The 144,179-nt window shown below is 38.1% G+C and overlaps 7 protein-coding genes and 2 long non-coding RNA genes across 12 annotated transcripts in view; 4 read left to right on the top strand and 5 right to left on the bottom strand.

Annotated features, from left to right (window-relative positions):
• Positions 1 to 411, top strand: part of LOC117992598 (proteasome inhibitor PI31 subunit-like) — a 5,266-nt gene extending 4,855 nt beyond the window's left edge. The window contains exon 6 of the mRNA XM_034980329.2: positions 222 to 411. Coding sequence (XP_034836220.1) covers positions 222 to 351 — 130 coding nt within the window. The 3' untranslated portion in view covers positions 352 to 411. The remainder of the gene's footprint in view (positions 1 to 221) is intronic.
• Positions 412 to 1,112: 701 nt separating this feature from the next.
• PRL-1 (PRL-1 phosphatase) lies at positions 1,113 to 34,358 on the top strand. 4 transcript variants are annotated; one of them, XM_034980347.2, is made up of 6 exons: positions 1,113 to 1,272; positions 24,507 to 24,675; positions 25,815 to 26,293; positions 31,439 to 31,605; positions 32,517 to 32,648; positions 33,326 to 34,358. In XM_034980347.2, the coding sequence occupies exons 3-6, from the start codon at positions 26,186 to 26,188 to the stop codon at positions 33,432 to 33,434; spliced, it is 516 nt and encodes a 171-aa protein (XP_034836238.1). In that variant the 5' UTR covers positions 1,113 to 1,272; positions 24,507 to 24,675; positions 25,815 to 26,185; the 3' UTR covers positions 33,435 to 34,358. The 4 variants fall into 4 exon arrangements, with proteins under 4 accessions (XP_034836238.1, XP_034836231.1, XP_034836244.1 ...); XM_034980340.2 differs by lacking the exon at positions 1,113 to 1,272 and adding an exon at positions 16,391 to 16,583; XM_034980353.1 differs by lacking the exon at positions 1,113 to 1,272 and adding an exon at positions 16,590 to 16,744.
• On the top strand, positions 26,551 to 27,994 carry LOC138403749 (uncharacterized). The gene has a single exon (XM_069505528.1). The coding sequence runs from the start codon at positions 26,625 to 26,627 to the stop codon at positions 27,906 to 27,908; it is 1,284 nt and encodes a 427-aa protein (XP_069361629.1). The 5' UTR covers positions 26,551 to 26,624; the 3' UTR covers positions 27,909 to 27,994.
• Positions 34,359 to 35,729: 1,371 nt separating the features above from the next.
• On the bottom strand, positions 35,730 to 43,591 carry LOC117992644 (deoxyribodipyrimidine photo-lyase-like). The gene is given in 10 exon segments (XM_034980355.2): positions 35,730 to 36,004; positions 37,378 to 37,380; positions 38,116 to 38,354; positions 38,713 to 38,771; positions 38,774 to 38,907; positions 40,187 to 40,385; positions 41,398 to 41,556; positions 42,163 to 42,365; positions 42,809 to 42,973; positions 43,281 to 43,591. Coding segments are annotated over 10 exon segments (1,566 nt in total). The 5' UTR covers positions 43,519 to 43,591; the 3' UTR covers positions 35,730 to 35,837.
• Positions 43,592 to 47,314: 3,723 nt separating this feature from the next.
• LOC117992591 (ankyrin repeat and MYND domain-containing protein 1-like) lies at positions 47,315 to 55,284 on the bottom strand. The gene is made up of 13 exons (XM_034980319.1): positions 55,112 to 55,284; positions 54,009 to 54,182; positions 53,275 to 53,484; positions 52,580 to 52,786; positions 51,576 to 51,787; positions 50,998 to 51,118; positions 50,238 to 50,421; positions 49,446 to 49,971; positions 48,829 to 48,997; positions 48,202 to 48,417; positions 47,868 to 48,107; positions 47,617 to 47,761; positions 47,315 to 47,520 (listed from the first exon to the last, which is right to left on the bottom strand). Exons 1-13 carry the CDS (start codon positions 55,250 to 55,252, stop codon positions 47,315 to 47,317), a joined length of 2,751 nt encoding a protein of 916 aa, XP_034836210.1. The 5' UTR covers positions 55,253 to 55,284.
• Positions 55,285 to 55,499: 215 nt separating this feature from the next.
• Positions 55,500 to 69,044, bottom strand: LOC117988516 (uncharacterized). Its single transcript, XM_034975667.2, has 12 exons — positions 68,882 to 69,044; positions 66,730 to 66,927; positions 64,231 to 66,168; positions 64,019 to 64,149; positions 63,721 to 63,942; positions 61,606 to 61,672; positions 60,329 to 60,385; positions 59,427 to 59,570; positions 58,315 to 58,532; positions 57,183 to 57,347; positions 56,323 to 56,472; positions 55,500 to 55,777 (listed from the first exon to the last, which is right to left on the bottom strand). Exons 2-12 carry the CDS (start codon positions 66,914 to 66,916, stop codon positions 55,721 to 55,723), a joined length of 3,336 nt encoding a protein of 1,111 aa, XP_034831558.2. The 5' UTR covers positions 66,917 to 66,927; positions 68,882 to 69,044; the 3' UTR covers positions 55,500 to 55,720.
• A 7,444-nt stretch (positions 69,045 to 76,488) lies between these two features.
• egr (TNF superfamily member 12 eiger) lies at positions 76,489 to 132,696 on the bottom strand. Its single transcript, XM_034975406.2, has 8 exons — positions 132,070 to 132,696; positions 91,801 to 92,010; positions 88,793 to 88,916; positions 87,573 to 87,711; positions 79,950 to 80,043; positions 78,681 to 78,768; positions 77,698 to 77,852; positions 76,489 to 77,516 (listed from the first exon to the last, which is right to left on the bottom strand). The coding sequence occupies exons 1-8, from the start codon at positions 132,436 to 132,438 to the stop codon at positions 77,229 to 77,231; spliced, it is 1,467 nt and encodes a 488-aa protein (XP_034831297.1). The 5' UTR covers positions 132,439 to 132,696; the 3' UTR covers positions 76,489 to 77,228.
• On the bottom strand, positions 106,808 to 110,428 carry LOC138404306 (uncharacterized). The gene is made up of 4 exons (XR_011238306.1): positions 110,070 to 110,428; positions 109,761 to 109,955; positions 109,000 to 109,055; positions 106,808 to 108,428 (listed from the first exon to the last, which is right to left on the bottom strand). It is a non-coding gene; the product is annotated as an uncharacterized lncRNA (long non-coding RNA).
• Positions 132,697 to 134,428: 1,732 nt separating the features above from the next.
• On the top strand, positions 134,429 to 143,931 carry LOC138403835 (uncharacterized). The gene is made up of 3 exons (XR_011237993.1): positions 134,429 to 134,442; positions 140,615 to 140,679; positions 141,860 to 143,931. It is a non-coding gene; the product is annotated as an uncharacterized lncRNA (long non-coding RNA).
• The last annotated feature ends 248 nt before the right edge of the window (positions 143,932 to 144,179 follow it).

Here is a 144,179-nt window from a genome sequence, read left to right as displayed (position 1 = left end):
AAGACGTATCATATGAAAGAACTTGATTTGTACATTCTGAAACAGATTTTTATTTATTTTTATGCATAATAGTTTTTGATTTTATCATACAAAATGTCGCAAAATACGACTGTACTACGGAACCATCAGTGCGCGAGTCTGACTCGCACTTGGCCGGTTTTTTTTTTAATAGGACGTCAGATTTATAAGGTGGTGCTAATTTCAAAATTGACAATTTTCAGAGGTGCAGTGCCCCCTGGAGCTCGGTTCGACCCATTCGGGCCGCCGGGCGTCGGGCCTCTGCCCGGCCGCCGTCCCCCGCCGCCCGACGCCGACCATTTCCCGCCCCCCGGCGATGACATGTTTATGTAATAAGGATCTATACAAGAAAAGCTATGTACTGTCTATATCAATAAATTAATATCATTTGAACCTTGTCTTTTTCTTTTTACTTTAAAATAAAGAATCCACATTGATCTGAGTTTTTTATTTTTTATAATTAATAATAAAATACTCTGGTCTGAGGTTTAGGACCTATGGAGTGTAATCTCTACAGTGCGACAAGGCTATCTTGGCGCGTGGCGAAAATCGGAACTAACGCTATCAAGTGTCCCCTTTGTTCTTGTTTGAATATTCTAAGCCTTTGTTCCATTTTGTTCTCCAACAGCGCCCCACTTTCAATGTTATTGAAGTACCTTTATTATAATATTATATGTTATTGAAGAGAGCCTTGTCGCATTGTGCGTGCGTGCGCTGTTCGTAGTAGTACTTCCAAAAATGTGTTCTGTGACTTCCAAATTCTTTGGTCATTAGAAATTCTTTGATCATAGTACATACTTAGTAGGTACCTACCTATTTAAACTAATAAGGATTATTACCTCCTATGTCGATGATTTAAAGTTTTTTTTTTGTGGGAACTGTTTTGTCTCTGGTAACATTAAAAAACGTCAGAGTTCCAAAATTAAAAATCAGACTATAAGTACCTTAACTAGTAGGGCGCGTGGGTGCGCGGACCACAAAAGTGGTTTAATATGCCACATCCCTTATCGAATTAAATTTTCCTACCATTATTGGCAGAAAAAGCAGAAATCAGTACAATAGTGGTAGAAATCCAATAATGTTGGCAGCTCAGTAATAAGTTACTAATAACTAATAATTTACGCCTCTGGCAACTTCAAATTTCAGTTTCACAATTTTTTTGTGCAGTGCATACGTTTCTAGCGTGTGTCGTGATTTATTAGCTGTTCACGGCTGAATCCGCTCAACTTTTATTCAATGTGTATGGCTGTGAAGGTAAGTGATCGCTTTACTACCTGTTTTATTAGAAACTGTTTAATTTCTGTAGTTAAGCCACAATGAACGAAGGTCATGCCCTCCCAAGTCCATCCACGGACGTCACTGCAGGCCAAGCGTCGTGGAACATTATCATTTTCCTTTTAGAAATTTACATTACTGGAGTATTCCACACGTTTAGAATAAGTTTACATACGATACTTACAATATTATTACAGACAATAATCAATATATACGGGAGTAGCTGTAAAAGGGTGTAGTACTTTTAAGGTTGATAGGTTAAAATTTTAAAATCTTTTTCTGAATTCTGATTAAGTATCAATTGGCAATCCCCATGTCTCATGTTACAAACGAATGAAACTTTTTGTGTAAAATTGAAAAATAATGTCATAAAAAATCCATAATTAATGTAGAAAGTTATACAGACCTATCAGTAATCAGTTTCTTATAGGTACTTTTACACATTTGAATCTTATAAGTAGCTAGGTAGGCAGGTCATTATATTGTTATGCCATTAGCATTGCAAAACAACAAAGAACAAAACATGAAGACAAAAAGATCACAAATACTAACTAATAAGTAGGTACGGCTAATAACTAAATCCACAGGTCTAAAACTAGTGTTAAATATCCTTTTCTGGAGGCTGGGAGCATTATAAAATGGATAGCAATATATTCAGACCTCTGTCATTTTAGTTTGTTGTTCGCAACAAGTACAGAAGTAGCCATTAAGTACTAATAAACACTAAACTTAAGCCTCCTCAACCTCTATTAAGTGACAAATGACAATCAACAAAAATATGAATGCTTAACTAGTTAGGACAAGTAAGTTCTGGATACTTGTCTAATATTGTGAAATATCAGTTGTTACATTTTAGGTACTTACCCATATGGTGCAATTATATTGTACCAACCCTTTGAGTTTCGAGCAATTTATGTTAAACCATGTAACTAAGTAGGTAAATACCTTTTTAAAGGTAGTGCACTTAATTGAACCATTGTATACATCGATGACTTAAACATACATGTACATACTGCATACCTACTAGGTACAACCACCATATTGATAAATTTAAATCTAATTCTATCCTTTTCCACAGGGGGCATTATAATAGGAATAAATTATTCAAGGAATTCAAGAAGTTTGGCGTCACCTGTGGGTAGATTCGTTAAGCCAATCACAACAATTGCGATTGTCACAATTCGCAATGTGATATTAACAACTTTCGTGCCAACCCTGGCGGATTAAACATGGCGGCTCTATAGCCTTTCGCTCGCACAATATTTCCGTCTCCCATACACACACTAGAAGTACACTCGCGCACATAAGTATAGCCTACAAAAAATATTAATTCACAAATCAAATCGCTTTAATTGACGCGTGTTAAGTGCCTTAAACTGACGAATAATAGAGATAATAAAATACACACACAGATAGTTAGGTTACCTACTTCAGTTTAATTTTCTTGTACTTTGTTTGTACTCGGGTATTCGGTATTTTCACAATAAAAGCTGTGAACTATTATGAAAAACACATTCAACAGGTCTCGATTAAAATTTATTCGATGCGAATACAGAAACGAGTTCACACGATTTCTAATGGAGAAGCTATAGATAGGTAATTGACGTCACATTGGCGCAAGTAAATTGCCTTTTTTTCAATTGACTTTCCTCATGCATTTTATGTACGTACCTTGTCATTATCGTTTTTGTTATTATTTAAATCACAAAAATTGATATATATAAGTGTAGACGTAGGTAAGATGGTCGCCGGACGCCGGGTAACCGATATGGGCAGTGACCCATCATAGTGCTGGGTGCCTTACAACAACCTGCTATGATGGCATCCAACACGTTGTTGTAAAAGGAGACTTCTTGTTATGATGATACAGTTTAATTTACGTTGTTTTGAAAGCCAGAGATATGTCCTTTTGAAACATTTTTGTATGAGTGATTTGCTGAAAATCGACTATTTACGTTATGAGTAGAGTTCTGTGGGAAAAATTAGCGGAAATCCGTACAATGTAGCGGAATTGTTGTCGGAAAATCGCGAAAACGTTCTGATTGGACCTAAAGATTACTATAGTTATAGAGAGAGCCAGCGTGACCTTCCTTATTTTATAAAAGCTGAAAGTTTATCTGTGTTTTGTCCCCAACACTGGAAGGAACGTTTGTTTGTATCATGGTGGCTTTGGGAGACAACAGGTAATAAAGGCGTAAAAAATCTTACGTCGAAATATAAAGTCTTAATTTTTTTAATATTTTCTTCGGAGTAGTAGTAGACCATTACCAGACAGTGTCGTGGGAACACCCGCCAGACACCCTTAAACGTTAATAATTGATTAAACTTTAAAGGGGTCTGGCAGGGGGTTGTCAATGCCACCATACTGTGTCTGGCAATGCAGGACGTGATACTAGTCTGAAGAAAATATAAAAAAATTAGACTTTATACTTTGACCTACGATTTTTTACACATTTATTAACCTGTTGTCTCCCAAAGCCACCATGATTCAAACAACCATTCCTCCGAGTGTTGGGGACAATACGCCGAGAAACTTTCAGCTTTTATAAAATAAGGAAGGTCTGGCACGCGCTGGCTCTTAGGCCATTACTTTGTTATCAACCTTTTCTCTTTCGAACTAGAAATCTGAATTCACGAAACTGTTATAATGATTTTAAACTTGTTTTAATGGATCACAGACATGACCTCACCCACGTTACACGAATGTAAAGAAAGAGCTTTCTCTTTCATTATAGACAGACTAGCTCTCCCGGCCCGGCTTCGTTCAGCTAGAACTTCTAGAAAGTCCTTTTTAGTACGGTACTGAAATATCTCAATACCCAGTGGTCTGATCTGTACGTTTTTAGGGTTCCGTTTTTCCTTTTGAGGTAGGATCACTTTTTTGTCTGTCTGTCTGTATGTCTGTCGGTCTGTCAAGAAACCTACAGGGTACTTCCCGTTGACCTAGAATCATGAAATTTGGCAGGTAGGTAGGTCCTATAGCTGGCATTCGGCGAAAAATCTGAAAACCGTGAATTTGTGGTTACATCACCCAAAAAAAATTAAATTGTGGTCATAAACTAATAATTAGTATTTTCAATTTTCGAGTGAGTTTCAAAGTTCAAGTGGGGTATCATATGAAAGGGCTTCACCTGTGCATTCTAAAACAGATTTTTATTTATTTTTGTGCATCACAGTTTTTGAATTATCGTACAAAATGTCGAAAAAATAAGACTGTTGTACGGAACCCTCGTTGTTCGAGGCTGAGTCGCACTTGGCCGGTTTGTATTATCATATTGATGATGAGAAGACCTGACTTAATTTTCCAAACACTGCCCAGACCAGCCGTATATTTTGAGCTTCTTCATCGAATTTGTGTCTATCTAGTTGTAGGATAATATGACCTAGGTACTAGCAGTAGTACTGTGAAATTGTAACTGATTAAAATAATAAAATAAAACTGGTCTTTATAAGTTCAGGCCAGGTTCAGTCATGTAAATTATTTTATTATCGTGATAATTATTTAATCCGTTTCGAATGTTCTATGAATGGTGTTCTTGATCCCTGGTTTGGGGTAGAGGTCATTGACCCGGCCTTGACTAGCGTGTTGACCCTGCGCAGACGTTGACTCTAACCCGTTATACACCACCACATGCTCGAATAGCGATTATTCACACAATCACGCACAAATGTTGAACAAAAGCATTTGTGCCAAAATTAAAATAAACCGTAACCTTCGTCCTATTCGCAACTTATATTTTTGTTAGAGGCACTGAAGAATTAATCAGTACCCTTATTATAAATGCGAAAGTGTGTTTGTTTGTTGGTTTGTCCTTCAATCACGTCGCAACGGTGCAAGGGATTGACGTGATTTTTTGCATGGGTATAGATAAATACCTGGAGAGTGACATAGGCATAGACAATTTTTAGCTCGGAAAATCAAAGCGTTCCCACGGGATTTTTAAAAAAACGAATTCCACGCGGACGAAGTCGCGGGCATCAGCTAGTAAGGGTATAACTTACTTGAATTGAAAGCCACGAACAGGGAATAGTATCTAAAATCCAATAAATATCACCCAGCCCAATAAGGACTAATTGGGGTTTAAGACTATAGTACAGTTCACGACAGTTGGGACCTTCTAATATAACTGGCAACACTGGCACACGTCAAATGTTAGTACATTTGACGCAGATAGCCCTGTGGTAGTCCTATTTTTCTATTATTTCACGTCACCATAGCCTAATATTTGACATATCGTCGATTCAGGATCAAACCATTCGACCACCAACCAAGTCATTTATCCGCCAGTCGAATTTCATTATCATCATCTCATACCATCGCCAACTCACTATTGAGCGCGGGTCTCCTCTCAGAATGAAAAGGGTTTGGCTACACTGGTGGGCAAAGTGTGTATTTGCAGTTTCGCACACCTTTGACAGCATTATGGAGAATACTAAGACATGCTGGTTTCCTCACGATATTTTCTTTCACCGTCAATCGAAGTTAAAAGTTAACATTAAAGTGGACCTGTTCTTTGCCTCGTCCAAAATGTAGAGTTCATATAGAGCTACCTGTCATAGCTTTTATTTGATTATAATTACATAATAGCACAGATTAGTCATTACTCCTAGGAGGATAATGAAAGGAGGTCATTACAGAAACAGAAACCAATTTCGATTGAAATTTTATAATGTGGAGGATATCTTTGATAATAAGTTGAGCCTCTAGGTGAGATAAAGGGTTGGACCCAAATGTTGCTTTTTTATTATTATTCTTCGGGAGTTCGTAAAAGTTAAACAAATATTTACATAATAATTATTTTCGTGGAATTCACTGATACGACTTTTCCTTGAACCAATCGTCTTTGAAAAGTAAATAATCATAATCACTATTTAAAACAACTTTGCAATACAAACAGAGATCAAATACAAATTTGCATTGAGATTTGTTTTTTGCGAAGATTGATTCATCCCGACATATTTACAAAGTGATTCACAGTTTCAAAACAGGCTGTAGGCAAAGAACGAGAAAAATAACGATTAAATTGTTCTATTTGCAACCGACGAAAAAAAGGAGGCTCTCAAGGCTACGTGTATGTTTTGTTTCATATTTATGAGTATGATTAGTGACCACGCATGTATTGTATGATATTATGATAAAAATTGTTTTCGTTTTAATATTCTGAAGTCATTTCCAATTATAGCTTCTAATAAATCTCTATGTATATCTCATAACTAGCTTATAATAGCTATCTGCATGCCAAATTTTAGCTTGATTCCTCCAGTAGTTTGAGCTGTACGTTGATAGATCAGTCAGTCGCCCAATCAGTCACTCAAGTCAGCTTTTCCTTTTATATCTTACTTATTATAGATATTAAGTATGAAAAAATTGTTATTGTTTTTATAATTCTGCACGTCGTTTCCGACTATAGCTTCTAATAAGCCTCTATGTATATCTCATAATGAAATGAAATATCATACGTCATAATGAATATTATAATATGATGGTTTCTCTACTTCGTCTGGAAGCATAGGGATTCAAATGTAGACGTCTGCCTTTTTTTTCTGTTTGGGGGATTTAACTTTGGCAACCTGCCATGCGAGACAAATTGATTTACGAGTAGAGTAGGTAAGTTCAGATAAAATTCAGCACTTTGCGACCTTTTTCAAGACCCACAGTTTATGGTTTTTTCTCGTACGGGTCTAACAGAGACTGTCCAACAACAATTTGCCGTTTGCTGATAGAATTTTATGTTCAAGTTTTAAAAGGTACAACTTAAAAATAATGAGAACAAAATTTCTAACATGAAATCCTTATGATCGTGGTTTCTTTCCTAAATCGCAGCAGTATTTCATGTTTATTATACAAATAGTCGACGCAAAATGTTTGGGAATCTCGTAATGAAGCATCAGAAATGGGGTGGTTATTGCTGAATTTGTTACATAATCCATTTATTACCGTCCACCCGGTACAGTGCTTTCTTAAATCTTCTTCTGATGCTGTCTCCACTAACGGAGATCGGTGGTCATTGTGGCCAACCTGTACTTTTGACAATGCATTTCTAATAACTACTTCTTTGCGACCCACAGTCGCGTTATAATGATTTTGTTAAACCACTGTCCACTGGTTTAGATTCTTCAGCCAGGATGTCTTCCATCCTACGCTCCTTCTGTTTACTTTTCATCGTGTATTACTAAATTCATGACGATAGAAGTCTATATATTATTTGCAGTAAATATCCGTTTTTATTAAGAATCCGGTAATTCAAGCCCTAGTATGTTCGCTAAATCGCTCATTAAGTAGACCGAAGGGGGCCGGTCGGCTGGTTATACATATATAAAGGCACCGGTTTCCAGCTACGCACCGCTAGGGCTTAGGGTCGTTGCACGGGGCTCCTGAATGGCGGCTTTCGAACTCAAAGGGCGACGCTCTCGCCGCGTCCTTTCTTCAACCACTACGACGCAGGCATGATTGATGGGCTAGCTTTGTGTTATGACCTTTGAAATGGGTATAAAATCCAGAATACTTTTGTTTTATTTTTATTCTAATATGAAATGAACTAAGCTTTGAATTTAATCAAAAAATTAAGCATATAACTTATTTGTGACTACCTAGCTTGTGCCTGCAACTTCTTCCGCGTGGACTACCCAAATTTCAAACTCCTAATTGGGCCCCTTAGGGGTTGAATTTTCAAATATCCTTCCTTAGCTGATGTCTAATCAATGGGTCAATGGGTTGCCTGGAAGAGATCACTTTAGTGATAAGGTCGCCCTTTGTTTTTTAAGTGTATCCTGTATTCTTACTCTCTGTAAATCTATTAACAATAAAGTTATTTTAAATTTAAATTAAAATGTCTAAGTCATAATAGCTAATAACATGCCAAATTTCAGCTCGATCCGTCCAGTAGTTTAAGCTGTGCGCTGGTGGATCAGTCGGTCAGTCACCTTTTCCTTTTATATTATTTAGATTAAGTGGCTCCTTTGTTATATTACATAGATTAACGCTTGACCACAAAATAACTTCATATTAAACAAATGTCTAGTCTAGGATTAATGTGAATTAGGGTTGAGAGGATTAACATGATTGAGGTTAAGTTGTTTACCATTTGCTTGTGAAGGATTTAGAAAGTCGATTATGGAAACGCCTTGCTTAAGGGGACTCAGTTCAGTGCTTTCTTCATACAAACGTAGGAGGGAAATTACAACAATATTCGATATTGTACGCACAAAACTAAGAATTATATCGATTTATCTTGTCATTATCTAGGTTTATTGATATATAAAACATTGAAAAAAATATTGATTTAAAAGTTACGAGGCTCAAAAGATTCCTATTTTAACACTAAATTAATGACAACTTTGGGTGTAAATAAATAAGATTAGGGATATGAAAATTCTAAAACAATTTATCATTAGACGTAGTTTTTTTATTCATTAGTTGAAATAACTTTACTTTGCAAACATAAATTCAGCAGTTTTTTCTCAAAAATACTTTTCCTAAACCCTTTTCGCGCGCTTGATTTCAGTGAAAATCGTCGTGCCTCTCAACTTTCTCATACAATGTCAAGTGAAAAGCAAACATGTTACCCACGTGCGCTGCCAATTTTGGTCGAGCGTCCTGCGTCACCTTAAGTCAAAGGTCGTGCTGAGTGACAGTTTAGCTTTTCGTTGTATTTAGTTCAATCAAATCAATGTATTCAGGGCGATGTGGCCTAGTTACAAGTTTCAACGAATGTAACTATATGAAACGATTGCATTAGGTTTTAATAAACCCAGTTTAATTTTAAAATTAAATAAATACCAACCTGTCAAAGTTGAGAGAGAAATAAACCTACTTAAATATTAAAGAGTCTGGTTAAAACAATATTATGAAGAGAATGTAAATAACCTTTAAAATTTAAATGAGTGTAATTCCATTGAGTGTATCAGCACGTATATCTTTATTTAATATCCATAAATAATTATTGAAATTCCGTAAAACGTAGTTTTATTAAATTGTGCTGTATACATAAAGGTAGGTAACTTGCGAATGTTCTAGAGTTGGATAATAATTTTAAAACGTTAACTTGATATTTCTGTTCTGTAAAGGCTGTTTGTTATCCATTCAAATAGTTTCGTATTTAGCAAAGTGGTTATCGGTCGTGGAATTTAGGGATAATAGATAGCAGTTTATAATGCCAGATACACAATACACATTAGTGGATAACGATATAATTATGTTATGGCCTCCACACATCACCAATAATTATATCGCCTAATCTACATGATGGCTTCAAGTTCGATCTAATCGGCAGTTCGTCTAATGTATGCTTGCCGTGCAAACTGACAACACCACTGGCCACATGATCAATTTTGCATTTAGGTGGATACCAATTCCTAACGTCAGATATACAATACACATTAGCGGATAACGATATATTATTATGATTGTTATGGCTCCCACATACTAACAAGTATATCGTCAAAGCTTGATGGCTTTAAGCTCGATTTAATTAGCGTTGGCAGTTCGTCTAATGCATCCTTGTCGTGTAAACTGACAATACCACGTTCTAGTTTGCATATTCAAGACTTTGTTCCTCAAGCAAATGTATGTGTCATTCAAATCGATATAAAAGAAGAAATTGGCTGACTGACAAATCGATGTACCTACAGCTCAGATCGCTGGGTCTAAAAACTTTGATGATTTTTGAGATTTTGTATATAGGTTATCTCAATAACTTAGACTCCTACTAAGAAAGGATTGATATAAATTTCATCGGATCTAATTTTAGACGGATTAGCTAGTTGGATGATATACTTGATTTTGTGTGGGCTGTAGCCTGCATTTGAGTGCAAACGTACTAACTGGATGTATTTCAGGCTAGTTGAAACGGCACTCTTCGTGTTATCCAGGTCAGTGAGCTAGGTCACGTCACGACCCACGCCACACGGTCCGGACACGGTAAAAATTTAGCAATGAAATATAATATATTTCAACAGGGGCAATCGAAGTAGAACACTAATTTACTTATGTCAGGATTTATCAGATTCACCAATCTCCTCCACCTTAGCAACTGTAGAAATTTTAATAAATGTTTTGATATGTTATCGTATCGGAAGCATATTATAATTATTGTTCATTTCCTTGGTGGTATTGGAATATTTTTTACTTTGTGCTACAGCTTTATCTATAATCTTGTTCTTATCGAATTGCTTTGTAACCATGTTCTTTATCTGTAGGTTTTGCGTCGCCAAAGTCTGTAGATTAAATATTTAAGTAGACGTCACGGATTTCCCCCTCCGGATTATGTTATTGTTTCTCGAAAGACATTTACGTATTTTCGATATTAAGGCATCTGTATTTTGTTTCGTATTAATTGTTCAGTTATAAAAGAAATTACTAACTACAGTACGCGGCAGACAGTAATGTACATCGGCCTTTAGAATGACATTTCGGCTTTGTAGAGCGTTGTCTGTCACTCATATATCTATATGACGTTTTGTCGGTCTCAACGACGGAGACACTGCTCTACAAATCTGCTATCGCCTTCTTAAGGTGTATGTAAATTACTTTCTGCGGCGTACTGTAAGTATATTATATTTTTTATCATTATCTTATTTATAAATTGTAGTATCAATAATTGAAATGGTTGCCGCCGATATTAACACGTAGAAGGAAAAATTTATCATTGGTATGGTTGGCATGTAACGTGATTACCTATTTCATAAATCACTATTATTATTTTTATTTTTATTGTATATGCGTTTATATTATTACTTTTTTAGTCAAGACACTTGTTCAAATGTTTGTTCATAGAACTTTGTCCGGATTTATGATCTGTTTAATATCACATGTTAACTGCTTTATCTATAATTTATGTCCCAAGTTCAAGGAGATCTTCATTCGTTATATAATCAATTAGTCACCTAGCAATAGATTTCTATTTTCTATGCTGAGTTGTATGACCATGAGTTGGACACGTTGTATGAACATGATATAGTTTGCAAAAAGAATTTCTTAATTGAGAAGACTGACAAGTTTTACAAGTGTATAAACATTTTTGCGTTCGAATTGAGATAAGCAGCAAGTCTTTTCCGCTATTCTGACATTGCACTCCTGTATAGCTATTTTTAGAGCCCTATCAAGAGAAGGTCGAGCGTGGATCCTAATCCGCGATGTGGTAGGCGACGGTACGAGGCGCAGGCGGAGTCGATGACCGAGTATTGATCCCGGTGAACTGGGTCGCGACCCGTTTCCCGTTGCAATACAAAGGGTAGGGCTGCACCGCTTGTCTCGACAGACATAAGATTACCTGCATGAATAGGTACGAGACAAAAATAAACGCCCCAAAAGTTTATTTTTATACCACTTCGGAAGGTTTATGTTAGGCAGTCATGTGGGTGTTTTCGTCGGTCCATTGGTTCCCTCTATTGCTGCAAAATTATTCATTACCTACATATGGATAAATGAGTGGTGGTTGGCTTCGTAGTTCGTGTGCATTTCGAGTGTCGTATCTATAGGTTTTATGACGTTATACATAGTAAATGTAATATTGCGGATACGACAAACAATCAAAATAAACATCTAAAAAAGTAAAAGTCAGATAAATATATTGACATTGGTAATATGTAAATAAATTAAAGGTCACACTGTAGATTCGAAAAATATCTGTGATCTGTGAAAATATTGTCATTCTGTGAAAAGACCCGAGCTCGGCAATGAATCGGCGATGAGCTGAGAACTGAGCTAATGATGTTGTGAAAATTAATGAAAGTATTTTTCCGTAGAATTTTCAAAGTAGTAGTAGTAGTTCGATTTTAGTATCGAAGTTTGCTTTAAGTAGAAATGTTTATACTCTGAAGTCAACGGTAGTTTTAATGATTTCTCGATATCCCGACCCAATGACACGAATCGTGAACGAGGACGACGCCGTTGGTGATCAGTCAATTTCTACTAAATTACTTTAGTTCCGATTAATGTTCTACCGTCTAGGCCTGCCGCTATCTAAATCTATATTTAGAAAAGGAAAAGCTGACTGACTGACTGATCTATCAACGCACAGCTCAAAATACCGGCTGGAATTTGCTATGCAGATTGCAGATAGCTATTATTACATAGGCATCTGCTAAGAAAGGATTTTTGAAAATTCAACCCCGAAGGGGGTAAAAGAGGTTTGAAATTCGTGCAGTCCACGTGGATGAAGTCGCGGGAATAAGCTAGTATACTATGAGAGGGAAAGGTGACGGACTGATCTATCAGCGCCCAGCTCAAAATACCGGCTGGAATTTGCTATGCAGATTGCAGATAGCTATTATGACATAGGCATCCGCTAAGAAAGGTTTTTGAAAATTCAACCCCTAACAGCGATCACGCACCATCCGATCCGAATCCGTGAAAATACGGATATAAAAATATCTACGACATTTGTGTCATAAGCTACCATACAAAACAAAATTGAACGTATTTTTACGGATTCGGATCGGATGAGTGCGTAACCGCCGCGCCGTTTTTAATTTGTGTAGTCCACGTGGACGAATTGCGGGCTATTTTATGTTTTACGCCCAGTATTTTATGTTTTTAGTAAGTACTCCTGACAACAATAAACTGGTTCTTCGCTGTAACCGTCTGTGACAATCGTGTCCTTTGGAATAAACCACCAGAAATCTAAGTCACGTAAGTTCGTGATAAGCTGTAACGGGCACGAATATAATATAGCCTTTTTGCCGAGCAACCTTCCGTTGGAACTGCGATTAAGTCTTGTATATATTAGGGTTCCAGTAATTGCAACATCTTTACAGTTATACCTGGTATCATTAAGATAGTTTCCATGTTGAATATGAATGAAGCAAAGGTCGCATTAAATTACTAAACGATTCCTCAAGTTTAGTTTTATAGTTTTTTTCTAACTCCTATTTTAGCCCTTTAGGGTTCGGATTTTCAAAAATTAAATTTTTAGCGTCTAGGTTTCTACGTCATAATAGCTATATGTATGCCAAATTTCAGCCCGATTCGTCAATTTCCGTTCGTAGTTTGAGCTGTGCCTTGATAGATCAGTCAGTCAGTCACCTTTTTCTATAGGTATTTAGATAAACGTTCCCTCGATTTCAATTTATAGCATGCTGGAAAGTTACCTAGGCCTTAATGCATTTCGTAGGTGTCGTGGTCGGGTTTGCAGTTGCTTTGTGAAAGTTGTATTGCACCATTCCCCCTCTATTGCATTCTGCATCACAAAGCGTCTACATTCACTTTCCATTGACTGGATGTTAATCCTAAGCGCGAGCAGAGTACCTATTTAGAATTCTGTGATTTATATGATTTACTCGTATTTAGCACTAGCCTTTGAAGCAATCAATTCTCAGATTATTTTGGGCAAACTTTGATACCAAAATTCAAGTGATAACATCAGCGTAATTTCTTATCAGCCAGAACATTCTCGACATTGCAATCTTGAAACTAATTCCGTTCATCCATGTTCGATTTAGAATGTTCATTTATCAAAAGCATCGTTGAAAATATATTATTTTGGGAATCAGTAATCATCATCCATTGTTCTTCTTTCTAAGGAGTAAATTGAAGTGCTGACCTTTGAGCGTTGTGATTTTGGTGGTGGCAGTTACTATTTATAAACTTCTTATGTGTTGAAGACCAATTTATAGAATAGTTAAACATAGAGATGTGTAATAATCACTGATCTACTTACTTGGACGCTTTCTATATAACCTTTTATCTGGAGGGTGTTGGAGTTTTCATTGCAATTTTCCTCCATTCATCTCTAACCTTTGAAGTCAAGTCAGCAACAATATTATTTACGTTTATTATTATTTAACGATTTAGTATATTATACCATTTAGAACCCAGAATTAATAATTTGTATGGTTTTTATGTTGCTACTTTCCTTTTGGAAAGCAACTTCATGCTTTATTTTATGTTGATATTTAAACAATTTCAAACTAGCTGACCCCTCGCTCCGTTAAGGTGCAATTTCTGTAAATACTTTCTTTGTGGGGTCTACGTTATAAAGGAACTACAAACAAGAAGTTTCTAGAATCTAGACCCAGCAGTTTATGTTGTTGATAAAATCAGTCTGTTAGTTTCTCCTTTTAAATAGGTAGGTATATAGAAAGTTAAAACTAATACTAATACGGCGTAGTAACTATTTGTAGTCTGTAGTACTCCTGTGAAAAACGATGAAATAGAGAAAAGCGCAGCTAACATCACGTATTTTCACACCATATTTCCTACAGAATTGCGTTTAGTTTGCCTCTGCCAAGTTTATTTTTAGATAGCAACGCAAATGTCGAGACATATTCACAGAACGTTGGAACAGTTTTGGTTGTGGATTGAGTCGGTTCGCTATTTGGAATTGGCTGTAAAAGCACGTTTGCCGTGGGAGTTTCGAGGGCGGAAAAACAATAGCCAGCGAATTGTTTGTGCAAGGAGCGCACGTTGGAGGTTCCACGTGTTCGGATCACGTGGGCGATGGAAATGAGAAACTTCACTTGCAGATTAAATACATAAAGTTCTCGATTGTGCCATGGTTCTATAAAAGTTCTGTCGGGCTTCTAGAACATTTTCTTGTGACATTTCCTTTTTAAGACTTGTTTTTGGTAATTTTTAATAATTCAAAAGTTTTACCTTTTTTCTTATTTTGATTTATGGCTTTTAGTAGTGTCACGCCAGCACAATGCACTTCGTCAGTGTCACGTGAAATGCAAAAGCCACAGAGCAGAGGAGATCATTAAAAAAAGGCTACTTTTCTTTCTTTTGACCAATTAATGGACGCCAATGTCACTTTTCTAAAATGTCTGAGCTGGAATATCTCGGTGATCATGTTGTGCTTTTATGCTTGTTATAATTTCAGGAATGGTATGGCCTTTATGTTGTGTCAAAGAGGGGCCAACGTCCGCGTTCGAATAACATAAATGTGCTAAAATATTCATACTGGACGGCAGATATGCCCTTCAGACGTGGCCATGGTGATTGGTGATTGGTGATTGATCTAAAACAATATTAGCATTCAATTGAAAATATTTTATACAACTACAAATATATGCGATATTTTAATTGTTTTATTGCGCAATTCGTATTCTAATGACAGGAATACATGAGTCACCACAGATATTTCGATTGAATCTAGAAACAGTCGTTAAAAACGTAATTATTATTTTAATTATACATTAGCTGGCTAGATACAAATAAACTCGTAATTAAATGAAACGCAATCATTAGTGTATGGTTTACTTCAGCATACAATAACAAAATAATTCATATAAAACTAGTATTCTTTATAAATAGCCTGGAAAATTATACCATGTAACATAACTTGGGTAGATATAAAATTGTATCCGAACGAATCAAGGTGGGTGGGGCATGTTTACTGCTTTTCCTAGTGATTGCAGTGCAACTAAGCGTGACATCCAGACATGAACGTGGGTAGCACAAGATTAAAAGATGTCTGACGAGATATTTATTGAACAACGCCATTTCATTTTACTATTTGAACTTGACCTTTATTGACTTGCAATTACTTTTGTGAGTTTTGAAGCACTTTATAGCTTGCCAAAGCAATATTTCCCCTAATTTTAATATAGGCGCTGCACCAATAGCCTTTTAATTGAGATACTTTGTTCAAGAACTCTACTGGGTTTGATTTCAATTTCTTCACTTTGTATGTCTGTATCAATAAACAGAACAACTGTTGGTTGCTACGGGCGTGGGAGTTAACCGGGATTATTTCCTATTAGTAGAGTTGGACTACTTTAGTCGACTGTTAATGGATTCCTGTGCATTGTTCTACTATCATCTAAATCATTAAACACTCAAGTGTCTTAGCCTTGATGTTTTTGAAGTGTCAAATCTTTCCTTCAGTCGATCTGATCATCTTATTACAATAATATTGAACGTCTACATCGGAGATGTGTTTAGTCTTGCATCTGCCATAAAATATTGGTAATGGGAACTCGTGGAGCTTCGTATGGTAACCACCGTGAAAAGTCTGAAATTGAAGCGATAAATTGTCTGGGTGTGTGCGTTGTAGACACGGCGTAGGACGCATGTGTTGGCTACGATGACGCCAGCACGTTGCTAAAGCCGCTGCTGCGAGTGACGTACCTGCCGCGGCCGATGAGTACGGGGCGCTCCGTTCCCGCCAGTCTCTGCTCGAACGCGGCACGGACCGTGTTGATCCGTTGCGATGTGAACGCCTAAACCTCACCTCTGTCTACCACGACAGCTTCTGTTACATGTGCATCGGTCATAAGTTTACTTTTTTACTAAACCATTACCATTTGATTTTGTACAACAGTAACTTTCTGTTCCGTGGAATATAAATGTAAGTGACGTTTTTGTGTCATCATTAACCTCGGTGCTCTGTATTACTGACACGTTTTAAAATTGAAGATTTTTGAGTGCCGTGTGACGAAAGTAGGATACCGGGAGTAAAATACACTATCCGAACAACGTTGTTTGGATATGGTCAAAGTGAGCGGTCAGGTAATGTGTTTTTGCAAATTCCTGCTTTAGTGTTTCACTTTTCGCTACGTTCTTGAGCATTCAACAGGTGGTTTCATGAATTTTGTACAAGTGTTAAATAGTCTGCTATCCATTTATTCGTTTGTATATCAGGATCATTGCTGTGTTCATCAGATTTTGTAATGCCATAAATTTCACCTTATACATTCTGTCTAGAAAGTGGACTGACGTGACTAAAGCCATTGACGTCGACACTCGGCATAATTTGTTGTGCCTCAGAAGCGTATTAAATTATTTTTATCATCATTGTAAAAAATTCAAACAAATGTTATGCTTATGACAAAGCTATTATATCTATATTGAAACGCTTCGTAGAGCACAATAATTTTGCCGATGGTTTGGATAAACACGCTGAAGGTAAATTAATGCTTGTGCACTTAGTTTTATTAATGTAATCCGCCCACTTGTGGATATTGGGTGTGTCTGGCTTGGAACGCACCTAGGTTTTAGTCTAGGTATAAGGTAGACTTGGAATTTCATTATGTACTGTTTGAAGCAGATTTATATATTAGAAAATTGCATTTCGAAAATTTAGTCTATATTGTAGTTAAATAACTTTGAACATTTTCATGGAAAAGTTGGAAAACTCATTTTTTTTGAAATTGTGCATTACCTATATTGGTTTGCTATTTATTAAATCAATCATAATAAAATTAATATTTGTTGGTATAATAACTAATTCCAAGAATTTTTATAAAGTATTTACCTACTTCAATTATAATTAAGCGATGACGTTATGTATAATTGTAATTTAACAGTAATTAACTACGTCCCATTCCTAACCTCTACATATTCTAGATGTTGATTGTTGACTTTCATGGACAAGCGATACATTTAATGATAAGAAGAAATTATTAATGTATCCTGTTTTCACGATAAAATTAAGAGGTTGTCTCAGTAATTATATTAAACTTTTATAAATGTGCAAAACAAGATTATTTATCAGCATTACCAGCAACCACTTGCTATTCTTTAACCTAATCTTACTCTTGAATGATAATTTACTCAAAAATGGTCCACTTTCGCCTGAGGATATTGGAAGACACTTGATAGCATTTGACCTACCCTACGACCATGACGACCATCATTGAATCTGAGTTCATTTGATTTAAATCTAGTATGAAAAAATTGCTTTAGATAGAGTTTTCCGATTCATTATTGGTGTCATTTTCGATGCCACATTGATGAAACTTCTATATAATATTTTGATTAATGATTTTGTTATTATAAAAATTATTCACTTCGGATGAACAAATTTCAGGTGTGATTGTGGTCAAGCGTTTACCTATAATGAATTAAAAAAACCCGTCTTACGGCACTGTAATTTACTCATAATAGAATACTCATCTATATATTATTTTAAAGGAAAAAGCTGGCTGACTGACTTGACTGACTGATCTATCAACGCACAGCTCAAACTACTGGACGGAATTGGGCATGCAGATAGCTATTATGTCTTAGATATCCGCTAAAAAAAGGATTTTTGAAAATTCAATCCCTAAAGGGGTAAAACCTGGGTATGAAATTTGTGTAGTCCACGCGCACGAAGTCGCGGGCATAAGCTAATCAGGAATATTATCGTTTAGTTTTAAATGATCATCACGTACAATAGTTATGGTCTTTTCTAATTTAATGCTAATATATAATTAAATAAATAAAGTGCCAGGTTTAAATTTTGACGATATGAGGAGTCCATTAGCAACATAAGACTTCTCGAGTCGACGCGACCGACGGACGGTCACCTCAAACATGGGCAGCCTAAAAAGCCGCAACCGCGATAGCTCGGTCTTAAAGGTAGCAGTCGTTGTGGTGAAAAGATTAGTCAGCCTACTGTTTTTGTTCATGTATTAGCTGCCTCCAGGGACGCCCGGGTGCTTGTGATCGGTATAAAACTAAGCACCACGCAGGGAGGCTCCTTTCATGTCCCCATAAGCAACATGATTATCATTTAGTGCAAACATGGTGTCATCTGCACGGTCACCGTGACATAATAGTTTATATAGATTACAATGTCGTTGATAGCGTATATTCTTATCTGTCGCCTTGGGTGGCTCTACGTGACTTAGCTTAGTCATAGGAGAATTAAATGAAGACTTAGGTTAGTAGTATAGTTTATAATGATTCAATGACTTGGTACCTATTTTTGAACTGTTCAACTCTTTCCCGATAAGCCACGATCTAAAATCTATTGTTTTGTAAATATATTGTGCTCAGTTACTTTAAAACAAAGTCATGACTAATGGGAAAAAATTAAACTTAGCTGATAAGTTTGAAAATAATTTTAGTAAATTAGTTAAATAAATAATAGATTATTTTGTCTTTCTTCATGTTTTAATTTGATTAAAGACAACCGTTGGTTTTTTTTTGAAAAACATTTCAGTTGCAGTGTAATGTGGCTATTGAAAAATATTTTGCCGGTTTTTAGAGTTTTAGGTGCCATCTCCACGAACGAGAGAGTCGCGGCGATAGTCTCGCCAGACGCCATCTGACAAAATTCGATAGAAACTATCGCCGCGATAGTATCGCCCTGAGATAGGCCCGATAGGATATTATAATATGTAGTTTGTATCGAATTTTGTGACACGGCGAGACTATCGCTGGGATTCTCTCGTCCGTGGAGATGGCGCCTTAGAGTGATAAACGAAATTGCCAATTTTCATTAATCGAAATAGGCATTGTAAACGATTGCAACGAATCAAGGCTGGCTCGATTTCCTAGAATTACAGCCAATAAAACCGAAGTAGAGTAAAGTGCATAACGCAGTAGTTGTGGTCGAATGACCTCGATCTAATGTTTCCGCTACCGTCACGTTCTTACCGGTGATGTACTTATAATGTGTATCAATGTTTTGTGTTAGTACAAAAAAATCATCTCTTCTAGCCTGCCTCTGAAAACCAGATAAAATAAAAAAATCATCTCTTCTAGCCTGTCTCTGAAAACCAGATAAAATAAAAAAATCATCTCTTCTAGCCTGTCTCTGAAAATTAGATAAAATAAAGGTTCCTTTTACCCATCATTTTTATTGTGTTCAAAAATGAGATTTTTCCATGTCCCAAGATTCAAGTCTCTAAACAGCTTCTCACTCCAAAATCATCTATACTTCTATACTAATATTATAAAGTGGTAAAGTTTGTAAGTTTGTTTGTAGAGGGTAATCTCTGGACCGATTTCGATTTTCTTTCACCAGTAGAAAGCTACAATATTCCTGAGTAACATAGGCTATACCTATTAAAAAAAATTGTAGTAAGCTACCCGCACGAAGCCGGAGCGGGTCGCTAGTCGTTGAATTGTTTTTCCAGGCTGACTGTTTTGTCAAAACTTGTGCTACTTCTTTACATTTGTATAACTAAGCATTATGTTGTCCGGCAGTTGTCGTCCAAGATAGAAGGTATATAAGTCGCGCAAATTGCTAATGCGCGTGGCCGTCATTTTAGTGACATAAGCGCTAGACTGAAGTTTCGAGCTGATGGTATATTTTTATTTCGGCTGACGTCAAAATGACGTCATTTTGATGTTAGTGACACATGGTTCCAGCGCAATAGCAATTTTCGGAACTAATGCCACCTAGCATTATACACTTGTTGCTCTATATGGAATCTCAGGTACCATTTAGATGGCGCTTTGACTTTTTTTACTCTAGGTAGGTACATAATATCTGAGAAGACTTGTTAGTGCGTCACTAAGTTGATATAATGGTGGCCGAATGACGTATATTTATTGCTTTCATAATTACCTAAACAGGTTATAATATTCATTCCACAAATATGAATTTGTTTTGATGGAATTAATTACTTGGCATCTGAAGTTATTTTAAAGGGCTCTATAGATTCAGTCTAGTTACTTAAATGACTTCGTTTAGGTATCCTCAATTTATAGTACGCGACAGGTCGAGATGGCAATCGGGGTGGGGACGCCCCGCACACCCGCACGTCACCCGCGCTATCCCGTATTGCCATCTCAACTTGTCGCGTACTATAGGTTTGTGAAAAGATTTCTCTCATTTAAAGTAATCTTCTGTGAAATGGCAGTGTAGTTCATGGTTCAGGTTCAGACCACAGTTCACGACCGTTGGGGAACTTCTAACAAAACGTCGAGGCTTCAACGTCACTGGCAGGCGTCAAATGTTAGTTCATTTGACGATAGGTAGTCCTAAGGTAGGGCTATTTTTCTTTGATTTCACGCCACCATAGCCTAATATTTGACATATCATCGATTCAGGATCAAACGAAAAGTTCCCTCAATCTAGTTTCCCTGGTTCAGGTCAATGAGTAGAAATCTACATACGTTCGGATTTGTGAAATACGGTATTTGCCAATGTCAAAAAATAAATAATCCGTACTACAGTCGTATTTTTTCGACATTTTGCACGATAATTCAAAAACTATGATGCATAAAAATAAATAAAAATCTGTTTTAGAATGTACAAGTGAAGATCTTTCATATGAAACCCCACTTGATATAGTTATCTCACTTCGAAAGTTGAAAATACTAATTATTAGTTGATGACCATAATTTAATTTTTTTTGAATCATCTGACCCTAAATTTACGGTTTTTAGATTTTTCCCCAAATGTCAGCTATAAGATCTACCCACCTGCCAAATTTCATGATTCTAGGTCAACGGGAAGTACCCTGTAGGTTTCTTGACAGACAGACGGACAGACAGACAGACAGACAGACAGACAGACAGACAGACAGACAGACAGACAGACAGACAGACAGACAGACAGACAGACAGACAGACAGACAGACAGACAGACAGACAGACAGACAGACAGACAGACGGACAGATAGACAGACAGAACCCTAAAAAGTACGTCAACTCATTGTGACTTCACATGTCAGTATTTCATAGAAACTCACATATATAAGTCCCGCAAATTGCTAATGCCCGTGGCCGCCATTCTGGTGACGTAAGCACTAGACTGAAGTTTCGAGCTGATGGTATATTTTTATTTCGGCTGACGTCAACATGACGTCATTTCGATGTTCATGAGACATGGTTCCAGCGCAATAGCAATTTGCGGGACTTATAAAGCGCGTGTTTTAACGTTTGATAAAAAGATACTGATTTGACTAGTTGTCAAATACCGGATTGTGCCTACGACCGGACCTACGTGCACGAAGTAGGTAGATACAATGATACCAAGTGACACCATCAAACAACGTAACGTACGTGTAGATGAAGCAAGATGTCGTGTAAACACTGCGCACTTGTTGTGGTTAGCATTGTCCTTTGTAATCGCCTTGTTTGCCACGTGTTTGCCTTTCGACTATAAACATGCGTGTCTTAAGCGAGGCTATTAGATCTTAGAACTTAAAGGAAGTTGCTGTAGTACCTACACATTCAAGTACGCCATGCTTATAAGTAACTTTACCTATATTCCGCGACAGGTCGAGATTGCAATCGGGGAGGGAACGCTGCACACACCCGCACAGCCCCCGCGCTAACCCTGTGCGGGCGAGCGCGGGTGACGTGTGAGTGTGCGGGGCCCTCCCCCCGCCTCATACCCCGATTGCCATATTTGACCTGTCGCATACCTACTATAGGTAGGTATCTACTATCTAGGTATGTCATAGTATCAGTGACGTTTTTTGCTTAGTAATAACTATCATTAAAACCTATGTAGGTACATACCTACATGACATGATTGCATAATGTTTTTCTATTTAAATAGGTATGAAGTAAATTGATGGGGAATTTTTTTTAATAAGATTTGTGGAGAATTGTAAATATTGATTGTTCATTTGATTAGAAACAAAATTTTAGCGACTAAACGTGCGGATATACTCGTACTGAAGGCAAACTTTTAACTCACAAATCAGAAGGCAGAAACATTTTCTATTTGTTACCTACCCTTTTCAAAATTTAATTGCGTTGTTTCTGATGCACTTGATTTTCAGGGCGGCTAGACTGTCTCGAAGGGCAGACGTTAAAAACCATTAGTCTAAATCGTTTGCATTGTTTCATAGGGGTGTAGAAGGTGGTCTGGAGTTTATCGACCGTCGCGTCTGCTCGGATTTGGACAATCTTCCACCCCCCATTTGCTACATGATATATTAAATTATCTGAGACAGTTCTGAGTATATTTTTTACTATTCCTGTTACCTGAACCATCAGTGAAGTAGGTATACGTGTTTCTTCATCTTCAAATCAAAAAACCCGGCTAAATGCGAGTGAGTCTCGCGCACTGAGGGTTCCGTACCTAAACTGTACGTAAATCGTTATTCATACAATAATGTCTAGTGGCTTTCGTTCAAATTCTGAATGGTTTGGTTCAAAGTATTTTAAAAACACGAATTCGCATGTAAACGTTGATCTCGATAGTTCTCTATAATCTTTCTGAAGTTGTCCAACCATTCGCCACATTAGGTATGATGAGGGCAATTTGGTTTACGCCAATTCTTGTTTTTTACAGTTTCAACCTTTCCAAGGTAAAAGCAGTTACATCTAAGTAGTTCTTAGTCATATTACGAGTATGTTGCCACTTGCCACCCACCCAATGGTGTGTCCTCTACACATGCATAAAAAGCATTGCGTACCATAAAATATGTTGTTACCCGTATTGAAGAATGACTGACCTACTTTGTGCATGCCTGGTAGTGGTACTTTATGTCTACCCCTGTTCCAAATCCCTGTGCTGTGCACGCTATTACTACGCTACCACTGTTTGTAGTTTGTGTATTTATGTTATTGAATTTGAGTTCATTTGAAGACAAGTTGCATACTAATTTTTAGAATTTATTGCTCTTCTAATGAGCTAACGCACTATAATCACTAGATATTTTATTTACAATCTAATTAAAGGATTATAACGATAATTATAGCTTTGTTACACTGTTGATTATTATTATCTCATCTCTTAAGTGTGAAGATATATTATAGAGCTGTCCAAATTCCCGGTATAAAATATACAAATAAGTAGTTACGTGGGTTGTGTGTGTATTCTGTTTGGCTTAACTCCAAGTCTGGTTGCGTCTTTCTTTGAATGAAATCTTCAAGAAAACAAAACACTTTTTAAATATTTGGGCAATCGTATTGGAACTACTTGGCGAATATTCACAGCGGGCGGCGCGGCGGCGGCCGCAGCAGCACCAAGCAAACCGCTGCGTTTGCTTGATTTTACGCATTCAATATACTGAAATATCATGTAAACATAATATTTTATTGCTATACGACGTGTCACTACTTCTCATTTCTGTTTGTCAGCCAAAAATTAGTTGCGATGTCTTAATAAATTTTGTGCGCAGCGCAGCGACCCAGAACAACACAATTTTTTTTGTATCAAAGTCCTATTTTAATAAAACTATTAGATATTGCTTTTATTATGCGTCACAAATGCCGCGTCATCACATCGAGATGTCTGAATATTCTTCCGTCAGTAATTTGTAAGTTCAATTGAGCAAAAAATGACGCCATACGAATTTGTTATTACATGCAACTGGGTTGGCAGTGTGCGTCATCATCACGCTCTTATCACAGCGATAAATGATACACTGTGAAGGAATAATCTCACCGAATAAACATTTAAGAACGGAACCGTTCATTAGCAGAACCTAGGTACCAGACAAATAAACGAGAAATTTGTCCTCATTTTAGCAATAGTCGGTCGCTATTAATAGTGGGAGCTCTGAAGAGCATAATTAGCGGCAAAACGTAAACAACGCGTCATATAGTTACTCCAGTAGGTACGAGAGTATAATTCGATTGTGTATTGTTGCAGCTGGGAAACTGTTCTGTGGCGACATTGATGGAGTTCCGCTTGGACAGCGCGGAGTACTGCCAGGCCCAACACAAATAAATTCGCGGGCGTCTGTGGAGGCGACACCCATGCTGCCGGGAGCGCGGCACGACACGCACCCCGAGCACCGAGCGATATACACCCACCCATTGTAAGTACAACTTATTTTATTACACGGAGCTACCAGGTCAAGTTCCAACACAAATAAATTCGCAGGCGTCTATGGAGGGACACCCTTGCTGCCAGAAGAGCTCGCCGCGGTACGCACCCCGAACACCGAGCGATATCAACAACATTATTATCGTCAACCGATAAACGACCACTGTGGGACATAGATCTCTTGTAGGAAATTCCACGCGGTACGGTCACGCCGCCGCCGTGTGACTCCAGCGGCTCCCTACGACTCGTTTGACATTGTCTGTTCACCTAGTGGGCGTCTGCCAACGGATATATCGATTATACAAAAAAATAATGCTGATAATTGATTCTTGATGCACCCAGCCACTAGAAAAAGGGTAATATGTTGCTTATCTCTTGTGATTTTATGCCACTAGAGTAGAATCTTGCGCCAAGAAATGGGACTTTTGATCTTCTGGTATCCTTGGATATTTCTTAGAAATATTTTGGCTGATATCTACTCGCAATTTAGATCTTTTTGGAGCTATGTTTTAAGTTTATATTCACATTATAATGTGTCATTTACCCGTTTACGTTGAAGTTTTATTAGCATTACTCATACGTGTTTCCCGTTTAAGGGTTAGACTAATGGGTCTTTATTTTAGGTACTCGTACTATACATATACAGAAGTGAAAAATGACAATACATTGTGAAATAGAGCTCCCATATGGGCAGGAAATGGTATTTTGCTATTCTTTCGGCATCAAGGTCAAAACGCTGATATACTAATCAGTTAGCACGTAGGGAATGCACGCCCGTGTGATCTCAATCAATAGGTATCTATCAAAGCACATACGGCGTGAGTGCTGTTGCGTAGTGTTTACAAAAGTGTTATCACATTATGTAGACATATGGACAAGAGCGATATGATGTGATCGCGCTAATAAGTGATGCGCTATTGGCACCAGATCCGCAGTTTGCGAATACCACTGGACTTACACTCACATGACCTAAACATGCCCGTCCGCAATATGTGCGCTATTTTTAAAAACTTTTTAAATCCACTTCAGTTGCCTTTGGTGTATTGACGCAAATCCGAGATGTAATCCCGTACGCAAATAACCTTAACGCACTGTACCTAATAATAATATTGTTTTCTCTTTTTGTTTCAGTTACCTTAAAACCGGATCCCACTGTTAATTGGAGCATATCATTTGCCGAAGTTGCAACTGGAACCGACTTATGTTTTATCGCATAATCTCTTATTAGTTTCGCTTCCCGATTCGTAATCATCGTCCGTTAGTCTCCGAATGTGCTCAAGTGGTTGAAAGCGATATCCATGCGGGTGGTTCTAATTATATAATTGGACCCTTTTTAAACAGAAGCCACGAAACTGGAGTGTGTTGTGTGGAAATAGAGTGACAGTTTGTCTGTTTTGACTCTGACGGATTGCTGCAAGTTTCCGACGCGTGTGAGACCAATCTGCCACCCGGTTCGCGAGCGGTGTTTCGAGTTTGAGTGCGGGAATCGTAAAACGGTCATCATGAAGCAGAAGGACATCCGGCCGGCGCCCTCGCTCATCGAGTATAAGAACATGCGCTTCCTCATCACCGACAGGCCTTCGGATCTCACCATCCAGGGCTACTTACAGGTATGTTTCCAATATTTATTACTATCACATCTTTAAGGTGTGGTTTATATAGAAGTGGCGGGTGCTGAAGAAGCGACGCAGATACGTGAGTTTTCTAGACCTGATGTAGCGTGCCCGCGTAATTTTCGGTATAACTAACGGGCGTTCTTGGGTCTATGGAGGAGTCCACTTTATTTAGATCACTCGCCTTATAAATTCTTGAATCGCCCGAATATTAAATATTATTTGAGGATACAATGGAGGCCATAAACTGGACAGCAAACTCAGCTGGAAAAGGCATACAGAAGATAAAACCAAAAAATCACTAGCAATACTAAACCAATGCAAACGCATGCTAGGGAAAAAATGGGGGCTAAAACCAAAGATAATGAAATGGTTATACCTATCGGTAGTAAGATGTTCACTAACATATGCTGCACTTGTATGGTGGCCAAGAACTCTCCTTACTACCGCCCAGCAAGAACTACAGAAATTTCAACGACAAGCATGCCTCGCCATTACCGGCTGCATGAGTACCACACCAACAGCAGCGTTAGAAGTCATATTGGGCATTCCGCCCCTACACATACACATCAAAGAAGAAGCAACACTCGCAGCCCTGAGACTGAAAACCTCAGGGCATTGGAAAGAACAAAACACAATGCACACTAAAATTCTAGGGCAAAGCATAAACAAAGAACCACGTTTGCAGTGGAAATGCGACAGAACCGAAAAACAACACATACTAGACAAAAACTACAAGATAAACTCAGAGAAGAACTTAGATCCGAAGCCAGCACAAGACACAATAGAAGTGTACACCGACGGATCCAAAACGAAAACGGGCACAGGAGCTGGAGCCTACTGCCAAGAACTAAACATGAGAATAAGTCACGCACTCGGTAAGGACAACTCTGTCTTCCAAGCAGAGTGTGTGGGCATTATGACCGCGGCTATAGCCGTGGCCAATCGACAGGTAACAAACTTTAAAATTAACATTAACTCTGATAGCCAAGCTGCTCTTAAAGCCTTGGCTAGATTCTCGACGACCTCACAACTTATACAAGACTGCCACAAGACTCTGGAAACACTCGCCATGTCAAACGACATCACCCTAAGGTGGGTCAAAGGACATGATGGAGACCAGGGAAACGAGGCGGCCGACGCACTAGCACGAAAGGCTACGACATTGAAGGTGATCGGGCCAGAACCTATTGTTCCCATACCCTTCAGTGAGTATAAAACCTGGTTGCATGAACTAACACAAAAAGAGCATTCCCAACTATGGGCGAACACAACTGACTGCAGGCAAGCCAAAGAGGCTTTCCCCAACATAGACAAACGGCAAACTAACAAACTACTCCGCCTGGACAGAGGTAAACTTAGAAAGGTGGTGGGACTCATAACAGGGCATAGCCCACTAAACAAACACCTTTTCGTTATAGGTGTCACCGACAGTCCTTTGTGCAGGGCATGCATGGAGGTCGACGAAACACCGACGCACGTGGTCCTAGAGTGCACGGGCGTAGCAGAACAACGCGAACGCCATTTGGGTTCCCCGACCTCATTCCATGAAGCCCTCGGCAACCTGGGCGGTCTACTCGGCTTCTGGAGTGAGCTTGGATGGCTGGAGTGAAGACTTCAGCGGGGAGGGGCAATGCACGCACAACAGACGGAAACGTTTAAGTGCGGAAACCAGCCCAGAGCGAAGAAGAAGAAGAAGAAGGAGGCCATAAACTGTTTTCGGGATAGAGATAGCCTTAATGTGTCTTTTCACAAAGTTAAGCCTGAAGAAAATTGGGACCCTCGATTTCCCTTATCAAAAAAGAGGCAAACCGTCGCGCGTCGACTCGTTGAATGTTTTATGCTTTTGTTTGCTCGCTTCTTATTGCAACATAATGTATCCTTTGAATTTGTGTCGACCGTCATTCTCGTCCTTGTCGCGAACGAAGACAAATATTTATTTGAATTGATTTATTGCATAAACGATCATATATTTGTCACGTTAAGTTCAAAATAACATCTTCATGCACGAAAATTTGATGGCCAGAGACATCATCATCATCACCATCAGCAACAATCGATAAACTTCCACTGCTGGACAAAGGTCTCTTGTAGGGACTTCCACACGCCACGGTCTTGCGGCGCCTGAATCCAGCGTCTCCCTGCGACTCGCCTGATGTCGTCCATCCACCTAGTGGTGCTCTTCCAACGCTGCGCTTTCCAGTGCGAGGTTGCCATTCTAGCATCTTAAGTCAAAGACAACTTACCTATTATTATCATAGGTTCTTTTATACTGTTTTTTTAACACCAATCCAATCCAAAAATCGAGGAAATATTCTTTATGTAAATTTTATATTACAAAGAAATGGTCTTGCAACTGCCAATAAAATCAGTCCTTTCCTTCTACCTGTATGGAGTGCTCTGATGTGCTTGAAATTGTTGCTTACATTACAATATCTTAAATAAAACACAAAAAATGTTAATACCGACCTATCGCGTACTATAGCTACGAAGTGTTCCGCCTCTGTGGTTTCGCTTCGTCGCTTCAGCATTTATCAATACTCCAGAATCCGTCTTCGCCACATCTCTGACAATATGACCAAACGATCTCTTTTTAGGGTTTCGTAACCCAAGGGTGCCAATGGGACCCTATTACTAAGCCTCCTCGGTCCCTCCGTCCGTCCGTTTGTTTGTCGACGAGCTGTATCTCATAAACCATCGTAAAATCTAGTAAATGCAGAGAGTTGAAATTATTGCAGAATGTGTAATTTTTACTCATCGTAATTTTTATGGGGCCTTTGTCTGACACGGACACGCCACACAAACGTTCTGAAATTGAATTGAAACTACACATGTGATATCATTTTCCATATTTTTGCTATCTAGGACTTGAATAAAAGAATATAAGGGCTTTCTATAATTTCTCTTACTTCGTCCAATTCCTATCGATTGGGAAGAAAGCGGTACTATTGTCTGTTTCACAAAGACTTAAGTACATGCTTTATCGACGTCGCCACCGGTAAAAGGCCTTATAGAAACTAGAAAGACGTCTCAGTATCTTATAGCTTTGTATTCAAAGGGATTTGCCGAGTGATTTGATGTTAGTCCTTCTTTCGACGATCTTTCCTTTTGTACATTTACTTTTTGAGATTCAGATTACTGTTTCTTACGTTGTTGAATCTTTTAACGACGAAAAGGCAAAATCGTCACTGTAATGATTCCCTTGTTGACTAGAATTTTATTTACCTACAATTCTTATTACATTTATATCAGTTTATACTTAGGTACTTAATCAGATTATAAAATATTGGTGAATTTACATACAAAAGACAAAATAATCTATAAAATATGATTATGACCTTGATTAAAACGTTGAATAGAGAGATAACATTTATTAACATGTAATCTATTAAACCATGACCTAGCGTGATCTATAAATTGGTGTCTAATAAAAATAGAAGAAAGTCGTATCCGAGCGTTTGTCCAATTTATTGCAATTAATTTTGAGAATTACAAAAGAAGATTAACATTTGCGATACAAAACAAAATTCCAAGCTTGAAACAAAATACGATAGAATTTTGAAAGCCTGCGTGTAGAAACCAAGTAGAAACACAAATGTTAACGTGTGCCAAGCACGAAATGTATCTATTTTGAATGTAAATTGATTGCAGCATGGTACAATTTTGAACCTGACATTAATAAGACAAATGTTTGATATCCGGAAACAACTGAGAGTTGCATAGGAATAACTCATCTAATAACCATAAAATGGTTGCATAGAAGCAGGCGTAACTTTGCGGAAGTCCATGATATAAAATTGTATGTAGGTAACTATGTATATAAAATGGTATACTGGGTTTGCGACGGGCTGGATAAGGATATGAAAAGGACGGAGTGTCATGACTTACATTGGGCTTCAAGTGATAGCCACTACGAATGTGTGAAAAATGGCATACCAACCCGCAGAAACCATTTGTTTTCCCGGGATAAAAAGTAACTTATACCTATCACTCCCCAGATCTTTGACTATATCCATATCCTTTGTGGCGTGATTGAAAGACAAACAAACTATCGCATTTTTAATAATATTAAGTAGTGATAGTATTTGCAGTGAATTGCTTAGAAACAAATTGACCGTGACATTGCCATTTTGAAGTGGGCGAAAAGGTCGGACAAAACGTTCCGTCTAGGTCACAGCATGCGTAACGTGTTTTTTCTCATGTCGTACGGAACGGGGGCATTTCTTGAACTACTATAATTGGATAGCTAGCAAACGGACGGGACGGAATGAATCGTCCCGTATATTTTTATTTGCAACGATGTCAAGAAATCGTCCCGTTCCGTCCGGCACGAGAAAAAACCCCGTTACGTATGCAGCGCCCTTAAATTCTCAGCACGGTCTCAACAGTGCCAGACGACGACGCGACGCTAAGTCCGGCGTGTTAACAATTTACGAGCAACAATTGTAAATGTATTTATTGAATAATTCACACTTTCCGAAAGAAATTTCCAATTGGACCCTGTTCTTCTAGTACCGCCCCTGCTATTCAGTTTATATTTTTTGTTTGTCAGCCCTCGAGATTGCCGCTTCCACAAGTCCTTAGGTATACAAAAATTTGTGTATTGCTTAAGACTTCTTGACGTTGGCGGCTGTGCAGAGAGTGTGGCAGGGCTTTTGCAGACGCTGCATCATCAATAATATCTGTCCCGGCTTTACTCACGTGTGTAGTCGACGTTAGCCCGACTAGTTTCGAACCCATACGCTGCGTCACATTGTTTGTTGCCGATCTATTATGATCGCCGCCATTTAATTCCCGTCCAATACTGATTGCAGCCAGGAACGCTTCTTGGCTGAGATGTTTTTCGCCTCCTCCGGTGCAATTCATTGCTTTTTCTGCTTCTTTAGTAGTATATTCAGAGTGAACAAGGCGAGGGAACTCTCGGTTTGATCCTGAATTGACGATGTGTCAAATATTAGGCTATGGCTGACGTGAAATCAAAGAATATAAATAAACGATTCATATGCTACTCATCTTCAAATGTTTGACGCCTGCCAGTGACGTCCAAGCCTCGACGTTTTGGTACAAGTTTCCTAACTGTCGTGAACTGTGGTATAGTTCAATTCCCAACTGGTATTTAAATAAGGTGGTGATCGTTTTCAGGAGCTGCGCAAGCACAACGTGTGCACGGTGGTGCGCGTGTGCGAGCCGAGCTACGACACGGCGCCGCTCAAGGCCGAGGGCATCGAGGTGCGCGACCTGGCCTACGACGACGGCACCTTCCCGCCGGCCAACGTCGTCGACGATTGGTTCGAGATACTGCGGGACAAGTGAGTCATACTACCTACATTATCCCTTAAAACTATTCGCGCCGCGACCTGAGACCAGAGACAGAGACGCGTGACCCCTTGGCTAATGGCTTTCTGTAATGTTCAGTACCCGTAGTACAAGATTTTACGTCTCACCAAACCAAACCAAATTCGAGAGTCGAAATACTTCCGCGTTACAGTAAACTGGATCTTAAGTACCTTGTTTTAAAGCTCAAGTTTGTCTACTCTTCTACAGCCAGCGCTCCAAGCGGAAACATTGCGAAATTAAAATCAGTGGCATTGAATATTTGACTTCAATTCAAGGCTGTTTAGGTCCATTTTACTGTAACGCGGAAGTATTTCGACTCTCGAATTTGGTTTGGTTTGGTGAGACGTAAAATCTTGTACTACGGGTACAGAGCCGTTGTGACTATCATGAAGCGATGTTTTCGTTGATTCGCCATAGCCGGCCGATGCCGTGATGTACTCATGTAAGGGACAACCCACAACAGACTTAAAATATGTCGGTTCATACAACCTTCTTCGCCATCTGCGCTCTGGCGTCTTCTACTTTGACCTGCACGATATGGGCACTATTTCCTAGACACTAAAGTCAAATCCCAGTCTAGTTTTTGTGCAGAAAATTAGCAGCGCTAGTGTACAACTAAACTATGTTGATATACTATTATCGATACGTGATATGCGGGGATTCGCGCAGGCAGGATGACCTCGAGTGAAATTAGCTAGTCGAAAATCGATTGATACATACCCCATGCGATACACATCCCACAGGGGACGTAGCGTCTAACGAAAATCATGCGTTTTGGAAATTGTCCGCATCCCGAATGCTTTTTCAATCGACTACTCAAAATTAAACTTGAGATGTTATATTGCTTAAGCCATTGTTGAACACATACAACTGTGGTTTACAGGGCGGCCAACAAGCCAGAGTCGGCGGTAGCGGTGCACTGCGTGGCGGGGCTGGGCCGCGCGCCCGTCATGGTGGCCATCGCGCTCATCGAGCTCGGCATGAAGTACGAGGAGGCCGTCGAGACCATCCGAGAGTGAGTACTATGAACGTGCGCCCCGGTGGCGGCAAGGCAAAAAGCCCGAGTCGGTGGTGGTGGTGGAGGAGCTAGGCTTTACTCAAGGTCGGAGTCAGTCTTCACACGTGCTGTAAGGCGCGAATCGACGTTAAACCCGAGTTGTAGTGGAGGCCGTATACACCAGTACGACGAACCAATGACCTGACTAATGTCACAGTTCACGACAGTTAGTTAGTTGCTACTAAATTCCCTCACTGTAGTTCACTCTGCTAATGTGGCGAAAGCTGGTTATTGCCATGTGCTCTCTTCTGAACTTCCAAAAAACCACTCAGCAGCTGAATATTTGAGTTGATTTTTTTTCAAAGAGTAAGAGTTCATGCTTGTTCTTTTTTTTTTGAAATAAAAAAATGTTAACCATTTTAATTATGACTAACATTCCCCTTTCCCCTCCAACTAAGCGTACAGTTTGTGCTACGAGTAGGTACGACAATAGCGCAACGGATGGGGTTTGAACCGCCGGCCTTTCAGATTTCAGTCCGCACCTACAACCGTTGAGCTGTTGAGGCTTCCTTTACGATACGCGAAAGGCGTTTTGAAATCTGAACCAGTGCATGTTGACTTGAGAATTTTGTAATACTTGACTTAATTACATTTCTTTGCTGTCACGAGTTATAACATGTTTGTGTCGGTTGCAGCCAGCGGCGCGGCGCCATCAACGCCAAGCAGCTGTCGTACCTGGAGAAGTACCGGCCCAAGTCGCGCCTCAAGAAGAACGGACACAAGAACTCTTGCTGCGTGCAGTAGCGTCACAGCGAACCTAGCTCTGCTTTCACACACACACTACACGAGCATAGACAACTAACGACTAGATGTAACTTACCCGTCGAGCCTTTTTTGACAACTACCCTCCTTCTTTCCTCGCAGGGATTTTAACCGAATTCTTTTTTTTTCCACCCGAGCTTGGACATTCCCAACGCGAGCCAAAGAATTTGGTTACGATCTCGTCGCAGTTTTTTTGACGTAATCGAGTTTTCCGAGACGTTTAATTGACAGAGCCTTATGTAAGCTAAATAATGTTTGTATCGAAGTGAAGGTGTATAACCCTCGTAATAGTGGAATATGTAATAGTCGCGAGCCACGATTTGTGTTCATAGTTGAAACGGTTACTTGGGTATTTACATACTTGATTGATTTCATAATAACTTCAATAATAATAAACCTATCCAGTCAGAGTTGTGCTTATACTATTGTACTCGTAGAATTCTTACGATATACTTTTTTTTACTGTGTGTTGAAATCCTATGTTTTCCTGAATATTATTTTCTTTCATAGAGACTTAATTATTATTGTATCGATAAGAAAATGAGACATAATAGAAGCAATTTGATGATTTTTCTTGTTTCTTGAGATGATTCTGCTATAAATGCTCTGACTAAAATAACTTAATGTTAAATTCTTATATTATTTAATTGTATCAATTTAAGTTTTCTAGACACGGTCTGCAAACTATTTCACAAATATTTTACCTTTGACTAATTAATGTACGATGAAATTCTAATAAAATTGTATCCCAACAAAATGATAAACTTGACTCACCAGAATGTTCCAGTAAAATAGCTCTTTGATATTATTTTTCTATTTCTAATTTTATGAAGATAATCAAAATATATGATTGTGTAACCACGGAACAGTCACATTCATAAATAAAAATATTTATAAGCAAATTCATTGATGTTTGATTTCACGAAAAACTTCCTACTTTATTAAGCCTGTTACAAATTGAAAGCCAAATAATTAGTGAAGATCTTTTATTGCAATTTCAAATGAGGTAGATCAAATTGATATTATTTTATAAAAGTAACAAAGTTTTGTTTTCACGATGATGTCCATGAAATCCACGCGTACGAAGTCGAGGGCATCGGCTAGTAGAATATAGTTTTATTCAAGGAAACTTACTTTTTACAAGTGTTTTAGATTCGACACACAACAACACAGTAAGTAATGTGATCACCCTTTAGACCAGGTTTTCATCCAAGCAGAGCGCAGCAGAGATGTGTTTAGCAGACTAATCAGATTATTGATAGGAGACGAAAAGAAATTATCACGTCATCTGTCGAAAGGCATTCGAACCAGTGGTAGATGCATCCGACGATTCAAAAGTACAAGTTTACTTGAATAAAAAATATTTCCATTTTCATTTATCACTTTATTTTATTGGTCTGCTAAACACATCTCCGCTTTGGTATGTACCGGGCCTTAATCTTATTTACAACATAATTTGTACATAATCTTACATTATTCAAGATTCTATACTAGATCAATATTCAGTAATAATTAAAACTTAAATACAGTATCAAAAAAATTCATACCTAAGACAGATATACTCGGTATAAGTCCCTCAAATTGCTAATGCGCGTGGCCGTCATTTTAGTGACGTCAACCCTAGACAAGTTTCGAGCTGATGGTTTTTATTTCAGCTGACGTCATTTCGATGTTAAAGAGACATTATTCCAGCGCAATAGCAAATACTACTCAGTTTTTATTTGGAATAGAAAATCAAAAGTTAAATAAACGACAATGTATGTACGTACTAATAATAATTATTATCTACTTTTTTGAAGCGATTAACAGCTGAGACTTACAAGTGCTATTCGTTAGCAAGACTGCAAGCCAATTTTGCAGTTGGCCCAAATGCACACACGTAAACTACACGTTGTACCGAAAAAATAAAATTAAAACGACTTCACTGGATAATCGATAGCCATGTCCGCGACAAGTCGAGATGGCAACGGGATATGAGGCGGGTAGACGCACCGCACACCCGAATGTCACCCGCGCTCGCCTGCACCGGGTTAGCGCGGGAGGTGTGCGGGGCGTTCACTCCCCGATTGCCATCTCGACCTGTCGCGTATAGGCGATACCTCTGCCGCAAACGTAGCCACATTGTAAACATTTCCATCGCCAATTGGGGTGGGTGGGGGCTTTGTGGGGAAAATTATAATTTTAGTTAGTTTTTCGAAAATAGTAGATAATCATACATCGAAGGCTTATGGTAATGAGTTTTGCGGGCATTACATTTATGCATCTACATGTTTTTCCATAAACTAACTAAAATTAGAATTTTCGCAGCTGGATCTATCAAACCACCTTAAATGGGTATTTTATGATTAAATCACTTTGGCGACATCCTTTTGGACCTTCATCAAATCACTTTTTGGCGACATACTTGTGGACCTTCCCGCCGTATCTGGCCACAAAGGTCGGTATTGAGAACTTACGCTTGCAGCCCTCGTAGTTCATGTAACGTATCTTGCCGAACACCGCGCGCTCCGCCCAGCCCTGGTCGTGGATGCCGCAGATCGACCACATGCAACCTGGCAAAATATAATACGACATATTATAACTCATCAACAGACTGCAGGCAAGCCAAAGAGCATGGGGGTGACAGTGACGTACATTCAACTAATACAAACCTAATGTATGGAAAGCGGTGCCATCTAGCGCTCAGGACGTGCTAAATTAATTCGCATAGAGCCTGTAAAACTGTACTAGATGTCACTATTGTGCACTTAAATCTCACTATTGTGCATCTAAATCTATAAGCAAAAAAACCACAAAACGATAGATTCTTTTCACGTTGTGGTTTTCTGTTTTAGATTATTGACACAAATACTTAATAAACCCTCAAACGTAAGCAAAGGTACTATAGGAGCTAGATACTAGGTGCGTAGGTATATAATATGCTAGCGCCATCTAGTGGAGAGGTCGTGTAGTTAAAAAAGGCAGATTTGTCAGTGGCGCATCTATACCAGTATATTATGTATTATCTATGCCAAAGAGGCTTTCCCCAACATAGACAAACGGCAAACTAACAAACTTTGGAAGGTGGTAGGACTCATAACAGGGCATAGCCAACTAAACAAACACCTTTTCGTTATAGGTGTCACCGGCAGTCCTCTGTGCAGGGCCTGCATGGAGGTCGATGAAACACCGACGCACGTGCTCCTAGAGTGCACGGGCGTAGCAGAACAACGCGAACGCCATTTGTGTTCCCCGACCTCACTCCATAAAGACCTCAGCATCCTGGGCGGTCTACTCGGAGCGAGCTTGGATAGCTGGAGTGAAGACTTCAGGGGCAATGCACGCACAACAGACGGAAACGTTTAAGTGCGGAAACCAGCCCAGAGCGAAGAAGAAGATTATAACTCATACCAATAAAGAAACGAATCGAAAATGTTGGCGTTAACCATTCCCTCTCACTTACACGCCATACCTGTGCATCGTGTGTGAGTGAGCCGGAAACATTAGCGCCGCTTCGTTTCGATTAGATACTTTGTTAGCATGAGCTATAAACTTCATAAGGAGGACTCCCAATTGTTTTCCTGATTGAATTCTGGCCACAGCAGCAAATCTCAAAGGAGATTGCAGGCATAACGCATTACGAGTATAGGTTCCTGCGGGAGGGGTGTGATGACGTGACGCGAGAGCTCGATGATTCGGTGCTGGGCGTCCACCCGAGGATCTTCTAGAACATAGCTACTTGGATTCCTTCCTTAAGTAAATGGCATATTTAACACGTCTGGGGGCTAGGTGTCCATTCGAGGATCTTTTTACTGCGCACACTTACCAACATAGCCACTCGGATCCCTTCCATCGACGCTGTAGTGGTCGTTCAGGTAATGGCATATTTTACCGCGTCCTCGGGTCTGGGCATCTACTCGAGGATCTTTTTACTGTGCACACTTACCAACTTGACCACTCGGATCCCTTTTATCGACACTGTAGTGGTCGTTCAAGAAATGGTTATTTCAACGCATCCTCAGGACTGGGCGTCCATTCGAGGATCTTTTTACTGCGCACACTTACCAACGTAACCACTCGGATCCCTTCCATCGACGCTGTAGTGATCATTCAGGTAAATGGCATATTTTACCGCGTCCTCGGGGCTGGGCATCTACTCGAGGATCTTTTTACTGCGCACACTTACCAACATAGCCACTAGGATCCCTTCCATCGACGCTGTAGTGATCATTCAGGTAAATGGCATATTTTACCGCGTCCTCGGGGCTGGGCATCTACTCGAGGATCTTTTTACTGCGCACACTTACCAACATAGCCACTAGGATCCCTTCCATCGACGCTGTAGTGATCATTCAGGTAAATGGCATATTTTTACCGCGTTCCTCGGGGGCTGGGCATCTACCGATGAGGATCTTTGTACTGCGCACACTTACCAACATAGCCACTAGGATACCTTCCATCGACGCTGTAGTGATCATTCAGGGTAAATGGCATATTTTTACCAGCGTCCCTCGGGGCTGGGCATCTACTCGAGGATCTTTTTACTGCGCACACTTACCAACATAGCCACTAGGATCCCTTCCATCGACGCTGTAGTGATCATTCAGGTAAATGGCATATTTTACCGCGTCCTCGGGGCTGGGCATCTACTCGAGGATCTTTTTACTGCGCAACACTTACCAACCATAGCCACTAGGATCCCTTCCATCGACGCTGTAGTGATCATTCAGGTAAATGGCATATTTTAACGCGTCCTCGGGGCTGGGCGTCCACTCGAGGATCTTTTTACACCAGTACATCCTCAGAAAGCCGTGCATCTTGCCTTCCTTCACCAGCTGGATTTGTGCAGAGTTCCACAGGTCGTCGTGAGTTTGCGCTTTGGACAACTGTTCTAGCGTGTATATGTGTGTTCTTTTGTCTTTTCTGCAAATAAAATAATTTGATTTTGATTTTAAAATAGGGTTCTAAGTCTAAATATATAAGAAAAAGATTCGGACGAATTGAGAACCTCCTCCTTTTTTTGAAGTCGGTTAAAAAGGAAAGGTGACTGACTGATCTATAAATGCACAGCTCAAACTACTGGGCGGATCAGGCTGAAATTTGGCATGCAGATAGCTAGTATGACGTAGGCATCCGCTAAGAAAGGATTTTGAAAATCAACCTCTAAGGGGGTGAAATAGGGGTTTGAAATCTATGTAGTCTAGTCATAAGCTAGTCTTTCTATAAATACGAGTTAGCCCATCTCGATAGCTAGATTATGAGTATCGAATTATTGAGGTACCTGTGATCGTCAAGCGTTTTCTGCGCCCACGCACTGGCGCCTTTAATGCTAGTCATAGTGTTTCGCAGTAGAAACAGAAGTTATCCGCCAGTTCCCTGCGAACTATCGACTCCTCTAGATACGCGTTCACGCTCTCAGTGTATTTCTTTTTGTACTCTTGGACGCATAGTGCTACCCGCTGTACTGATATTTGACCTGAAAATATCGAAAATAAAAATTAAAAATGTCTGTCTGCATTCCGAACCGCGGTGGTAGAGGTACAGACATATATAAGGCCGCGATTACAACTTACTCACGTAATTAATTGACAACAAACAAAGGTAAAAGTAAAAGAGATTGCCCATTTTCTTAGGAGCTTTGGGCCCCCTCTAATATAATTGTTGTGTCACCATGGTTTTAATTTTATTTTGTAGACAAATAATTAACTCTTTATATTCTGCAAACGATTTCTATTTATTCACCCTGGTTATAAAGAAATCTTATTTTTTATATTGCTGATATTGAGGTTATATTTAATTAATACTTCTTCAAAATAAATGCATGTTTACGATTCTAACTGTAATTGTGGATGATTTCAATAATAGAGTGAAAAAAAAGTCGTTATAAAACATAATCGTAAAAAAATAACACATTTAAAAAAAAAAATTGTAAGGTTTTGACAACGGTACGCCACAAAAGAGGGCCCGGTGCAACGGGCGATCTCCTGTGTCGTAGTTAAACAAGGCAGCCTAAGAGATTAGTTTGCCCTACAAAACCAAATTATTGGAATGATGATGAATGATCATCTTCACTTATTACCCACTTGAAGAGATCATACAATCAAACCCATTGTCAGGTTCTTTTTCTCTGACGCTAACTAAATCTATAAGCCGGCCGTAAATATCTGCAAACCTGGCTAAGTGACGGCATGCAACGCGCTCGCGTTGGTCACCGTTACTGGATAGACCGAAAATGTGCAAGTTGCTGGGAAGCGCATTCCAACAAGGGTCGCAGATATTCCGCTAGGTAGTAAGTACTGCGGCTCAATTGGGACGGGTGCGTCGTGCGGGGCGGCCAGCGTGTAGAACAAACTCTTAATATTATTTACAAAACAATTAAAAGGATGAAGCGCGGACGCGTCCTAATCGAGAGCAAGTCGGAGTGGCATGGAGTATGGCATCGTGCCCGCTGGTCGCCCCGCATGACGCACCTCTCCCCAGCTGGGCGGCAGACTTAGTAATAAGTTGATTGATACAAACACACACACCACACACACACAAACACACACACACAGTTGTAAATATTTTATATACATTTATTCTAAGTCTATTTTGTTAAAATAGTTTTTATTACAATTGTAAGTAATATCTTGTGGCCTTCTGTAAAAACTAGATTAAGATTTAAATAATAATTATGTAAGAAAGCTTTTGATTACTTTCAAATAAATAAAATAAAATAAAATAATAATAATGTAGAACTCAGGAAGGATAGTTACCAAAATGGAACCAAGGCGACAGGTTGCTGAGCGCGTCTTGCGTGGGGTCGTTCCTCTTAGTAGCGAACACTTTGAGGCGCGTATCGAGGAAGCTCTTCAGAACTTTGACCGCATTGTCGTATCCGGGCGCCGCCCACTCTATGGGCCCCACGGATTTGTCCGCCTCACGACTTTCTATCGCTTCATCCCAGTCGATTGGCTAGAATACAATGAAATGATTTATTTGTTTTAAAACGTCTTTTTAAAAATTGTGCCAGGGACCCTGAAGTAATTTTGCAAAACCTGTATCTCAGGGTCCCCGCTCTCCCTCCATCATTAACAAATAAACACTTATACAAAACTAAATTTAATGATATGATATGAATATGAAACTGAAAAATATGTGTGTGTGTGTGTATGAGTGTGTGTGTGTACGTATGTGTATCAGTGTGTATTGTATGTGAGTGTGTGTATGTGTGTGTGTACAATAAAAAATAGTTTTGTGTATCATAGTATCACATAAGCATCAGCATCAGTATCAGTATCAGTCTTTAACTATCCCCATGCAAAAAATCACGTCGATCCGTTGCTCCGTTGTGACGTGATTGAAGGACAAAGCAACAAAGCAATAAACCAACAAACAAACACACTTTCGCATTTATAATAAAATTTGTTTGTTGGTTTATTGGTTTGTTGGTTTATTAGTTTGTTGATTTATTGGTTTGTTGATTTGTTGGTTTGTCGTTCAATCACGTCGCAACAGTGCAACGGATTGACGTGATTTTTTGCATGAGTATAAATAAAGACCTGGAGAGTGACATAGGCTATTTTTTATCCCAGAAAATCAAAGAGCTCCTACGGGATTATCAAAAACCTTATTCCATGCAGATGAAGTCGCTCGCATCAGGTAGTACACAATATAATAATTATTATATGCTAGTATGCTGGTATTGTGAATTAAACTTTAGTTAAGACTGGGCCAGTTTCGATGCTCGCACATTTTTCGAGAACAGATTTTAATTACAGCGCCATCTATATGTGATTTGATAAATTAATTGTAATTTATCAAATCACATATAGATGACACTGTTGTCATTATCTTGCAGTGTTGCATATAAAAATGTTAAAATATCTTGTACAATAGTAGGGAACCCTTTGAGTGCGAGTCAAACTCACATTTGGCTGTTTTTTTTTCTCTGGAGATATGGAACCCTAAAAACATGTAAAATTACCTCAGGCTCAAATTGGCTGGTGTAAGGATGTTTGATAACTGGTGGAAACTCCGTCAGATACTCATCTAGCTTGGAATTAATCTTGTTCCTGATAGTTCTGGCCGAGTACTCTTGCTTATCTGAGGCCACCCAGCATGGAACTACATTGTGAGTGTCTACCTTGAAGATACGAAGAAGAATTATCTAATTTGTATACCATATAAAGATTAAGGAGTATTGTTTAACTACTTTTAATAGCCTCAATAGCTCAACGGTTAAGGAGTGGACTGAACTCCAAAAGGTTGGAGGTTCTAACCCTAGGTACCTACTCCTAGCACAAGCTTTACGCTTAGTTCGAGGGGAAAGGGGAATATTGGTTACAATTGACATGGCTAATATTCTTTTTAAAAAAAAAGTTAACTGATGATTTTATACATGTATTTCATTACTTAATTCTGTTTATGCTAGCCATAAACTGATGTAGCTTCTATCATAGAGATATTACATACTTTTTTAGCTTAGACAGTTTCCAAGGAATTTAAAAAAAAATCTATGCAGACAAGATTGGCCCGTTATAACTAGTTAAAAAGAAATAAGATTTAGAACACCCTTCCAGCATCAGTTTTCCCCTCCAATTATAATATGGGTACCTTCAAGTCAACAGTGAATAGGCATCTTCTAGGCAAGCACGCTCCATCTTAGGCTGCATGATCACTTGCCACCAGGTCTGATGGCAGCCAAGCGCTAGTCTATAAATAAAAAATAAAAAATCACTTAATATTGTACCTGTATTAACGGCACATTCTTCTTAAACTTCTTCTTGGCTCCATCCAACCAGCTCATGGGAACTCTCAGTGGGTTGAAGTCACACACCACAGCACCTATCTTGTGGTCTACGATCCACTGTGGTAAGGCCTCCGCTCCACTGCCCTCTAGCAGGTGGAACGAAATGTTTAACTTTTTACATTCTGCTGCCACTTTCTCTAGACCTGCAGATATCAAACATTCAATTATTTATTTGAATACAAATCGTTAATATCAATTCAAAATATACATTTAAGTGAATAATTTTTATAAATATGAAAACATAAGCATCATCACCGTCATCCTCCTCCATCTATCATCTAGGTCTCCTCTCAGAGTGAGAAGGATTTTGGCCATAGTCTACCACACAGGTCATACGCAAATTGGTAGACTTCACACACCTTTGAGAACATTATGGAGAACTCTCAGGCATGCAGGTTTCCTCACGATGTTTTCCTTCGCTGTTAAAGCAAGTGATATTTAATCAATTAAAACACACATAACTTCAAAAAGTCAGAGATGCGTGACCGGGATAAAACCCCCGACCTAAGATTTGAAGGCGGACGTCCTAACCACTAGGCTATCACAGCACATAAGCATAAGGAGTGTGAAATAGAAAAATCCTAACCTTTTATCAAAAAATGGAACTGCCTTACAGATGCATCTAAATATTTGGCTATTAAGCAGAAGCATACATGGAGTGGAACTTCATTCTTCAGAGCCAACTTCTGCGCAAACAGGAAAGCCCAGTTGTCCTGCACTCTGCTGTCCCTTGACATCCAGTAAACAATACCTGTACATAAATATTCATTATCATCTAACTATTGAACCATCGCTACTGAGCATGGTTCGTAAACTAAGTCATATAGTCACACTTTTTAAAATATAAAGATGATTTTTATTTTTACATTTTTATTTAGGTTTTCAAGTCTTGGGAAATGTTTCTATACACATACAGGATAGGTAATCTAAGTTTCCTTACCATGAAAGTTGGTAGTTAGGTGGCAAATTAAAAGATCAAGCATTCTTAATTTCAGTTGAAAAAACCCGGTTTTCAAAAGGAAACGGTTACTTAGTAGTTAGTACCAATAACTCATTACCTTCGCAGCCATCTGCAACCATTTGCTCCTGAGATATTATTCTCACGCGTTTCTTGTTAAAATTAAAGTTTATGATCGATTCGGCGGTCTCTTCCCGCCTCTTTTGTATTTGGTTCATAAAATCATCGATTTTGCTTTTGTTTTCGGAACTTGTCGATGGCGCTGATAGCTTAAGCTTTTTAGCCGACGAAGCCATTCTTGTATGAGGGAGTATAAGTTTGAAAAAACTATTTCTCATTAATTATTTTAAAAAACATTTAAAATTAAAATCATTTATTATTATCACTGTTGACAAACGACTATTTTGACACTTTGACACTTGACATTTGACTTTTTACACTTTTGACAATGACAGCTTATTCTACAAATAGTTAATTGTGCCGTGGTGGCACTACCAAAAGCCATTGACCACAGAGCTGGAATGTGGTTCGTGGACTATTCATAGACCTCTATGAACCTGACATTGGCTAATCTGTGTAAAGGTAAAGACAGAAGAAGAACAAAAAAAAAAGGACCTCTATGATAGACGCATAGACATTATAATGTCTATGGATAGACGTAGAATCTTTGGTACTAAGATGGTTTTTAGGGGTCCGTACTCCGTAACCGAAGAGTGCCAACGGAACCCTACTAAAACTCCGCAGCTGTCCGTCTGTCCGTCCATCTGGCAGCGGGCTGTATCTCGTGAACCGTAATAGGTAGAGAGTTAAAATTTTCACAATGTATATTTCTATTGCCGCTATAAATTAAGATTTTCAAAATGCAGCCTTCGTTAGAAAGAATATCTATAACCCTTCTATACCCCTCTCTTTGCAGTCTGCATCGTATTATTGCTTGATGCACAGCTGAGTAAGTCAATTAAAATACACGACGCTCAGTTCGGCTTTCGGCCTGAACTCTCTACAGAAAGCGCAATTCTGTGCCTCAAGCAAACTGTGAGGTACTATACCGACAGGAAAACTCCTGTGTATGCATGTTTTTTGGATCTATCCAAAGCATTTGACCTAGTGGCTTACGACGTCTTGTGGGACAAACTCGAAAATAAATCTACTGTAAGACCAGAACTGATTTCTCTGTTTAAATACTGGTACGGTAACCAATCTAATGTAGTTAGATGGGGAAATGAACTCAGTGACCCATACAAAATGGAGTGTGGAGTAAGGCAGGGAGGGCTGACGTCCCCTGGGCTGTTTAATCTATATGTGAACCAGCTGATTGAGAGGCTCAGCGGAGCTGGTGTCGGGTGTTCGATTGATGGCGTAAGCATGAACAATCTTAGCTACGCGGACGACATGGTTCTGCTGAGCCCCTCAGTTGGGGGTCTTAGAAAGTTGCTGCAACTCTGTGAGGAGTATGCCGGGATGAATGGACTCAGTTACAACTCTAATAAAAGTGTGTTCCTTGTTTTCAGGGGAAAAAACAAAATAACTACTTTTAAACCAAAAATACAACTATGTGGTAATCCCCTGAAGCAACTGACGGAGTTCAAGTATCTCGGACATGTAGTAACCGACAGCCTGAGGGACGACAGTGACATGGAACGTGAGCGCCGGGCTCTGTCGGTCCGAGGCAATATGTTGGCCCGCAGATTTGTGCGATGTACTGGACGGGTAAAGCTGACCTAATTTAGGGCTTACTGCCAGTCATTTTATACGTGCAGTCTGTGGACAAACTACACGCAGCGGACCTACAGTGCCCTGCGCGTTCAATACAACAATGTGCTGAGGGCGGTGTTGAGGAAGCCTCGACACTGCAGTGCGTCGGCAATGTTTGCGGATGCTCGCGTAGATGATTTCTACGCGATCATGCGCAAGCGTGCCGCGTCCATGATGAGCAGGCTGTTGAGGAGTACCAACACTCTCCTCAGCGCATTGTCCATGAAATTGGACAGCCCTCTCTGGAGGTGCTGGAGTGGTGCGCACATAGGCGCAAAGAGACTCCCTCGGGCATTATAAATAGGATTAGTTGTAATTTTAGTAGAATTAGTTGTTAAGTTAAGTTTAAGCTAGTAATAAGTAGGTACTCACATAGGTTAAGGAATTGTTTCTGTACTAACACACAATTATGGGTGTACTTATGCCTGAAATAAAAGTTTATTTATTTATTATTATTCGTATTCCTCATTGCAGGATGAAGGTTGTGAAACCTTTCTGTTAAACAAACTTAATTAGGAGTTTTCTCGAAATCATTCGGTACGTAGGCTACGTTTAGGTTCCTCTTAGTTTGATTGATCAAACAATCCGGAAAAAAGTCCGGTCTGTTCGACTGCTCGTTTAGATCGGAATTGTATTATTTCGTTCCGTTGGTCGATAAATATAACTACATAAACGTGTCTAAAATTTCTTTTCTGCTTCTCGTCTATCTATAAGTACGCAATAGGTTGAAATGGCAATCGGGGAGGGAACGCCCCGCACACCCGCACAGCCCCTGGCGCGCTAAATCCCGGCCCGCCTCATACCCCGATTACCATCTCAACCTGTCGTGGACTGTAGATACTTATACTTACTACTAAGTATAGATAGGGACTTAAACCTACGACCTTCCCGATTTTGTTCACCTCATAACGGCTGTGCTATTTGAATTTTTCTGAGCGCTTAAAAATAAATATTTTACTCGATTTTAATATAATCCAGTGTACTGTAAAAAAGTCGAAAATCTAAAAATACTAAGTATTTCAGGTAAGTTAGTGTTTTATTTAAATGAAAAATGTAAGAAATCATATGTAGTTACCTATAAACACAACGCTACCTATACAAAATGTTGAAAGTTTTCATCAGAGTTTGAGATATTATATTTCATTCTCAAATAATTGCTACATGGATGGCAATTTGATCGTTGGATGTTTGATTTCATGCAATTAAACGAACAAAAATATATTTGCTTGCACCAACTACACAAAATCTTCTCTTCGGTCAGTGGTAGGATACATTCAAAGCAGACTTTAAATTTTGTATCCTGAAATATATAAATTTTTGTTACCATCATCAAGATTGATGTGCGCTACTATAATACAATTACTAGACCACATGCCCCTAAACTTGCTTTCTTTCGACAAATACTTACGTCTAAACTTGCTTTCTCTCGACAAATACTTACGTCTTTAATCAATTCCGGCTGTACATAGGACAGTTTCCAAGGAAGCTCTGCTTTTATTTTTATATCAGCTTTATGCTGACGTAAAATTCGCCCAACATCAGCTTCTATGGAGTCTTTTAGTGACGCAGTGAGGTTCGTATCAGGAATCCCATTACTGGTAAGCCGACCATAGTTCTGGCACGACAAAAATATAATTATGCTTAGCAAATGGGTAAGGACACGTTGATCTTTGTATATCTTTTTCCTGGTACCAGATAAAATGTCCCATATTTCGAGACAGCGTTGAGGAGAAAGCCATAGTCCTGTGCTTCGTTTTCCTTCATACGACTTCAGTATCATGTGCCAATGTCTATGTTTGTATCTGAAAGGGAAAACCCAATCTGTAAAGTCTTTAAAGACTACTTAAACAATTTTGGAGCTTGGGAGATATAGATAGTTTGCTTTCAGATTGGTTCCAGCGGGCGAAAATAGACGATTCATATTTTCATCGTCATCCTCATGTGAGCCTATCGACGCGACGTACACAGCTGAACATTATAGTCCTCAAAAAGCATTATAAGTTAAGTTACAACACCCGGTCCTTTCGACGCCTTCGTCATCTAGTCATTTTGAGCCTCAGTGTCACCGGCCTTTACTACCATTTGAGATGACTATTCTCTTCACCGAAGAAATGCTTAATAATTATTTAATGTCATCTTTCAAGGTTGATGTTATCTGACAAAATTCTTATCTTCTACTTATATTCTATTCTTTTGTCAGATAACTTTCACTAAAAATCTAACAAAAATATTTCACTTCAGAACTTAGATCATCTACCTAAGTTCTAAAGTGAAATATTTTTAGATTTTAGATCTAAATAAATAATAATATTTTAGATCTAAGTTAGAAGATCTGTTTAATTTTAATCTAAGTACAAACAGCGTTTTTACTAGTGAAACTTACTTATCAATAGTAACAACAAGTTCTTTCATGAGCTTGGCTTGCAACCATCTAGTATAGATAAGCCTTGCACAATCAGTCACAAGGTCAACCGCTTGTCTATAATCTTCAACATCAGCATTTTTTCCTAGTTGTTTGGTAGAAGCCTTCTCATCTTTTTTCAATTTCTCTGCTTTTTTACCTACTTTAGATTCGGATGGCTTCACTAGAATAAAATATACCTTAATGCTTATTTAAAAACGAATGAATTAATGGATGGATGTCTTGAAATTAAAATTGTTATTGGCTAAGTAGTGCTTACCAGGAGGGTTAACAGTTTTGGGGCGGGAGCTCTGATCCATTTCAAGTAAAGTATTTTTGGCGAAAACAAAAATGTTTTGGTATTCGTCATCACGATTTTGACATTTTAACAGCGGATCAGCTCCAAACAATAACAAATCTGTTAACTGAAACGAAAAATAGGTAGGTATAGCAACAATTTCTGGAATCTGTATCTATAAGATGAAGCGATAAAAATAGCAGAATTTTAAACAATTAAAGTTTTTACTTTACCCATTGCAATCGCTTCGCACTAGTAATGGTCTTAAAATAAGGAAAACTGAACATTTTCACGAGAATACTTTGATAAGATTTATTAATAACAGCATTCAAGTCAGTTTTTGGGTTTTTGATAAAAATATTCAGAACTTCGTTGCCTTTGCTCATAGCCACATCTATAGCAGCACGACCTTTGAACTGCATTGTAGGATTGCAATTATATTCAAGCAATAATTCCAGTAGTTGATGACGGATCTGCAATCAGCATTTCATAAAATTCAAAACAATGAGCAAATTTAGTTCATAGTTCGGGATTCCTTGAAAGTTAGAATACAAAGAGATCACTCACGTCTTCTTCGACGTCGTTTACAGTCTTTTTCGCTAAAACAACGTCTAAAAGTGTAGGTCCAGGTATTTGTTCACCTGTTGGGTCTTTAGGGTCTTGTCCATAAACCAGCCTGTGCTGTGCATCTGCACCACACTCTAACAACACTGTCACCATTTCTAAATTATCTTGAGTAAGTGTACGAGAAACAGCTATGTCCAAAGGAGTGTAATAAAGTACCTTCAAAATGAATAGATTCATGAAATTCATGTTTAAAAAGTCGAGATAAAAAGGAGATTGGATTATGGGACAATTTAGTGCATTCCACTAGTCTTTAGTAGCAGCAAAATCAGTCATTGGTTTAGCTCTAGTTTCCTAAGACATAGGTGCCGTACCTACTGCTAGAAAAGAGAGCGTTTCTGTTCTGATACCTACACTCTACCGTCTCAAAAACGCTCTCCGATAAGTCACTAAATCTTATTTCAATAGTTAACGTAGTTCGTTCATCGATACCCTACGAAATTAAAGAATAGACCTGAAGTTCCTTTTAATTAGATCTCAAATTTTGATGTGAAGTTTTTTTTTGTAAGATAATGTGGTTCAGCACAGTCCAGCAATTTTGCCTATCACGCTTTAAACTTTTTCTCTAACCTGCTGGTAATTTTCGTTGATGTTTGCCCCACAGCGCACTAAATGTCGTATCAAATCAGGAGAGTTAGACATAACAGCCATCAAAATAGCTGGTTGTGGCCATCGAACCAATTTTGGATCAGCACCGTCCGATAATAATTGTAGATTGGTACACATAATTTTTGATAACCTGTGATGCAATACGAGTATTAGAATATTTTAGCATAAATATTTAAATAGCGCTAGGTAAGTATAGAAGCATAATATTAAAATCGATAGAAGTAGGTGTTTTGCGGCAATGATAGACAACAACCAACAAGGATGACATAGAACCAAGAAACCATGGAAGACTGTATAATCTGCTACATCCACTGGGTGATATGAGATATCACGTGGATTTTGTATAGTACAATAATGAATTTTGTAGAATCAACATTTCCTGAGGATACTCTGGTGTCGGAGTGTAACGTGTGTAGAACACTTCTTGGTCTTGGATGTCTTGTCTTGTTGCGTGCGTATAAAGTACTTGTTTTTGTGATGCACGTGAGTATGTCGTAATGGGAGGGTGGGCCTTGCATAGTGAATGCCGCGTGATGCTGATGTTTTATGAGTTTTATCAAATATGTGTTGGTACTGACTTATTTGCTTTGATTTTCTCGGCACTACTTATTGAAATTTCTTCCTTATCAGAATGTTGCCATAAAATTTCTTTGCTTATTTTTCTTATATTTTTTAATGTTTTCGATGATAACTTTTTTAAAGGCTTTTCGGGTGGTTTCTTTTGATCATCTTCAGTGTCAAGTTCAGTTTCTTTAACCATGTCCGTTACATTAAAAATATACGGTACAGGGCTTCTAGTTCCATAGCCATTTAAAGGCGTAAAAGTATCAGTCGTTCTTATACAATATTCTTGATTTATATTATTATAAAGTGACTTCTCTTTAGAAATTGACCCGTGTGATTCATAAACGGGATCAAGAACTGTAGGTTGTGCTATTTCAGTTTTTTTTTTAGATCCTGGTGGATCTCTAACCGATAATAAAGACTTGATTTTCTTAGAACTTCGGGCGCTTTTACTTGGACTCCTGGTTAATGCACTAAACCTTGTATTAGAAAGCTGCTCACGTGTAATATTCCACTCAAGTACTATGGGTTCTACGGGTGCTAAACAGAAATGTTTCCTCAATTAGGTACATACATTATTACAACAATTTTAAAGAAAATGTAGCTGTAACTTCAGGCTAGCTAAAGATCAAGTTGAGGGTAGTAGAGTAGAATTTGGATCAAATTTTTATATTTAACTGGGTGAAAATTTAGCTATTGATCACATAGCGCTAAGTAACTCCAATTGCATCTAAGCGATAATCGATGAAACAGCCTAAAGTGAAGCACGCTTATTTAAAGTCTTTCATGAAGCATTAATAAAATACCTGGTGCTTGAACCAAAGAAGGCGGTATTAAACCTTGTAGCATTTCGCTGGGTGGTATATCATTCTCTGCACAAATATATCGCATTAAAGCCACCCCAAGAGGAGAACAGCAGTTGTCGTTGTAAGAGTCCACATTTGCACCAGCTTCCACCAGGAAGTGTATAATATCTGGTTGATCTCCAACCTAGAATTTAGCAACACAGGGTGTTAATGCTATTTTTAACATTGATGTGCAAGAATGCGTAGTGAGGTATAGACTATAGTTTAGTTACAGGTACAAAATCAACCTAAGGGCACACATCCACGTGGTCGCTCTTCAACAAGGTGAAGGGAATTAAAGCTCCAAACGGATTGCGCTGCGCTGCGCGAGGCGGCAGTGCCTTATTGTTTCATTCAGATATGATATAGATAGAAAATAAATAAATAAACAAATCAAATTATAAATAAAATAGTTTCAGTTTAGTTTTGAAAATAGAAAGTGAAGAAAAGATAAGGGTAATCAAATCGTTCTTTGAGATAAATAGGAGTGGGATTGAACAGTATACAGTAAAGAAGATGAAGAATGTGAGTATTCCTGCGAAGACAAATCGGGAGCCACTTTCGAGCTTACGGCGGAACTCGGAGACGTGGTCATATTACTCACGCGTCAAGTTACGATGAATGGACAATAGAGTAAACTAACGTTTGGCAAAGAAGGAAAGTAAATATTATGAGTCTAAATAAAAATAATACCTTTATCTACAGTCAAATCAACACTTACTGTGGCATACATAATGGCTGAATTTCCTTGAACATCAGATATATCTGGATGAACATTTCTTTCGTTAACCAACTGAGCAACATCCTCGGCTCGATCCAAATAAGCGGCCATAAGTAAGGTCCTGAAAAAAAACCTAAAAAATGTTATCATAGCTTAACAAGCCTCTTCAAAATGATCAACTTAGATTTACCATTTCATAAATACTGATTTTGTGAGAGCTTCATAATTATAGTCCACTCATTTTAAACTAAGTCGTCGAGCGAAACAGACATATAACTCGACGACTCCGTTTAAAATCCGTCGACTATAGACCTCCTAAGGCGTAAGTTTAGCTTAGGAATCAAAACTTTTACAGATATGCCGATAAAAGTCTTCGAAGTTTATTCTATAAGTTATCCATTAAGATTTAGAACTGGACTTTGCTAACAAGCAAACTTTCTTGATTCTCAAAATTTTCTTAAGTATATCCACTAATTAGATTTAGAATTGGATTTTGATTACCGGAAAACACCAAGAATAACTATCAAACAATCTTTCTAGATTCTCAAAATTTTCCATTATAATCTGATATTCCTAACCTACAATCGATTTCGTGCTCGCCGGGTGGTTTAAACTGTCTCCTAGGTCCAGACAAAGTGCGTTTCAAATCTATTGTCGTTCTTCTCCGCTGTCTGTCGTGCTTGTAACTGTGCTTCATCATGTTAATTATCATATTGTTATTATTCCAAGCGTAAAAGCTGCCATAATTTGCACCAATGTTTTCTGAAGCGTCCTCATCAACCTCGTTATCCTAGGCATTTACTAATTATTTTGAACCCGCGAGCTGATGCTCGCGACTTCGTCCGCGTGGAATTAGGTTTTTAAAAATCCCGTGGGAACTCTTTGATTTTCCGGGATAAAAGTAGCTTATGTGTTAATCCAGGGTATAATCTATCTCCATTCCTTTCATCCAAATCCGTTCAGCCGTTTTTGCGTGATTGACTAATAAACATCCAAACATCGAAACATCCACACTTATCCACATTTATAATAATAGTAGGATTAACGTATTCACTTTCTAAATCTAAATATATAAAAGGAAAAGGTGACTGACTGACTGACTGACTGATCTATCAACGCACAACTCAAACTACTGGACGGATCGGGCTGAAATTTGGCATGCAGATAGCTATTATGACGTAGCGTAGGCATCCGCTAAGAAAAGATTTTTGAAAATTCAACTCCTAAGGGGGTGAAAAAGGGGTTTGAAATTTGTGTAGTCCACGCGGACGAAGTCGCGAGCATAAGCTAGTATTTTATAATACTTTTTAATATAATACTTTTTCATTTTCTGGGACTTTGATAGACTACCTAAATTTCATTACAAACGATTACAATTATTTATATTATGTATCTAATGGCTACAGCCTTAAAAAATAGTAGCCTTTTATATATATAGCTTAGAATTTGTATCTTCTTTTTAGATACCTACAGAATGACGCTGACACTGACACTGCTGGGTATATTGTGAGGTCTCGCGATATGTTTGAGATCGTCCATCCCAAATAACAAGACCATGTACATAATACACCTTTAAAAAAACCTGTACTTTTTCTGGGATGACATCCACTTCTTTTAAAGTATGCATCTTTCCATTGTAATAGTCGCGATCGAAAGATTCGGTATAGCATAAAGGGCTTGCAAGGTCTGTACAATTTTTGGGGTAGACTTTGCTCCATGTCTGCACTGCTACGCGCGGGTCTGCACCACATTGTTTAAGGAGCTCTATAGCTTTGTTTGTCTCACCTATCTGTAAATTATTATTACTTACGTTTTCTACTGGTGTGTTGCCAGTGATGACATATGGATCCCAGACATGTTCTCTAACTATGGGCCTCATAAGAAAGCTTAGAGTCACTCAGCGGACGATGGAGAGAGCTATGCTTGGAGTTTCTCTACGTGATCAAATCAGAAATGAGGAGATCTGTAGGAGAACTAGAGTAACTGACATAGCTCAACGGGTTGCAAACTGAAGTGGCAATGGGCAGGTAACATAGTTCGTAAAATCGATAGACGTTGGGGTCCCAAGGTGCTGCAGGAATAGCGACCTCGCACCGGAAGACGCAGCGTTGGAAGACCCCCCCACTAGGTGGATGGACGACATCAGACGAGTCGCAGGGTGCCGCTGGATTTAGGCGGCGCAAGACCGTGGCGTGTGGAAGTCCCTACAAGAGACCTACGTTTTCTATGCTAAATTCTATTTTATCCAGATTCACATGTAGCAACCATCATACTAACTGTTTCCACTTCTGTTGACAAAATAATCCTATGCGATTCAACCATTGTTCGTCCTGTGCTTGAATTCACAAAATCCGGCGTTATACTTGGACCTTCTGGTCGCCATGCCAACCTCACTAGTTGACATCCACGCCACAAACCAACATCCTCGTGGACGTCAGCGTGAGACTGTACTCCTGGGCCAAATCGCAAGTTATTAAAGAATAAACCCTGAAAAGAGCCGCCTATAAATCCCTTTTTTCTGCTGGTCCACGCTACATCTCAACCAGTAAGATTTCTTCAATAGCCACCCTTAGCGTATTAGGAAAACTCTGAGAAGAATGCACCGTGTGTCTTTCTTACGTGACCCTCGCTGCGCTCGTCCTGGGGTCGCTGATCTGATATTTCTGCTTGATCACTAAGATCAGGATGGAAAGTTAGCCAAGCATTATCTAAATATATAAAAGCAAAGACTGACTGACTGACTGACTGACTGATCTATCAACGCACAGCTCAAACTCCTGGGCGGATCGGGCTGAAATTTGGCATGCAAATAGCTATTATGACGTAGACATCCACTAAAGATTTTTGAAAATTCACCAGTAGAAAGCTACATTATTCCTGAGTGACATAAGTTATATTTTATTTTCAAATAAATTAGAGGTTCCTATGAAATTTGTAATAAGCTACCCGTGCGAAGCCGGGGCGGTTCGCTAGTCAAAGATAAAGATAGAGTGGATTGGTTAGATCATTACGCTAAACGTCCTTCCATCAGGGTACGACATAGTCCCGTAGCCATGCATTCTGTTGCAGTAGAAGTGTCCCTCGTAGGTAACAAAAGAGTTGTCAAGGCCGCGATGACGCCAGCGGTAGTCGCCAATCCCGTGCATCGTGTTCCGGGTGAAATGGCCAGTGTACGACTCTAATGACTGAAAAATGTATCATCCATAATATCCATAATATCCATACTAATATTATACATGCGAAAGTGTGTCTGTCTGTCTGTCAACAACCGCCGTGAAAGCCGTGCCGTGAAAGGCTAGCAGACAGACAGACATGTCTGTCTGCTAGCCTTCTATCCATTCAACCGATTTTATATAGATAACTTGCATCCCGGGAAAGGACATAGGCTACTTTTCATCACGGAAAATCAAAGAGTTCCCACGGGATTTTTAAAAACCTAAACCTAAAACCATCATCTATTTTTCTATGCAATATAAGTAATCGTATATTTTATGTTAAAAGTAAAACATTCATATAATGACCAGCATATAATATAACTTTAGAGTTTTAAAAATACAGGGATAATTTAGGGATAAAAAATAGCTTACCTATGTCCTTCTCCGGGATGTTAGTTAACCCTGTACCAAATTTCATCAAAATCGGTTAAACAGGCAGACAGACAGACACACTTTCGCATTTATAATATTAGTATGGATTAAACTTACAGTAAATTGAATTTATTGTAAATTGAATTGTGCATTATTGATTGCGAAGACAATAATAATTATCTCCTGGCGATGCTCTGGTGTTGGAATGAAAGGTGCTACACTGTGCGTTTTGAGGGGTTGAATGGTGTGGCGTGGTAGTGGTGCGAATTTCTTGCTTGGTTTGTTGCTTTTCCTGCATGTGCAGTAGCCGGAGGGCCGGTTTCGCATAACGTATGCTGCACTTTATTTCATACTAGTCTAGTCTAGTTTAGTGGATTATACCAAAATAAGCTTGTTGTTCCTAACTACCTATATGCTTCAAACAAAATATGATGAGTATGACCTTTTGTCTTATCCATTGATGTTAGAAGGCCAGCCGCTTATCGCATGCACATTTTTAACAAATACGGGTCGAGTAGATTTTGTACCTGCGCTCCAGTCCAGTGATTTTGTCCCACCCCACATTTCCTGTTTTCTTCATCTTTTTCTCCCAAGTAATATTGTTGATATTCCCAAATTTTATCTTTACGAGTCGCGGGTGACGAACACAGTTTAGTCGTTTCAGGCATTTTTAGTCGGAATTTATCAACTTTAGGTAAGTACCTACTTAATTTAAATTTATTTTTCTTTGTCCAAGTTTAGTAAATCAATTTCAAAAACTATTACTATTTTTTGTATTTACAAATCAAAGTGCTAAACCCTTGCTAAACCTAAATGTCAAAAAATTATGAATGCGTGTAAATGCCAAAACTTAAAGATGATTTTGAAACTTTTTTAAAGCATTTTGATAAAATAGTATCAACAAAAACGATTGCATTTATTTAATTATAAAACACACTTTATTAAAATATAAAATTTACGATTATACAAAAAAAGTCAGTTCAAAAAATTATTTAGAAAAAAGTTTAACTAAACAAGTCACTCTTCAAAACCAGATTATTCACTGCATCAGGCGCTTTCCATTTCGCTTATCTTTCGCCCTTGGTCATAGCAAGTAAGTAGGTAATCTTTCTTGTTGCTTCTTTAGCTGGTTGCCGCTAACAGCAGTTGCATCGCCAACAACTGGTTTTGGCTCTTTCAAAATATGTATATTCCTGAAAGTTGATGGTTGAAATGGTTTTTAATAATTAAATCTAAATTTTAATACTTATGATAGATTTTATGGAATTTTCTATTTTTAGATTAAAACATCCGATAATACTAGTAAGAAAAATGTAGGCGCATTGTCATCTTAGGCCGCAATAGGACGGTTCATTATTTGCGATAAAAGATCTGTTAGTTGTTAATACACTACTTTCTAAATTTTTAGGTCATTTTTAAAAAATCCAGTCAAGTGCGAGTAGGACTCGCACACGAAGGGTTCTATCTATACCATCGTACACGAAATAACACGTTTTTTTAGATGTAACCACAGATTCACGATTTTCGGATTTTTTCCTTTACTCTTGCTATAAGACATTCCTATCTGCCTTTATGATTTTAGTTCACCAGGAAGTACCCTATAGGTTTATATTTCCTTGACGGGTGTTGACAGACACCACAGACAAATAGCGAAGTGATCCTATAAGGCTTCCTTTTTTTCTTAGGAGATACGGAACCCTAAAACGTCACAGCAGGAAAAAGGCCACACGATACTTACTAAAAGAAATGCAGCCGCCAAAATTAAGGCTTTATGCTTTGGTTGAACAGCGTGAGCTGGATAGCTGATATTGGTGGTGAAGCTGACCAGCTCGCGGTCCCAGCCGTGGCAGATTTTACCGACTTGACGGAGAGAGTCACCAGTCAAGATCTGTAATTTGCACATATTAATGCTTAAAAGACATTTTTTTAAAATTTTGTTTATCTCTTTACAACTTGGCCATTTGGGTGGGTGGTGGATCTGACTCCTAACTAGATAACCTGTGTCTTGGATGTCATTAGTCCAAGGTTAGACTAGTTATCTGTAGGCTATAGGAATGATCATGGGAAACCACCGTATAATTATGAGAATGACCAGGTTATGCTCTGTAATGTAATAATGATTTAGACATCTGTAATGTAATAAAGCTTAGACTAGCTGTCGGAAGGCATACAAGGCAAGTCTGTACCAGAACACTGGCAAAAACGAAGACAGATGATAGTACCTGCTGATGATTGATTACTGATATGATACCACAAAAACGCGAAAAATAAAATAAAAAAATCCTATAATTTGTAAAAGTTTACGATAAATTTAATTTACTTATTATAATATATAATTTTATAAATAAAACATCTGACCGACGCTAGAGGTCAACGAGCGTTGCGTAAGTAGGCCACACGGAGTCAATACTACGTCGTAGGCGGAGCAATGACCCGAGTTTTGCACGTTATCATTTTGAATTAGGTTTGAAAAATACTAAATCACTAAAACTACAAAATTAGGCAAATTGTTATTGGTATTGTAAAAAAAAACATAACACTGTACACTGCACAGTGCACAGCAGCAGTACTTAATACCGCACTGTGGATGTTGTTTACCTTAAATTCCGAGAGTTGCAAACTACGCTTCCAGCTGATGGGTCCTTCCAGCACATACACCACGGTATCATTCACATCACGCACCAAGTAGAATGGGACCACCCAGGTCCACTGCTGCTGTATCCTCCCGATGTAGTCTCCCGGAGGTGTGATCACTTTCATTTCCTGATTAGATACAAAAAGGATAAAAATATCGTAACCTGGGACACGACAGAGATTAATATGAAGGTGACGTCACTGATGATCTTCATATTAATCTCCGAGCGAGAATCGTATAAAGTTAAAGAGCGACTAAATATTCGGATACCTACAGGTTGAAAAATGGTAAGGTAGTGCTTATAAGTATAGTGCATTCAATATTAAATGGCGTGTTTCCACTTGAGACCGTCATTAGCAATAACAGTTAAGTCGTGGCGGGTGAATTCAAAAGTATCAACACTAGTTGGTTTGCAACAAAACATATAAGGTTGAACCGGCTCCTTTAAAAATTAATGGGCTCTATGAGTGTTTGGTTTATTACCCCTATTGTTTACGTGACATGTCGAATGTAATCCTATTGTTATTGCTAATGACGGCCTCAAGTGGAAAGACGCCAGTTAATATTGAATGCAATATACTTATGACGGTGAAAATGCTTTTACTTTAAAAATGTATTGAAGATCAAATCAGACACAAGCAAGACATGCAAAAATTCTTCATAATGCTTGTTCTGTAATAAGTAATTAGGAATCCTGGTTAATTAACCATAAAATATACTAATTAATTTTTGTTTAAGTAAATAGGGTTTTTTCTAGTGTTTGTGATCTTTTAACTAGGATTCCTAATTACTTATTACAGAACAAGCATAATGAAGTATTTTTTCACGTCTTGCTTGTGTCTGATCTGATCTTCAATACATTTTTAAAGTAAAAGCATCTTCGCCGTCATAAGTACCTATAGTGCATTCAATAGTAACTGGTGTCTTTCCACTTGAGGCCGTCATTAGCAATAACAATAGGATTACATTATGTCACCTAAACGTGGATGTTTATCCAGGGCACACATTGGAGAGAACTGACTAAATATGAGTTCTCAATCTCATCAGTACTCCTAACATATTCCCTTGGGTGTTAATATTTCTTGTAAACATTACCTGTAACCTACAAGGAAACCAACACGACGCTGCAGCCAGCCTCCTGTGCATTACCAACGCTTCTTGCCTCGTATTATCATGAAGGTGCATCACGAATCCCCGACCAGTGCCACACAGGCATCGCTGTGCCGGCGTCGAAACTTCACTGGCTATATACAGAGCTTCGCCTTGTGGGATCTTCACTATGTAGCGATTTTCTGATTCTATTGTGGCAGTGACTGAAATGTAATAATATTAAAGTCCTTTAGATTTCATACTAAATAATATACTGTACCTACGTTGGTCGTTAAACTTTAAAGATCACGTCTATCGAAGAAGCTGTGGAGGCAAAACGTCTTCGAGTGGAGACCGGCGTGTCTTGCAATTAGAATTTAGGTCGCCTACATTCTACAGTACGTGGCAGAAAATAATGTACATTGAACGTACCTACATTAGAATGAGATTTCAGCTTTGTAGAGCGTTGACTTTGTCACTCATGCCAATGTTTTTTTTTCGGTCTCAACGACAGAGACAATGCTCTACAAAACTGCTATCTCTTTCTAAAAGTCGATGTACATTATTTTCTGCCGCGTACTGTACTTGCAGATACTTTCCTGTTGTCTCTGCTCCATCTAAGTGCCTACTTAGAGATCAGAAAAGTTTCTGGCACTACTTAATTGGATACGAAAGGACAAACAGCGGAACCGTTGGCGTATGTAGGTATATTCTTTATTGCACCACAAAAACCAAAATGACAGGTTACAAAAAAGATATCTTAAAAAGTAGGTAAAAAAAGGCGGTCTTATCGCTAAATAGCGATCTCTTCCTACCTTAAAAAGACATACTTAAGCACTTATGTCCAATCCAGTGAATGCTTAACTAATGATGATCGTAAGCAGGGGCGGATTTGCAGTCTTGGCCGCCCTAGCCAATGTAGTAAGTAGGTGCCAGCCGCTCCTTTCTCAGCACTCATCATAATTATAGACTGTAATGAATTTACTTTATTGCCAACTTTTATCATAAAATCCGTGAATTTTTTATCACTATTGGCCGCCTCTAATATCTGGCCGCCCTAGACCAGGCCTTAGGGCAAATCCGCCACTGATCGTAAGGAGAAAGTAGCTAATACTAACGCTCAATAAGTTCTACAGTTTGTTGGATCTGTAAACTTGAAACACCGATGAGGAAGTCCAAACCATGCATAGGGATGAATTGTCCCCTCGTAGTGTTGGATTGCCAGTCTGTTGTGGACACTGGGAGCTCAGCTCGATTAATTTCTGTAGAAAAATTTAATTAAAAAGCCTCAATAGCTCAACAGGTACAGGAGTGGAGTGAAAACCGAAAAAGGTCGACGGACGGTTCAAACCCTGCCCGTTGCAATATTGTCGTACCTACTCCTAGCACAAGCTTGGCGCTTAGTTGGAGAGGAAGGGGGAATATTAGTCGTTTAACATGGCTAATATTCTTAAAAAAAAGTGCGAGTCAGGCTCGCGCAATGAGGGTTCCGTACTACAGTTGTATTTTTTCGACATTTTGTAGGATAATTCAAAAACTATGATACATAAAAATAAATAAAAATCTGTTTTAGAATACACAGGTGAAGACCTTTCATATGATACCCCACTTGATATAGTTATCTTACTTAGAAAATTGCAAATACTAATTATTAGTTTATGACCACAATTAAATTTTTTTTGTGTGATATAACCACAAATTCACGGTTTTCTGATTTTTCCCCTAATGCCAGCTACAAGATCCACCCAACTGCCAAATTTCATGATTCATCTAGATCAACGGGAAGTACCCTGTAGGTTTCTTGACAGACAGACAGACAAGATTAAATTTTTTTTTAAATTATTAATTAATCACCCTGGACTGAAATTTTTTAGGCAACTGCAATATATTTATTGACATATTAAATTGGATATAAAATACGTTTCATCCATTAACCAGCTCGGTGAAGGTCTTTCTATAGCGGGATCCTATACTAAAAGTAAGCTTCTTCTTTTTACCAAAAATTTGGTAGGTATCTTACCTTGCGATTGCGGTTGTATGTTGATTACTAAGGCAGGTCTTACCGTTGATCCATCGTCTATAAAATTTAATCAAAAGTGAAATTAAAATTCAATCTTATCTTATACCAGCTTATGCTCGTGACTTTGTCCGCGTGGACTACGAAAATTTCAAAACCCTCTTCTACCCCTTTAGGGGTTGAATTTTCGAAAACCCTTTCTTAGCGGATGTCTACGTCATAATAGCTACCTGCACGCCAAATTTCAGCCCGATCCGTCCAGTAGTTTGAGCTGTGCGTTGATAGATCAGTCAGTCAGTCATTCAGTCAGTCAGCTTTTCCTTTTATATAAGTATACTAGCTTATGCTCGCGACTTCATTCACGTGGACTACAAAAATTTCAAACGCCTCTTTTTCCTCCTTAGGGGTTGAATTTTCAAAAATCCGTTCGAAGCGGATTTCTACGTCATAATAGCTATCTGCATGCCTGCAAATTTCAGCCCGATCCGTCCAGTAGTTTGAGCTGTGCGTTGATAGATCAGTCAGTCAGTCAGTCAGTTAGTCAGCTTTTCCTTTTATATAAGTATACTAGCTTATGCTCGCGACTTCATTCACCTGGACTACACAAATTTCAAACGCCTCTTTTACCTCCTTAGGGGTTGAATTTTCAAAAATCCGTTCGAAGCGGATTTCTACGTCATAATAGCTATCTGCATGCCTGCAAATTTCAGCCCGATCCGTCCAGTAGTTTGAGCTGTGCGTTGATAGATCAGTCAGTCAGTCGGTCAGATTCCTTTTATATGTACAGATTACCTTCATTCATTTAGATGCTCTTCGTTCTTTTAATTATGGAGTCAGCTGATAATTTGTAATGAAGGGCCGATAATGTTCTAGATGAGTGTGTATTTATAAACTCACTAGCTGATCCCCGCGTAGATTTAGGTTTTTAAAGATCCCGTATAGCTTATGTCACTCAGGAATAATGTAGCTTTCTACTGGTGAAAGAATTTTTAAAATCGGTTCAGTAGTTCCAAAGATTACCCCCTACAAACAAACTTAACGACATTACCTCTTTATATAATAGTACAGATATAGATTTATAAACTAAAGTCTAATTCTAATGATTTGGTGTTAAATATGTCTTTTGTTAACAAAATTATGTAAGAAACAATCACTATGAGTATTAGTTACGCTTTTAGTTTCGTAACATTGGAAATATCTTGTGATAACACTTTTCTAACTTTTTACTACTGGTAATGAAATAGTCAGAACATTATTATTTTATTGGAAAGTAACACTACCTTCTGTTGCTGCATGATTGTCTAGTCCTCTATCACTTTCATTTTCAGTCCTGTTAGCCATAATTAACTACCAGCTATTAACACTAATCAATCTTTGTGAAATTTGTTTAATTAGGATGTTCTTTGTTATTAGTACATTGTCATACTGTGTTATAGACACGATTCAATCGGTCACCCGGCTTCTTATCAAAAGATAAATCCTTTTATTATCAGTTATCACTGACGTACCTACATGTTTTGCTATGTAATATAGACGTGTTGGTATTGTGTGTTGATATAGTGCAGTTTTCATTATTCCTTATCTAGAAGATATCCTAAATATTTTTTGTATTACTCATAATTTTTTGATGCGGTTTAGCTGTTATCAATACTCCCTTATTTCATTCAGCTATCATGCTTACCTTAAAACTATTCTTCTTTAGCTGAAGGTTAGCTGTTAGGGAAGAATGGGGACATATAGCCAAACGTGGCACAACCGACCGATGACGGCTCGGTCTTGGGGCGAAACGATTCAGCATCAGAAAATAAAACAAAACCAGTTGAAAACCATTTATATTAATGTGTAATCATGAACTTGAACATTTTACGAATAAAGTGATAACATTCAAGTTATATTTTCACTGGCAAAATTTCAAATCTTCATATCTATTAAAATGACTCGTTAAAAGTTACTACGGGTAACATTTTAATTAGGTACAATAATAAGTATAAATTTGATTTCGTTCATGAGCTGGCGTCTAAGGTATGTCAAGTTATGTTTATTCAACAACCGTGCCATATTTTGCTCGGAAGACATAGGAAATAGATAGCTTTTCCTGCTATTTACTGAAAGGAACTGTAAATATCCGAAATTCTCGAAAGCCTTGTCCTTTCAGGTCTTGCCTTATTCGGGGCCTAGGATTTAGACTAAAAGTTTTGGGAAAGCGATTTTTTATTGTCCTAGTATAGCCTAGAGTAGTGCACTAATGCTAATTGTGCTTTACAGCATCCAATATTCTTTTCATACACCAATAAGGGTTCACAAGATGCTCACTACTAGAAATTATGGCTTAGTAATAATAGCTTTAACATTTGATCTGATGTTATTATGATTTTTTTCTTATAATTATCTTTGCTTGCAATAAATATACCAACGCCTTGTTCTTGTTAACCATTAATGGTTTTCATTAGAAAGTGTCACAAATACGCCTGGCATGGTTTTCCACCTCCTTATCGACACTCCAAAAGCAGAAGAAATACACCGCCATAAAACAGAATACATATAATATTATAACGACAATAGACATGTATATAAATAAACCATGTAAAATTTACTCGAAATTTCCGTTACTTAGTACGCTCAGTTAAAATTTGTTTTAACGTATTTATTATAATTTTTTTTTCTCTTTTATTTCTTATAAATATTTCTATATTTTATTACATATAAGATTTTTAAAGTTTATATTCATACGTTTATTATATAATTAATATTAGTTCATAAAATACTTAATTAACGTCGACACACTTAAAGAAACATTGTATATAATGTTAGTAAATATTTAACAACGATAGAGATACTTTTCCAAACACTCATAAACATTTCCTACTTATCCAAGAAATCCTTTCACATTTTCCCGACTCAATAGGTATATCTAACGTTTATAATAATAAATGTAAACTATCTGAATAGCAATATAAAATGTAATAAGCAAACGATTATTCAAACGATACTGAAGAACACTTACCTAACAATTAAAGCATTTGAATTTTGCATAAGTAATATTAATTAAATATCAATAGCAAAAAGCTAAGTATACATTAGACGGATATTAGTTACATTAGAAAAGTTTACCCATATGCGCCTATGGCTGGTTAAGCACACATGGGTAGATCGAAATAAAATGTTTTATATTGAACTCTAGGAATTATTGACAATAAGAAAAAATAGAACTATTAAAATGTCTAAAATTATCATGATAATGATAATGTTTTATTCGTTAGAATCTTAAAAGAGAAGTTTTTAACAATTGAGCTTTGAAACTCATTTGTTGGGCTTCTTTTCCATTTTGGTATTTTTATCGGGATCTTTGCACTTGGCTCGTATCTTCGAAATGAGCGGTTTCTTGGAATCATTTATCGCTGCAGCGCTCTTTGCCATCCTAAATTAAGTTTTAATGTAGCGGGGAGGCAAGGACTTGCTTCGCATTCACCGTCTAGTTCGTCAGCCAGGTTATCATGTAGTTCCCTCAGTGCCATTAACGCGGAACGAGCTGCTCGCTGACAACTCATGTCACCCTCGCATGTAGAATCTGCTTCAGAAAGAAATACCAAGTCGCAAGTCGTTGGTGGGGCTTCTCCCTGAAACAAAAATTAATTATTATTACCTACTTGAACTACTTTCGATTTAAAAAAGGAATAACTATTTTATACTCACACATAGATAACAAATTTGATGCAGACTGCACAAAGGAAGAAATAGTTGTCCACGATCTCCAGCCAATAGATCAACGCCGCGGCATCGCTGAACAATCTTTGCTAAAACTGGGCATGCTCCCGAGGAACTTACTGTAAAAATACAAGTTATAATAATTAACAATAATTATAGAAGTAAAAAGATCGTATTCATGTTATGATAAATCAACTAACCAGTTGACATAACCGGAATACGATGTCTTCCACTGCCACCCATATATCCTTCTGACAACTGTTCTTCAATTTTTCCATTTAAGTAATGTCCAGCTCCTTGCTCATCTTCAAAGTCTTCATTTTTTTCATGATTGTTAGTAGGTATTTCATTACTCAAAATAACCTTTTCTTTTTTAACAGCCACCCGTTTATCTTTAGCATCAGCGTGGTCAGGGGAAGAATGCAAACCTGAAGATGTCTTTTGCAGTTGCAGGCTTTGTTTAAAATCTTTAAGGGCTTTTCGCATTTTTTCCAAACTATAAGCTGCAGCTAAACGTGAAAGTAGCTTTTCTTTCATTTCCTGTTCTTCTTTTGAGTCGAGTTCCTCGCCAATATTTGAGTAATGTAATGCTTCGTCAACAATTAATCCTTCCATATTTCTTAGTTTTCTGTCAATATTATCCAGTTTGGATTCATTATCAGAACCGGGACTTCTTTTTTCGTCACGAATTACAGGGGAAAGTATTTGATTTGCTTGAAGTTCTGATTCCTTATTAGATTTAGCCTGCACAAAATTTCTTTTAACGAAACTGTGTTTCCTGAATGAATTTAAGGGATATATGACTTCCTTATTAAATGTATCAAAGTATTGTTTTTTCAGTCTATCTTCATTAAGATTATTAACAAAGGAAACAGATTTTTGTAGCCTTTTGTCAATCCCAAAATAGTCAGACCAGTCAATAGATTTCTTTTTTATTTTTATTGGCTTCTCACTTTCAGCATCATGCTCAAGATCATGGTTAGTGAGGTCTTGAGTATATTTGTGATCATCAGAATGATTATTATGATCATGGCTATGATCATGATCATGATTATGATCATGGTCATGGTCGTGGTCATGGTCGTGGTTATGATCATGATGAATCTGTTCATGTTCCTTGCTAGATATAACAGGAGGATGTATATTGTGACTATGCTCTTCGTGGCTGTGGTCATTGTGGTGAGTTCCATTGTTATGATCTTGAGTATGGTTATGGCTTTCCATAATAAGTGTCGGAGGTTTTGTGTCATGAGAACCTTCGACATATTCACTACTACGCTTTACAGGAGATTTTATAATTTCACTGTCCGCATCCCCAAAGATTTTTGATAAATCATTAATTATTTTTGGGTCTGTTCCGGCACTGCTTCTAAAAGATTTTGAGTTGTCATGTTGGCCTTGATCTGGTACAAATCTCTTCTTTTGACTATTAAAATTATATGGTCCACTGCTCCGTTTAGATATTGGAAATCGTTTTTCAATGGACTCATAGGCATACTGATCTTCATCGGCTAAATCAGAAAGGCTGTCATCATCGAGAGGTTGGAAAGCAATAGCATATTCTTCTCGCATCTCATCTCTATCATCTTCAGGTATTTCATAAGAGTTGTTTGGATCAATCGGATTCATATTTTCTACAGGTTTTTTAATCGCTTCCGTATCAGTTAAAATTGACCTGTCTAAACCTGAATCTGAACTACGTTTGCGTTTAAATGCTATAGGTCCCCAATTGTTTGGATATCGTTTCTTAACAATTTTTTCTTTGTACAACTTAACAACGCCTTGAGGCGCACTATCAGCATTGGTTCGATCTTTATTATTTTTATACTTTGACCAAAGCTGACTTAGAAGAAGTGCGTATTCAGCGTCATTTTCTTGTTTATTGTCTAAAGCATTACTATTTTCCTCGCCTTCATTTCTATCCATGAAGAGGTCACGAAGTCTATCATTATCTGAATGCTGACTGCGCTCACGAAAAGGTGACTCTTGCTTCATTATAGGTCCATTAAAGGCTGAGTTTTTCTTCATTATTTGGTACTCATAAGCTTTAGAAGGCCTTTCATTTCCCAGTAACTTTACAATATATTGTGGTGAGGGTTCTTCGTCCATATCTTCTACATCTTCACCATAATCAGGTTCTAAAATATAAAAATTACTTAGTATGTAAAATACATGTAAAATAAGAAATTGATGGAGTGCTAGGATTTTGTTCAGTTATCATAGATTATTGCAAGAGTAGGTATTTCTGGCTAGAAATTCCCAGTTGCAGCCCGTAGCTGGGAAGTTAGGGGTATTACACCCCCGTGTTGGCCTACGCCTGATCGATTCCGTCTCATCAGACTTTGTACCACACCAGTGTTTGCATGTAATACACATTAACCACTACAAATTACAATATATTCGTAGACAGTATACTTAGTTGGCTAGACACAAGTTATTAGACTAAATTATGCCCGCGACTTTATCCACGTGGACTAAAGAACCAACCAATTTTCAAACCCCTGTTTTACCCCTTTAGGGATGAAATTTTTTAAAATCCTTTCTTAGCGGATGTCTACGTCATAATAGCTATCTGCATGCCAATTTTCAGTCTAATCCGTGCTATTTTCAGTCTAAGCTACTTGAGCTTGAGCTGAGCGTTGATAGATCAGTCAGTCAGTTAGCTTTTCTTTTTCTATAATAGATTGTGGTGTATGTACCAGGATATGTTTGTGGAGGCACGAACTCGTAAAGCGCTTCGTAGTCCGGCGGAGGCACCTGCCCGCGCAGGCGGCTGCGCTGTCTTCTCTGCAGGGCTTCCAGGGCTCCGCGCAGGGACCCGCCGCGCTCAGCGGAGGCGCAGGCCACCACACACACGACAAACACCCAGATCCACGTTGCACGCATGTCGTTTGTTTCTTCAAGCATAATACATAGTGTCCGCTATTTCACAGGTCTTTATCTATACCCATGCAAAAAATCACGTCAATCCGTTGCACCGTTGCGACGTGATTGAAGGACAAACCAACAAACCAACAAACCAACAAACCAACAAACAAACACACTTTCGCATTTATAATAAGGGTACTTATTCTTATATAAGTATTTATTCTTCTTCTATATCAGTCAGTAAGCATATCTAGTAGCGCAGAAACGGACGAATTGCTCATTGCTCAAGGGACGCCTTAATGTTGAGTTGACCCTATTACGAGGATGTTTACAGCAAACAGGATAATTTCGCGTCACTTCACTTTAATTTCATCGCGCTGCCTTCAACGACAATCTCCATGGCGCAGTGGTGTGCGCTGTGGCCTTATAAGCGGAAGGATCCGGGTACGATTCCCGGCAGGGGCAATTTGGTAATTTATAATTTCTAAACTGTCTCTGGTCTGGTTTGGTGGAAGGCTTCGGCTGTGGCTAGTTACCATCCTACCGGCAAAGCCATGCCGCCAAGCGACTTAACATTCCGGTACAATGCCGCGTAAACCCATACCCACGTTAGGTATGGTATGGTATGGAACGTATAACCCATGGGCTATACGCGCGTTTAACAAATCTGCCATACCCATTCCAAGTTCCCACTTCCGTCTTAGGCTGCATCATTACTACCAGGTGAGATCACAGTCAAGGGCTAATTACTTGTATTGTAACGGAATAAAAAAAAACACTACCATGTCAAAATAATGCCTGTAATGATTACATCAGCCTGAAACATAGTAGATAAAAAGTTGCCTTCATCAATTTCCGGGATGAAAGCTACCTCTTAGGTATACCAAATTTCATACAAATCAGTTAAACGGGGTCTTTAAGAATCCCGTGGGAACTCTTTGATTTTCAGGGTTAAAAAGTAAAAGTAAAAGTTCTTCCCCGGGATCTAAACTAGCTCTGTATCAAATTTCATCAAAATCGGTTAAACTGTTGGGCCGTGGAAAGCTGATAGACAGACACACTTTCGGATTTATAATATTAGTATGGATTAGCTGACGCACCCGGCTTTACTCGGGTGGAATTTCTGATAATTCTTTTAAATCTATGATATAGAGAGGACTTCCATCATCCAAGCTAAATCTCAAGTTTCAGCACATAATCGTATTGTCCACCAGTCAGTTTGTCCATTTGTTTGTTTAGAAAATAGATATTCGATAGACAAATAATATCTATCACCCGGTGAGGTCAAGTCAAGGGCTATCTTGTCATCGAACAAAACCGGTCAAGTGCGAGACAGACTCGCAAACAAAGGGTTCAGCACCGTATCGTACAAGAAATAATACTTTTTAGCGGCATCTTGAAATTTTTATTAGTTGTTATTATAGCGGCTATAGAAATACACACTCTAAAAATTTCTGATCTCTACCTATTACGGTTCATGAGATACGGCCCAATAACAGACAGACAGACAGACGAGCAAACGGACGGAACAAAATTACTTATTAAAAAAATTGGCTTGCCTATTTGAAAAAAAAAACTTTGAGATGAAAGATGTTTTCCTCTAAGTTACTGTAAGTATATCTTCGTTGTATTTATTAAGAATTGTAGTGACATAGTAGGTATATGAAGTTGGTTAGTTATATGTAGGTAGGTAGTTATATGAAGTGGACATTGGAACAGCTCTAATAGAGATTTCTTCGTTTATTCGCATCATCATATTTTGTAAGTGACTTTATTTTCGCAACTGCAAAATTGTCAGGTCAGTAATATAGGTCACCATATTTCTGCATAAAAGGCTTGATTTGCCTAATATTATAAACCAAGTATGCTTCACTTATGTCGCTCTACACATTTCGCTGTAGCTCGCCGTTCTTTCAATGAATACGAGTATTATATGTTATTTGTTGACAAAGCTTCATAGGTAAATAGATAAAGAATGCTTACCTTACAACATTTAACACGTCACAACAAAACAAAGGGTGCGTTTTTCAAAGTGTGCGGACACAGGGATGTCTGGAAAACAACTGGGGTGCTGAAAGTTGGCAGCCTGCGCGGTACCTAGTGCGCCGTAGCGGCAGGGCTCCGTAGGCTTTCAGTAGCTACGGCCGTAGATACAGCTACGGAACTGGCTATGAATGATATGGCTGAAAGATCTCCCCGGGGGGGAAGTGCGGGGGGTTATATAACGGCGATCGATACAGGCAGCGAAGCCTAGGCGGCATGCACAATGTTGCAGATCGCGTTTTGTTTGTTTTATTGGAATCCGGCGGCTTGTACCTTACAGCTTGCAGTATTGAGTGAATTAGCTGCATTTGTTCATACCAGACTTTATTGTTATACAAGCAATCTTGTTAGATTTTATTTACATTCATTGTTGAAGTGAACGGTATTAGGTTATATAATTTTTATTTAATTGAAATGAAACGCACCCCATTACGACAGATAATTCTAATAAAATAATACGTATCTATCTCTTTAACTATTTTTATTAAAAAAAACCTAAATATGTGGCAACCAGGCATCAAAATGCTTTGTGCTACCATAATTTGTGAAATAATATACATACAGTATACTTACCTTTCATACTTAATAGCTTTAGGTTTGGTAGTTTTTGTTTTGAATTAATTTATGAATATTCGTTTAAGTAAAAAGTTCAAGCTATAAATATAACTACTAACTCTTTAATTGAATGAGTTTCGAAGATAGTTCAAACAGCACTCAAAAGACGTCGAGACTAGTGTGGAGTAATATGGCAGTGGGAAAGATATCAGCACCGCGCGCCACCGTAAGGAATTTCACCCTCACCACCTGGGTGTCTGGTGCACTTCGACCGTCCACTGTGCCAGATCCTTCTTTCCACGCACATGCAAACTGTGGAACCAGCTCCCATCGGCGGTGTTCCCACTACATTACAACATGGGTTTATTCAAGGGGCGGACCAACAAATTCCTAAAAGGCCAGCAACGCATCGGCAGTTCCTCGAGTCCTGCAAATGTTCATGGGCGGCGGTAATCACTTAACATCAGGTGCTCGTTTGCTCGCTATCTCTATTTAAAAAAAAAAGATCTGGGTGCCGTCTTCCCACCGCATCATTCTCCCGAGAAAACCTCCTAAAATTACGTGATTAATAACGGAAAGGGGTGACGACCCTAAGCAATGAGGATTATGACGTAGGTCTCTGAGATCTTTCCTTTGTTTTATATTGTGGTAAATTTGCGGAAAAAGAAACGGAGGGTGAACTCAGTATATAAGAAGTAATTAATATTATCATGTAACTACGTTATGAATAAATCAGTCTCAAAGTTAATTACTTAGTAGTAATTGTAGACGCAGTTTATCCAAATATCTTTTGCGGTTTCCTATTGCTATATGATAATTGATAAGGGTCTTTCATCGTTATTGACTTCAGTACTAGACAATTGGAAATAATATCTATTAACGCTTAAAATCCAGGCTTAAAACCTATTCAAGTACAAACTATGTATTTAATATTTTACTTTGTATCTTCAACCGATAGATGTCCACTGCTAGAAATAGGTCTCTACTCTCTTGTAGGGTCTTCCATACGCCATGGTCTTGCGCTGCCTGAATCCAGCGGCTCCCTGCGACTCGTTTGATATCGTCTTGCCACCTACCTAGTGGGAGTCTTCCAACGCTGCGCTTTTTGCGATGTTGCCATTTTAGTCTTTCGACACCAACGACTTTCTCGAACTATATGCGCTGCCCATTGCCATTTCAGTTTTAGTATCTTTTGATATTAAATATCCCTCTGTTATCTTTCTGTCTGTCTAAGTTAATTTATTGGTAGACATGGTTTAAGTACTTATATTGAAATATCTTTTGCGGTTTCCCATTCTTGTGCGGTGGTAGGCATTTAATTGAGCAGCCCGACGCGGACGCCACGCCGCCCGCGCCATGTCGCCTCAATGCTTCAAATTATTCGCTTCGTCGCGTCCTTGTAATGCGGGTATTTCATCGCTTTTCTATTCAGTACTTGACAATTGGGATAAGAGTTAAACCCCTTGCTTTATAATGCTTTGGATGCTAAGTTGTTTTTAGCATTTCTACTAAAATCGCTACTATGTAGGTATTTACTAATTTCTCTGGTGGAAAGATCGTGGCTAGATTACCAATATATTACTTACCGCCATCCTGATCCTGAATCTACCTGAGTATAATAATTATGTTTTGAGTTTTGTTTCAAAATCTTTTTCGGTTCAAACATTATAATGTTTGTAAAGTTGCAATAAAATGTATTAGAGGATTGTATTGAGGCCTGTTAGGTACAGTATCAATATTATCACGCGATACGCGATATCGCGATCCTGTATCAAGAAAATATTGATGGTATTGACAGAATCGCAATGTTTTTAATTGAAATTCTGGTGATTCCAGAATCGCGATACGGTAATGGTCATGACTGTCTCAGAACCGACGGACGATGGGGTAGGTATTCCAGAACACGCAGTGCGGACTACGTATCAGTAAGCGCAGGTTAGTATGACTACCAGCCCGCTGCGCTGGACCGATGGATTGAAGCTGATGAATAAGAAAGGTGGAGGAGCGTGTTTCGTGGCGTGCTCTTGACAAGGCCTATAGGTCCAGCAATGGAGCACACAGGCTGGTGGATTGGATTGAAATAAAACTTGCGTAACCTGTAATATCGCTGACTTGCTGCAAGTGTGCTAGTACACAGTGCAAGTAACGTGCAAGTGACTTACGCGAGCTAACTTCTGTAAGCTTTATTGCTAGTGGACGCTTAGCTTTATAACATAATCCCCTCCATTAAAATCGTTTGTAGTCTGTGTCGACCCGACCTATTATATTCCCTCTGATCCAATTAAAATACCAATTTATGTTTAAGTAAACAAGTCTGGATTAGATAAAACAAACAATCTGAGGCAAATTATTGCGAAGATCTGTTCAGCGCGATAAACATCCTGATTCCCGAATAAATGAATAAATATTCTACTTTAAGGGACTTCGCGCACTACGCGGCCACGACCAACGGCCAGTAGTTGCAGCGGCGTCCGGCTAGAGTGAACTAGAGTGAAGGAACTCTCTGTTTGATCATGAATCGACGATATGACAAATATTATCTAGGCTATGGTGATATGAAATCAAAGAAAAATAGGGTTTGTACTAATATTTGCGTCAATTGTACTAATATTTGATGCATTCCAGAAACGCCGAAGCCTCGACGTTTTGTTAGAAGTTCCCTAACTGTCGTGAACTGTGGTCTGGCTCCGGGTAAAGCTGACCGGCCATTGCAGCCAAGTGTGCGATGCGTAGCTATTGGCTAATACTATGATACTTTACCTGGACTCTGAGGCCACTGGCCCTAATCGTGGCCGTATAGTGCGCGAGGTCCCTAAACGAATTAGGAGGCTTATTAAACCAAAAAGCAACATGGAAAAGCGCCTCCTGCAAATAAGCGATAGAAAGGCAAACAGGTTATTTTTTTTCTAAAAGTAAGTATTATTATTAAGTTAATTTGGTAATTATTATTCTACCATGAATCAAAAATAAATAATTAAAAAACCAAATACTAAGAACCAAAGCTGTTTTTTATGGTATTTTCCGTCAGCATCAAATGCAAGAGATTTATTGTTGTTGTTTGTTGTAGAGCTTAATATACTATAGTCCTATAGTATATTAAGCGTACCTTGCGTAGCGTAGCGTATATAGTGTACCTTTTTTTTATTCGGGGCAATCTTTAGTTCTGGCACTAGGGTTTATATCCACTAAAACCCCCTCGGTGGCCATCCTCAGCGCATATTAAGAACGGGTGCCGATGCCTTTCTTGCCCGGCGCCCATTGAGCTAATCCTGGCGGATTACGCTCCTGGCTTCATCCACCTTGCTTGAAGGTCAGACAGCTTGTGCCACAGTAAGCTGCCGTCTTCCCAGGGTCGCCGGCGAGAGCATCAGTTCAGCCGCATGCGACCCCATGCTATAATACACCTACTAGCTGCCTACTTAACTGTCTTTGGTGTCTCCTACGCGTGTAACTCGATGTAATACCATGGCCTCATTATATTTCCAAATCTAATTTCTGTCGACCCCCGGGCCCTGAACACGTAGGTATACCTTATAATGAATAACTTTATTTAGATAGCTTTTATTAAATCTGCTGAAGCTTTTATGTACGTGACTGGCAGGTAATTTAGGTAAATACAATGAAATTGCTATAAAATATACTTCCACACGCCACGGTTTTGCGCCACCGCCATCCACCAGTTCCCTGCGACTTGTTTTATGTCACTTAGTAGGTGGTCTTCCAAATCTGCGCTTTCCATTGTGAGGTCAACATTCCAGCACCTTGGCACACCAACATCTATTAATTTTTCGAACTATGTGCTCTGTTCCTTGCAACTTCAGCTTCGCAACGATCAGTCAGTTACTCTTGGTTCTCCTACGGTTTCTGGTTTGATCATGTAGAGAAACTCCAAGCATAGCTCTCTCCAACGCCCGCTGGATGAACTCTGCGCTTTGTTACGAGGCCCATAGTTAGCGACCATGTCTCACATAAATCACTGTAGGTAAGCTTATTTAGACCCAAGCTTTCTTTAATTAATTAAAACCTGATCTACTTATCTTTTCGTAAAATATCAGCAAAAATGCTAAAATGAGTTTAATTTGAGGTCAAAAATCAGTGAACAACTTACCATTCATTTGAAAACTGAAAGAGCACTCATTCTCAATGCAGGAGCGGTTAACTAACTTCAGAGAATGTGTGAACTGTGCCGAAGGTCCCATATTTACGAACAGGCTGTTTATCCTGTAAAAAAACCCATCTGTTTTAACTTCTATACATGTCAGGTAAAGTGAATTCTGAAGGACAGGAGGCTATGCATCATCGCACATCCTTGCTGAAAAGATACCTTGGTGAAAAGGTATCAGGATTCTGTACATAAAGACATTAAACATCCATTTGAACTTTTTAATAGACAAAAATTTAGCAACTAAAATAAACCTAACCTAATTCTGTACCCCGAAATTAAATATAATAATACATATATTTTTATGCCATTACATTATCACCCGTCCGACTAATGTTACTTGAAACCAAATAGACTATTTAACTATTGACCATAGTTCATTTAAAACATATAATAGCTGCCCATGTAATAGAATTAGATTTATTCATAGAGATGGTAATCATTCATCTAAGGATTTATTAAACACAATTGGCCAAAAACAATATAGGTAATATGAATTGAAACTGACATATTGTGTGAATTGATATTTTGATCATATTTTAGACGTAAATCTTGGCCATGTTTTGCTGTTTACTACAAATCTGTGCTTTTCATTAATTAATAATTATATTAATTAATTGTTATAACTGAATAATAATAATCAATGATTGTCCATCGCCATTCTGCGTGGCAATGGTGTCAGCTTAACCTTTGGCCCAGGCCCCAGGGGCAACCAGGGGCGGACTTTTTGACGACGTGATTAGATAGTAGGATTTAATAATATTGGACTCTTGTACATATTGATGCATTAGTTATATATCTGTTATATTTATTGTAAGAAATCAATAATCAAATTGTTTTTAAAATTTTCTCCTCTGAACACAAAGTACTCACTACTCGCTACATAATATAAAAGACACCCTAAACACGTCCTTTCCGATCCCGACGACAAGATAACAATTGCCAACGCACCCTTTTAAGGAGGACAATCAATCAATGTTTGCGGTCACAGCTGGCAAGCCTTCTCGAGAGCTCGCCACTACACACATATCCGTCAACCTCCCTAATCCACCCTCTAGTCTTGCCACCTTCAAAGTCGTCATTCCAGCGGGCCGAAGGTCGTCCCGTCCACTCTGAAGTAGGGCAATATAGCCAATATACATCTTTTCCTCTGAAAAGTGGCGGACGTGGATTTACATAATATATTCTTACCGTCCGTCTGTACGCGTCACGGGACGGGTACGGGTACGGACTAGATAAATCCAGCAAATCCATTTGTCCCTCCGTCATCTCGCTAAAGAGTAAGATGACGCTCCTAGCCATTATTTTAATTGAGTCATTATTAATCTATGGTCAGCAAAAAAACTGTCGGTCCATCGAATTTCTTAATGGTCTGTCCACGCTTTCCCGTCAGGAGAGGTAGCGTAGCGTGACGAAAAGAGCGGTAGAAATGTTTGAAATATTTCACGCCGCTGCCTGCTGCTTTTGTCCGCGCCTTGCTATTTCATGGACGGCTCCAATACATACATACATACTTACATACCATTCCACCAATATATTATTATTTGCGACGTGTCCGCCGCCCTACTCTACGGTAGAGACTCTCTACGCCCTACTCGCACCGCCAGCGCTTAAAGGTCAATGAATAATCGGTGCTGGAAATCGCGATTTTTTTAAATCAGAATTTACCCCTATATTATACTGAGGCCACACGATGCGTTTCCGGTGCGTTACGGCGCCGCACCGCTGTAAATTTCAGTATTGGATGCCACACGGGCACTGCGTTGCCGGTTCGGTAAAAGTATGGCGTTGCACCGCACCAACCCTTCCCAGCCTTGTCTCTCTGATCCTTAGTCATCCTCAGGTCTACATCTCCTGAGGATGCTCCGGTGTCGGGGCGAAACGTGCGTCGGGTGTGTTTTGGGAGTGGCTGGTTTTTCATGCACATTTAGCAGGTAGGAGGGCGGATGGTGCATTTCGCATGCTGCATGTTGCATACAGATTTAATAGTTTCAGTAGATTATAGCAAATTAAGCTTTTGGTTCATTGTATATTATGAAAAGTTTGTCACAACTAGGCAATTTTGACGCTACTGGTATTGGTAGTTTTTAAAAATAATTGTGGAACAAAATATACCTAAGCATTAAAATAAAACATTCTTATTTTTTATCATTTTATTCTTAACACATAACATCAATGTTCGTAATGCAACGAGGCAATTTTTATTATTATAATTTATTAGATATACTAATAAATTATGTAATAATGTACTAATAAATTATGTAACTTTAAGTGATTACTGATTAGACAATAATATTATTACTTACAATATCAATGGCATAACAGATCTTTCGAAATTATTTTAATAGATCTTTAAAAAGACCTAACGATGATTGATTATCACGAAATTACTAAAATAGGATAACATAAATTTAAATTACAAATTAACTTACGAACTATAAAATTTTGTTTAGACCAAACATTATACATAGTATTAGATAGATTATGTACCTACCTAATAATATTATGGTGTTCGATTCTAGAAATAAACTAAACACATTATAATAAAACATAATATTACTGTAGAAGAAACGAAAATGACTTACACTGGAATTAATAGTCAAGATATGGGCCTCTTTAGGGGCCCATTAAGACATATGTCATATTCAACCTTAACACATTGCATAAAGGTCGAATATGACATATACCTTGGCTATAAATTCCAATGTCAAAGTCCAAACCAAGCTCTTGGAAGCTTCACTCAAAGCTTGGAAATTCGAAAGACCAAATAAAACTGGACTGGAAAATGGTTCGAAAACTATCAGCAATAAAAGTAAAAAAAATCCCAAAAAATCATAAAAAAATATTTTTATTGATTATAAAATTATCTAACATATAAACTGTAGTTATAAATAACACAAACACGATAATCCCGAACATGAAAGTGAATCCTATTATTTAAAACACCTAATTGAAATGAGTTAATTTCCCTTAATGGCACTTGCATGACTAAAATATAAATATATACTATAATGTAAAGCTGGATTCCGCAGCTAGGCAAGAATAAGGACTGAAATACACTCGGCACTTTACCCGATTCGAGACAAGGCGCGTTGTGTTTTTTATATGACCCTGGTTATAGAAAATCAACGATTTGATTTGCTTCCACCTTTAGCAGATGTGAACAATATTGAATATATCCTATGATACTATGGAATATTATTTATTACACCAATAATGTATTGAGTAGTATGAGTAGTTTGGCCACGAAATATTTAAATATTGTCTAGGGATTTAAGTAATTAAAATCTCTAAGATTTTACAGATTTATCAGAATTCTCACAGTATTGTCGAAATACAAATTATTTAATTTATACATACTTACTTTTAAATTACTGAAAAATATTCATCATTACGTACTACCTACGCAAGACAACGTAAGGTTTTTGCACCATTTTTGATGATACGCACGTAAGGTTTGTTTGTACTTTGTATTGCCTACAACCCTGCGAGTAATTCAAAATACTCAACAAGTGGCAAAATTACAACAGTACCTAATAGGTACTATAAATAACTAGAAACTATTTACAACTACATTTCGTCGTTCGGTTCCTCGGCATCGGCCAGTTTAATGAGACCTATGAAACTCTTCTCTGGCTGCATCAGCGAGTGTCTATCTCCACCAGTGTTCCTCACTGCGAGTCTGTCGCCGGACTTCAGGAAGAGAGCTGCGGCAGAGAAGCAGGAGTTGGGCTTCTCTAGACGTTCCGAGGAGTGGGAGGATTGCGCGCACTGGAGCAATGTGTCCCGGCCGTCCATGTAGGCGCTGGTTCGGTGCAGCACCCAAGATATTATGTCGTGACTATCTAAATAGTATATCTGAAAGAAGAGACACGAGATAGGATATAATTGCAATATTTGACTGATAGGCTTGATCATTGCTACAATCAGATATTCTGCTGAAAAGCATTACGAGTAACATTTAAATGAAAAGAGATTATCCAAACATATCTACGACTATCGTGAAGTAGTCTTAGTTATTTCAGAGTTCTATTTTTACCTGAACGTATACCAGGTAAACACCGGTATGATGCACATTGACGTGGCCAGTCCTGGTGAGAGTGGGACGAGTGTGCGGCGGCGACGCGGCAGTCCAGGGTGCGGGATACCACACGTCGTGTGGAGCACCGTGCGCCACCCGGATCAACCCATTTCCTGGAAGACAGAACAAGGATAATATTTTTGCATGCCTGATTTTGGTCGATTAATACTCGTTTCAAACGCGTCCACGATCCTTAGTCAGCCACTCAAATACTCTTACAGCAAGCCCAGCAGGTCGCGCCGCCTGCATTCGCGCATTGATGCGGAAGATACTACTATATTATAGAGTGATGCGTTGCGTCGGCAGTGCGGCGTCTGAGCGGTGCCGCTGCGTCATCCTGCATAGAAATCGCTCACCACCTGCTGCCAAGTGCCACACGATGCGTTATGACGTTATACGGCGCACGCGCAACGGACTTTGGACCAAAGAGATCAACCGGGGAAGGGTAGTGCGTTGCAACGCTATACTTTTAGCCGGAGTAGATACGTAGTGCCCGACGCCCGTGTCGCACCCAACACTCAAATCCATAGCGGTGCGGCGCCGCAACGCACCGCTATGGCCTCAGTCTTAGGCCAAAAAATATGCTTATGTATAAGTACAGACAGCAACCAAAATCGGGCGTGAGCCAGTTGTTTTTCATGTTCGAATAAAGTTAAGAAAACATTGGCAGGTATTTTCCTTAATTTATTATTAGCTTTTGCTATTTTCTGGAATTTTCCACTTCTTAAGCACAAAAATTTGATTTTTCGGCATAATATTATATAAGTAGGTAGCCTATGTCCGTCTCCAGGGTGCGAGCTATTTCTGTACCTTTCGTCATAATAATCGATACAGCGGCGATAGGTTCTACAGCCTATCTCCGCTGTATCGATTATCGATAGGTAAAAGACAGACAGACATACTTTCGTATTTATAATATTAAGTATGGATTTTTATCGTACCTTTGTAGTGTTCATGTATCTCGGGGCTGAGATGTGACGTGTTGCCATGGAAGTGTGCCGCTACGAAAGCCCGCCTGGGACTGCCCTCCTACCAATACAATCATCATAATATTATCATTACTTTTTTAATTTGACGCCTTCGGCCACCATGGGCTCTCCTGTTCGAGAAGCGCTGGTCGCTTCTCCCGCCATAGTACCCTTAACGACATCATCCGGAGGTCCCTTGCCACCGCCCATGTGCCAGCTGGACTAGAACCTATTGGTTTGGCACGTAGCGATGGCAAGAGACCTGATGGTATGACGCTCGTACCGTGGAAGATGGGCAGGTCGCTTGTTTGGGATGCAACTTGTGTAGACACTTTAGCTGCATCCCACATTCAGGCGACCTCCTCTATGGCGGGTGCAGCGGCCATCAGCGCCGAACAGGCCAAAAGGCGCAAATATGAAAACCTCGAAGGGAGCTTCGTATTCGTGCCTTTTGGTATGGAGACCTTGGGGCCGTGGGGCCCGGGGGCTCGAACTCTTTTTGAAGAAATTGCGAAAAGAGTTATCGAGTCAACCGGGGACCCGAGAGCTGGCAGCTACCTTGGCCAAAGAATTAGTTTGGCCATCCAAAGGGGTAATGCTGCCAGCATCTTGGGTACAATGCCTCGCTGCGGTGGTCTCGATGAGGTTTTAGATTTAATTTAATTTATTTTAGTTTTAATTTAATGTTGTTTTTTTTAGATTTAAGTTTTTTAATAGTTTATTTGTAATTAAAAATTGATTATCATTATCATCGATAGAATATAGTTAAATTCACTGGATATCATAAATACGCAATGGCGCACAAGAATTTGGAGCCAGGATAAGTATTTATTAAATAAGAACTTAATTAGTGGCAGGACGATCGGAGATATCGGAGGATCGGAGGCCATAGAAAAATGAGCATAGAGATGACTCTATGACTTTTACGCAATCTATGTCAAGGAATAATACTATCTAGATTTAGAGGCTATTATCATCAACCCGTCACGAATCTCCTCTAAGAGTAAGAAGGGTTTGAGTCGTAGTCCACCACGCTGGCCAGGTGCGGATTGGCAGATTTCACACACCTTTGAGAACATAATGGAGGACTCTCAGGCATGCACGTTTCATTACGATGTTTTCCTTCACCATTAAAATAAAATTTAAGTTAAAGATAAAGTAGATAGTTGTTTATTTCAGTGGCATAGCTACTCGGTGTTTCTAAATAGATCTTATGTAAGTATTTTTTTTTCAAGATATTACCTCGTTATTACTGTTTCTCGCAGTTCTCGATACAGTGTGCAGAGCCATTTTGTTAAACGTGTCGGCACTCGGGGAAAACTTCTTAGTCTTACGTCTGCAATAAAATAAAATAATTAAGTAACAGAAATAGAAAAAAGTATTTATTTGGGAAGTACAGCTACCTACGTTCTATTAAATAGAGTTAGAGGTAGATCTTAAATCGTAGTCATGTCGTCTAGAATTTTTCCTTTAATTAAAAGGTAGGTAAATAGGTATAGTAGCTTTCCAAGACCTTTAGGTGGTTTACCACTGATCCGCAATTCCGTGACCTAAAGTCCTAAACCCAGCGACTCACAATACGGTATTTCACCAAGCGAAAAATCTAAAAAGGGTAAAATACCCTAAGTTAGTGTATCCAAGTAGGTACAGAAAGCAGAAAATACCTATTGTACATCATCCTTTAAAAAGAGATGACGTTGTCTCTGTCGTTGAGACCGACAAAACGTTACATAGCATAGGTATGACTGATAGAGACAACACTCTACAAAGCCTAAATCTCATTCTAAAGGTCGATGTACAATATTTCTTGCCGACTACTGTAGTACGGTACGGTCTATTTCTATAGTCTATACCACGAATTACTGTATAGGTACAACTAAACCTAGCTGGCTTTTAAATTATGAAAATTATTATTATTTATTTTTAAAGTTTCAATAAGTTTTCAAGGTGGTAAGTAATGTTGTAGTCTTAGGTGGAAGCGTGTAACTTGGAAGGGGTATGTGGCTAATTCTGTTGTACATAATCTCTAAACTAAACTAAAATGGCACGTCTAAATCTATTGCTATCCCTTTCATAATGTTGCTTGTGGAAAAGGATAGCACTAGATTAGACCTGTTAATTTAGTTTAGTTTAGAGATTGTGTACAAGAGAATCAGCCCCTATGACAGTTTTTACTATTATACTAATATACTTATTATACTACGAAAGTCATACTCATACTCCTTATCGGTTTCTACAAGGTTTCTACAATTTATTCTATAAACTCTTCGGACAAAGCGGAACGCTAAAGAATTTGTAAATCAAAGTTTCCAACAATCTAAACTTATAAAGTTCCAAAAAACGATCTCATTAATTCGGAAAATTCTTTACAACTTGGCCAAAGTGTTGGTTACTTGAAAGTCCTGTAGGTACCTGCTAGGTAACGAAACTTCTCTGGCCTTTGGGTTGCTAAATAGTTTTAATTAAGACATTAATTATATTTCAAGAAATACGAGTGTCGTACTTTTACTTAGGCACCTTAACAAGAAAATATCCAAGATACATATTATTATTTTATTCATCATAAAGCTCAAGATTTTATTATTTCCTTTGCTATCCTATTCCTAGATTAAATGAAAAATCCGTCCTATAATTTCTTATTAACATACAGAGTCTAATTTAATCAATATTTGGTGTACGCAGCTAAACCAATGGCTCAAAGTACACTGGCGCGCACTATCGAAGCGAAGCAACGCGTACTTTCTAAAATGTTTTAAAATAAACTAAACATTAACTTAATTGATGTCTTTTCATTTTGCATCACAAAAAATAAAGTCAGCAGTGTCAGCTATGTATTTAAAAGTGCTAGACGTAAGTATTTTATTCATGTTTTCACCATCATCTACAAGTGTCCAAGAATATTCCAATTTGAATAAACAGGTTTAATGAAAATCGCGATAAGTATACATACATAAAGCTCAATTCTACATCTCGAAACATTAACTTTTCAAACCTGTTGGGCCTAATTTATTTTAAGTCATGAATTGTCTCAAAGCCCAAAACCACAAGGTACTTATTGAAGTCTTTGTAAGGATTCGCGGTTAGCATATTGTAACCGCGATCCGAAATTCAAACGATATTGCGTCGCTTATTAATATTGCCTATCACTTATAAGTACTCTTGCTTAAGCTAAGGCTTGCGTGAAATAAGTTTAAGTTGAAAGGCGGGAATATTTAGAACCTTGAGTATTATCATGGAAATCGATCGGTAGAGAGGTTATTAATAAAACACATTGGTAATCGGATGTTGGAAGACGTTTAACCCCTAAACACGGCTTAGCTTTGTAAGGAATCATTAAAGATATTAATGTATATAGAGGTCTTGCAAAACAATGAACCTGTGAAACCAACAAATTCTTGAAAGGCCGGCGACGCATTAGCGGTTCATCTGGTGCTGCAAAGGTACATGGGCGGCGGTAATCACTCAACATCAGGTGACCCGCCTGCTCGTGAGCTCACTATTTTTTTTAAACCATATCACATCGGTATCGCATATCGATATTCCTCAAAAAGCCGGCGAGACTTTGGTGGCCCCACATAATTAGAGGGTGGCCCGTTCTATGCTTTCGATATTTTATGGGTGGCTGATCACTGTTAGGCTACCACTATTTAAAAATAAGTTGTGATTAATTTTATATTATTATACTAGATGATGCCCACGGCTTCGCCGGTGTAGATTTAGGTTTTTAAAAATCCCGTGAGAACTCTTTAATTTTCTAGAATAAAAAGTAGCCTATATCCATCCCCAGGATGCAAGGATGAGGCATGAAAACCTAGCAGATAGACACACTTTCGCATTTTAATATTAGTAAGTATCAATCTATGACAAGAGTAGGTGGGTGCTAAGTTCTGGAACTAGAACTTAGCACTCGCTTAGTTCAACTCAAAACCTTTGTCTTTCAGCCCACATCCCTTTGTTCCTATAAGACTCGTGCAAAATCGTGGGCGAAGCAACAGGCTAAAATTGGTATTGATGATCTACTAAGAAAGTGTAATCGGAAACCAGGCTAGTGCCGTCAAATCCTTTATTCAGATTTTGACATGAGATGCGATCGTGTGGCAGCATCTTGCCATCTAAGCGTTTTTTTACTCTTTCTGTTACGCTGTGTAGGTTGTTTGTTCTACATTGTATGAAAAATGAGTAAATAACGGTGAAGGAAAATAAAGGTAACTTGATCATGTTATTACAAGAGTGACCTAGTTAAATATGGTTTCGTAGTGTGTGTAAATGAAACGCATACATGCTGTGTAGATATAGTACGTGACAGGTCGAAATGGCATTGGGATGTGGACGCGCCGAACACCCGCACAGCCCACACGCTAACGCCCGTCTCATACCCCGATTGCCATCTCAACCTATCGCGAAGTATAACAGCTCTAAATGCCACCTTCTGGGCAGGCGCGCTCCACCTTAGGCTGCATCGTCTCCTGCTTGGTGTGTTTGCAGTCAAGCGCAAGCCCATTTAGTTAAAAATACTGGTTTGTGGTTATATCAGTAGGCGATCGATGCGTTTACGTCGAAACGCCATGGTCTTTGTCGCTTCACGTCGCGTTAACTCTGTTGCTATGTACCTTGGGCCTTAGGTACAAAATATTAATGACGTGTAATATGAGAGCCTCAGACAAAGGAAGCAAGCACAAAAGCGGTATTGCGTAACACTTAGTACTTGGTAGGTGTTATCAGTAGAGTGTAGTTAATAGTTTGTGCTAAGCTTATCGATTTCGTAGCTTGGGGGATGGATTTATGTTTCAGACAATAATATTGTAGAAGCATACCGAGCTGACCCGTCCCAACTTCACTGGGGTGGAATTTCTGAAACTCTTTCTTAATGGAGGTCTATAAGTTTTAGACATCTATATAAAAAAGGGAAAACCTACATGCAATATCTTAATTCGCTATTAGAACTAGCAGTTTTTTAAACTGTGCGTTGGTATGTCTGTTAGTTTGGACTTTTAAGCGTGCCTTTATTATTCGCCCTCGCATCAGGTCTGGAAATTCGTCGTTACCACGTTACTGTCATCATCTGACAGCGCGAATTTATGCATAATTCGCCACTGTGCGAGTGTGAGATGAGATTGGAGACTAATGTGTAAACAGATTTTGACGCTTGTGCGAGTGTGTAAATGCAACTTTATACAATGTAAAGAATTTGCCTACCCACGCGACAACGTGCCGATACCCCACGTGTACGGTGTAAGTACCAGGCGTTTTCGTAACGAATGCTACGCCAACAATTTGTGAATGCCAAACATGACGCAAAGCGTTGCTGATGCTGTGTTTATCCCTGCAATATAGGCTGGATCGCTTGATCAACTTTGGTAACATCACTGCATCGCCTGAATCAGGTAACAGGTTCCGTGTAGTTTCGGTAGTAACTGATGAGGTATTACCTATTTTCCTTAGTTTAGATAATTATAAGATAACAAGTAGCTTTTCGCTGAAATGCGTGCAGTACGCGGCCAAATGTGATGATCATCGATCTTTACAGCAGATTTGTAGAGCACTGTCTCGGTCGTTGAAACCGACAAAGCGTCATATGTGTATGTGTGACAGAGACAACGCTCTACAAAGATGAAAAGTAATGTAATTCTAAAGGCCGATGTTCATCACTTTCGGCTGCGTACTTTACCTAAGAAGCGCACTATACGCGGCCCATGTGATCTTGTTACCGCAAACTGACAATGAAATCATGCTACGAGTGAAAAGTGAAAACCTAACTCTAGAAGGAAGGAAGCACTTGATAAATCGCGTCGCTTACGCTTTTTTCTACAGGATTTCTGCGATTTGTTTACCTTTTAAGCAAACTAAGGAAAACTGAAGTATATACAACAACAGTTTTATTTGATTCAACAGATTTTGCGTGAGTTGGAGTGGGATGTGTTTGGAGTGATTGGACCGTTATGTGTTTGGACTTTGGAAGACGTCGAGTTTAGTCACGTTGAACATTTTGTTCATGAGGCATAATGGGTTGGTAATGGGTATACGTTGTATACACGTGACAGGTGCTTATAATTTAATGGTCACAACGAAATAAAATACTAATAGATTGCTGATTGAAAGGTGGGTTGCTAAATTGTATTGAAGGCAAAATTATACCGAATATTGCAAGAAATAAACATAAATTATCATAAAGTTTTGTAGGCCAATCAAAATATGTAAGTATTGTGTACGTCATTGTGTTCGGTACTTTGTCAAGAAGTCTATACGACTACGAGAGGGTTGTGTTTGCCAGGAAGTATAATATTTTTGAGGAGTACCTATGTCGTAACTCGGTATATGGGTTGCCCCCTATTACACCTTAGTGCTAAATTACTTATCGCATTATCCAAGTAATATAAAAGGAAAAGGTGACTAACTGACTGATCTGTCAACGCACAGCTCAATCCAGTGGACAGATTGGGCTGAAATTTTTCATGCAGATAGCTATTATGACGTAGGCATCTGCTAAGAAAGGATTTTTGAAATGCAAGGGGGTAAAATAGGGGTTTGAAATTTGTGTAGTCCACGCAGCTGAAATCGCGCGCATTAGCTAGTGAATCATAATCCGATAAGTAATATGATAAATGAGGTGTCGTTGCCTACGTCTCGGTCTAGCCTTCCGTTATTGATTATGATTGGTACTATCCATCAGTACCAGCTATCTATCGAAAACCTAATAGGTATAGGAAACTGTAGATGATGTCCGCGACTTCGTACGCGTGGATTTAGGTTTTTAAAAATCCCATAGGAACTCTTTGATTTTCCGGAATAAAAAGTACCAAATTTCGTCATAATCGGTTGAACAGATGGGCCGTGAAAAGCTATCAGACAGACACAGTTTCGCATTTATAATATTATTACGTAGGTAGGTAAGTATAACTATGGAAGTATGAAGATATTGTACTAGAAAATTGATATATACCTACCCAAGTACCCACTTATGGAAACCCTATTTATTTTTACATTGAAAAGCAAACAGTTCGTGTTCTCATAGTGAAACTGGATCGCCATTTGCGGCCGCATTCCATCATTGGCTGCAGTCAGCAGTGAAATGTAATTGAAAACCTCCTAACAAGTTTCTGCTTTGCTTTTCATAAAGATTTTATAGATAACAAGTTTTACATTCTTTATACTCATCGTCATCGTCAAAATTAACCCATAGTGCCCATAGCGTCGGCCCACTGCGGTTGAAAAACTTATCTTAAACTAGCTTCTGCCCGCGGCTTCGCCCGCGTGGCCTACAGGAAACAAATGGCATTTTTTATTCAGAAACAAACATTATAACATCAGGACGCGCACCCTGCACCGAATAACACATATAACCTTCCAACCCCCATTTCATCCCTTTGGGGGGTTCTCGTCAGTCGTTTCTTAGCTGACACCTAACCTCAGGAAAAAACCTACTTTCCAAATTTCTAGTGATTAATATCAATAGTTAAAACTGTACCATACAAACTTTCAGCCCCTATTTTACCACCCTTATGGGCGTATTTCTTCATTTGTGACCGAAAACCCAAATACCAATTTTCATGCAAATAAATTGAAAAATGACGAACTTTCATACAAACTTCGATCCCCCATTTAACCCACTTAGGGGTGGAATTTCGGAAAATCCTTTCTTAGTAGATATCTACTCTTTACAAAGAATAGACCCTCCAAATTTCATGTCTTTAGGACCAGCGGTTTAGGCTGTGCGTTGATATATATGTCAGTCAGTCAGGACTTTGAATTTTATATATATAGATTGTCTGTAGGTACCTATACTTAACAAAATCAGATGTTTGCCGAACATTTGCTAACTTTAGCTAGTGAGTACAATGTAAGTAAACTTTCATCTGGCCTAGTAACCCGTAGGTGTTATAAAACATTACCGTAGCTATTTTCAAGACTGGTCTAATAAAATTGCTTTTAAGGTTTATACGTCCTTTATAGCCATCTTGAAATATTGGCCATATAGTTTTAAAGGACTCGCAGCACTTACTTGCCCATTGTATAAGAAAAAATATAATATACGAATAATCTGGTGCCTTTTGTAAACACTAAGAAAGGCGGCAAAAAATATTATAAAATACCAGTCAAAGGTGAAATAAACTAACACACGAAGGGTTCCGTATCAATGTATTTTTTAATTTTTTAATGGCAGTAGAAATATATACTCATTCCGTGAAAATTTCAACTCTCTACCTATTATGGTTCATGAGATATAGCCCGCTGACAGACAGATAGATGGACGGACAGACGAACGGACAGCGGAGACTTAGTAATAGGCTCCCGTTTGCACCTTGCTGGCTCCCTTCAAGAATAGAACCCTAAAAAGATATATTCGCATGTATCCTCACCATAGAGCAGAAACAAAGAGGAGTTGGCCTAAGCAACTGTGCACTGTGATTTTCAACTAGGTCCTGACGTCATCACTGTGGGCGGGGCCTTAGTTAGTATGCTGTCTGCGTTCGTCAGGTTCACATATATTGAGACTCGTATTATCGGTGTGTTTTCGCGTTTTTAAGAACAAAAGGATGAAGTGTTGTGTTTTATCGTGTCAAAGTTATTCAGACAGACGTTCTGATGCTATGAATGGTATCACATTTCATTTGTAAGTAATTTTATACGTAATTATTAAAATAGTTCTAGATTATTGACATCTAGTGTGAGATAGCTGAACTATGTAGTGACATCAATATATCGATGTTAGGTCGCTAAGCGAGTAGTTTTGCTACTAACCCGCAGATGGAAAATTGAGAAGTGGGCGGCGTTCCACAACCCCTCACCCCGCAAAATGTCACTCGATATTTCATAGGGAAATCTTAATACAACATCTCCTCTTTGTTTCTGCTCTATGATCCTCACCTTTCCTCCATCTTAGATACGCCCTTAGGCTCATTGAAGTCAGAAACACTCTCGAGCGTGTTGTCGGGGAAGACGCTGCGTTTGTCGCGACTGCTTGCAGGAGGTTGTGTCGCCGGCGGCGGCGGATGCGTTGGTATGTCTGGAAAATAATAGCCATTAACCCTGTTTCTTGTGTATAAAACATTTCTTTCTATATTTTTCTTACTTTGTTATATCCTTGGGCACATCGTACATAGAGGTCGTTAGGCTCAAATTAAGTAATATAGAACAAAGAAATTCGTTGTTTGTTTGTGACATCGAAACCTTTTGTTTGTCCATTTTGCTAACCTTCTTTATTATATTTTTTTTTTTTTTTTTTTTTTTTTTTTTTTTTTTTTTTTTTTTTTTTTTAATAGATATAGCGAGCAAGCGAGCAGGCGGGTCACCTGATGTTAAGTGATTACCGCCGCCCATGAACATTTGCAGCACCAGAGGAGCCGCCGATGCGTTGCCGGCCTTTTAGGAATTTGTTGGTCCGCCCCTTGAATAACCCCATGTTATAATCTAGTGGGAACACCGCCGATGGGAGTTGGTTCCACAGTTTGCACGTGCGTGGAAAGAAGGATCTGGCGCAGCGGACGGTCGAAGTGCACCAGACACCCAGATGGTGAGGGTGAAATTCCTTACGGTGGCGCGCGGTGCGGTTGTAGAAAAAAGAGGGTGGAATGAGGTCAAAAAGCTCTTCAGAGCACTCCCCATTATACAGGCGATAGAACACGCATAGAGAGCTAACGTCTCTGCGGTGCTCCAGGCTTTCCAACGAGGCGGTTAGTTTGGGATCGTCCACAAGTCGAACAGCGTAGAATATTTTACTAGCTGATGCCAGAAAATTCATACACGTGGATTAAGATTTAAAAAAATCAGCGGGCTTTTTTACTGTACGCGAATTCTATGTCTTTCCGGGATAAAAAGTAGCCTATGTCACTCTAGCCACTCTTTTAACAGCTAGCTATAATCATGCCAAAAATCATGTCCACCCGTTGCTCCGTTACGGCGTAATTGAAGGACAAACCAACAAACAAACATACTTCCGCATAGCGTAGTAGGTAAGTAAAGTGCCATGGCCAACATTAAATTAATATTCTTATTGAATGCTTCTCCATGAACGAAATAACCTGAAGAGTCAAGACGCGTTGTCTCCCTGAAAGAGGTGTAAGGTAGCAAAACGTCAAGTATCTTACGTATGTCCTGAATCTCCGGGTTTTCATTCAGTAGACGTTTGATCTCCTTGAGGTTGACTTGCGGCGTCATCACGTTCCCCACGAAGTCTTCAGGCTTCAGCCTCACCATGTTGGTTGTCCCGATCTGAAAGAGAAATCACATCTGTATTGCTTTGTATACCTACCTTAAAGTTATTCAAATAGTCCTTTATTAGGGTTCCGTACCTCAAAAGGAAAAACGGAACCCTAATAGGATCACTTTGTTGTCTGTCTGTCTCGGTCTGCCAAGAAACCTACAGGGTACTTCCCTTTGACTTAGAATCATGAAATTTGGCAGGTAGGTAGTTCTTATAGCAGACATAAGGGGAAAAATATGAAAATCATGAATTTAGGGTTACATTACAAAAAAAAAAATTGTAGTGAACTAATATTTTCAATTTGCGAAGTAAGATAACTATATCAAGTGGGGTATCATATGAACTGTGCTAAAACAGATTTTATTTATTTTTATACATCAAAGTTTATGAATTATTGTGCAAAATGTCGAAAAAATACGATTGTAGTACGGAACCCTCGGTTCGCGAGCCTGACTCGCACTTGGCCGGTTTTTTAATATCTACCACCATCACCAAAGGTTTCTGGTATAGATTGCTCTGTAACTTGTAAGCAATAAAACCACTTTTGCATAATAGTTTTGAGTTGACCAAGTTCAATTTTTAGTGTTTGTGTATCGAAGTCGGTTTTTATTTTTTTTGTAAAAAAAATTTATTTCACAATTTTTAGTGGCCCCATGGAATTATGCTATGACTGGTTAAAAATCTACTGTTTTCTAAGCTATTACACTGATCGCGAGCAATTTACTCTTATCCGTTGAGGATTTCCAGTATCTATCATCGAAGATGTTCATCAGATCTTCACCAAATTTAAATGGGGCCAACTTTGAAGTATACCCTTTCAAACAAAAAAGAATTTTCAAAATCGGTCCAGGCATCTTCGAGTAATCGGGGAACATACATTAAAAAAAAATTAAAAAAAAAAAAAAAAGATTCCGACGAATTGAGAACCTCCTCCTTTTTTTGAAGTCGGTTAAAAAGAATTGTGTTGTGGAAGGTAAAGCCTTCTTTATTCGAAACTTGATGAAACGAAAAATCAGCACTACTTATAAAGAGACAAACATATAATATACCTCGTAGGTACATTCATCTAGTATTAATGAACTCATCAAGGTTCGTAGTATGGAAACGCAAAACTGTAGGTATTATGTAAACTATAATACCTATCGAGTGTAGGTATGTAAGCTCGCAATAAATTACTCGAAAGCGTGAACCAAAATAAATAAATAGAGATAATTCTGAACGCGCTACGCTATCTTAATGGAAACGTAAAACAACATTAAACGTTACACGTAATAGCTTTGGTGTAAATGTGTGATAAAAAGCTTTTACGACTAAATAATGCCCTAGTTACCATGCCTTATTTCTTTTTAATGAAATAATTTGAAATATGTAGTTTAAAAAATTCCTGGCTAGTTAATATCCCAAAACATACCAAGACTAGATGCTGTAGTAATCCTGTTTATTCCTTTTATATATCGGTAATTAACTAATTAATATGTAAGCCTTTGTAAACTGTTGGAAAGATCGATAGCAATATGAAACTGCCTTGCCTTCGAGATAATCGGTTCTCAACCACGTTATCCAATTTGTCAGGGATACTAATTGCCTCTAAGACACTGTAATTAGTTTTGCTACCTAAATCCATACTAATATTATAAATGCGAAAGTGTGTCTGTCTGTCTGTCTGTCTGCTAGCTTTTCACGGCTCAACCGTTCAACCGATTTTGACGAAATTTGGTACAGAGATAGCTTGCATCCCGGGGAAGGACATAGGCTACTTTTTAACCCCGAAAATTGAAGAGTTCCCACAGGACTTTTAAAAACCTAAATCCACGCGGACGAATTCGCGGGCATCATCTTGTATTGGATAAAATCGATCTGCAATCCAATCATCCAAAACGTAGGATTAATTATTATTGTGTAAATATCTTAACGAATTATTATTATTGGTACGTCATGGTGATATCGATTTTCACCAACTGAAGCGTTTTGTTATCATTATATGGATATAATTCAGATTCGATTTCAGAGCATGTTAATCTGTAGGGCAAGGATAATTTGTAACATGATTAAGTATAGATTTCCAAAAGGAAAACCTACAATTTTCCTTCTTGTATACCTACAAGAAGGAAAATTGTAGGTGTTATTTTAAATTTCGATCTAGTGCATAGATACGTTTTTCAGATGGTTAGGAATATTTTGGTTTTTAGTTTTTACTGTAATTCATATAACATTGAACTACTTTAACAGGTCTGAAAGTAATGCGATTATTTTGCAAAGAAACATGAAAAGGATGGCTCAAATGTAGAGCTTGGTTTGGTTTAGGATTCCAGTACAACTGAATTAGAACAATAGTATTGTTCTTCACTTGTTCTACTGTATTGAGATGCGTTTTTAGGGTTCCGTACTTCAAAAGGAAAAAAGTAACCCTTATAGGATCACTTCCTTGTCAGTCTGTCTGTCGTGTCCATCAAGAAACCTATAGGGTAAACCGTGAATTTATGGTTACATTGTATCACAAAAAATTAAAATGTGTTCATGAACAAATAATAATTAGTATTTTCAACTTTCAAAGAAAGATTACTTAATATACTAAGTGGGGTATCATATAAAAGGGTTTTAAATGTGCATTCTAAAACAGATTGTTATTTATTTTTATGCATTATAGTTTTTCATTTATCGTGTAAAATCTCGAAAAATACGACTGTAGTACGGAGCCCTCGGTACGCGAGTCTGAGGCCGTTTTTTTTATGTTTATGTTGAGCATTGCAGTGGATAGGATAAAGGTTCTTCACATTTCAGGTTTTTGATACTACATATTAGACCTATCGTTTGACTGTCTAAAGGCAGTGGTCTATCTAAACGCTTCTTGGTATTTACACCACAGACAATTCTCATCACAAATTATCCTACCTTTTCCCGCCTGTGGTCATAGTCAGGATACCAGTCCCCGCTCTCATCGCCATCATACATGTCCTCATCATCATCATCATCGAGCTGGTTGTCGTCCTCCAGAACCGTGAGGTCGTGCAGTTTGTCCAGAGACTCGGAGCCCTGGTTCTCCTTCTGAGGAACTATGGCATCGTCGACCAAATTGACGTCTTGGTCGTCGTCTGCGTATATCTGGAGAAGAAAAAAGTTATAAAGAATATCTAAATACTAAATAGGTAGGTACGTACAACGTAATACGTAACATATAATAGTACGTGGACGGTACCGCTGGGTTTTTAGTGGGTACGCTGAAGGCGGTTTAAAAAACCGCAAGTGAGCTCCACATACCTGCCCTTGTGCGGCATGCATAATAGCATTTTTACCAGCGGAAAAAAGGTACGTAGATTTTTTTTTTTTTTTTTTTATTTAGATACAAGTTAGCCCTTGACTGCAATCTCACCTGATGGTAAGTGACGATGCAGTCTAAGGTGGGAGCGGGCTAACCTGGAAGGAGTATGGCAGTTTTTATTAAACCCATACACCTTTGGTTTCTACACGGCATCGTACAGGAACGCTAAATCGCTTGGCGGCACGGCTTTGACGGTAGGGTGGTAACTAGCTACTGCCTCCCACCAGACCAGACCAGAAATTTAGAAATTATAAAATTCCAAATCCCTGCCAGGAATCGAACCCGGGACCTTCCTCTAATAAGACCACAGCGCTTACCACTGCGCCAGGGAGATGTGTGATAAATGCTTCTATCTCTTTTTAAAGCTAATGCGTTTCCATCTACAGCTGGATGAGTGATGCAGCTAGGAATTTGGATGCAGTATTGTTCTTACAATCAGCACAGGATGTTTGTTAGGAGGTACCTACCTATATACCAATTCCTACGTATCGCAGTCCAATAGTTTTGATTAAGAAAAAGCTTTGTACGATAAGACATATTTAGAGAATCTTGAAGATTTTTCTTTTTTTGCAGGTATTTATAAAGTTTGTAAAGTAGATAAGCTAGGTACATCGATAAATAAAATGTAGTTTATCCATGTTGTACAGTACGCGACAGGTAGAGATGGCAATCAAGGTGGGGCGCCCTGCACGCCCGCACAGCCCTCGCGCTAACCGTGTGGGATAGCGCGGGTTACGTGCGGGTGTGCGGGGCGTCCCCCCGCCTTATACCCCGATTGCCATCTCGACCTGTCGCGTACTATACCTACATTATACATCTCGTTTGTTGTTGTAACAGTAGAGGGGGATTCCAACATCAATGGTAACAGCCCTTTCAGGTGTTCATAAGCTGTGAGTTGTAATCAATCTCATGTCACACTTTAATAGGTATACCATCAGGGTATATTCTTACATCCCCTCTATAATCCGCTTCTTAGGTCGAGCTTAAGGTGTACTTCCGATACATAAGACGCTGCTACGTCGCTATACTTCTTACTAGACGATGAGCGGCACTAGAATTTTAACCTATCGATGTATCAAGGGTCGCCAAACTTTTGAACCTAAAAAGGTTCGGAGACGGTCAAGTGGCTTGACATCAAGCACGTAGATATGTTTTGCTTGATCAAGCTGCTTGACGCACGCTTGATGCGCCCATCAAGCGGCTTGATCCGCCCGTCAAGCACCAAAAGGCACTTTTCTCATTTCGTACGTGATCGTCGTATTTATAGGTAGTCCAGAGGTCGTCAAACAAAGTGATTTTTATCAAAATACAACGGCGATTTATTTTCCAGAGTTCTGAGGCGTCTCGATATTACCCTGATAGCACATAGGTGTAATGTGAAGACTAATGTGACGACGACGGACATTTTGATCGCAAGTCTGAGGTACTGACGCTTTCTAGACAATGATAAGAACCCTACCTTTAAATTCAGTTTGGTGTCACTTTCCTTTGATGGATTACGGTATACATCACCAACACGATTCATGTTAGCGCGAAGATAACACTATATATACCCGTACCTACCCATTATGTAAGCAGAAATGTGGCCATGTTTTGTTAGTTTCGTGCTAAAGTAGGATGTTTTAATTTTATTAATTAGTCCTTTAATTTTCACAACGTATTAACATTGAGTAGGTGCCTATGTAAGTACATAAAGTATGTCACCACGTTAACTACTTTAAAATATCACCTACTAGCTGATGCCGCGGCTTCGTCCGTGTCGCTTTAGGTTTTTACAATTCCGAGGGAATTATTTGATATTCCGGGATAGGTATGGCACTCTCCATGTTTTTAACTATATCTATGCAAAAAATCACACCTATGCATTGCTCAGTTGCAGCGTTATTGAAGGACAAACTAATAAACAAACACACTTTCGCATTCATAATAATATGGGTAGTGATATTCGAGTATTGGAATTGGTACTCGTAGTGATATCAAAACTTTTAAAAGCTCTAAAATTACTTTTTTTTTTAATTTTAAAAGTCAATGTTAAGTATACCAGTAAGAGAACACAGATATGTGATACTAAAATATCTGTTTAAAATCCAATGTGCATTAATTTTTATTTATTCGTTGTGGTTTTGCTCGTACACACGTCCCAATGGAAGATAACGTTTCGTTTTTATAATGGAAGCACTTGAATGATTAAAAATATATCGATCGATTGCGTGAATGTTATTTAAAGTTCTTTTATTAACCAGGTGCAATGATTTCAATACCAATTACAATTTTTTGGAAAATTTGTATCGCCATTTCCACATGTAAATTTTTAATACCCGCTGATAATCAGACTTCACCCAAAATAAGGTGTTTTTTGTGAACACGCAAATTTCTGTAAGGCCATAGCAAGTTCAGCTTAGGAACGTAAATAAAGTACTATCAGAAAAATTATAAATAAGTAAGTAGGTACAATTTTCTGAACATGTGTATCAAACTATCAACCAACAAATCATCAGTTTTAAAAATAAAACCTGTGATCTCTTAATTTGGTCGCAAGCAGACGCGAGGCGAGGCGAGGCGAGCGAGGGCGGGATTTAAACGCTCTTGTATTTTATTAGCTTTGTGATTGAATAGAAACATTTACAACCGGCAGCTGCATTATTCGATGATTGATAGCTTTTAAAACAGTTGCCACTGTTTCGTTTATTTATAGCGTTTTAAACGTGTTATGAGTTTTGAGAACATTCATTTTTATCGTTTCTATATTTTCTTCTAAAGATATTTAAATGCTCATAATTATATTGATTTCGAGTTAGGCTGCCAAAGAGTCATAAAAGTGCTTGAAGTTAAATAATTGGCTTTTTAGGTTACAAAAGAGAAACGTTTATCTGCCTAGAAAGAATAGGGCATACCTAGTTACGTACCTATTTTATGAAATGAAATGAATTGATGTATTTCATTTAAGACTACTTGTATGATCTAATGATTTTAAGCTTATTTCGTGGTTTAACGACATATTATTTTACCCGTCGTGAAATATTGGGTTGAAATATCGACAAATAAAAACAAAAAATAATCGTGGTTTGTACCCGTTTTATACATTAAAATACTTGTATGATGTATCACTTGTATACCACAGGTGGATTAGAAAACAGATTCTACTGAGAAGAGCTGGAAAAAAAGTCAAACTTTAAAAAGGTGAGTTTGTTTAGGTCCTAGAATAATAAATACTATAGAACGCTGATGAAGTTACTTTTGTATGAAAACCGAGCGAGCCACTTCGCACACTATCTTAAAGAATCGCGTATTCAGCACACAGCCATCGCGACTCTACTATAGGTCAAAAAATTACAAGCAAATATTGTCTGTATCTTCTTAGCGGTAGGGTTGATTTTGAAGTACCATTCAAGTATTGTATTGCCAGCTATGATAAAAGTTTGCACAATAAATATTTTCAGTTCTTAATATCATGTTCCAAGCGTTGATAATTATTGTGCTTATTGTGCAAACATCTGAGAAACATGTTTCACTATATAAAGTACATGTCGCTCGAAGCAATCACTTTAAAAATAATTAATTCAATTATTGTGAAAATTTTTGTACGTCACTGGCAATACACAAGCCACTGACAAATAGTGATGTGTAACAATTGGAAGTCGATGTCGATAATATTTATGAATACGTCATAATTATTGGCTATCTTAAAGGGCAGTTAAAGATGGTATGGCATTGTTTAAATTTATTTACATACATGACGATTTCTAACTGACTTTCGAAAAAAAGGTTCTCAACTTCACTTATATGTAGGTATGTTAAATATCAGTCTGTACCTACCAAAGTTACCAATCTTCTCACTTCAGCCGAGATCCTGTTCTTAAGATTTCAAATTCAATAATGGTACCGGAAATGTCTATAATTCAGTCATTCTGTAGAATACCTAGTCAATCCATGATATACCTGTCTTGTTTTGGCAAAGTATAAAATATGCAATCTATTGTTGTCCATCATCATCATCATGATCAATCCATCGCCGGCTCTCTGCAGAGCACGGGTCTCTTCTCAGAGTGAGAAGGGTTTGGTCGTAGTCTACCACGCTAGCCATGTGCGGATTGATAGACTTTATAGAAGTATATTGATAGACTAGATAGTAAATAGATCAGTCTGTCAGTCAGGCCGGAGGAAGTCTTATTATATAAATAGATCTACTATTGTTGTATTACTACTTACTAAAAATTATGCTATAGTACTTAAACTTTTTTATAACAATAGGTGCTACAAGATGTTTAGCCTTTATTAACAAAAATACACTATCGATAAAATTATCGACACACGCAAGCCCGAAATTAAGAGCGTTGACGCGTGGGACTACTTCACAAGTTCTTTGTTTGTTTGAAAATGAAGGAAATTTTTATATGAATTTGTTTTGTTTGCTGGCCATCTTTTTTTCCCGACCGCAGCGATAATCCTTGAAGATACTTATAGCAATAGCTTCTAATCTGCCCACAAGAATAGGAACAGAGACGGTATTAAAAACCTTGGTGAGATCAATAATCACGCCTACTACTTTGTTCTTAGCTTCTATACGATTAACAATTTGATCAGTTAGAAGGTTGATGGCATCTTCTGTAGACTTTCCCTTCCGGAAACCAAACTGATTCTCAGATAATATTATGTTATGTCTATTCAAGAAGCTGGCTGGCTGGTTGTTCAGAATTTTCTGGATGACATTTGAAAGCATTGTTAGCACTGAGATAGGTCTATAATTTGTAATTAAGGTACTCCGATAAATTTTGTACAATTGTGACTGAGGATTTTTTTCTAAAAGAAAACCTTCAAGCTCTGTGCACATGCAAAGTGTCAAAAAAGAATTCCATACAAAAATGTTCTAGGGAGCCTTTTGAAAATTAAAAATAAATTTTGTATGGATGTGAAGTTTTTTTTCACTGGTTCACAAATCACCAGTGACCCAAGGTGTCGAACATTTTTTGTTTCGTAACCGTCTGTCTGATAGTTTTCAAGAGCCTTAAGGGTATCCTAGTCAGTTTTTCACGTCTGGCTATCTTTATAATCTTGTTGCCCTAGAGTTTTCACATTTACGCACACGGAAAGTTTGCTCTGCTTGACCACGATATGTGATCATCATTAGCTATGATTGGAAGACTTTTGCCCAATGCCAATTTCAAAAGTATCCTGTGATTTAGTAGGATTTACTAAAAGACCATGCATGCACAGTTCTTTTTATGTTTTGATATTTCTAGGTCATCTGTAATCAGTCATTGGTTTTTTTATGAGTGTGTCAAGAGTTGGGAGATGGTCATTCCATCGAAAAACTCTTCTCATAAGGCTTTCGGTGGCTTTAGTGCCCACAAGACAGTTCTTATATTCTTCTAAGTGACACTGTCAGACTATTCGTATGGACGTATTCGTATGGATAGCTTGGCCTTATGTTTCTTAGCATTGCTATGTATATCTTCTCTTATTGTAGGCATTACGAGATACTCGTGTGTTTTCGATGTTTTAGTAAACCACTAAAACAAACGGGGCTTTGAGTATTGACTGTGTGAAAGACTGAGTTTTGATATCACTGTAGTTTTTGTATGTTACAAATAAATGTCTTTGTTAGAAATAACCAGAGAATGTTTTGTTTTTTAAAAGAATAAGGATTTGATAGGAATATTATTTTTCAATAAAATTAATAATTCATTAGCAATAGATCTTTAAAAAACGCTTGTTCTTAAATATTTCAACCTTTTTATTCGTTATTACTCCTAATATCTGTAGCACTTCACACATGAATAATTCCAAAAAAATCGGTAATTGTGTATGAACGCTCTTAACATTGTCAACCGATATAATTTTTCGAGATTATGCCTCGATCTACAAATATTTTAGTAGATTTTTATCTTATGGACGAAAGAAATTCCTTTATTAACCCGGACTCACATTTTTATTTCGCATACGACTTATAATTACAGTAAAACTCGGCATCTTTTCGAGTTTTGTACGGCAGCTCTAATCACGGTGACAATTGGGCAAAAATGGCCCATAGTAATGTGCTCAAAAGACTTTGATATGAGCGTTTGCTCATATCCGCGGCTCGCCTACCCCGCCCACATGCTTCATAAAGTAGAGGGGGATTCCAACATCAATGGTTTAGGTCAATCACTGACTACTTTTGACTGAGCGATCTTATAAAGCTTAGGCTATCATATCACCTCGTCCAAATGGATGCATTAATTGAGCATTTCATAGCTACCTTATTATCTACTCACTGACTCGCGAAGATGAAAATCTTTAATATGGAATGGAAGGTGAGCTATAGAAGAACTATTGTGATTGCATAAAATGCGTTCAGCATTTTTTCAAATAGATGAACACAGTTTAACTTTACTTTTGTGTTAAGTATGTATTTTCCAAAAGAAGAAGTAAAAGTTACATCTGCACTTCATCATCTACATCTTATCTATACCTACTTACGTATAAGTACAGTGAGATATAAGTCCCGCAAATTGCTATTGCGCTGGAACCATGTCTCATTAACATCGAAATGACGTCATTTGACGTATATTTAAGTAAAAATATACCATAAGCTCGAAACTTCAGTCTAATGCTGCCGTTACTAAAATGGCGGCCACGCGCATTAACAATTTGCGGGAATTAGAATACAAATAGGTTCTATGTCAGATACGCTCTACATATCTAATAGGTATACGCTCGAACAAGCTTAAAGCTTTATTCAATAAAGACTCACGTGTCAATGGTTTGGTTTATAGCAAGTATAGCAATTTATTGATGTTCGTTCAAATGAAAAGTCAATCTGAATGGGTCGAGAAAACATTTCATTTTTTGTTCAGAATGATTGATTTCACACAAAATATCATTAATATCGGAGAAAAATGGTGTTGTGTAACCAATATAATTTATCTGTGATTTATCCGCTTTGATTTATTATTAATCCTAGATCTAAAAGAATCTAGGTAGTTATTAACGCAGTATACCATTTTCAACTGTAATTCAAAGTTTATAATGCTGAGTTTGTTATCAAAAAACTCGGTTCTACTCCATTTTCACATGCAACATGAAAATTTTCAAGTTTCTGGACCCACCGGTTTGTGTTGATATGTCAGTCAGTCAGTTTACTCTTTTTTATAATATAGATGTATTAATTTGTCCAAGTTTAGATACTCATAGATTTATACAATGACATGACATTGAGACGGGACGAAATCCGGCGATCTAATTCCCATTTCCCAACATTGTGATTTCTGCGACGCTCTCAAGAATCCAATAAGGAGAAGTGGCGAATGAATACAACTTATTTTGTTTACGAGCAGCCGTTCTACGATTATACCTACCAGCATTTCGTACAAATTTGTATAGTAAATAATATAATATTATGTATTTTGCCTACTAGATATTACACACCACTTCGTCTGAGCCGATTTTTCAAAATGTAGCAAGGTTCTTCGTTTTATGTGCCAAAAATCAAAATTCTCTCTGTGGTTTGACCGTGAAAAGTAGTTTTAACATTTTTACGGATAACGCATTTTTTACATGTTTCTCCGAGAGTTACTTTGGATTTGTTTATCTTTACACAGTTACCTAAGTAAAAGATATGTAAACGTAGACTAGGTATACCTACCTCTTTTCTGACAGGGAGGAAATCTAAAGATAGGTACCCGACTTCCTGGGGGAGGATTATTGCCGACTAAAATCCCCTCGGTGGCTTTACCAATTAATTAATATCATCGGAAGATGCGCAAATTGGAATTAGCATGCCACGTGCCTATAGTAGGTATCTAACTAAAGCGAGTAGGTAGGTAAGTACAAATGGGTAAGCGACGGGAAAAAATTTCGTCATAGAAAAAAATCTAGGCGCAAAATCTTAGATTTGTGGATCCAGGGTTTGTATAATGAAAGCATCGAAAATCGAAATACGAACCAAATCTAAAATCGACTACTGGACGTAGATCTTGGGAGTTCTACAGATCATGATCTTGTACCGCTTGCGTCCAACGTCCGTCTTCAAGCTGAAGAGAGATCCAAGTGACATCGGCAAGTGGAAGATCGCTTGATTTCGTAGTGTCGATTCTATTATTAGTTAGTAGGTGAGTGAATTTTCTTCGTAAAATGTAAAAGATAGAGATCGTTATTAAGTTGTCATATAAATTAAAATATACGTCTCAAACATAGTTTGGAATATAACAAAGTAGCATATACTCCGTCATAAAACTATCCGCATACTACTGCGTATCCTGTCACGTCACATATTTATTATTGTAGCGAGAGCCATTAGTTCGTTTCAGTATGGCATTCCTGATAAACGCGTTCAGGAATCACGCTCTCATTTCATCTCAATGATTGATCTTACGTTTTAAAACGGTTTAAGCCTAGCGCTCACTAAAGTCATACCACGATATTATTTATTTCATAATTCGGTGTAATGAAACAAATTTAGGTCTGTCTCTTGCCTATTACATGATGTTTTCTCAGAAACTTACGATTCGACATTGAGACGTCATATTCTTTTACGAGTAGGTACTTGTAAATGTTCTATTGAATCTAACTAAGTAGTGCTATTTTTTCTTTTTGTTCATTTATTCTAGAAAGTTTTGTTTTGTCGCAGCATACTGTCCGAATACAGAAAAGACTGGGAAGTTATTACATACCAAAAGTAACTACCTATATGTAGTGTATTACTACCTACTGATCAAATCCACAGTCTATGAAATGGTATCCATTGGATTAACCATCTGTTTTAGGTAAAGCTAGCAATTGCAAACAAATCAAAGAACATACGATGTTATTTTATAGATTTCTAAAATGGATTGTGTGCAAGCAATGTCTTCTGGCGGGCTAACATAATCCAAAGAAACACTAGTGTTTATATTTTCTAAATTAAGTACGAGTACATACTCGTAATCTACTATATTAATGATTATGTTTATCATTGCTTCATGCATTGTAATCAGAGCGTGTATTTTCACTGGCAACGCATCAACGCACGAAAATGGGCGTTGATCCTTTGTTTTTCAGGTTCATTGAACTTGTATCAAAATATTTGCTAATCTGAATACACTACAAATCGTACATCGAATACATAACTCACGCCGGCGTGACCTGTTTACCGGGGAAACACATTTTCGCTGTTTTCGATTTAATAAACACGACCTAATTCACCAAAAACATAATGAATTGTGTACACATAATGAATTTGTGTTTTTTAAATAATTATTAACTATTTTCATACTTTATGTAGGTATTCCAGAACGATGTTCATAACGCGGAGTTTTTTCAAGAACTCAAGTTGAAGTTAAATTAAATTTATCGCTTCCAAGTTCGAGGTATTGGTGATTCGTAATTTGCCTACAAAAAAATTCTCAATTCCGATGATCGGTCAACAACTTTTACCAAACTTTTAACATTTTATGTTATTTCCGTCGCAGAATAGTCGCCACTTTCAATATTTATGCTTTTTCGCAACTTTTCGCGGGCGATGCCGTATAGAAAGTAGAAACCAAAGATGTATGTGTTTAATAAAAACTGCCATACCCCTTCCAGGTTAGCCCGCTTCCATCTTAGACTGCATCATCACTTACCACCAGGTGGGATTGCAGTCAAGAGCTTACTTGTATCTAAATAATCTCTACATAGTATAAAATAAAGTCACTTCCCGCTGTCTGTCTGTATGTATGAACGCGTAGATCTTTTAAACTACGCAACGGATTTTAATGCGGTTTTTATCAATAGATAGAGTGATTCAAGAGTGGGGTTTATAGTTATATTTTGATATTGGTTTGTGTTAATTTGTTGAAATATGACGATATTTGAACAAAATGTCGGAAGAAATCAAGTTTCCATCGAAAATTAACAAATATTACGCGCAACAAAACGAGACGGAGGCGGCGGCGGTGGTCGCATTTATAATATTAGTACGGAAGTGACACTACATAAGTATCTACATTGCCACCCATGCGAAGCCGGGGCGGGTCGCTAGTAAATAAAATAAATAAATAATAAACCTACGTATGGTCTGTTTCGGGTTTTAGCAGCCCCAGTTTCAGACACCTGCAGTCAATTAGTTTGATGCTGTTTTCCATCTCGCTGTAGGTCAGCAGGGAATGAGGAAATGAACCGGGATCCACTTACCCGTTCCATTAGAGCTATTGCTCTGCGCACTATGTGAATATCGTGCCTGAATTGCGAATCATTTTGTTTTGTTTAGTGCTTTAAAATTTGTGATTGTTGCACGAAACTTTTCAGGAAAGATATTAGTAGATTAGTAACCAAGGGGATAAAGCAGTGTCTTCTGTCGCGGGTGACGATTTAAATCGCGAGCGTAACGAAGGACCTGAGGTATACCCCCGAGCGTAGCGAGGGTGTTAAAAACTTAAATCACGAGCGAAGCGAGGGAGGGAGGGAGGGTTTCCTGAGGATGCTCCGGTGTCGGGGCGAAACGTGCGTCGATTGTGTTTGGGATTTGTGTGGTGCTGCGTGGCGGTGGTGCGTATTGCTTGCCTGGTGGCTGCTTCTTCCTGCATGTTTAGCAGTGGGAGAGCGGGCGGTGCATTTCGCATGCTGCATGTTGCACCATACAGATTCGACCTGTTTCAGCGGATTAGAGCAAATTAAGCTTTTGGTTCATTGAATAAAACATCTGACTGACGCTAGAAATCAACCAACGTTCCGTAAGTCAATGCCGCGTCGTAGGTGGGGCATTGACCCGAGTTTTGCACGCTATAGTATAGGTACATTGCGGGGTTGAAAGATACGAAATCACTAAAAGTACCTACAAAAGTTATTTGTATTGGATTGTGTTTAGGTAGTATAACAATAACACTAAGTTTTTGCTAGCGTTCTGATAACATCCTGTATATTATTATTGTACCCGCACTTCGCACAATTTCTGTATATAAGCGTGACTTAAAATATAACTTTTCTTTTATGTTAGATACTATAACTTCTCCACCCGGAAATCAGGAAATATCTACCTACACATTTTATTTGATATTCCAGAAGTACGTTACATCAAAGGTTAGGCAAATTAAAGGAAATCTGATCTCTCAAGCGTCTCAAGGAAATAATTTGATTCGAAAGCGTACAGAGACCTTGCCGTTTCCATCTGAGAATAGGACGCACGCCCACAAAGTTCATACTTCATGTCATAAGCCATAAAGACTATATAGGGCTGTCGTTTCAAGTCAACGAAAATATGAATTTTCTTCCTTTAGGATAGGTATTCTTACTTGAGAGTGCGATCTAATTTTTTTGGATTTAGGTATAAAGCTATAAACATCCCAACCACTATTGATAAGCCTATGCTGGCCCCACCTCTATACAAAAGCCTCGTCTCTTAAAGTCTGTATTACTCTCCGTGCTTTCAACTATCTCTATGCCAGAAATCAAGTCGATTGGTTGCTTAGTTAGGGCGTACAAACAAACAAACCAACACACTTTTGCATTTATAATATAAGTATAGATGAGAAAGTGTGTTTGTTTATTTGTATATAGTATAGATGCCATGTAACTTAGATATCAAACTCTGTTGTTGATTATACACATCCAAATATTTTTCTCGAAATAGATCCAGGTTACATGTCGATGCTTTTATTTCACCAAAGAGCTCGTGATGCATTGTAAAATATCAAAACAGCTTTGTAAAGTTCTGTAAGAACGCGTATTAGTCGAAGGGTAAGAAAATAAATATTTTTCAGGAATCAAACACTCCTGCACCTTGCATTCTAAATTAAGGAAAGCATAAAAGGACGATGACTCGCTTGTTCAAGCAATCAAACGAACATGGTCGCTAGCTATGGGCCTTAAAAGAAGGCTCAAAGTCACTCAGAGGGCGATGGAGAGAGATAGAGTAATTTCTTGGAGTTTTTCTACGTGATTAAATCAACCAGAGTAACCGACATAGCTCAGTGGGTTGCGAAGCTGAAGTGAAAATGAGCGGGGCACTGAAACCTAGGCACCCAGACGTTGGGATCCCAAGGTGCTAGATTGACAACCTCTCACCAGAAAGTGCAGAAGCACCCACCACTAGGTGGACAAACGACATCAAACGAGTCGCAGAATCCGCTGGATTCAGGCAGCGCAAGACCGTTGCATGTGGAAGTCCCCCACAAGCGACCTATCTCCAGCAATAAACAATAAACATCTATAGGTTGATAATATTGATGATGATGATAATCAAAAGAACAATCGGGTGATGGATCAGATATTACGAGAATTGTATAGTTATAAACTACATACAAGTTAGGCCCATGCAGCGCTGGGGGAACCACCGATGCATTGCCAGCTTTTTAGAAATTCCCCAAGCATGTCTCCACCATATACAGGAACCACACGCAGGGCTGAACTGGCTTCATAATTCCAAATAAAAGTTGATAGAAATCTATTTATACCTTAAGAAATATCCTATTTTTATTTTATTGAGTCGGCACCCTGAAACTGCAAAGCAAAGCAGTCCTCATTTTTCAATCGAATAGAAAACGCTTTGCGCTACACACATCCCGCCCACGACACTGTGAAATGGCGTGTGAGACGACCAACTCGGTTATTTCATTTCTAATACCTAGTATAAAGTTTATTTATATTAAATGTAGGAGGGAACTGTTTATTTTATTCTACCGTGGGAGAAACATATACAAGGAAAAGTTATTAAAACTAATAGCCGACTGATATTGCCATCGAAATATAAACTGTAGGGCGATTGTCTAAAACCTGCAACAATCATTATTACAATCTCAATTGTTCTGATTGACTGAATTTGTGCAATTCTTGTTGCAACAATATTTCTATTCAATATTCAGTAATAGGTACATAGGTACCTATTACTGAATATTCTTGGGAAAAGTGGAAGTTCGCCAGTGAGCCGTCACTTATTTACGAAATTGTTTTTATCTGCCTTTTGAATTTATTATTTCAAATAAGATTCATCAGATTCAGACAGAGCAACATGAAAGAATTCATTTTTGATGCATTTCTTTGTAGGTACCTATTTCTTTTCTGATGTATTTCTTGAAAATGCTTTTTAGCGGTCATTTGGGATCGATTGAACCTACTTACTTCAAGTTTATATTCGAACAGTTATTCTTACTGAATAAATACCTACTTATCTTGAGGAGTATAAAATGTAATATGGAATTATTATATCAAAATGTGAATAGTAAGATAGAATACCTAAAGGTGGTTTCGGATATATTAACATCTTTCGACACAAAAGGATGTCTGTCCTACGCAAATATTTACATAACAATCCAATTTCTTTTCCTTGCCATAATAATATGATCGCCATTTAAAAGTTGAGTTTATTTAGGCTTACTACCATTTTTTTTATGACTAGTTAAATTGTTTTAGCAAAAAAAAATCAGCCTTGGTGACCTAGCGCTAGTATATACGTGTGTAGGTATTCGCTCGCATTAATCTAAATATATAAAAGGAAAAGGTGACTGACTGACTGACTGACTGACTGACTGACTGACTGATCTATCAACGCACAGCTCAAACTACTGGACGGATCGGGCTGAAATTTGGCATGCAGGTACCTATTATGACGTAGACATCCGCTAAGAAAGGATTTTTGAAAATTCAACCCCTAAGGGGGTGAAATAGGGGTTTGAAGTTTGTGTAGTCCACGCGAACGAAGTCGCGAGCATAAGCTAGTAATTAATATTAATGATAAACATCATTTAAATTAAATTAATAAGCTATAATTTTATTTTTTCATGTTGTTATTATGTACTTAGTAATCAGTAGTACCTACTGATTGCTGATTCAGTACCCATATTATAAATGCGAAAGTGTGTTTGTTTGTTAATTTATTGGTTTGTTAAGATGTGTTTGTTGGCTAAGATGTGTAGAAATTGTTATGAAGGTATCTCTTTAACCCACGCTGAATGATCACTTTTCTCTTTTCCCACTCATACACGGCAATAAGAGTATGAATAAGGCAGTGGTCCGACCGCTCGCCGGCGAGAAAACGACACTGTAGGCGATTTTCTCTCTCAAGAAACGCACAATAAATGTTCATTCCGTGTACCTAAGCGAAAGAGATGCATATATCAAAAGTTGCTCTCTGACTGTTCACACTGCCGGCAACGACTCGCTTTACTAGTTTTGTCGCTGAGCGACGAGCTTTCAAAAATAAAGTCGCTCAGCGATATTCGTTCAGCGATGCTCGCTCGCTTGTAACGCGCGCGCAGGTTTGCACAGCAGTGTGATTCTCTAAGGTAAAATAATATTTACATCGGTCGCACATCGGATGTTTCCTTAGATGTAGCACATTTGTTATTCTATTAATCGCGTTCGACTCACCTTTGCGACACTAGCGCTTCACGAGCGAGTGTGATCGATGTAGGAAACGGGTTTTTGACATTTATGTATGGAATTTGCTATTCTAATTGCTCGCCTTCGACTACATCGTACGCCCTCGCCTTCGATTCTATGTGTCAAACGGAAAAGCGTCTCCGGTGTAGCTTTTCTCTACGATGCACCATCGATGCACGAGTTAAATTTCGTTGTAAACATAGAAAAACTTTAAAAGAAAGGTGAAAATGTGAGTTTTATCTTGTTATTTTCTATAGTAAGTATAATTAAATGATAAAAAAAATATCTGAGTTAACTATTTATCGTTTTTCACTTCAGATGGCTGCTCCCTCAGCTCAAGTACATTTTTCTTATTAGAAGAAGCTAAACAAGAGGAATACAAAATAAAAAGGCGTGCAAAAGGTTGTCAAATACGTGGTCTTCGTCTGCTCTCGACAGACGTATTATGTAAGAATATTTAGTATCACGGAGGAACTTGTGGCAATGTTAGAAAGGGATTTGCTCCCCTACATCAAGAGCTAGTCGTGCAGTGGTGTATGTATTATTTGGAGTTTAAAACGAAGATTTAGATGCCTTCTAGTTCATAGCGATTATGACCCAGGGATGGTGGCCAGAAGATTCATTATACTTAGCATGTTGCATGCACGTTTTACACAACATACTACAACATTACCAGCGTTGTCATTTCCAAATGACATAATCCGAGAAGAACATACGATAATGAGCATGCTGCAAAGGAATCCTCGTCAAAGCAGAGCAGAGGGCTTAGAAGAAGGACAAAGGTGCCGAGAACTCCTTGCTAATCGCTCGTGGCGTGCAAGACAGATGCAATAATAAATAAAAGAGTAGATTTAAATGATTCTCAATTTCAAAGCCTTTATTTATTCCTTATCTTAATCTTAACTATTTACATATATTTTAATGTTATATACATTTTATATCTTATACCGTGTGTGTGTTAGTGTTTTTCAATAGTTAATTATAATATATTTTATTGCATTTCTCGTTCATTTGTTTTTAATATTTGTGTGGAAAAGATAATAAAAGTGCAATATAAACTTAGTTAACATTTTTTTTACCATAGAAAAACAGACAGGTTTTGTTATAGACTTTTGGTAGAAAAAAATTAAATAATTCCCACAGGATTTAAAAGCTTCTCAACTGCTAGAGGCTCAGGAATTTTAGTGTCTTCCACTGCTTGAGAAGAATTCATGATCATCGTGATCAACCCATAGCCGGCTCACTGCAGAGCACGGGTCTCCTCTCAGAGTGATAAGGGTTTTGGCTATAATCTACCACGCTGGCTATGTGCAAATTGGTAGACTCGCACACCTTTGAGAATATTATGGAGAACTCTCAGACATATGCAGGTTTCCTCACGATCTTCTTCTTCACCGTTAAAGCAAGTGATATTGGATAAAAAGCACAAAACTCCGAAAAGTTAGAAGTGCGTGCCCGGGATGGAATTCCCGACCTTCGATTAGAAGGCGGACATCCTAACCACAAGTCTATCACAGCTCACGAGAATTAGTTAAATATAATCTCCCTGATAGCCTAGTGGTTAGGACGTCCACCTTCTAATCGGAGGTCGGGGGTTCGATTCCGGGCACGCACCTCTAACTTTTCGGAGTTATGTGCTTTTTAAGTAATAAAATATTACTTGCTTTAACGGTGAAGGAAAACATCGTGATGAAACCTGCATGCCTGAGAGTTCCCCATAATGTTGTCAAAGGTGTGTGAAGTGTACCAATCCGCACATGGTCAGCGTGGTAGACTATGGCCAAAACCCTTCTCACTCTGAGAGGAGACCCGTACGTACTCTGTGGTGAGCCGGCGATGGGTTGATCATGATGATGATGATGATGAATCTCCCTTGTGAGTTCTTCGCCTGCAACAGCCACAGTTGAGATATTATGAAAGAGTTGAAATAATTAACTAGTCAAAAAAAATCCGTAGGTATATTTTATACTAGCTTATGCTTGCGACTTCGGCCGCGTGGACTACACAAATTTCAAACCAATATTTCACCCCCTTAGGGGTTGAGTTTTCAAAAATCCTTTCTTAGTGGATGTCTACGTCATAATTATATAGCTATCTGCGTGCCAAATTTTAGGCCGATCCGTTCAGTAGTTTGAGCTGTGCTTTGATAGATCAGTCAGTCACCTTTTTCTTTTATACATAGGTATAAAAGCTAGTATAGACTAGCTGATGCCCGCGACTTCGTCCGCGTGGATTTACGTTTTTCAAAATCTCACGGGAACTCTTTGATTTTCCGGGATAAAAAGAGCCTATGCCACTCTCCAAGTCTTTATCTATACCCATGCAAAAAATCACGTCAATCCGTTGCACCGTTGCGACGTGATTGAAGGACAAACCAACAAACTAACAAACCAACAAACAAACACACTTTCGCATTTATATAATGGTACGGATATAATATATAAAAATATTATACACACCGCAGGCTCGAAATAACTCTCCAAGTGTGGTAAACTTTCATCATTTATATATCATTCTGAAATAAGAAAAAAAATAGTACTTTATATTATTATTTTAAATAATTTTCCATATTAATTACGTACCCATACTATAGCCATACCTAATACCTACTTAAACTTTAAATGCGAAAGTGAGTCTATCTGTCTGCTAGCTTTTCACGGTCCAAAAATTAAACCAATTTCGATGAAATTTGGTGCAGAATTAGCTTACATCCCAAGGACGGACATAAGCTAGATACTTTTTATCCCAGAAAATCAAAGAGTTCCCACAGGATTCTTAAAGGGCCATCTATTTAACCCACTTATGCATTTATTTGTAATTTGGTACAGAGGTAGATTGCATCCCGGAAATTGACATAGACAACTTCTTATCTCAGAAAAGCAGAGTTCCAACAGGATTTAAATATTCATTTATAGAGATAACATAGATAACAGACAATTCAAAATCTTCCTATCCTGTTGCAAAACTTTCTCCACCCATAAGAGAAACAATTATTAGGTATTTGCTCAAGATTATTTAGATCTGCTACTGCTATATTTTCATCCATACCACTGCCTGTTCTTTCTTCTAACAATAACCATGCTACTGCATTTTCTCTTTGCATCATCTTTTTTATCTTTCCAATACTGTATTGTATGACAACATTTAACACTAGGTAGATACTAACATTTATACTCTGCTTAGAAAGTAGATTGTGTCTTTGAAAATAATATTTACATACCTTTTGCTATTGTTGCCAAGTTTTGATGCAGCCATTTGTATTCATCCAATATTGTCCAACTTCTTGGTGATGCTTGGTGACTACGGTCTCTAGCAAGGGCAGTGCGAGCGTGCCCAGTTGCTAACCATGGTTTTTGCTCCATAAATTTGAACAATTTTTCAAGTTGAGCAGTGGATGGGGCAATATTGCGAGGCACTGAAATTTATAATTAAATCATTGGTCAGCACCGAAAGAACAGTTTGATAGGCAGTCTGACACAAGTTTAAAACCACTGATATCGGAGTAAATTAAGTTTAATTGAATACTTACTTGTATTTTAAAACAAAACACGATAAAACGACGTACAAAGACGAAGTTCACGCACTATTTGTTGAGTTGTTGTGACGACCAATGAAGTCACCATGGCAGTAAAGGAATTATAAGTGCTCCACTAACCACTTGATTTATTACGTGCAGTTTGTTTTAAGACTAGAGTTTTTTGTCGAGTAATCGTTTTTCAAGGGTGTAGGTGATCATTAATTTACCAATACCATTTTTAATTTTGTGCTGACTGACATCTTGCACGGCGGGAAGCAACTTTTTTTTTAATGATGCAAAACAAAGGCAAAGGTCTCCTGCCTATGTCCAAGATTTTTTTAAATAATGATAATTTCTCATAGTATTTTGCATTTATTGCTTTAACTTTGTATAAAAATAGCAAAGGTAATCATAAATGAATTTTAAACTCACTATAAATGCCATATTTCGTAATCGTAACTTTTTATCGGTATGAAAATAAAAATAGGATGACATCACTGGCTCATCCGAGATAACATCGTAGAGCCCGTCTCAACCATAAGATCGCCGACGAGCTTAAAGCCACTACAGAATCACTAATTTACAACCGTTGCTGGCCTGGTCGATCTGTACGATGTTACCTCGCAGACCGCATCGATGTTGGCAACGTTGAACCGTTCTTTAGAGAATCACATAGCAGGACCGAGCGGGCGAATGGCGCGAGTAATCGCTCTTCGCACTTGCACACTCGCTTACAGGCCTGCGACAAAACTATCGAAACTACACACTCGCTTCCCGCTGATCGCCAACTCGTTTAAGTTTCTAGTTCTGCTCGTTTCTCGTTCATCGTCGGCGTTCGGACCACGCCTTAGGTAATGTCTGGAAAATGCCGGCATTCGAGACACGTCGCATAGCGCCGCGACACAAATATGCATTCTTCATTGACATAGCTCCCTGAAGCCGCCGCCGTCTGAATAATAAATATAATGGACTTCAGGGAATATTGGAAGGCAGCATATTGTATGAAATTGTTTTCAGCGTTTATTAAATCAATAAATGCTATAACAAATACATAATTTTATTAATGAGTGTCTAAGTTTTTAGAAATATGATGATGATGAGCCCATTGCTTTCGTTTTCAGCTTTTTATTTTTAGGGTTCAATACCTCAACAGGAGAAAAAGAACCCTTATAGGATCAGTTTGTTGTCTGTCTGTCTGTCTTTTTGTCATGTCTGTCAAGAAATACACTGTCCTTATAACACATGTAATGTAATAATTCAAAAACCGTGAACTTGTAGTTACAACTTAGATCATCATGATCAACCCATTACCGGCCCAACACTGAGCCGGGTCTCCTCTCAGAGTGAGACGGTTTTAGGCCATAGTCTGCCACGCTGGCCCAATGCGGATTGGCAGACTTTTGAGAACATGGAAACTCTCAGGCATGCAGGTTTCCTCACGATATTCAGTCACCGTTAAAGCAAGTGGTATTTGTTTTAAAAACGCACATCCCTAACTCCGAAAAGTTAGTGGTGCGTGCCCAGGATCAAACCCCCGATCTCCCGATAAAAAGGCGGACATTTTAACCACTAGGCTATCACCGCTTTATCCACTAGGCTAGCAATGCTTACTTATAACTTAGGTACATCAGAAAAAAAATTAAGATTACCGAGTGGGGTATTATAAAGGGTTCTAAAACAAATTTTTATCATCAGCAGAACCCTCGGTGCGCGGTCTGACTCGCACTTGCCCGGTTTTTTATTTTACCTACCGTCATTTGTTATACTTACTAGATACGTTAGTAGGGTTGTCGAGGGGCTATTATTTACACTACAATGCATCTACATGATAAATGTGCTCAAGGTATAATAAAGCACATTTTCACGCAACTGAGTGCGTCCTTTGATGTAGCGCCGTCGGGGGCCATAGTGTCTATTCAGACGGACCACAATACACACACTACAGCGACGGCAAAAATGTCGCCGCGCAGTGATCTGAGATCTCATTACAGTTACCTGAAGTTGCGTTGTCGTAGCTGCTACAAATGGTAACTACTGCAACGTGGTCGGCCGCTTGCGTACAGTACGCGGCCGAAAGTAATGTACATCGGCCTTTAGAATGATATTTCGGCTTAGTAGAGCGTTGTCTCTGTCACTCATACCTATTTATGACGTTTTGTCGGTCTGAACGACAGGGACAAAGCTCTACAAATCTGATATTTCCTTCTAAAGGTCGATCTACATTAAGTACTTTCGGCCGCGTGCTGTACATGATTTTTGTATAGCTTTGTGACGACAATATTTTTGCCTTTATGATGTGATTATGGCACGTCTGAAAGGATCCTTAATATTTACTACTTAACTACTGAATTAACATTGTTATTGATATATTTATTTAAGCTTAAACAGATTACTTAATGTGGACATCTTGATTGATTGAGCCTGAGGGCACACTGAGGGTGTGGCCTACTTGCGATCGCTGGTCAAGCAACGTTGACTCAGGTCCGTAACTGAATGGGTAACAAACTTTGGAAATCTTTCTAATAATTTCTAAGGCTTATATTATATACCTCTTCATTTTTAAATCATAGTACCTACCTAGTGATTTTTTTTGGAAAATAATGCGGTAGGTAGCTGGGTAGATCCTTTTAAAGAACTCGCGAATGCGAGGCTGACTCATGAAGAAATATTATATTGGGCAAAACAAAGAATCTTTCTTAATCTTCCGTGATAACAGAAGCAGTTTTGCTGCCTAATGCAATTTTTCTTAATTTATAAACCATTAAAGTGATAGATGTAAGTAAAATATAAAGCCCGTTCGCTCTTTACGCAGATGGATGCCCGCTTTGATCTCTACGCCAGGGTCCCTCACTTAGCAGCTAATTGAGTGAGTAAAGCCTTGGACAGTCACGACGCGTCGACGAAATTGACGCGTGACCGACTGACCGTAACAGCAAGGGTGAACGCTACGGCCTACGTCACGCTTAACTAATGTACTATTTGTAGAGATGCATGTACAAATTTGCATAGGCGGCGCACGATGAGTGGCGAGCCACAATGCAAGCTTGCCAATTCACAGAATTCGTCTCCGATCTCGTCTCGCAATCGCGTATTTAGTATAAGATTATGTACAGTACGCGGCAGAAAATAATGTACATTACATCGACCTTAAGAAGAAGATACTAGATTTGTAGAGCATTGTCTCTGTCATTTAGACCGATAAAACATCCTATAGGTATGAGTGACAGACACAAAGCTCTACAAAGCCCAAATGTTATTCTAAAGGCCAATCTACATTTCTTTCTGCCACGTACTGTACGACATGTTGATAACATTAACAGTGAGTGGGCCAGGCCGCGATGGTGAATATGTAAATGTACGATAATTCAAGACGCTGTATGAAGCTCGTTAAACTGCGCAACAAGACGTCAGCGAACGACGGCAGCTACGCTGCTCCAACACGCGCTCTGCAGTATAAAAGACGACGTTACAGTTCTTCGTATAATCTAATATCTTTAGCTGATTTAAAAGGCAAATAAATCTCAAAAAATGTTGTAAGTAGGGAAATGCGCAAGCGTCGTGCTTTGCCAGCTTCTCTTAAATATTCTAAGTTGTAAAGTTTGGTTTACTTGTATCACAATTTGATTATTCATTTTCGGTAAGAATGTCCTGTGCACCGTGTAGCGCATTTTCACACGAATTGTTCACCTTTTAAGTGATTAAGTCCATCATCGAAGTGTTACAGTCAATACTTGGTTACGCAAACTTCCCATCGGGGGTAGTTAGAACTCCAAAATACCCTTCTGCATTTCGCCAATCCCGGTGGATTCCTCTAGATCTTCCTCGGCCTCTATTGTCATCCGGTTTACTATCCAGTCGGGGCTCTTGTACCCTCCATATTGCACCCGTCCTAGACCATCGCATTCTTGACAGTTCGAATGTATTATTATCATTAGTCATTAATTAAATAACATTATAAGTTGTGCTTGGACGCCTTGTCGTCGTGCATCACTGCGGCCACGTGTTGTGTCTATCCAAGCCTTTAAAACTAATTGAGCGAGTAAATCGCTGCCCGCTTGATGTTATCAATATCTGCGGCTTTAACTGAGCCTTTTATTCCATGACATCAAAGAAAATCTGTAATACTTATAAAAAACCTGAGAACATATTATTATTATTATATTAATCAAATTGATATTATACCTTGGTCCTTACTCAAATAGGCTTTATTACTCGATCTTTGTCGTGAAAGGTGGTTCGGTATGATCACGAAATCAAAAGTTATAACGAAGAAGTATTTGCGTTTATGCTAGTGATAAAATTTAGTACAGATTCCGAATAATAATCATAATCATAATCGACACACTAGAGTGTGACTGCGTTTTTCCGACTTGAATTGATTTTTAGGGTTCCGTACCTCAAAAGGAAAAACGGAGCCCTTATAGGATCACTTTGTTGTCTGTCTGTCTGTCGGTCTGTCAACCTACAAGGGAACTTCCAGTTGACCTAGAATCATGAAATTTGGCAGGAAGGTAGGTCTCATAGCAAACATTAGGGGAAAAATCTGAAAACCGTGAGTTTGTGGTTACATCACACAAATAAAAATTAAATTGTGGTCATGAACTAAAAATTAGTATATTCAATTTTCGAAGTAAGATAACCATATTAAGTGGGGTATCATATGAAAGGGCTTCACACGTGCATTCTAAAACAGATTTGTATTTATTTTTATGCATCATAGTTTATGAGTTATCGTGCAAAATGACATATAGGACTGCAGTACGGAAAGTGCGCGAGTCTGACTCGCACTTGGCCTGTTTTTTGATAGAGATAGATTTCTACTAAAGATATAGCTCTAATGTGGAGCTGGTATAGTTCGTGGGTAGTGGCGTCTAGGTCATAGAGGCATTAGATTAGATTAGATTTATTTATTGGATGGTTGCATTAACTCCCGCAGTTCACATATACATAGATGTGTGTAGCAATTTTTGCAATGAACTAACTGTGACATGTACATTTTAGAGGCTTGCAAGAAAGCTGCCGAAGGCGCAAATTTTGATTAAATGTTTTATTATAGAAATAAACGTTCAAAAAACATAAAAAACAGCGACTTTTAATGCAACCACTCAATATTTATTATAAGTACTTGTACCTTTTTTGTACTTACAGTATTTATTGTAAGTACAAAAAAGGTGTTACATATTAAGCAGGTACATGCCACAATTTGCCATACATAGGTACATTAAAGCACAGCTTCTCCTTTCGAAATAGTTTAATATTCATTTTATTATGACCTACCAGTAGTAAATAGGCAATCTACTCTGCGGTCTGCCTAGACTAGGCAGTTAAGTAGGTTACCTAGTCTAGCTCCTAGTGCCTACCCTGATTTCGAAAACTATGCAGGCCACAGTTTGTGGTATTATCATCATCATCAGCCTGTGTAATGTGGATGTCCTTGTCCACTGTTGGCTTGGACGAGGTAGGTTAAATCGTCCAAGGTGATAGGCCTTCCCTAAAGAGCGCCACCACACCCGGTCCTCAGCCTTCCCCAGTTCGTGGTATAGAGATTCATAATAGAATTTCATGAAAACGCGGTAGGTAATACAGTTCCTAATAATATTTTGAATTTAACCCGTAATAAAGCTGTTATTACTTATTATTATTATCTGGGATGAGTCAATGAATGAATATTATGTTATATTTATCTATACCAAGTAATATCCCGTGAAGTTTCCTGTGTTGTGACGTTTTCAGTGATCTCATGAAACCGCAACACGCCACTTTAGACCAATACAAAACAACCTAACTAATTTTTATACTATCTATTTGAACCTTATTAAATTATATACGTCTGGCTGGATGAGGAAGGCTAAGGACCGGGTGTGGTGGCGCTCTTTAGGGAAGGCCTATGTCCAACAGTGGACATCCACAGGCTGATGATGATGATGATGATGATGAAATTATATACGTCATCGGTCATATAAATCATAATAATATTATACTGTTTAGCTTAAAATAAGCTAGTAGATTAAGTTTAGGACGTAGGTAGCGGTTCTAATTGGAAATTCCATTATGAACCAAAAGACAAAATTTTTTTTTAATGCATACCTACTTACCTATTAACGAAGTACCTAACCATGTAGGTACGATGAAATTTTTGATGATTTTTTTTGAATATTCTAATAAGTAATAAACATACCATCTAGATTTTTAGGGTTTCGTACTTCAAAGGAAAAAAGGAACCCTTATAGAATCACTTCGTTGTCTGTCTATCTGTCCGTCTGTCCGTCTGTCGTGTCTGTCAAGAAAACCTATAGGGTACTTCCCGTTGACCTAGAATCATGAACCTCAGTGTAAGATAACTATACCAAGTGGGATATTAGGTATAATATTAACTTATTTAGGCTTCATCAAAATTATTTGGTACCCATGTTGTTCCCAAATGATACCTAACTCCCACTGGGCCATTGACATCTGTTACGTAACTAAGCCTATTCATCCTTTAGAATTAGATAATAATGTATTAATATAGAGGTGGTCTGCGGTGAGGTGAGGCTGACGCCAGCCGTGTGCGCGCAAATTCACGTTAACCCACATATTCGACCGAAATAGAACGCTCGCGAATGTTTCTCCTCAAAATTCGTGTTTGGAGATCGAAATGCAATCTGCACAGGCTATTTTCGGCGAAAATGTAAATACGGACGCTGAGTTGACTAATTGGAAACTTGATTGAGGCTGCGCACTTTGCTTTTTAGCTCATGCCTATTTTCAAAGTTGCATTATTACGTAAGTAGATAGGACCAAAGTTAGTTATAATGCGTAAAAAACGTAGATTTAGGTTTTTAAAGATCCCGTATAGCCTATGTTACTCAGGAATAATGTAGCTTTCTACTGGTGAAAGAATTTTTAAAATCGGTTCAGTAGTTTCAGAGATTACCCCCTACAAACAAACTTAACGACATTACCTCTTTATATAACAGTATAGATAAAGATAATAAGCATTGAGCTATTTCAACTAGGCAAAAAATATCGACCTTTAGAAAGAGATAGTGGTTTCGTAGAGCGTTTGTCTCTGTCGTGGAGACAGACAAAACGTCACACAGGTACGAGTGACAAAGAAAACGCTCTACCAGCTCTACAAAGCCAAAAACTCATACTAAAGGTCGAAGTACAATATTTCTTACCGGTTACTGTATGATTGTATCATAGATATATCGCTACCTTCCTAATAAATATAAATAAATATGATTTACGAGCACCCAGCAGCGGATGCAGGCGGTAATAACCATTTCGCAATCCAAATATAAACATGCACAACCTTGAACTACATTATAAACATTTAGTGCATATTTTAATGAGTAGAGGACTTATTATGTATTACATCGATTTTCTTCTTCATTTTTTTTTTATTTATTCAGATTTCAGATATACAAGTTAGCCTTTGACTGCAATCTCAAATGGCAGTAAGTGACTTAGCAGTCGAAGCTGGAAGATGTGAGAACTATAATAAGCTCCGAGCATAGTTCGTAGTTTTAGACAAAAAGTCGTTTCAACCTTTACCCCCCGTTCCCACTTGTCGTTTGTCGCTTGATGTTCCAGTGGCAGTACATTTTGACACAAAATCGGTTACTGACAAATGTGCATAACTTCATATAAAATGTTCTGCCACTGAAACTGTCCGTATCCGACAAACGACAATTTGAAATGGGGGGTTAGGTGTAGACATATACATTCTACAGCTAAACAGATTTCTTGAAAGAACTTCCACAACACTCAGTCAGTAAGAAATACTTAATCCTCAAATTGTTTAAATTCTTAGAAGACAAAAGGATTCTTGACTCACAAAGCAATGGAATTGTGAGCAATGTGCAAAGAAATCGACCTTAATATTTTGATTGACTCGATGAAACCGTACATTTAGGTCAACATAACAACTTTTAATAAAGAGAACTTAATAAAAAAGCTGGCTTTTATTAAATTAAATGGGTACACAGTATAATACCTCTTTTATTTCTTTTAAATAACCATCCATACTTCAATACTTCATATTATAAATGCGAAAGTGTGTCTGCCCGGCCTATCCGCTGGACTTATTTTGACGAAAGGTATACAGAAACAGCTTGCATCCCGGAGACGGACATAGGCATTTTATGCCGAAAAATCAAACACTTCCCACGGGATTTTCAAAAAATCTAAATCTATGCGATAAACAGCTAGTTGGGTACATTTTAATAGAGGATATAAACAAGAATAGTTTTCCTACATATTATTATTATCCATTCTGTCCTCCTCCAGACAGCAGTGGCCCTGGGGAGTGAAGCATCAGAGATAATATCAAGGAACCTTTCCGTGCAGCTATGTGCTATGTACTACATAATGGCCCTGCGATCAATAAAGCCTTCCCTGCGGCGAACTCGCATTCTACGGCCACGTTTAATTGCAAATCTTCAATTCTCTACATATCTCGCAGTAAAGGTAAGATGTACTGAGTGAAGAGCGGTGATAGCCTGGTGGTTAGGACGTCGGCTGCTATTAAGGAGGTTGGGAGTTCAGATCCAGGACCTCTAACTTTTTGGAGTTATGTGCATTTTAAGCAGTTAAATAACATTTGACTGCTAGGAATCTTATCGGTGGTAACTGGTAAGTGATGATGAACTGTTGATAATACGGTAGAATCACTACCCATCTTATAAATGCGAAAGTGTGTTTGTTTGTTGGTTTGTTGATTGTATTGGTTCGGTCACAAAGTAAGCATGTCACCCTTGTAGAATACAAACCGCATACAAAAATGTCTTTACTCTCTACGTATAAGCCCTCTTAGGCTCTTAATTAGCCGCAATTCAGGAACTCTAGTTGAAGAGGTAGTGTAAAATTTTGAAGAGTGCTTAATAAAATCAGAACTTTTTCACTATGATTCTTCTAAGACATCGAAATAGTTTGTCATAGTCACCGAAGACGGAATTATATATATTAAAACTTTGTTTTTTTGATTCACCAAAAGTCCTTCAGTCTCTCCGGCCAATAAAATCGAATATGGCTCGGATTTTGTTTGATACATAATATAGTTATAAAATCATGTATTAATTAAATGATTATGTACTTAACTTGTGTGTTGTGCGTGTTATTTTATCTGTATATAACCTAAAACAAAATATAAAGTGCATATTGCTGTAAAACATCACTATTATGATAAGGCACTATTACAATGTCATTCGTTGGAACGTGGAACATATTGTTACGAGTACATACAATATATTTTCTGTAGGTATTTTCAAGTCCCAGACAGTCGTCTATGTATTTGATAAAGATCACTTGTTACAAAGACTCGTGTTGGACATCTAGTTACGTAAACTTTCAACGTCTCTGCGTTTTAATCGTTACATTTTCCTGTCAAGCAGAACAAAATAACATACAAAATGTACGCAATAAAACACGGCTTATCTGAGATTTAACTACGACGAACTAGAATACGTTTACAGTTACTTACAATAATGCGATAAAAACTGTAAGATTACAAAAAAATCCTGACTCCTGACAAATAATATGTCAAGATATTTTATTGAAATATGTGGGTATGTGAAAATACAAAAGAGGAGAGGAAGACCAGAGAAAAGGTGGATGGATTGCATCTAAAAGGGGTGGAACTGGACAATGCGTTGACGCATGACAGAAGCGAGTGGAAGAAGAAAACAATATTACATTGTGTCGAACCCACGTGGAATAAGACCAGACAGAAGAAGAAGACTATCTGTCCACGGGATAAGAGAGAGTAATAGGTAAGTAATAACGTCAAAAAGTTGCTCGTGACTCCGTTGCAAGAGTAGAAATTCAAAACATAATTCGCATAGATTAAAAGATTACCTGAGATATTGATTCAAAGAGTACCTACGTGGAATGCAGAACTTTGAACTCAGTTCTAGACGTTGGCAGTGGAATCGACGCTTCATAATATTTTTTTGTCTTTAAGTTTGTCTTTGAAGAAAATAAAATATTACATCAATTTTACTTATTTATTATCAGTGTAGTTATGCCAGTTGAATAAACAGAAACACCTATAGTACGCTGTACGCGACAGGTGGAGATAGCAATCGGGGAGGGAACGCCCCGCACACCCAAATAGCCCCCACGTGAACCCGGTTCGGGTGTACGGGTGTATGGGGCGTGCCCCCTTCTCATACCCCGATTGCCATCTCAACCTGTCACGGTCTATACTATAGGTATTTCTTGACTGTAACGGTCCTTTATTATGCTTAATGTTTTTGCCAACACAATATTATATTAAGGATAAATTATTATTTACCTTTCAAAGTATCTACCTAGTACCTACTACTTATGTAAATTGCCAGATTTTTGTTTTCGAAATATTCACAAGGTAGACAAAATGAAGTGACCTTACATGAAGAATCATAACCCTACTTTATAGTATTTGAATTAAAGCCAATTCTATAAGGATACTTCCTATGAAATTTTTAAACGCAAAAGTAGGTATACATGCATTTAATTTATTTGTGCTACAAATATAAAATTAAAACCCAATGTCGAAATTTTTCCGCGTTTCCGATTACACAGGTTAAAGTGCGACCCATTGTTCTTTTTGCTGTTATTACAGTAAAAATAGGTACCTATATCCCTCCTAGGTATATCGTAGATACAAACCGCAGCTATTCATAAATGCCTGTATTAGCTCAAATTAAGCATGATTCATTGACACCAAAGCAAACAATGGCCTGCATTAGGCATCGTAGGCGTTAGTTTATTGTGATGCGGGTGGCAGTCCAGTGGTCACTTTGAAGTCATATTGCACTAGCGTATAATAAAAGTAAGTATATAAAAGTCGTGCGAGCCATAGAGAGGATTAGTTGGACGTTTCCTTGAAGGATAAGATTCGGACAGAGGAAGAACCAAGGCCACGACGTAACCTAAACTCTCAGCAAGCTAAATTGGCAGGGAACAGACTATGCTTATCGTAAGGGCGATGGTCATTGGAGCCAAAATGTCCTGAAGTGAGACTTACTAAAAAAAAAGTGGAGGTAACGTAGATCCAAGTCGGTAATTGGATGGGTGACTGAATTAGAAGGTCCGAATTTTCCATTTTCGATCCTTCTGTGCCTCGGAGATAACGTTATGCTGGGTTGGGTTACTATCACTAAGATCTAATAAAATAATCATTATATCTAAGAGTACTATTAATCAAGATGTACGCCGAAGGACGTGGTGGGTACCGACCACATTTTGCTGTATCTCAATTCCTATCCCATCCCACTTCTGATGTCGTATTTAAAACGCCGCGTTTCAAATGCACCAGTGTGATTTTAATTGGATATGTGAGTGTAATCCGGCCTGCTAACTCGATTGTGGACTGTCCGCTTCCTCACATCATACCGCGAACAATACCCACCCTCACTGCTGTGATAACCATCTTAGGTCATGAACCCATGACTCAACGTGACAAATATTTTAAGTGCTTCTAGAGATGTGAGATCAGCATGGATGTAATTCGTACTAATATTATAGATACGAAAGTGTGTCTGTCTGTCTGTCTGCTAATTTTTCACGGCCCAACGGTATAACCGATTTTGATGAAATTTGGTACAGAGATAGCTTACATCCCCGGGGACGGACATATGCTACTTTTAATCCCGGAAAATTAAAAGAGTTCCCACACAAAACTTAAATCCACGCGGACGAAGTCGCGGAATCTAGTAAATAGTAATTCTTATAGGTAGCCTAAGCAGACGAGCTATAAGCGTGTAAGCTGTTTACAACTACTCATAATATTTTCGTTTTTATGTTTATAATAATAAGGATTACCCAATAATAACAGCTGCACACTAGAATTAGATGAACTGAATGACGGATTCAGTCATATTCTTTTAAATTACTTAATTTGCTAATGAATTATATTATTACACATAATAATTATACGTATGCACGCTCAGGTACAGCATTATAGGTTTAGGTTAGATAGCTAAATGTCAAGCTAAATCCTGTTTTTAATCGTTGAAGAACGAAAATAAATAAAATTTATTGCTTCCTCTGCTTTTCTGTCTTTAAGTACCAACCTAGTACCTACATTAATTATTAAAGACTTAATTTACTTTTTGGCTTACCTCATCCATACTAATATTATAAATGCGAAAGTGTGTCTGTCTGTCTGTCTGCTAGCTTTTCACGGCCCAACAGTTCAACCGATTTTGATTTTGATGAAGTCAGCTTAGATCCCGGATCCCGGGGAAGGACATAGGCTACTTTTTATCCCGGAAAATTAAAGACTTCCCACAGGATTTTAAAAAAACCTAAATGCACGCGGACGAAGTCGCGGGCATCATCTAGTAAAATATAATAATGGTGTAAGTACTTATGACCCTTAGGTATTAAAACGTATCAAATCAAATCAAAAGCTTTGGCCAAGCATCTGCTCAAATTTTTCCACGGGCTCTTGTTAGGTATTTACTTAATATTATTAAGGTTCCGTACCTCAAAAGGAAAAACGGAACCCTTATAGGATCACTTTGTTGTCTGTCTGTCTGTCTGTCAAGAAACCTACAGGGTACTTCCCGTTGACCTAGAATTATGAAATTTGGCAGGTAGGTAGGTCTTATAGCTGGCATTTGGGGAAAAATCTGAAAACCGTGAATTTAGGGTTAGATCACACAAAAAAAATTAAATTGTGGTCATGAACTAATAATTAGTATTTCAACTTTCGAAGTGAGATAACTATCGAAATGGGGTATCATATACATTACACCTGTACATTCTAAATTATTTTTATGCATTATAGTTTTTGAATTATCGTGCAAAATGTCGAAAAAATACGACTGTGGTACGGAACCCTCATTGCGCGAGCCTGACTCGCACTTGGACGGTTTTTTTAATCTAAATCCAAAGACCTAGTCACGTTCAAAGTCTTTTGTTCTTAGTAAAGTAGGTAAGCAATAAAGACTAAAGTAGAATCTCGAATCTATTATTTTATTATATCAAAGCCAGAACATAAAATCGCCGTAAAAACAAAAAGCAAACATTCAAAACGCCTACGTTACATCCATTAGATATAATAAAATATTAACGGTTTCACATTTGAATGAAATAGTACATATCCATAAAATAAAAGATATATCATCTAGCAAGCTTTTGCGAAGGATAACTGACGTCTATTGAACAGTCTAAAATCTTAAGATAAAAGACAAAACCTTTTGCATTTACTTGTGCCCTTTTATTTACTTTGATCTACTTGACCGCAGACTTTGAAAGCCACCTGAGAATTTTTCAACGAATTTTAAAAACGATTTTATTTGCAAGAACATTATTATTTAACTACGTATGTATATTTTATTCGATTATTCAGAAACAAGCTAGCCCTTGACTGCAATCTCACCTGGTGGTAAGTGATGATGCAATCTAAGATGAAAGCGGGCTAACCTGGAAAGAGTAGGTACGGCAGTTTTTATTAAACCCACCTCTATGGTTTCTACACGGCATCGTACCGGAACGCTAAATCGTTTGGCGGCACGGTTTTGCCGGTAGGGTGGTTACTAGCCGTGGCCGAAGCCTCCCACCAGACCAGAAATTTAGAAATTATAAAATTCCAAACCCCTGCCGGGAATCAACCACGGGAGCTCCCACTAATAAGAAACAGCGCTTACCACTGCGCAAGGGAGGTCGTCATTCTTTGCCTGACAGATTTTGACTGACTCTCATATCCAAGCTCTCATATATGTATATATCTATTAGATATTCATAAACTATCGCAGTGTACCTACACTAACTAAGTAGGTACACAGTTAATAATTCAATGACAAAATAAAGTTCAAGAACCCCGACTGGGTAGGTAGGATTATAAATGCTAAAATGTATTTGTCTGTCTACTAGCTTTTCACGGGCCATCCGTTTTCGCTAATTTTGATGAAAGGTACAGAGGTAGCTTGCGTCCTGGGGAAGGACCTAATATTGGTCCCGGAAATTCAGAGAATTGCCCCGAGAATTCATAAATAGCTTAAATAAACGTGGACGTAGTTGCTTGCATCGTTATTGGTACGTAGGTGATATTCCTTTGCATCCTGAAGATAGAGTAGGTATAATTTTCATCTCAGAAAATCAAGGAGTTCCCATGAGATTATTAAAATATTAAATCCACGCGGACAAAATCGCTGGCATTATCTTCTACCTAGTCCTAGTAGGTATGTAGGTATGTAGTCAATAAAATTTAGATCAACAAATTCAAATAAGTTTTAAACTTTAATTAACAAACGCGTAATAGGGAAACTCAGTATCCTAAATTCGGCTTCTCTATTCTTTTTCTTTACGGGATAAAAATACCATATAACATCCTTACCATAGGCATTTATAGTAGGTAGGAGGCAGGTAGGTACCTCGGTGGCCAATTACTGGCGTTTTTCCAATGAACGTTTGTAAACTCGTGCCGAATGGATCTATATTTAATTCCGTCGACTAATATTATGTGCCACCTCTCTGACTTTAGTCGATTTAAATACTGGTCTGAAAAAGGAAAATGCCCATAAATTTTTACGATCTGACTGATTTCTAAAGCTGCGTAGTAGTTAACATATTAATTTGGTATCTCAGCAAAAAGTAAGGTAATTTTGATATGGACGTACAGCTGATTATAGTCACCTATAGCTGTTACAGCTGAACTACAATAACTCTTGTATATATTATTATATTCGGTAATAAATTAAATTTTATTTTTCTTTTAGTGTTTGTGGTTATTGAAGTCGGTTTTTAATTTTGGTTGAATTTTTTTATTTATATTTTCTTGGGAATAGTATTAGAAATCACATCATGCATTGCCAGACACTTTATATGGTGACAACCCCCTGCCAGACACCCTGAAAGTTCATCTCAAAAACTAGACTAGTTAGCAATATGAAATTTCAGTATAGCCATATACCTACTTACTGTATTTAAACAACAAATACTGAAAACAACGATTTATAAAATAGTATAAACTATTTTATAAAAGCTGTGACCAAAACAAACGAACATTTTTTGGGTTTTTCTCTCACGGTTTATTGCGATGTTCTAGCTCGGAAAAGAAATATTTCATTCACCCAAAATGTTCATAATTAAAAGAGCGAGGCCCGACTCGCCTCAGATCGACGTTGGATCAGTCCGAAAGGGAGTGTAAAAAGTTAATGATGTTGAACGGGGAGCTCATTTTAATCACCGCCTAATTTCTCACGGTGGGTTGAGACTTGAGACTTGAGAGATTCGTTATAATATTTTAATAGCTTGTTTAGATTTTAGATTCCTAATTACGCCACGCTTAATGGGGCGACTAAATGAGTCACACGTGTAACGATTTTGTCAACACATTATTTTATAACCTACCTATTCTATAACAAGTAACAACTCCTTAATTAAAATAATCATTTGTTTTAAAAATGCTAAACATGAATAGGAGCAGGTGTTACTTTTAATTCCAAGACTTTGGTTACCTACTTATTTGTAAGAAGAACAATATTCGAGTTTGTGGCTCAAAAAAAATAGTGCTAGAACGCAAAGGACTCCTAGACCGAGCATAGCAAGCAGTAGTGGTTAGTCCACAAAATAATGTGGAGTGTGTGACTGTCTATAAATGTTCGAAGTAATAATTGATAGCTGGTGGGCACAGTTTACGACAGAGGGAACTTTTAACAAAACCTAACAAAACGTCAAGGCTTCGAAGTCGCTATAGCCCAAAAGTAGCCCTATTTTCTATGATCCACGTCACCATATTACCATAGCCTAATATTTTGACATATCGTGGATCAAACCGATAGTTCCTTCATTCTACAGGGCGACCAATGATGTAAAGCCCGCAACACATGTATATACTTCAAATACTAGTTCAATACAATTAAATTAAAAAAAAAAAATATTACAAACATTTCTATGCAGAATATCTAATCAAGGTAGAGAGGATTGGTATTAGAACAAGAGCTTACAGCATCGTGTTCTTGTATAGACTATAGAATGCACACTTTGTTTATTTAATAATTGTGGTTATCATTAATTGTTGACCTATTGCATGTTGTGATATAACGTTCTAAGTTCTAACTCAAAACTAGGTAAATAGACATATACTTATCTATTTATGTACCTACTTACCTAATTTATGTGTACGTGTATATTACCTAGCATAATAAAAATACTTATTGTAATAAATTTCGTTTCGTTTGTAGATAAGATATAATATACATATAAGTATAGGTAGGTACTTTCAAGTTTCAATGACGAAACTGTTTGGCTGAACGAAAATCTTCTTAAGATTGCAGCCAAAAAATATAGGCCTACAAAATAGAAAAATAATATCATTAAGTATAATATGTAGTTATTGTAAACGCCTTGCAAAAAGAATAACTGGTTTTCCTTTTTGTTGTTCTTGCTGGTTTGTCTCAATAGGTAGGTACCTAGATCCTTTTTTCAAACTGGTGAAACCATGAAATAGTTAATTAGATCTTCTGAAAAAGTGTTTACTTATGTATTTATAATAAGTAAGGTACCTACGTACTGGTACTTTCTTTTGGAAACATGCATGCAATCTGTCAACAAATTATTTTGGAATATTTATTGAGATAGGGCGAAGTGCGAGCGTGTATCTGAATATAAACAATGACCTCAGAGACCCATGCATGAAGTTTGCTGTTCAGAAGTGGGATTACATTTTTGTTAGGTACTTTAAACACTTTATTTACCGTTAGGTATAGGTAGTAGGAAAACTTAGAATAAAACAATTTTGGTGGTTCATAAGAATTTCGATTCAACTGGTAGCCTATCGGGTAAATTATGGTTTCACTGCGGTATTCAATTTATTATTACTAATTGTTAATTGGATTAATCAACGCAACTGAATGATTGTCCACAAAAGCAATTCCCAAAACTCAATTACAACTGACTGTTATATAGGTACCAACTGCGAAAGTATAAACGTTTAATGGCTTGTTTTGTCGGCATATTTTGGCCATAATAAAAGATGATAATAATATGCTCGCTCATAAAACTTCAAATGTTTTTGTTACGTAGCTATACGTGCTTACTGCTTATAAAGATACGGGCAGTAGGCACGTGCGTTCATTTACTTAGATTTTTTAGGCAATCAGCATCTAAAATTGGACTATTGGACTATGACAAAATCTTAGTAATCTATGACTATGCAATAAAAGCAAAATAAATGGCGATAGCCTGCTTAAGACCTCTCTGCCTTCTAAGTTCTATTTGAGAAGTCAGCGGTTCGATCCCGGGCATGCACCAGCTCTAATTTTTCGGAGTTAACTTAACTTGCTTTAACGGTTAAGGAAAACATCGTGAGGAAACCTGCATGCCTGAATGTTCTCAAAGGTGTGTGAAGTCTGCCAATCTGCACTGGGCCAGCTTGGCGGACTATGGTCTAAGCCCTTCTCATTCTGAGAGGAGACCCGTGCTCAGTAGTGGGCCGGCGATGGGTTGATCCTGATCAATGTTTGCGGTGAGGTGGTCTTGAGGTTTTAAGTCGGGGTAGGAGGCCGACATAACCGCGTTGCCCCGTGGCCGATGACTATCACGATGGATGTTCCTCACGAAAAAAATGTTAGCTATAGTACGCTGTCGCGTATAGTATAGTACCTACGCGACAGGTCGAAATGGCAATCGGAGTGGGGACGCCCTGCACACCCGCACAGCCCCCGAACTAACCCGGTGCGGGATAGCGCGGGTGACGTGTGGGAGTGCGGGGCGTCCCCCCGCCTTGTCGACCTGTCACGAACTATATAGGTAAGTCTCGCCAATTGCTAATGCGCGTGGCCGCCATTTTAGTGACGTCAGCACTAGACTGAAGTTTCGAGCGGATGGTATATTTTTATTTCGGCTGACGTCAAAATGACGTCATTTCGATGTTAATGAGACATGGTTCCAGCGCAATAGCAATTTGCGGGACTTATACCTACGCGTAAGATTAGGATTTAAAGCGATACCTACCTTCTTGGCGGTTCGGTTTTCGCTTGCATCATAATTTAAATTTTAAGCTTATAAAGTTACATATAAAATTTGGCAATCTAAAAAGCTTGACCGAAAGCAGCGGCGGACGTCCGTGCCAGAACAGAACCGGTTCTGTAATTCTATTCGCACAAACCGGTTCGGATTGTAAACAAAAACTGATGCATCGCCGCCGGCCTCCCGCGAGGACCGAAGTCCGAACCCTCGTTACGTAAGCGATATAATAAGACAACCTCCATAACTCAAAAGTGCAGCTATCAGGCTCTAAGGGCGTATAGAAATCTAATATAGGTACAAATCTTTACCCATTGTATTCTTCTGGCACCTAGGTAGAATATTGCATATTGCGTACAGAATCTATTTAGACTATCTATCTGTTTGTATAACAAAATGCAACCACTTCGATAAAATGCAACCAGTATTCTTGCTACCATTCCACGTGGGCATGTTTATACCCACTCGTACAATAATTTTTATTATAAAATTTTGTTTTTAAAATGGTAGATAGGTATTAAATAGAGCTTTGAAAACAGCGCAGCGATGAATGAACTCCAAATTCATAACAAGTAGGTATAATTAGGTAGCAGATAATGATAAAACTGTCCAACATGTGGTAAAATTAATTAATTATTACTTTGTAACTACAATTTTGGTACATGAAAAATAAAAATAAACAAATAAATAAAATCCCAAAAAGTCTAGTTTATTTGGAAAAGTCAGAGAACCCGGAATATCTATTAAGTATAATATTATCTATTCTATTATCTTGTCTCTTTAGCTAGTTTAGATAATTGTAGCTATCACTGTTGCCTATAATGCCTACGCAAACAACAGAATCCTGTAAGTAAATATTTATTCATTTTGAATTTTTTCATTGCCAATGTGCGAGGATCTTCGGAAGCTCCCTAAAAACCACCTAGGTACCATTATGTGATTAATGGAAGTTGTCATAACCCTCAGCAATGAGAATACGATGCAGAGAGAGAATAGAGCAACATATACGTGGAAACAGCAGTGGAACCTACTATCTACTTCGACAAATCTTATAAACGTGAAATGTATATAAACGCGGATGCATTGTCCATATTCAGACCATTCTAAAGGCGGAAAGCCTATTTAAGTAATCAGATTGAATTACTAGTTTCTAAGAAGCCATTTTCCTAATCCGCCTGCGTAAAGGTACCTACTTGCGTAAATACTTGATATTCTTGTATTGTATGAAAAATCACTAGTTCTCCTATTCTCTTCGGATTTTAAAATAATTCCTAAACATTTGAAGATTTTCATTTTCATGCCTTCCACACCCTCATGCTGCTTGGTTTACATACACAGAGCCAAGTAAACACGCACACTATTTTGGGCTCAAGTTGCGTAAAATCACACATGTATAACATTATACGGCCAAATATTTTACTATTACGTCATTAGCATTTGGCACGACTGCGTAAACTCCTTTATTATTATTTTGTACCTAGCAAATAAAAACAACTGATTCTATTTCAAATTTTATAACCGATGCTGACGAATTTGGCAATGAACAACGTAACATTCCAACTTACAACAAAGTAAACACAAGACAGCGAAAAATGAAAATAGCACTTTTTTGAAAACTGATAACAAATATTTAACACCCAGATGCTATGCTATAACTATTGTATTTAAACAGCCATTTTAAACAAGTTTGTAATAAATTTTCTCAGTAGTAATAAAGTTGTGGTAAAAGTAGATACCTACTTAGTTGTTAAGATGATTAGAAGTCAGATAGAGGATATTTGGTGCCGGATCATGTAGAAAAGAAAGGAAGAAATTAAAGAATGGAAGTTGAAGGAGAGGGCCATGGAAAGAACTAGTAGGAAACAGCTTTATTGATAAGAGCACTGCACTTAAAATACAGGAAGGAGATGATTTGGTTACGATGTGGGACAAAAAGAGTTGTAAGTATCAAAGCAATGTACCTAACTACCTAAACTAAGACTATCCTATTCTTATTGTATCTTTAATATTTACCATTTTATTGTACCTAAAATTGTATTTGCAATACCCTGACAGGGTCTCATGTATTTAGCTTTTAGCTTTAAGCACCCACCATCAATAAATGTAAATGTACATGAAAGCAAATAAATAAATCTGAATCTGAATCTGAATCTGACTTAGTGATCTAATTCTTTATGCATGAGTACAAACGTAGACCTGCTTTTAGTTTTTACTTTATTGTTTGTTATCCAAAAACACAAACAATAGACTAAAAAGGAGTAGGTACCTACAACAGTTATTAAGATGTGAGATGTAAGACAGTAGGTATAAAATGAAATGAAACTTATAGCTGAGCTATATCAAGATCAACTATGTAGCAAAGTGATACTAAACTATTACCTACCTAGCATCTAGTATTACCTATGGGTAGGTGACAACTACCAATGCCATTCGACCAGCGGACTGGAAATTTTTTATAAGTGCTCAATGACAAAATTTGAAATGTTCACGATTATGAATTGAATTGCTTTATACTACTGTCGTCATGTCATCGAGTCAATTGACTGTAATCATCACGAGTGGTTATGGGACCTTGACTAGGTCCGAGTCCGACATTATTATCTCATACATATTATCAGGCTTCTAGTAATTGCTTAGCGATTATATAAACAAACTGGAATTGCAATCCCATAGTTTCCATTAAGCCTGTATTCTAGTGCTTCTCCGTGTAAATTGTAACAATTATTTTCTCTTTTTAGGGTTCCGTACCTCAAAAGGAAAAACGGAACCCTTATAGGATCACTTTGTTGTCTGTCTGTCTGTCTGTCGGTCTGTCAAGAAACCTACAGTGTACCTACTTCCCGTTGACCTAGAATCATAAAATTTGGCAGGTAGGTAGGTCTTATAGCAGAAATTCGGGGAAAAATCAGAAAACCATGAATTTGTGGTTACATCATACAAAAAAAATTGTGGTTATCAACAAATAATTAGTATTTTCAATTTTCAAACAAAATCAAGTGGGGTAGTTACCATATTATTATGAAAAGTGTGTGTGCATTTTAAAACAGATTTTTATTTATTTTTATGCATCATAGTTTTTGAATTATCGTGCAAAATGTCGAAAAAATACGACTGTAATACGGAACCCTCGTTGCGCGAGCCTCGCACTTGCCGGTTTTTTAGGTACCAGGGTCGAGAATGATCAGGGAGTTTAGGAAGGAAGTTGTGCTTATTAGGTACATTACGACAACCGTAATTGGTTTGATTAGCTGAATTTATAATCTAATAAAAATATGTGAATGTTATCCACACTGAAGCTTTCAAACAACAGCAAGCTCCCCCACGACAATCAGCTCCACTTACAGGTGCATTACTTCACTTTAGTTGATTGATTTGCTTGATTATTGCGAAAATTGTGAGGTAGGTACCTACGTCCCCTCTGCCTATGAGCCAATAGTGGCAGATCAACCAACTGAAGGGATTGCAAAATATAATTTTGAATGCTTGCTTTCAAACCGCACCAAAGGATTAGGCAGGTCTTCTCTTAAGGATAGAGGAAGAGAATTCCAAAGTCAAATGGCTTGAATAAATTAGATTAAAATAATTCTAAAACTTCATTTGCAACAGTCATTTGCCCTGGATTTAAATGACACGCATTTAACGATAAATAGATAAGGTAGGTACCTATCTGGTATACCTACTACTAATATAATGAATGTTTCTAAAATATTCAATGGCATAATACCTAGGTAGATAACCTTCCAAAGATTCGCTTGCGATAGACAATTATTTTATTAATATCAATAAATAGACAGGTAGTTATGAAGTTTATACTATTTTTACATTTAGGTAGACATAATACTCAGTTTAAAATCTTTGCCATACCTAAATACAAGAAACCACCTTGTACGTTTTTTAAAAGAAATCCAAGAATGAAGCATCACTTATCCAAAAAACTAGTTTCTATCAAGTAGACAGCAAACATACAGTATTTGTTTGAGCTTCAACTTTATCTATGGCATGTTTAAATATGCACACATTATCTTCTTATGGAATACCACAGTAAGGTAAACACTGCATGCATACTCACCGTGTCCTCCAAGGTCTTGAATTCATTGAAAAGTCTGTTGTTGGTGAGCTTTTCATTCAAAGACTTCACGGTTGCGGACATCGCGATCATATTCGCTGACAGTTCATCCACCTCCTGCTGGAGCCGCTTGACCTGCACCTCTCGAACTATCGTGAGGACCAGCAGCCAAACCGTCAAAGCCGCCACAGTAACCCCGAAAATAACACATCCTCGCCGCTTTTTGCTACCTTTCTCTGTTATGTCATTGGCATATTGCCTTTCAAAGTCCCCACTCATCAAATTCTTCGACAAGTCCTTCACATCTCTCAACGCTTCCGTCTGCGTATACATCGTTACGGGTTCAGGTATAAGCGCGCAGTTTTCGGCCATCACACCCTCTCGGACACTGCACTCGCGATCTATTCGAACACGATAGCAAACAAGGAGCAATTAGCCGTTATCGGCCCATTGTCGAGTTCTCGGAAGGCCGGCTGGTAAAAGACGCGCGTGCTAACAATCGTCCAAAAGACAGGGATATACGCGTTACCGGCGAGACGGACTAGAGCCGAGTGGAGCAAAACGAAGCGAGCTCTTGGCACGCGGCGCACGCGCACGCCTGCACTCGCCGACAAACAACGCGCTGAATGCAGTATTCAGAACCGCAACTGAGAAGATTAAATGGTAACAATTATTGATAAAATAAAACCAATGAACCAAAAAAAACCAATGAAGCATTATTGTATCGATTGGTCTCCTGCAGCTCAGATATTTTTATGCTTATAGGATATCTACATCGCTGCTAAATATTAATTAAGTATTATCTACCTACTATAGCAGCTGATGTGGGCTACTTCCAGTTCCTTCGTTAGCATATAATTTATTTTTTAATCCCGTGGGAAATATTTTATTTTCCAGCATAAAAAAGTACTACGTCTGTCTTCAGAATGAAAAACTTTGTGCCACGTCGGTTCAGCTATTTAATATTGAAAAGATAGGTAACAGACAACAGGCAAACAAACACTATTATTTTTGTATCTAAGCAAAGATAATATATTAAATTATATTGTAAAATATTGTATATATTATCTTTGATCAAAGATATAAATCACCATCATCATCATCATCATCATCAACCAATAGGCGTCCACTGCTGGACATAGTTCTCTTGTAGGGACTTCCACACGCCACGGTCTTGCGCCGCCTGGATCCAGCGGCTCCTTGCGACTCGTCTGATGTCGTCCGTCCACCTAGTGGGGGGTCTTCCAACGCTTCCGTAAGATATAAATATATATCCGATACTACTCTATTAAGATACAATAAAACTTAAGGCTAGCCTTATCTAATTACTATATAAATCATGACCGCGTGGAATGGTGCCAAGAATACTGGCTGCATTTCCGCGCTGGACAGCCAGGCTGATCCGCTGCGCAAAAAATGAGCCAGCCCTTCTGTCACCAGTTGAGGCTATTAATCGCGGTGAAATGTCTCGTAAAAAATTTTTAGCACTAAGACTCCATGGCCCCAGGGTCTCCACGGCAAACGGCACAAAAATGTAACTCTCTATAAGAGAGGCATACTTGCGCCGCTTGCCGTTTTCAGCTGTTTCTGCTGCGGCTCCCGGTCTTGATGCTGTCTTCCTGATATGACACGGGGCCAATGTGTCAACGCAAGTTGCGTCCCACATTAGCGCCCGTCCCCGTTCCCAGGGAACCAGCGTCAATCCATCAGGTCTCTTGCCATCATCCCGACTAATCCCTGCCGGCTCAATGAGCGCAGGAATATTTATGGTGGCAAGAGCTCTTTTAATTGTATCGTTAAGAGAGCCATGCCTAAACAGCCTACCGGAGCTCCTTTGGCAAGAGAGTCCGTGGATTCCAAATTTATCAACCTCTTTTCCACACGGACATCTGTGCTGATGGCACAGTGGTGTTCCCAATCTGAGACCTAGAGCCACACGAAAACTTTCGTTATCTAAAAGTGTGCCGAGATTTTTTGATGGCAAGGCTTGCTCTATTAAGTAATGCTATAGAATAAAAACATCGAGTTCTCTATAGATACGCCATTAATAGGGACAGAATACAGAAAACACCACTCGTTTAATATGCTTATTACAATGGCAATTATTATAATTACATGTTATATCACATGCCTTCAACTAAACATAATTATGCAGTACCTATGTATGCATAAAACATGGAAACCAATGCCAAAGACGCCAAAGATATTATAAAATTACGGAAACCTATAATATTTTAATATTTATAATGCAAGAGGTAGGTAACCTATGCATAATTTCCACATTTCATTATGAAGTAACTACCTAGGTAGATATCTATTTAAAACAGGTGATAAGTAATAATATTAATCTACTTTACCTGTCTGTGATTTGATATGGTAAGTAATTAGAATTTTAATTACACTTAGAGCTGAATAAAATGTATATAATTATTGACCAAGCGAAGCGAGGTCTCTGTCTACTTGGCGACCGACAGACGGACAAGCGCAATTTCACAATTGCACTTGCCTGTCTGTCCGTCTGTCAGAGCCATATAACTTCTAAATTACTGAACGTAATTACTTCAAAGGAACACATGAGTATCTACTCGTGTGGTTGGAAGACTCCCCACTATTTGTCGTGGACGCACGACATCAGGCGAATCGCAACTCGCAAGGAGCCGCTGGATTCAGGCAGCGCAAGACCGTGGCGTGTGGAAGTCCCTACAAGAGACCTATGTCCAGCCGTGGACGTCTATAGATTGATGATGATGATGATGATTTATTGGTCCTACCTACTCAAAAAAATACATTATGAAATTACATTAATATCTCGTACAAAGACGGTTTAAAGTGTTTTCTTTTCATAAAATTGATGACGCAGGCAGACACGAGAGCGGGTGCAAGTGGTTCAAAGATCACTTTCTAAGGTCTAGCGCACATTAGGTAGTACAGTAAAAATATTTTTTATTCAATTAAACTCTTACAAGTATGTATAGTTCGCGACAGGTCGAGTTTGCGGGTTATTCCCGTTGAGTCACACCCCCGTGTGTAACACTGTGACACAAGGTACCAAAAATTTCAAAACATTCCCGTTGAGTAACACTGTTACACAACGGGAATTTTTTGAACTTGTTGGCACCTTGTGTCACACCTACATAAATACATATTATTGCGCGTGTATCAAGTATTAACTGATTGTGCACTTTTCCGGGATGTTATTTATTTATAAATCCAAGATGGCGGACATGATTTTTTTTTTTTCAAAAAATTGACATGGGTGTCGTTTTCAGGGTTTTCGAGGGTGCTGAATTTGATGATGACATTTATTCTGAAATCCAAGATGGCGGATATGTTTTTTTTTTTCAAAAAATTGACATGGGTGTCGTTTTCAGGGTTTTCGAGGGTGCTGAATTTGATGATGACATTTATTCTGAAATCCAAGATGGCGGACATGAATTTTTTTTCAAAAAATTTACATGGGTGTCGTTTTCAGGGTTTTCGAGGGTGCTGAATTTGATGATGACATTTATTCTGAAATCCAAGATGGCGGACATGATTTTTTTTTTTTTAAAAATTGACATGGGTGTCGTTTTCAGGGTTTTCGAGGGTGCTGAATTTGATGATGACATTTATTCTGAAATCCAAGATGGCGGACATGATTTTTTTTTTTAAAAAATTGACATGGGTGTCGTTTTCAGGGTTTTCGAGGGTGCTGAATTTGATGATGACATTTATTCTAAAATCCAAGATGGCGGACATGATTTTTTTTACAAAAAATTGACATGGGTGTCGTTTTCAGGGTTTTCGAGGGTGCTGAATTTGATGATGACATTTATTCTGAAATCCAAGATGGCGGACATGTTTTTTTTTTCAAAAAGTTGACATGGGTGTCGTTTTCAGGGTTTTCGAGGGTGCTGAATTTGATGATGTCATTTATTCTGAAATCCAAGATGGCGGACATGAATTTTTTTTCAAAAAATTTACATGGGTGTCGTTTTCAGGGTTTTTGAGGGTGCTGAATTTGATGATGACATTTATTCTGAAATCCAAGATGGCGGACATGATTTTTTTTTTCAAAAAATTGACATGGGTGTCGTTTTCAGGGTTTTCGAGGGTGCTGAATTTGATGATGACATTTATTCTGAAATCCAAGATGGCGGACATGATTTTTTTTTCAAAAAATTGACATGGGTGTCGTTTTCAGGGTTTTCGAGGGTGCTGAATTTGATGATGACATTTATTCTAAAATCCAAGATGGCGGACATGATTTTTTTTACAAAAAATTGACATGGGTGTCATTTTCAGGGTTTTCGAGGGTGCTGAATTTGATGATGACATTTATTCTGAAATCCAAGATGGCGGACATGTTTTTTTTTTCAAAAAGTTGACATGGGTGTCGTTTTCAGGGTTTTCGATGGTGCTGAATTTGATGATGACATTTATTCTGAAATCCAAGATGGCGGACATGATTTTTTTTTCAAAAAGTTGACATGGGTGTCGTTTTCAGGGTTTTCGAGGGTGCTGAATTTGATGATGACATTTATTCTGAAATCCAAGATGGCGGACATGATTTTTTTTTCAAAAAATTGACATGGGTGTCGTTTTCAGGGTTTTCGAGGGTGCTGAATTTGATGATGACATTTATTCTGAAATCCAAGATGGCGGACATGATTTTTTTTTTTAATTGACATGGGTGTTGTTTTCAGGGTTTTGTAACACCAGGTTATGTTAATAGCTTGTCTTAGTTTAATATTTAACATCAGTTTATACGGTTAACATGCGATTGGATCTATTTCGATTTTGAAATAAAATCGATTAAAAGTTTAGAAAAAGCATGGACTTCTCTAGGAATTTAAATAATTATGGATGCGTTCAAAAATAAAACATTTTTAATGCGTTCTGTTATGCAAATGTTAAACTCAAAGTCAAATGATTTATTCAAAATAGGTAATAAATAACTCTTTTTGATGGTCAGATGTTGGATTTCTAAGATATAGTGGTGATAATTATTACGCAAACTTAAAACTAAAGCTACGAGCTACGTTATATTTTTGAAGACGATTACCATAATTTCCATGTCATTTTTTTGAAAAAAAATCATGTCCGCCATCTTGTATTTCAGAATAAATGTCATCATCAAATTCAGCACCCTCGAAAACCCTGAAAACGACACCCATGTCAATTTTTTGAAAAAAAAATCATATCCGCCATCTTGGATTTCAGAATAAATGTCATCATCAAATTCAGCACCCTCGAAAACCCTGAAAACGACACCCATGTCAATTTTTTGAAAAAAAATTCATGTCCGCCATCTTGGATTTCAGAATAAATGTCATCATCAAATTCAGCACCCTCGAAAACCCTGAAAACGACACCCATGTCAACTTTTTGAAAAAAAAATCATGTACGCCATCTTGGATTTCAGAATAAATGTCATCATCAAATTCAGCACCCTCGAAAACCCTGAAAACGACACCCATGTCAACTTTTTGAAAAAAAAAATCATGTCCGCCATCTTGGATTTCAGAATAAATGTCATCATCAAATTCAGCACCCTCGAAAACCCTGAAAACGACACCCATGTCAACTTTTTGAAAAAAAATTCATGTCCGCCATCTTGGATTTCAGAATAAATGTCATCATCAAATTCAGCACCCTCGAAAACCCTGAAAACGACACCCATGTCAACTTTTTGAAAAAAAAAATCATGTCCGCCATCTTGGATTTCAGAATAAATGTCATCATCAAATTCAGCACCCTCGAAAACCCTGAAAACGACACCCATGTCAATTTTTTGAAAAAAAAATTCATGTCCGCCATCTTGGATTTCAGAATAAATGTCATCATCAAATTCAGCACCCTCGAAAACCCTGAAAACGACACCCATGTCAACTTTTTGAAAAAAAAAATCATGTCCGCCATCTTGGATTTCAGAATAAATGTCATCATCAAATTCAGCACCCTCGAAAACCCTGAAAACGACACCCATGTCAATTTTTTGAAAAAAAAATCATGTCCGCCATCTTGGATTTCAGAATAAATGTCATCATCAAATTCAGCACCCTCGAAAACCCTGAAAACGACACCCATGTCAATTTTTTGAAAAAAAAATCATGTCCGCCATCTTGGATTTATAAATAAATAACATTTCGGAAAAGTGCACAATCAGTTAATACTTGATACACGCGCAATAATATGTATTTATGTAGGTGTGACACAAGGTGCCAACAAGTTCAAAACATTCCCGTTGTGTAACAGTGTTACTCAACGGGAATGTTTTGAAATTTTGGGTACCTTGTGTCACAGTGTTACACACGGGGGTGTGACTCAACGGGAATAACCCGAGTTTGCAATCGAGGTGGGGACGCCCCGCACACCCGCACAGCCCCCGCGCTAACCTGGTGCGGGATAGCAGGGTGACTTACGGGTATTCGGGGTCCCTCCGCCTCATACCCCGATTGCCATCTCGACCTGTCGCGATCTATACTTTTGAATCGTTAAATGCATCTACCACTGATTCGGTAGGTAATATTGTGGGGAAACCTACCCACTGTCTGAGAATTTTGCATAATGTTCATGAAGTCTGCCAATCCACAGTTGGCCAGCGTGGTAGACTATGGGTAACCTTTCTCATTCTGAGAGGAAACCCATGCTCGGTTTTGGTCAGATGGTAATTGGTATGTTGCAAAAACATAAAAAGTATTACAAATCTCAACAGATAACTAAGGTATTATCTAGACTTGAAATCGGCATGAAACATTAGAATGTAAGTAGATGCATATTTCATACGACCACAAGACTCGTCAACGTGATGTATGACGTCACTCGGACCCGGGAACACGTAAACTGGGTTCCACGTGCTTACATTTATACTAACAATGCGACCTTCCAACTTCCAAGCTCCGTGCTTTAGTATAATAGCCCCTACAATTAGATTTATTATCTGCAAACGATAGAGAATAGGATCAGAATAAGCAAGTTTTTTTGGAACCATTATTCTAATTACAAAATAATATGAAGAATTTTAAAACCCACGACGGATTGGCGGGTCACATAACCGAGCGGGCGCTCAAAGGTGAGAGCAAAACTCCATACTGATTTGTAGAAAGGTTTTAGGTATATTGAAAAACCAGCCAAGTGCGAGTCAGGCTAACGCAATGAGGGTTCCGTACTACAGTCGTATTTTTTCGACATTTTGCACGATAATTCAAAAACTATGATGCATAAAAATAAATAAAAATCTGTTTTAGAATGCACAGGTAAAGTCCTTGCATATGATAGATACCACACTTGATATAGTTATCTTACTTCGAATATTGGAAATACTAATTATTAGTTCATGACCACAATTTAATTTTTTTTGTGTGATCTAACCCTAAATTCACGTTTTTCAGATTTTCCCCTAAAACCAGCTATAAGACCCACCTACCTGCCAAATTTCATGATCAAATGTCAGACAGACAGACAGACAACAAAATGATCATATAAGGGTTCCGTTTCTCCTTTTGAGGTACGGAACCGTAAAAATGGCTTATTCGCCCTTTCTAAAAACCAGTGACGGGTCGGACTAAATGTGCAGGATCACATTTTCGGGACTGTTCGTTAGCGTAGGTGCCAATTCCATAATAGTTGTCATAATAATGAAGGGATTATTAATAATTATGTAGGCTTACTATGTTTACTAAATATAGGAGATTCGGTCTAGGCAACGTACCATACAAGGAACGTGTTTAATGCATTTAATGATTTCTCAGAACGCCTTGTTCGGAATAACTAGAGTGAGATTTAAATTGGCACACATTGCAACCAGTTGACCAGTGGGTCAGGCCTTAATTACACAGCACCAGATTCATGACTACATATTATTATTATTATTCAATATTGTATTTAAAAAGACACACAGGATTTTCAGAAATTCCAACTGAGCGAAGCAGAAGTCGGTCAGCTATTTTACAATAATTTGAAACCCTTTGTTGCATTCAAATGGTTTGAAATTATAGTAAAGATGTAGGTTATTAAAATCCTGTGGGCACTGTTTAATTTTCCGGGATAAAAAGTTGCCTATGTTACTGTCCTTTCAACTATTTCTATGGCAAAAATCGATTGATTGCTTAGGGCGTGAAAGAAGGGCAAACAAACAAAACTTTCGCATTTATAATATTAAGTAGTATAGAAGTATAGATAGCTGAAGTGGCACATAGTTCAAAGAACGTTGGGTTCTCAAAGTGCTGGAATAGCGACCACGCACAGGTATGCCGTATACGCAACGTTGGTAAATCCCCCTAGGCAAGAGTCCTAGGCGAGGCATAATATTAGCCCTGAAAACTTTTGAAAACCTTTGAAAAGACACGGTCTTTTATTTTCCGGGATAAAATACTTTTTATGTAGGTATGCTTATGTCACTCAAACTATGCCCATGCAAAAAATCACGTCAATCTGTTGCTTCGTTGCGTCGTGATTGAAGGACAAACCAACAAACCAAGAAACCAATACCTACACCAACAAACAAACACACTTTCCATTTATAATATGGGTAGTGATTACTTAATTGGTTTTTTTTAACTTTTAGCCTCTGAAGTCTGAACGACAGTACAGTAGGACTTGGGAGCAGGGAGAGGACGTGTCTACGCATAGGTACCTATCTACTGTTTTTTTCATGCTGCACGCGAAACGGTAATTAACTGAAGAACCAATCGCGAAGCAGCATAAACACCGCCTTACTTCGTATCACCAAAATGCGCGAACAACTTGCCTGGTCTTGTTGCCTGTTATAAAAAAACAAGCAATCATGTCGTCCTGAGTATATGCAGCGATATTGACGCCTACAGTTTTCAACCATAATTTCTTCATCGTGTGAATTTGCTGTCATACTTTTACTTAACAAGTAACAACCTCAGGTGCAGCAATAACAGCGAATTGCGGGTAACGAATTGTGCATCCTTTTAAACGACTCCAATAGAGGAGATTATGTATTCGATCGGTATTTTGAAATTTGAATAGGTAACAGTAAATAAATTTTAAAAAATCATTGGCAAAGGTCAAACATTCATTCAATTCTCTCAAAAGTAGCTTTCTTGTTTATGAACTGGTACAATAAAACAACAAGTGAGTTAAAATTACTCCTTACCTACTTAATCATTAATTTATTGAACTAATTGTTACCCTTGGTACTCAAATATATCCTTAGGCAGAAAATTTTGTTTGCACACAAAACAGGGGAAAAGGAAAGAAACATGAAACTAAAAGGTATAAGGCGGCTAGTGATAATGTACCTAGGTTAGGCCTTTCAAATCACCTATTATTATTACTAGCTCACACTCGCGACTTCATCCGCGTGGACTACACAAAATTCAACCCTCTATTTCACCCCTTGGAGGTTGAATTTTTTAAAATCTTTTCTTAGCGGATGCATACGTCATACTAGCTATCTGCATGTTAAATTTCAGCCCGATCCGTCCAGTAGTTGGAGCTGTGTGTTGATAGATCAGTCAGTCAGTCAGACAGTCCCCTTTTCCTTTTATACATTTAGATTAGTTGTCATTCAATCAGTTCTATTTAATTTCATAGGTACTACCTACAATCTAAAATCAACAATGATAAGAATTCGGTCAAGGCGCAATGTAACCTAAATCCTCTCCTAATTATCAACTACCATAGACCTTTTAAAGTGCCAACTACCTACTTACCTAGTTAAAAATATTCTGTTTTTGGTACCGACACCAAATATCATAATATAAGACCAGCACCGAAAGGGGTCAAATAATGAAAATGGTCAATTGACACAGATACTTACCTGACTCTCGCCTTGTTCCAGATATAATAACCTTGAGCCTTCGACGTTTACGGAAGTTGACAATCCTAATTCCCAATGGAAACTTGGTAAGAGCTTCTTATAAAAGAAAAAACTGACTGACTGATCTATCGACGCAAAGCTCAAACTACTAGAGCGATCGAACTGAAATTTGGCATGCCATTAGCAATTATGATGTAGGTAGACATTCCATAAGATAGGATTTTTTAAAAATTCAATCCCTAAGAGGTTTGGAATTTGTAAAGTCCACGCAGATGAAGTCGCTGGCATAAGCTAGTAATTCATAAATCGAGTAATTAGGTTAGGTAATTTTAAATTGTCTACTATCAGTGCATGAGTTTTGGATGGTACCTACCTTTCTGCAAAATATTTTGCAATTTGTGCTGTAAGAAATTGCTACTGCCAAACACGGTTCTAAGTCAACGGGAAGATTCATAAACAACTCTTCTGATTTTCATTGCTGTCCAACGTCACACGTAACAGCGGCTAGAGAGAGACAGCAATAGCCACAAAGTAAAATAGGAAGAAGAAGAAGAGAGACAGCAAATTAACTGTCGCATTGCTACTGCTGTCGCTACTGCAACGTTTTACGTAATCACGTCCGCGCCGGAAGGGTGACCTACCTTAAGGTATTTACTACAACATGACTGTGTACCTAGAACTATGACATAAACAAAGTCTCGATATCAGGGTGTCTTATTACATAGATCCCACATTTTCCAATAACACCAAATAGGTAGATGCGAACAAATAAAGCCGACTCAGTAAGTATTACATAACCTACGGTACCTAGGCTAATTACGGGAAACGCAGATCTGCTTTCAAGCTTCATAAATAAATATGCTCCTTAATACGTACTTGCAAGTTAAATAATCACGTGAAAGGTTTATGTTACGGGAAAATTAACTGTAGTTGTATGTTGTACGATAGAACATTATCTACAAACGTAAGGTAAATGTTCAAAGTAGTAATAAATATTGCGACATAGATTGTTTGATTACAGCCGTCAGCATCCCTCATTTTGTGCGAATATGCAATAATACCTAACTAAACAATAATAGAAATCACACACCTACCTAGCTGCTACCTACTTATTATTTAAATGCATTAGGACGCTCAAGGAGAAATATTTTCCCAGCTCGTAATGAATAAAAAGAATGGCAGCAATGCGGGGAACACTTGTGAGTTACAAAATCAATAGGTAGCATGTGTGATCCTATTTCAGGGCCAGGGGCAAAAGTCTAGTAAAAACTACAAGTACGGCTGGCGTAGAGCCAACACAGGGGCTGAAAATATATAGCTAAGGGTAACTTTACTTGGGACACTGCCAATGAAAGTTCAGCCAATAAAACGTACCTATTCAGGAATACCTAGAAAGTTGAGACTATAAATTGTCTTCAAATAGCAGAAACATTGACACATCTTACATTAAATACGCTCAGAATTTTCTCTATGTGTAATTAATGTAAGTAGGTGCGTGTGTGTGTGTGTGTGTGTGTGTGTGTGTGTGTGTGTGTGTGTGTGTGTGTGTGTGTGAGTGTGTGGTAAGTTTATCTACACTTCTACACTAATATTATAAAGAGGAAAACTTTGTTTGTTTGTTTGTTTGTTTGTTTGTTTGTTTGTTTGTTTGTTTGTACTGAATAGGCTCAAAAACTACTGGACCGATTTTAAAAATTCTTTCACCATTCGAAAGCTACATTATCCACGAGTAACATAGGCTATATTTTATTTTGGAAAAAAATAGGGTTCCGTAAGATATTTGGGTTTTTCGGACACAAGGTGTAAAAAATCAACCAGAAAAGTTACTTATTTTGCGTACGCTGCCTAAACTATAAAAGATAGAACCATAAAATGTTCTAATTAATTGTAGATCTTATAAATATCTACAAAAAAGTCCGCGACACACTATACCCATCTATGTCGAGTGAGGCACAGCAACCATTTTTTTATTTAAAAATCTTGAATTTATTTTGGACTACATTTAAACGCATTTATTTTACTCATGCTATTAATCCTTATCAAAATAAATGATTTCATCACTAAGAACAGTTTATGGAGATAATATTTGGTCTTTGAATGATTAAAATTGGACGTTTGGTTTTGAAGTTATGGCGAAATTAAAATATTACGATTTCTGCTGCACGGCCCGTTGTCTACACTATATTATAATTATAATAATATTATAAAGAGGAAAACTTTGTTTGTTTGTTTGTTTGTTTGTTTGTTTGTTTGTTTGTTTGTTTGTTTGGTTGTACTGAATAGGCTCAAAAACTACTGGACCGATTTAAAAAATTCTTTCACCATTCGAAAGCTACATTAT

The sequence above is a fragment of the Maniola hyperantus genome, chromosome 2 (genome assembly GCF_902806685.2).
Source record: "Maniola hyperantus chromosome 2, iAphHyp1.2, whole genome shotgun sequence".
Taxonomy (NCBI): domain Eukaryota; kingdom Metazoa; phylum Arthropoda; class Insecta; order Lepidoptera; family Nymphalidae; genus Maniola; species Maniola hyperantus.
This window is presented reverse-complemented; position numbering and strand designations above follow the sequence as displayed.

Bases quoted from the DNA above. Each gene is read 5' to 3' on its own strand.
- egr (XM_034975406.2), bottom strand. From the start codon at position 132,438: ATGGCCGAAAACTGCGCGCTTATACCTGAACCCGTAACGATGTATACG. The intron at 78,769-79,949 runs GTAATATCTTGA...TTGTATTGGTAG, and splicing joins CGAGAAACAGTAATAACGAG to GAGGGCAGTCCCAGGCGGGC. The intron at 77,517-77,697 runs GTAAAAATAGAA...CTCTTCTTTCAG, and splicing joins TTTACCTGGTATACGTTCAG to ATATACTATTTAGATAGTCA.
- LOC138403749 (XM_069505528.1), top strand. From the start codon at position 26,625: ATGCTAGGGAAAAAATGGGGGCTAAAACCAAAGATAATGAAATGGTTA.
- PRL-1 (XM_034980347.2), top strand. From the start codon at position 26,186: ATGAAGCAGAAGGACATCCGGCCGGCGCCCTCGCTCATCGAGTATAAG. The intron at 26,294-31,438 runs GTATGTTTCCAA...GATCGTTTTCAG, and splicing joins CCATCCAGGGCTACTTACAG to GAGCTGCGCAAGCACAACGT. The intron at 32,649-33,325 runs GTGAGTACTATG...TGTCGGTTGCAG, and splicing joins GCCGTCGAGACCATCCGAGA to CCAGCGGCGCGGCGCCATCA.
- LOC117988516 (XM_034975667.2), bottom strand. From the start codon at position 66,916: ATGCGTGCAACGTGGATCTGGGTGTTTGTCGTGTGTGTGGTGGCCTGC. The intron at 56,473-57,182 runs GTAAACAACATC...TGCAAATTACAG, and splicing joins TGCAACTCTCGGAATTTAAG to ATCTTGACTGGTGACTCTCT. The intron at 55,778-56,322 runs GTAAGTATCGTG...ATCAACTTTCAG, and splicing joins TGGCGGCTGCATTTCTTTTA to GAATATACATATTTTGAAAG.
- LOC117992591 (XM_034980319.1), bottom strand. From the start codon at position 55,252: ATGCCTGAAACGACTAAACTGTGTTCGTCACCCGCGACTCGTAAAGAT. The intron at 52,787-53,274 runs GTTAGTATGATG...AATAATTTACAG, and splicing joins TGTCAACAGAAGTGGAAACA to ATAGGTGAGACAAACAAAGC. The intron at 48,418-48,828 runs GTTAGAGAAAAA...TTCATTTTGAAG, and splicing joins TCAACGAAAATTACCAGCAG to GTACTTTATTACACTCCTTT.